At 40.0% G+C, this 144,179-nt stretch overlaps 2 long non-coding RNA genes, 2 other non-coding genes and 2 pseudogenes across 6 annotated transcripts; 4 read left to right on the top strand and 2 right to left on the bottom strand.

Annotated features, from left to right (window-relative positions):
- Positions 1-38,668: 38,668 nt before the first annotated feature.
- LOC141582572 (telomeric repeat-binding factor 1 pseudogene) lies at positions 38,669-47,494 on the top strand (annotated as a pseudogene).
- LOC120363113 (U6 spliceosomal RNA) lies at positions 40,244-40,351 on the top strand. The gene has a single exon (XR_005578803.2). It is a non-coding gene; the product is annotated as a U6 spliceosomal RNA (small nuclear RNA).
- A 265-nt stretch (positions 47,495-47,759) lies between the features above and the next one.
- LOC141582565 (Krueppel-like factor 4 pseudogene) lies at positions 47,760-52,449 on the bottom strand (annotated as a pseudogene).
- A 2,448-nt stretch (positions 52,450-54,897) lies between these two features.
- Positions 54,898-82,304, top strand: LOC141582645 (uncharacterized). 2 transcript variants are annotated; one of them, XR_012515532.1, is made up of 8 exons: positions 54,898-55,058; positions 59,500-59,770; positions 63,177-63,290; positions 69,089-71,492; positions 71,644-71,700; positions 71,958-74,184; positions 75,210-77,949; positions 82,262-82,304. It is a non-coding gene; the product is annotated as an uncharacterized LOC141582645 (long non-coding RNA). The 2 variants fall into 2 exon arrangements; XR_012515533.1 differs by having other exon boundaries at positions 69,089-71,700; positions 74,150-74,184.
- LOC141582646 (uncharacterized) lies at positions 79,209-102,727 on the bottom strand. 2 transcript variants are annotated; one of them, XR_012515534.1, is made up of 4 exons: positions 102,259-102,727; positions 84,113-84,135; positions 79,824-79,902; positions 79,209-79,698 (listed from the first exon to the last, which is right to left on the bottom strand). It is a non-coding gene; the product is annotated as an uncharacterized LOC141582646 (long non-coding RNA). The 2 variants fall into 2 exon arrangements; XR_012515535.1 differs by lacking the exon at positions 84,113-84,135 and having other exon boundaries at positions 79,212-79,698.
- Positions 102,728-105,742: 3,015 nt separating this feature from the next.
- LOC141582666 (U4 spliceosomal RNA) lies at positions 105,743-105,883 on the top strand. The gene has a single exon (XR_012515547.1). It is a non-coding gene; the product is annotated as a U4 spliceosomal RNA (small nuclear RNA).
- The last annotated feature ends 38,296 nt before the right edge of the window (positions 105,884-144,179 follow it).

Here is a 144,179-nt window from a genome sequence, read left to right as displayed (position 1 = left end):
AGCGGGAGGTGTTTGTGTTATGGGAGCAGATCTCTCATGAATGACTTGATGCCCTCCCCAGGGAAATAAGTGATTTATTGCTCTATTAGTTTAGCTGGTTAAGAGTCTGGGACCTCCCTCTTCTCTTGCAATGTGAAAGGCTTCCCCTTTGCCTTCCACCACGAGTAAAAGCTCCCAGAGGTCTGACCACTAGTTGAGCAGGTGGTGGTGCCATGCTTGTATTGTCCGCAGAACTGTGAGCCAAAGAAACCTCTTTTCTGAATAAGTTACCCAGTCTCAGATATTCCTTTACAGCAATACAAAATGGACTAACACAACTGGGAAGTCCCATCCTTGGGAAGAGCTGTCCCTAATCTTTTTGACAACAGAGACTGGTTTCCGTCTTGGGCAGCTTTACCCCAAAACCAGTTGGGATGGTTTTTGGATGAAACTGTTCCACTTCAGATCATCAGGCAATAGTTAGATTCTCATATGGAGTGCACAAGCTAGATCCCTCACATGTGCAGTTGACGACAGAGTTTACGCTCCTGTCAGAATCTAATGCTGGGTGATGTAACAGGAGGCAGGTCTCAGGTGGTAATGCTCACTTGCCTGCCACTGACCTCCTGCTGTACAGCCCAGTTCCTAGCAGGCCGCAGACCAGTCTCAGTCCACGGCCTGGGGAGTTAGGAACCCCTGCTCAGGAAGGTCAGAGCCAAAGACAATTGTAGTGCCAGCAAAGAATTCTACCAGGTGCATCAGGAGATGGCTTAACACCTTTGGAATCCAGGGTCCTCTGGTAGAAGGACATTCTACCGAACCTGCAGGCCAACGTTTCTGTGCATGTAAGGGGCTTATTTTAGGTAGCCCAGGGGTTGTGGTCCTCCACTTATGAACCCCAAATATGTCTGGGGTAACATATGGAAGGAGAGGGAAGATTGTTGGGCATGGAGAATTGCCTCTGAGATGCTACAGAAGAGGCAAGAGAGTCACCCCTGTGTAACACATAAGAATTACGATAAAGAATTGAATTTTGATCTTTTTCATGGACTGGTAATCTACACGACACATACTAAGAATGTAAAATATTTGAGTAAATTAATTAGTAAATACTGTATTAACATAATGTAAGAGATGAGGAGACTACTAACATTAATGATAATTTCAGGCGTTAAAAAGCAAGTATGTACGTATTTTATTCTGAGGGTCTAAAAATACATTATGTCCAGCTAATAATGTAAAAAATTTTCCAGTTCTACCTAATTTTGATGGAGGACAATAATGACTTTTTTTTTTTTCCCAAAATTGAGGCATTAAATGTGTTCCAGAAATACGGACTTTGTCTTAATATTTTACCAATGAAATAATCGTTTGGGCTACCTAATGAAAGACTATGATGCCTTTTTTTTTTTTTTTAGATGTTTACATAATAGAAGGGAGTCTAGCTTTTAGACAGGTCAAAATTGTCCATGAATATTTTGTAAGACTCCTAGAATGAGTGGAAGATTTTAACCTCTAAGGTCCTTTTGTAATTCTAAAATTCTATGATATTGAAGTGGGATTTAAAAGTTGAGTGAAAAGCTGTTCATATACAGGGAGAGTTCGATGCTCTCCAGAGGCACATCCAGGCGCAGCACATATGATTTGGGTGGATTAAAGTTCTGTTGAATCAACCTGAAGGAAGCAACACTAGTAAGGGTTGAAGTTTTCTCAAAAGAATTCAATCGATATTGATTTAGTTCAAGCACCGTAAAATTTAAGTTGTAAAAACTGAGTCAATTTCTATTAATTTGATGTCATAACTTTTACTGAGCATTCTAAATTTTCTATCTTTTTAAAAGAAAACCTGGGCTCTTTCCATGTCAGAAAATAGTTTAAGCAAAAAGATTGAGCTCTGAGTGTTTATATGAAAATATTCATGCACTTGTTGTCTAGCCGGCACTCAGGAAATGTTAGCTGTATTGTACTGAGGCACAAACATGTATTTGACAAGAGTTTGCTTTCCTTCAATCACTGCAGGAGTATTTGTTTTGTTTATTTCTCTACCCTGGAAACCTGGTACTCAACAAGTATTAAACGGAAAATTGGCAATTGTGCTGTGGTAAAATAATAATAATAGAGTAAAATACTATTCTAATCATATTCTACTTTCCCCACCAAATTTCCCATAATAATCATACATTTCAGTAATAGCTCACTTTACTTTAGCAAATATGTTCATATTCATGACAGCATCTGGTCGCACCTATATAGGTAGATAAGTATTCTCATTCTCATCTTATCAATGGCGGAAAAACAGAGGTTCAGGGAGATGAAATAATCCCATTAGTGACTAGGATACACATCCCTACTTCAAGATTCCCTGTTGAGGACATTTCTAATAAACATGAGGGTTTATGCCAGCTTCAGAGTACAGATCAAGAAAAGAGAAAGGCTGAACAATTTCTTCTCCATTTGATGACGTTTTGCTTGCTTTTGCTTTGACTTTGTGTCTTCTATAAACCTGCAGTGTAATCTCTATTTCTTCAGTACCTACTTGCAATCATTGTTACATTTTTATGTTATTTGTGGATAAAAATGGTAAGAACTATTTCTTTCACTCCAGTAAGACTATCCAACTTTCTAAATGTAAGATTTTTCCAAAGACACTTGTTCATGATGGATCTAGGGCAGGGGGAGGAGAGTCAAGAAAGCGATTGTTCCTATAGTAGTAAAATGTTCCAACGAATGGAAACACATCGTTGTCTACGTGGTTTTTGAAATTTCCTTTAAGAAGCTTGCTTCAGTGGTTAGCTGTGCAGTGAAAAATTCTTCCCCACGTATAAACAAATTTTCTCTGGGTCTGTGTGAAGCCTATTACATCACATATTTCTGGTCTGTATGGAAATGAAGGACATCTGCTTCTTTGCTTCTTGAGTAGTACTTAGAACATTAAAACATTGCATTCTCCTCACTCGTCTTTCCTCCGACCTCTTCCGAAGAATTGCACTTAAACTTGAAGAGAATAGTCATTACCTAGGCCACTGAAATTAAAGACATTAGGAAGATTAACCTCTTCTCTTGCTTTTGTAGTAATTGTTTTAAGTACTTTGTTTTTTTTAGGAAGAATTTTTTTAGGTCTAAAATAGCAAGTATATGACCATTTATTAACCTCTTATTCAACCAGGTGATTTGGAACAAAGAGAACAATGGACACCATTCTTCCTCCAGAATAGTTTATGATCTAATTTGGCAGGGCACAATAAACAAGTGTGGTACAGTGAGAGAGTCATTTCATGGTAACACATATTTGTGTGAGAACGTGGCAGGTCCGGGACTGTTTCTTGATCTTATCTAAGTGAGACTTCTCTCAATTCTGCAAGAATAGTATTGTTATCTAGGGAACACTGTGAGGAAAAGGTGTATCTAGGGAGGGATTTTAATGGAGGCATATGATTTCGGAATTAGAGGATTTTTCCATGAACATCAAAAGGTGTTACCAAAGGCAAAGATGTATGAATGAGCAAGCTGTATTCAGAGTGTAGGGAAGTGGGCCACATAAGCTGGAGTCGAAGGTCCAATTTGAGAACAAGATGAACTCAGCTAGCTTATGTTAGATTATAGGGGGCCTTTGAGATTCCTTTGCCCCTGTGGTACTGTCCTATTGCTAAATGCACAATAATTTTCAGATTTTAATGTTCCCTGTAACTCACTTTTTTGTACCTTATTTTTCAGATATTTATCGATCAATAACATGTCTGAATTATGTGCCAAATCAATGTTTGGTTTCTATCTTTTCTATAAAAAATGTGTTTTACCTTTGAAAACAAGTCTTTTTTGCTCTGCATTGATCCCTATTTTATTTATTTATTAATTTTATTGTACTTTAAGTTCTGGGATACACGTACAGATCTTGCAGGATTGTTGTAAAGGTGCACACGTGCCATGGTGGTTTGCTGCCCCCATCCCCCCATCACCCACATCTGGCATTTCTCCCAATGTTATGCCTACCCAGCCTCCCCACTCCCTGCTGTCCCTCCCCTAACTCTGCACCCCCCAACAGAACCCAGTGTGTGATGTTCCCCTCCTGTGCCCATGTGTGCTTATTGTTCATCACCCACCTGTGAGCGAGAACATGGGGTGTTTGGTTTTCTGTTCTTGTGTCAGTTTGCTGAGAATGATGGTTTCCAGATTCATCCATGAACATATGTGTGCATGGGTATTTATAATAGAATGATTTATAATCCTTTGGGCATATACTCAATAATGGGATTGCTGGGTCAAAATGAATTTCGATTTCTAGATCCTTAAGGAATCGCCATACTGTTTTCTACAATGGTTGAACGAATTTACACTCCCACCAACAGTGTAAAAGTGTTCCTATTTCTCCACATCCTCTCCAGGATCTGTTGTCTCCAGATTTTTTAATGATCACCATTCTAACTGGCCTGAAATGGTATCTCAGTGTAGTTTTGATTTGCATTTCTCTAATGACCAGAGATGATGAGCATTTTTTCAGGTATTTATTAGTCTCATCTATGTCTTCTTTTGAAAGGTGTCTGTTTATATCCTTTGTCCACTTTTGAATAGGTTCGTTTTTTCTTGTAAACCTGTTTTAGTTCTTTGTAGATTCTGGATAGCAGTCCTTTGTCAGATGGGTAGGTTGCAAAATTCCTTTCCCATTCTGTTGGTTGCCAGTTCACCCTAGTGATTGTTTCTTTTGCTATGCAGAAACGCTTCAGTTTAATTAGATCCCATTTGTCTATTTTGGCTTTTGTTGCCAGTACTTCTGATGTCTTAGTCATGAAGTCCTTGCCTGTGCCTATGTCCTGAGTGGCTTTGCTTAGGCTTTCTTCTAGGGTTTTTATGGTGTTAGGTCTTATGTTTAAATCTTTAATCTAACTGGAGTTAATTTTTGTATTAGGTGTAAGGAAGGGGTCCAGTTTCAGTTTTCTGCACATGGCTAGCCAGTTTTCCCAACACCATTCATTAAACATGGAATCCTTTCCCCATTGCTTGTTTTTGTCAAGTTTGTCAAAGATTAGATGGTTGTAGATGTGTGGCATTACTTCTGAGGTCTTGGTTCTGTTCCATTGCTCTATATCTCATTTTTGGTACCAGTACCATGCTGTTTTGATTACTGTAGCTTTGAGAATGGTTTGAAGTCAGGTAGCGTGATGCTTCCAGCTTTGTTTATTTTGCTTATGATTGTCGTTTTATGGGCTCTTTTTTTTGGTTATATATGAAGTTTAAAGTGTTTTTTTTTTTTTTTTTCCTAGTTCTGTGAAGAAGGTCAGTGGTAGATTGATGGGGATAGCACTGAATCTATAAATTACTTTGGAAAGTAGGGCCATTTTAACCATACCGATTTTTCCTGACCATAAGCATGGAATGTTTTTCCATCTGTTTGTGTCCTCCCTTATTTCCTTGAGTAGTGGTTTGTAATCCTCCTTGAAGAGGTCCTTCACAGCCTTTGCTAGTTGTATTCCTAGGCATTTTATTTTCTTTGTGGCAATCGTAAATGGGAATTTACTCATTATTTGGCTCTCTGTCTTTTACTGGTGTATAGGAATGCTTGTGATTTTTGCACATCGATTTTGTATTGTGAGACTTTGCTGAAGTTGCTTAGCAGCTTAAGATTTTGGGCCGAGACAATGGGATCTTCTAAATATACAATCATGTCATCTGCAAATAGAGACAATTTAACTTCTTTTTTTCCTAATCGAATACCCTTTATGTCGTTTTCTTGCCTGATTGCTCTAGCTAGAACTTCCAATACTATGTTGAATAGAAAGGGTGAGATAGAGCACCTTTGTCTAGTGCCAGTTTTCAAAGGGAATGCTTCCAGTTTTTGCTCATTAAGTTAGATGTTGGCTGTGGGTTTGTCATAAATAGCTTTTTTTATTTTGAAATGTGTTCCATTGATACCTAGTTTATTGAGAGTTGTGTTTTTTTTTTTTTTTTTTTTTTTCATCAAGGGCTGTAGAAGTTTGTTGAAGGCCTTCTCTGCATCCTTTGAGATGATGTGTTTTTTTTTTTCTTTGTTTATGTGATGGATTACATTGATAGATTTACGTATGCTGAACCAGGCTTGCATCTCCGCGGTGAAGCCTACTTGATTGTGATGGATAAGCGTCTTGATGTGCTGTTGGATTCAGTTTGCCAGTATTTTATTGAAGATTTTTGCATCAATGTTCATCATGGATATTGGCCTGAATTTTTTTCTTTTAGTTGTATGTCTGCCAGGTTTTGTCTGAGGATGATGATGGCCTCGTACAATATGTTAGGGAGTATTCCTTCTTTTTGTATTGTTTCGAAGCGTTTTAGAAGGAGTGATATGAACTCCTCTTTGTACATCTGGTAGAATTCTGCTGTAAATCCATCTGGGCCTGGACTATCTTGGTTGGTAGGCTATTAATTACTGCCTCAACGTCAGTCCTTATTGTTGGTCTATTAAGGGATTAACTCCTTCTTGATTTAGTCTTGGGAGGGTGTAAGTGTCCAGGAGTTTATCCATTTCTTCCAGATTTACTGGTTTATATGCATAGAGTTGTTTGTAGTAATCTCTGATGGTAGTTTGTATTTCTTTGGAATTGGTGGTGATACCCTTTTTATCATTTTGTATTGCATCCATTTGAGTCTTCTCTCTTTTCTATGTCATTAGTATGGCTATCTTGTCTATTTTGTTGACCTTTTCAAAAAACCAGCTGCTTGATTTACCGATTTCTTGAAGAGTTTTTCTTTGCCTCTATCACCACTTCTGCTCTCATCTTAGTTACTTCTTGTCTTCTGCTAGGTTTTGAATTTTTTTTGATCCTGCTTCTCTAGCTCTTTCCATTTTGATGATAGGGTGACGATTTTACATCTTTCCTCACTTCCAATGTGGGCATTTATTGCTATAATTTTTCTCGTAGTCACTGCTTTAAATGTGTCTCAGAAATTTTGGTATGTCGTGTCTTCGTTCTCATTGGTTTCAAAGAACATCTTTATTTCTGCCTTCATTTCATTGTTTATCCTGTTGCTGTTCTGGAGCAAATTGTCCCGGTTCCATGTACTTGTGTGGTTTTGAGTGACTTTCTTAATCCTGAGTTCTAATTTGATTTCACAGTGTTCTGAGAGATTGTTAGGATTTTCGTTCTTTTGCATTTGCTGAGGAGCGACTTACTTCCAATTATGTGGTCAGTTTTAGACTAGGTATCATGCAGTGCTGAGAGGAATATATATTCTGTGGATTTGGGGTGGAGATTTCTGTAGATGTCTGTTAGGTCCACTTGGTCCAGATCTGCGTTCAAGTCCCGGATATCCTTGTTGATTTTCTGTCTTGTTGATCTGTCAAATAGTGACAGTGGAATGTTAGTCTCCCACTATTATTGTTTGGGAGTCTAAGTCTCTCTGTGGGTCTTTAAAAACACCGCATGTTCTCACGCATAGGCGGGTGTTGAACAGTGAGAACACATGGACACAGGGAGGGGAGCACTACGCACTGGTGTCTGTCGGGGAGAAACAGGGGAGGGACAGCAGGGGGTGGGTAGCTGGGGAGAGATAGCATGGGGAGAAATGCCAGATACAGGTGAAGGGGAGGAAGGCAGCAAATCACACTGCCATGTTGTAGCTATGCAACAATCTTGCATGTTCTTCACATGTACCCCAAAACCTAAAATGCAATTTAAAAAAAGGGAGTATTCCTTCTTTTTGTATTGTTTCAAAGAGTTTTAGAAGGAGTGATATGCTTTATGTATCTGGGTGCTTCTGTATTGGGTGCATACATATTTAGGATACTTAGCTCTTCTTGCATTGATCCTTTTACCGTTATGTAAAAGACCTTGTCTCTTTTGATCTTTGTTGGTTGAAAGTCCATTTTATCAGACCAGGATTGCAACCCCTGCTTCTTTTTGCTCTCCATTTGCTTGGTAAATTTTCTTCCATCCCTTTATTTTGAGTCTATGTGTGTATTTGCACATGAGATGGGTCTCCTGAATACAGCACAACAAAGGATCTTGACTTTTTATCCAGTTTGTCTGTGTCTTTCAATGGGTGCATCTAGACCATTTATATGTAACATTAATATTGATACGTGCCAATTTGATCCTGCCATTTTGTCACTGGTTGGTGGTTTTGCCCGTTAGTCGATGCAGTTTATTCGTTATGTCCTTGGTCTTTACCTTTTGATACGTTTTTGTAGTGGCTGGTAGTGGTTGTTCCTTTCCGTGTTTAGTGCGTCTTTCAGGAACTCTTGTAAGGCAGGTCTGGTGGTGATAAAATCTCTCAGCAGTCGCTTGTCTGTAAAGGATTTTATTTCTCCTTCACTTATGAAGCTTAGTTTGACTGGATATGAAATTCTGTGTTGAAAGTTCTTTTCTTTAAGGGTGTTGAATATTGACCCCCACTCTCTTCCGGCCTGTAGGGTTTCTGCTGAGAGATCCACTGTAAGTCTAATGGGCTTCCGTTTGTTGATGACCCAACCTTTCTCTTTCTAGCTGCCCTTAACATTTTTTCCTTCATTTCAACCCTGGTCAGTCTGATGATTATGTGCCTTGGGGTTGCTCTTTTTGAGAAATATCTTTGTGGTGTTCTCTGTATTTCCAGAATTTGAATGTCAGCTTGCCTTGCGAGGTTGGGGAAGTTCTCTTGGGTAATATTCTGAAGTGTGTTTTCCAGCTCAGATTCATTCTCCCTGTCACATTCAGGTACGTCGATCGTGCATAGATTTGGTTTCTTCACATAATCCCATAGGTCTTGTAGTCTTTATTCATTTTTGTTCACTCTTTTTTTCGTCTAATGTGGCCTTCTCATTTTATTTCATAGAGTTGATCTTCAATTTCTGATATTCCTCCTTCCACTTAATTGATTAAACTACTAAAACTGGCGTGTGCTTTGTGAAGTTCTCCTGCTGTGTTTTTCAGCTCCATTAAGTCGTTTATGTTCTTCTCTAAGCTGGTTATTCTAGTTAGAATTTTGTCTAACCACATTTCTAGCTCAGCGCCTGGATTGTTGAGTAAATTTATCAATCTGAACTTTCATAAACCTATGGTTTTGAACTAATTTTATTACCTGAACTGGAAATTGACACACAAAATTGACAGTGCATTGAAAAGATGATAAGCAGTTTTCTAGAATTAAAATAGAACGTGATCCTTTCTTACTCAAAGAATGCTCAACTCAAGGGGACACAGATCACTCGTTTTGACTTCATGAGCTATGGCAGGTAGAGACAACTTTTTGAAAATACAGAGCTAAAATTGTCCGTGCTTTGAATGCTAGACAAGATTTTCAGAATACACAGCTAAACCGGTCCCGGCTTTAGCTCTGTATTTTGAAAAAGTTGTGTGCTCTTCAAAGAGAAAGCTACTTTTGCTGTGACTTTGGCTTTGAGGGGAAATGGGATGATGAGTGAGAGGGTGGTGACTGAAACCAGCTCATTTCCCATTGACCACTGAGGCCACATCTCTCAGGTGAGAAGCAAAGTGAGAATTTGAACCAGGCACATTCTCCTTAGAGACAATGGGCCAAAGACAGGTCCGATGGAATCTAATGTCTTTTCATGTTGACATCCATCCCGTCAAGCTCTCGTTAAGCCATTGAAGTGTCACATTGGGCCTGGGGGAGGCGGTGCAGCCTGTGGAATTACACGTCCGAAGATTTGGATTTGATTTCCAGCCCTCTGCCAGTCAGTCTGCCAGGCACTTTCAAGTGACAAGCCTTAAGCGATTCCCTTTCTGTCTCCTTTCCCCGATTCCTTCACAGGGATTTATGTGGGCCTTAAGGCCCACTGGGAAAAGATACCTCTTCCGGCACAGTGCCTGCTTTCTTGATTTGACTTGTCAATCTGGAGTTGAATACACCTTTGATTTTGGATTGACTCTGTTACCACTCCTGTAAATTAACACACAAAACTGACAGTTGACTGACAAGATGAGAAGCAGTTTTCCAGAATTCAAATAGAACTTAATCCTTTCTTACGAAAAGAATGCTCAACTCAAGGGGACACAGATCACTCGTTTTGACTTCAAGAACTATGGCAGGTACAGACAACTTTTTGAAAATACACAGCTAAAACTGTCCGTGCTTTGAATGCTAGACAAGTTTTTCAGAATAAACAGCTAAAACGGTCCCCGATTTAAGTGCTTTAGTATTTGTATTTTTGAAAATATCACAGATTGGGGGTGTATTTGTATTATATTCAAAAATAAAACTAAGAGTTGTATTTGTATTTTTGAAAATAACACAACTTGGGGGTGTATTTGTGTTATATTCAAAAATAAAACTAAGAGTTGTATTTGTATTTTTGAAAATAACACAGCTTGGGGGTGTATTTGTATTATTTTCTAAGATACAGCTAAGGGTTGGATTTGTATTTTTAAAAATAACACAGCTTGGGGGTGTATTTGTATTATTTTCAAAGATACAACTAAGGGTTGTATTTGTATTTTTGAAAATAACACAGCTTGGGGGTGTATTTGTATTATTTTCCAAGATACAGCTAAGGGTTGTATTTGTATTTTTGAAAATAACACAGCTTGGGGGTGTATTTGCATTATTTTCCAAGATACAGCTAAGGGTTGTATTTGTATTTTTGACAATAACACAGCTTGGGGGTGTATTTGTATTATTTTCAAAGATACAGCTAAGGGTTGTTTCTGTATTTTTGACCATAAACCAGCTTGGGGGTGTATTTGTATTATATTCAAAGATACACCTAAGGGTTGTATTTGTATTTTTGACAATAACAGAACTTGGGGGTGTATTTGTATTATTTTCAAAGATACAGCTAAGGGTTGTATTTGTATTTTGACAATAACAGAGCTTGGGGGTGTATTTGTATTATTTTCAAAGATACAACTAAGGTTTGTATTTGTATTTTTGACAATATCACAGCTTGGGGGTGTATTTGTATTATTTTCAAAGATACAGCTAAGGGTTGTATTTGTATTTTTGACAATAACACAGCCTGGGTGTGTATTTGCATTATTTTCAAAGATACAGCTAAGGGTTGTATTTGTATTTTTGACAGTATCACAGCTTGGGGTGTATTTGTATTATTTTCAAAGATACAGCTAAGGGTTTTATTTGTATTTTTGACAATAACACAGCTTGGGGGTGCATTTGTATTATTTTCAAAGATACAGCTAAGGGTAGTATTTGTATTTTTGACATTAACACAGCTTGGGGGTGTATTTGTATTATTTTCAAAGATACAGCAACGGGTTGCATTTGTATTTTTGACAATAACACAGCTTGAGGGTGTATTTGTATTATTTTCCAAGATACAGCTAAGGGTTGTATTTGTCTTTTTGAAAATAACACAGCTTGGGGGTGTATTTGTATTATTTTCCAAGATAAAACTAAGGGTTGTATATGTCTTTTTGAAAAGAACACAGCTTCGGGGTGTGTTTGTATTATTTTCCAAATACAGCTAAGGGTTGTATTTGTCTTTTTGAAAATAACACAGCTTGGGGGTGTATTTTTATTATTTTCCAAGATACAGCAGAGGGTTGTATTTGTCTTTTTGAAAATAACACAGTTTGGGTTGTAATTGTATTATTTTCCAAGATACAGCTAAGGGTTGTATTTGTATTTTTGACAATAACACAGCTTGGGGGTGTATATGCATTATTTTCCAAGATACAGCTAAGGGTTGTATTTGCATTTTTGAAAATAACACAGCTTGGGGGTGTATTTGTGTTATTTTCCAAGATACAGCTAAGGGTTGTATTTGTATTTTTGAAAATAACACAGCTTGGGGTACATTTGTATTATTTTCCAATATACAGATAAGGGTTGTATTTTTATTTTTGACAATAATACAGCTTGGAGGGTGTATTTGTATCATTTTCAAAGATACAGCTAAGGGTTGTATTTGTATTCTTGATAATAACACAGCTTGGAGGTGTATTTCTATTATTTTCCAAGATACAGCTAAGGATTGTATTTGTATTTTTGAAAATAACACAGCTTGGGGGTGTATTTGTATTATTTTCCGAGATAAAGCTAAGGGTTGTATTTGCAGTTTTGAACATTACACAGCTTGGGGGTGTATTGTTATTATTTTCCAAGATACAGTTAAGGTTTGTATTTGTATTTTTGAAAATAACACAGCTTGGCGGTGTATTTGTATTATTTTCCAAGATAAAGCGAAGGGAAGTATTTGTATTTTTGAAAATAACACAGCTTGGGGGTGTATTTGTATCGTTTTCCAAGATACAGCTAAGGGTTGTATTTGTATTTTTGAAAATAACACAGCTTGGGGGTGTATTTGCATTATTTTCCAAGATACAGCTAAGGGTTGTATTTGTATTCTTGAAAATAACACAGCTTGGGGGTGTATTTGTATTATTTTCCAAGATACAGCTAAGGGTTGTAGTTGTATTTTTGACAATAACACAGCTGGGTGTGTATTTGTATTACTTTCAAAGATACAGCTAAGGGTTGTATTTGTATTTTTGAAAATAACAAAGCTTGTGGGTGTATTTGTATTATTTTCAAAGATACAGCTAAGGGTTGTATTTGTATTTTTGACAATATCACAGCTTGGGGTGTATTTGTATTATTTTCAAAGATACAGCTAAGAGTTTTATTTGTATTTTTGACAATAACACAGCTTGGGGGTGTATTTGTATTATTTTCAAAGATACAGCTAAGGGTTGTATTTGTATTTTTGACATTAACACAGCTTGGGGGTGTATTTGTATTATTTTCAAAGATACAGCAAAGGGTTGCAATTGTATTTTTGACAATAACACAGCTTGAGGGTGTATTTGTATTATTTTCCAAGATACAGCGAAGGGTTGTATTTGTCTTTTTGAAAATAACACAGCTTGGGGGTGTATTTGTATTATTTTACAAGATACAGCTAAGGGTTGTATTTGTATTTTTGACAATAACACAGCTTGGGGGTGTATTTGTATTATTTTCCAAGACACAGCTAAGGGTTGTATTTGTATTTTTGAAAATAACACAGCTTGGGGGTGTATTTGTATTATTTTCCAAGATACAGCTAAGGGTTGTATTTGTATTTTTGAATATAACACAGCTTGGGGTACATTTGTATTATTTTCCAATATACAGATAAGGGTTGTATTTTTATTTTTGACAATAATACAGCTTGGGGGGTGTATTTGTATTATTTTCAAAGATACAGCTAAGGGTTGTATTTGTATTTTTGACAATAACACAGCTTGGGGGTGTATTTGTATTATTTTCCAAGATACAGCTTAGGGTTGTATTTGTATTTTTGACAATAAAACAGCTTGGGGGTGTATTTGTATTATTTTCCAAGATACAGCTAAGGGTTGTATTTGCAGTTTTGAACATTACACAGCTTGGGGGTGTATTGTTATTATTTTCCAAGATACAGTTAAGGTTTGTATTTGCATTTTTGAAAATAACACAGCTTAGCGGTGTATTTGTATTATTTTCCAAGATAAAGCTAAGGGAAGTATTTGTATTTTTGAAAATAACACAGCTTGGGGGTGTATTTGTAACGTTTTCCAAGATACATCTAAGGGTTGTATTTGTATTTTTGAAAATAACACAGCTTGGGGGTGTATTTGTATTATTTTCCAAGATACAGCTAAGGGTTGTATTTGTATTCTTGAAAATAACACAGCTTGGGGGTGTATTTGCATTATTTTCCAAGATACAGCTAAGGGTTGTATTTGTATTTTTGACAATAACAGAGCTGGGAGTGTATTTGTATTACTTTCAAAGATACAGCTAAGGGCGCATTTGTATTTTTAAAAATAACACAGCTTGTGGGTGTATTTGTATTATTTTACAAGATAAAGCGAAGGGTTGTATTTGTATTTTTGACAATAACACAGCTTGGGGGTGTATTTGTATTATTTTCCAAGATACAGCTGAGGGTTGTATTTGTATTTGTGAACATAACACAGCTTGTGTTTGTATTTGTATTATTTTCCAAGATACAGCTGAGGGTTGTATTTGTATTTGTGAAAATAACACAGCTTGTGTTTGTATTTGTATTATTTTCCAAGGTACAGCTAAGGGTTGTATTTGTATTTGTGAAAATAACACAGCTAGGGGCTGTATTTGTATTATTTTCCAAGATACAGCTGAGGGTTGTATTTGTATTTGTGAAAATAACACAGCTTGGGGGTGTATTTGTATTATTTGCCAAGATACAGCTAAGGGTTGTATTTGTATTTTTGACAATAACACAGCTTGGGGGTGTATTTGTATTATTTTCCAAGACACATCTAAGGGTTGTATTTGTATTTTTGAAAATAACACAGCTTGGGGATGTATTTGTATTATTTTCCAGGATACAGCTAAGGGTTGTATTTGTATTTCTGAAAATAACACAGCTTGGGGGTTTATTTGTATTATTTTCAAAGATAGAGTTATGGGTTGTATTTGTATTTTTGACAGTAACAGAGCTTGTGGGGGTATGTGTATTATTTTCCAATATAGAGCTAAGGGTTGCATTTGTATTTTTGACAATAACACAGCTTGTGGGTGTATTTGTGTTATTTTCAAAATACAGCTAAGAGTTGTATTTGTATTTTTGACAATAACAGAGCCTGGGTGTGTACTTGTGTTATTTTCAAAGATACAGCTAAGGGTGGTATTTGTATTTTTGACAATAACACAGCTTGGGGTTGTATTTGTATTATTTTCAAAGATACAGCTAAGGGTTGTATTTGTGTTTTTGAAAATAACACAGCATGGGGGTGTATTTGTATTATTTTCAAAGATACAACTAAGGGTTGTATTTGTATTTTTCACAATAACGCAGCTTGGGGGTGTATTTCTATTATCTTCAAAGATACAGCTAAGGGTTGTATTTGTATTTTTGACAATAACTCAGCTTGGGGGTGTATTTGAATTATTTTAAAAGATAAAGCTAAGGGTTGTATTTGTCTTTTTGAAAATAACACAGCTTGGGGGATTATTTGTATTATTTTCCAAGATATAGCTAAGGGTTGTATTTGTAATTTTGAAAAAAACACAGCTTGGGGCTGTATTTGCATTATTTTTCTAGATACAGCTAAGGGTTGTACTGGTATTTTTGAAAATAACACAGCTTGGGGGTGTATTTGTGTTTTTTCCAAAATACAGCTAAGGGTTTTACTTGTATTTTGGAAAATAACACACCTTGGGGGTGTATTTGTATTATTTTCCAAGATACAGCTAAGGGTTGTATTTGTATTTTTGAAAATAACACAACTTGGGGGTGTAGTTGTATTATTTTCCGAAATACAGCGAAGGGTTGCATTTGTATTTTTGAAATTAACACAGCTGGTGGTTGTATTTCTATTATTTTCTGAAATACAGCTAAGTTTTGTACTTGTATTTTTGACAATAACACAGCTTGGGGGTGTATTTGTATTATTTTCCAAGATACAGCTAAGGGTTGTATTTGTATTTTTGACAATAACACAGCTTTGGAGTGTATTTGTATTATTTTCAAAGATACAGCTAAGGGTTGTATTTGTATTTTTGACAATAACACAGCTAGGGGTATGTTTGTATTATTTTCAAAGGTACAGCTAAGGGGTTGTTTTGTATTTTTCACAATAACACAGCTTTGGGGTGTATTTGTATTATTTTCAAAGATACAGCTAAGGGTTTTATTTGTATTTTTGAAAATAACACAGCTTGGTAGTGTACTTGTATAATTTACAAAGATACAGCTAAGGGTTGTATTGGTGTTTTTGAAAATAACACAGCTTTGGGGTGTATTTGTATTATTTTGCAAGATAAAGCTAAGAGTTGTATTTGTATTTTTGAAAATAACACAGCTTGGGTCTGTATTTGTAGTATTTTCCAAGATACAGCTAAGGGTTGTATTTGTATTTTTGAAAATAACACAGCTTGGGGGTGTATTTGTATTATTTTCCAAGGTACAGCAAAGGGTTGTATTTGTATTTTTGAAAAGAACACAGCTTGGTGGTGTATTTGTATTATTTTCCAAGATACAGCTAAGGGTTGTATTTGTATGTTTGAAAATAACACAGCTTGGGGGTTTATTTCTATTATTTTCCAAGAACAGCTATGGGTTGTATTTGTATTTTTGAAAATAACACAGCTTTGGGGTGTGTTTGTATTATTTTCCAAGATACAGCTAAGGGTTTTATTTGTATTTTTGAAAATATCCCAGCTTGGGGGTGTATTTGTATTATTTTCCAAGATACAGCTAAGGGTTTTATTTGTATTTTTGACAATATAACCGCTTAGGGGTGTATATTTATTATTTTCCAAGATACAGCTTAGGGTTGTATTGTATTTTTGAAAATAACACAGCTTGGGGGTTTATTTGTATTATTTTCCGAGATACAGCTAAGGGTAGTATTTGTATTTTTGACAATAACAGAGCTTAGGGGTGTATTAGTATTATTTTCCAAGACACAGCTAAGGGTTGTAATTGTATTTTTGAAAATAACACAACTTGGGGCTGTATTTGTATTATTTTCCAAGATACAGCTAAGTGTTGTATTTGTATTTTTGAAATTAACACAGCTTGGGGTTGTATTTGTATTATTTTCTGAAATACAGCTAAGGGTTGTATTTGTATTTTTGACAATAACGCCGCTTGGGGGTGTATTTGTATTATTTTCCAAGATATAGCTAAGGGATGTATTTGTGTTTTTGACAATAACACAGCTTGGGAGTGTATTTGTGTTATTTTCAAAGATACAGCTAAGGGTTGTATTTGTATTTTTGACAGTAACACAGCTAGTGTTGTGTTTGTATTATTTTCAAAGGTACAGCTAAGGGTTGTATTTGCATTTTTGAAAATAACACAGCTTGGGGGTGTATTCGTATTATTTTCGAAGATACAGCTAAGGGTTGTGTTTGTATTTTTGACAAAAACACAGCTTGGGGGTGTATTGGTATTATTTTCCAAGACACAGCTAAGGGTTGTAATTGTATTTTTGAAAATAACACAGCTTTGGGGTGTATTTGTATTATTTTGCAAGATACAGCTAAGGTTTGTATTTGTATTTTTGAAAATAACACAGCTTCGGGGTTTATTTGTATTATTTTCTGAGATACAGGGAAGGTTTGTATTTGTATTTTTTAAAATAACACAGCTTGGGGGTGTATTTGTATTATTTGAAAAGATACAGCCAAGGCTTGTATTTGTATTTTTGAAAAAAACACAGCTTCGGGGTGTATTTCTATTATTTTCTGAGATACAGCGAAGGGTTGTATTTGTATTTTTGAAAATAACACAGCTTGGGGGTGTGTTTGTATTATTTTCCAAGATACAGCTATGGGTTGTATTTGTATTTTTGAAAATAACACAGCTTGGGGGTGTATTTGTATAATTTTCAAAGATACAGCTAACGGTTTTACTTGCATTTTTGAAAGGAACACAGCTTGGTGGTGTATTTGTATTATTTTCCAAGATACAGTTAAGGGTTGTATTTGTATTTTTGAAAATAACACAGCTTGGGGATGTACTTGTATTATTTTCCAGGATAGAGCTAAGGGTTGTACTTGCATTTTTGAAAATAACAGAGCTTGGTGGTGTATTTGTATTATTTTCCGAGATACAGCTAAGAGTTGTATTTGTATTTTTGAAAATAACACAGCTTGAGGGTGTACTTGTATTATTTTCCAAGATACAGCTAAGGGTTGTATATGTATTTTTGAAAATAACACAGCTTGAGGGTGTATATGTATTATTTTGGAAGATACAGCTAAGGGTTGTATATGTATTTTTGAAAATAACACAGCTTGTGGGTGTATTTGTATTATTTTCCAAGATACAGCCAAGGGATGTATTTGTATTTTTGAAAATAACACAGCTTGTTGGTGTATTTGTATTATTTTCGGAGATACAGCTAAGGATTGTATTTGTATTTTTGGAAATAACACAGCTTGGGGGTGTATTTGTATTATTTTCCAAAATACAGCTAAGAGTTGTATCTGTATTTTTGAAAATAAAACAGATTATGGGTGTATTTGTATTATTTTCCGAGATACAGCTAAGTGTTGTATTTGTATTTTTGAAAATAACACAGCTTGGGGGTGTTTTTGTATTATTATCCGAGATACAGCTAAGGGTTGTATTTGTATTTTTGACAATAACACAGCTTGGGGGTGTATTTGTATTATTTTCTGAGATACAGCTAAGGGTTGTATCTGTATTTTTCACAATAACACAGCTTGGGTGTGTATTTGTATTATTTTCCGAGATACAGCTAAGGGTTGTATCTGTATATTTGACAATATCACAGATTGGGTGTGTATTTGTATTATTTTCCGTGATACAGCTAAGGGTTGTATCTGTATTTTTCAGAATAACACAGCTTGGGTGTGTGTTTGTATTATTTTCTGAGATACAGCTAAGGGTTGTATTTGTATTTTTGACAATAACACAGCTTGTGGGTGAATTTGTATTACTTTCTGAAATACAGCTAAGGGTTGAATCTGTATTTTTGACAATAACACAGCTTGGGGGTGTATTTGTATTATTTTCAAAGATACAGCCAAGGGTTGTATCTGTATTTTTGACAATAACACAGCTTGGGCGTGTATTTTTATTATTTTCCAAGATACAGCTAAGGGTTGTATTCGTCTTTTTGAAAATATCACAGCTTGGGTGTGTATTTGTATTAATTTCCAAGATACAACTAAGGGTTGTATTTGTATTTTTGAAAAACACATAGCTTGTGAGTGCATTTGTATTATTTTCAAAGATACAGCTAAGGGTTGTATTTGTATTTTTGAAAATAACACAGCTTGTGGGTGTATTTGTATTATTTTCCAAGATACAGCTAAGGGCTGTATTTTTGTATTTTTGAAAATAACACAGCTCGGGGGTGTATTTGTATTATTTTCCAAACTGCAGCTAAGGGTTGTATTCGTATTTTTGAAAATAACACAGCTTGGGGGTGTATTTGGATCATTTTCCAAGATAAATCTAAGGGTCGTATTTGTATTTTTGAAAACAACACAGCTTGGGTGTGTATTTGTATTATTTTCGGAGATACAGCTAAGGGTTGTATTTGTATTTTTGAAAATAACACAGCTCTGGAGTGTATTTGTATTATTTTACAAAATACATCTAAGAGTTGTATCTGTATTTTTGAAAATAAAAGAGATTGTGGGTGTATTTGTATTATTTTCCGAGATACAGCTAAGGGTTGTATTTGTATTTTTGAAAATATCAGAGCTTGGGGGTGTTTTTGTATTATTTTCCGAGATATAGCTAAGGGTTGTATTTGTATTGTTGCTAATAACACAGCTTGGGGGTGTATTTGTATTATTTTCCGAGATACAGCTAAGGGTTTTATTTATATTTTTGAAAATAACACAGCTTGGGGGTTTATTTTTATTATTTTCCGAGATACAGCTAAGGATTTTATTTGTATTTTTGAAAATTACACAGTTTCGTTGTGTATTTGTATTATTTTCCGAGATAGAGCTAAGGGTTGTATTTGTATTTTTGAACATAACACAGCTTGGGGGTGTATTTGTATTATTTTCCAAGATACAGCTAGGGGTTGTATATGTATTTTTGAAAATAACACAGCTTGGGGTTGTATTTGTATTATTTTCCGAGATACAGCTTAATGGTTGTATCTGTACTTTTGACAATAACACAGCTTGGGTGTGTTTTTGTATTATTTTCAGAGGTACAGCTAAGGGTTGTATCTGTATTTTTGACAATAACACAGATTGTGGGTGTATTTGTATTATTTTCCGAGATACATCTAAGGGTTGTATCTGTATTTTTGACAATAACACAGCTTGGGTGTGTATTTGTATTATTTTCCGAGATACAGCTAAGGGTTGTATTTGTAATTTTGACAATAACACAGCTTGGGGGTGTATTTGTATTATTTTTAGAGATATAGCAAGGCTTGTATTTGTATTTTTGACAATAACACAGCTTGGGGGTGTATTTGTATTATTTTCCATGATACAGCTAAGGGTTGTATTTGTATATTTGGCAATAACACAGCTTGGGGGTGTATTTGTATTATTTTCCAAGATACAGCTAAGGGTTGTATTTGTATTTTTGACAATAACATAGCTTTGGGGTGTATTTGTATTATTTTACAGGTTACAGCTAAGTGTTGTATGTGTATTTTTGACTATAACACAGGTTGGGGGTGTATTTGTATTATATTCCGAGATACAGCTAAGGGTTTTATATGTACTTTCACCAATAACACAGGTTGGGAGTGTATTTGTACTATTTTCCGAGATACAGTTAAGGGTTGTATCTGTATTTTTGACAATAGCACAGCTTGGGGGTGTATTTGTATTATTTTCCGAGATACAGCTTAGGGTTGTATCTGTATTTTTCAGAATAACACAGCTTGGGTGTGTATTTGTATTATTTTCCGACATACAGCTAAGGGTTGTATTTGTATTTATGACAGAAACACAGATTGGGGGTGTATTAATATTATTTTCTGAGATACAGCTAAGGGTTGTATCTGTATTTTTAACAACAACACAGCTTGGGCGTGTATTTGTATTGTTTTCTGAGATTCAGCTAAGGGTTCTATTTGCATTTTTGACAATAATACAGCATGGGGGTGTATTTGTATTATTTTTAGAGATAGAGCTAAGGGTTGTATTTGTATTTTTGAAAATAACAAAGCTTGTGGGTGTATTTGTATTATTTTCCAAGATACAGCTAAGGATTTTATTTGTATTTTTTACAATAACACAGCTTAGGGGTGTATTTGTATTATTTTCCAAGATACAGCTAAGGGTTGTATTTGTATTTTTGAGAATAACACAGCTTGGGTGTGTATTTGTATTATGTTCCAAGATACATCTAAGGATTGTATTTGTATTTTTGACAATAACACAGCTTGTGGGTGTACTTGTATTATTTTCCAAGATACAACTAAGGGTTGTATTTGTATTTTTGACAATAACCCAGCTTTGGGGTCTATTTGTATTATTTTCCAAGATACAGCTAAGGGTTGTATTTGTATTTTTGAAAATAACACAGCTTGGGGGTGTATTTGTATTATTTTCCAAGATACAGCTAAGGGTTGTATTTCTATTTTTGAAAATAACACAGCTTGGGGGTGTATTTGTATTATTTTCCAGGATACAGCTAAGGGTTGTATTTGTATTTTTGAAAATAACCCAGCTTGTGGGTGTATTTGTATTATTTTCCAAGATACAGCTAAGGGCTGTATATTTGTATTTTTGAAAATAACACAGCTAAGGGGTGTATTTGTATTATTTTCCAAGATACAGCTAAGGGTTTTATTCGTATTTTTGAAAATAACACAGCTTGGGGGTGTATTTGTATTATTTTCGGAGATACAGCTAAGGATTGTATTTGTATTTTTAGAAATAACACTGCTTGGGGGTGTATTTGTATTATTTTCCAAAATACAGCTAAGAGTTGTATCTGTATTTTTGAAAATAAAACAGATTATGGGTGTATTTGTATTATTTTCCGAGATACAGCTAAGGGTTGTATTTGTATTTTTGAAAATAACACAGCTTGGGGGTGTTTTTGTATTATTTTCCGAGATACAGCTAAGGGTTGTATTTGTATTTTTGACAATAACACAGCTTGGGGGTGTATTTGTATTATTTTCCGAGATACAGCTAAGGGTTTTATCTGTACTTTTGACAATAACAGAGCTTTGGAGTGTATTTTTACTATTTTCTGAGATACAGCTAAGGGTTGTATTTGTATTTTTGACAATAACACAGATTGGGGGTGTATTTGTATTATTTTGCGACATACAGCTTAGGGTTGTATCTGTATTTTTCAGAATAACACAGCTTGGGTGTGTATTTGTATTATTTTCCGAGATACAGCTAAGGGTTGTATTTGTATTTTTGACAATAACACAGATTGGGGGTGTATTAATATTATTTTCCGAGATACAGCTAAGGGTTGTATCTGTATTTTTAAGAACAAAACAGCTTGGGGGTGTATTTGTATTATTTTCTGAGATACAGCTAAGTGTTGTATTTGTATTTTTGACGAAAACATAGCTTGGGGGTGTATTTGTATTATTTTTAGAGATACAACTAATGCTTGTGTTGTATTTTTGACAATAAAACAGCTTGGGGAAGTATTTTTATTATATTCCAAGATACAGCTAAGGGTTTTATTTGTATTTTTGACAATAACACAGCTTGGGGGTGTATTTGTATTATTTTCCAAGGTACGGCTAAGGGTTGTATTTGTATTTTTGACAATAACACAGCTTCGGTGTGTATTTGTATTATTTTCGGATATACAGCTAAGGGTTGTAGTTGTATTTTTGAAAATAACACAGCTTGGGGGTGTATTTGTATTATTTTCCAAAATACAGCTAAGAGTTGTAAATGTATTTTTGAAAATAAAACAGATTATGGGTGTATTTGTATTATTTTCCGAGATACAGCTAAGGGTTGTATTTGTATTTTTTAAAATAACACAGGTTGGGCGTGTATTTGTATCATTTTCCGTGATACAGCTAAGGGTTGTATTTGTATTTTTGAAAATAACACAGCTTCTGGGTTTACTTTTATTATTTTCCGTGATACAACTAAGGGTTGTATTTGTATTTTTGAAAATTACACAGCTTGGGGTTGTATTTGTATTATTTTCCGAGATACAGCTAAAGGTTGTTTTTGTATTTTGAAAATAACACAGCTTGGTGGTGTATTTGTATTATTATCCGAGATTCAGCCAAGGGTTGTATTTGTATTTTTGACAATAGCACAGCTTGGGGGTTTATTTGTATTATTTTCCAAAAAGAGCTAAGGGTTGTATATTTTTTTTTGGAAATAACACAGCTTGGGATTGTATTTGTATTATTTTCCGAGATACATCTTAATGGTTGTATCTGTACTTTTGACAATAACACAGCTTGGGTGTGTTTTTGTATTATTTTCCGAAATACAGCTAAGGGTTTTATCTGTATTTTTGACAATAACACAGATTGTGGGTGTAGTTGTATTATTTTCCGAGATAGAGCTAAGTGTTGCATCTGTATTTTTGACAATAAAACAGCTTGGGGTGTATTTGTATTATTTTTAGAGATACAGCTAAGGCTTGTATTTGTATTTTTGACAATAACACAGCTTGGGGGTGTATTTGTCTTATTTTCCAAGATACAGCTAAGGGTTGTTTATGTATTTTTGACAATAACACAGCTTGGGGGTGTATTTGTATTATTTTCCAAGATACAGCTACGGGTTTTTTTGTATTTTTGACAATAACACAGCTTGGGGGTGTATTTGTATTATATTACGCGTCACAGCTAAGGGTTGTATGTGTATTTTTGACTATAACACAGCATGGGGGTGTATTTGTATTATTTTCTGAGATACAGCTAAGGGTTTTATCTGTATTTTTGACAATAACACCGCTTGGGAGTGTATTTGTACTATTTTCCGAGATACAGCTAAGGGTTGTATCTGTATTTTTGACAATAACACAGCTTGGGGATGTATTTGTATTATTTTTAGAGATAGAGCTAAGGGTTGTATTTGTATTTTTGGCAATAACACAGCTTGGGGGTGTATTTGTATTATTTTCCAAGATACAGCTACGGGTTTTTTTGTATTTTTGACAATAACACAGCTTGGGTGTGTATTTGTATTATATTACGCGTCACAGCTAAGGATTGTATGTGTATTTTTGACTATAACACAGCATGGGGGTGTATTTGTATTATTTTCTGAGATACAGCTAAGGGTTTTATCTGTATTTTTGACAATAACACCGCTTGGGAGTGTATTTGTACTATTTTCCGAGATACAGCTAAGGGTTGTATCTGTATTTTTGACAATAACACAGATTGGGGGTGTATTTGTATTATTTTCCGAGATACAGCTAAGGGTTGTATTTGTATTTTTGACAATAACACAGCTTGGGGGTGTATTTGTATTATTTTTAGAGATAGAGCTAAGGGTTGTATTTGTATTTTTGACAATAACACAGCTTGGGGGTGTATTTGTATTATTTTCCAATATACAGCTAAGGGTTGTATTTGTATTTTTGACAATAACACAGCTTAGGGGTGTATTTGTATTATTTTTAGAGATAGAGCTAAGGGTTGTATTTGTATTTTTGACAATAACACAGCTTGGGGGTGTACTTGTATTGTTTTCCAAGATACAGCTAAGGGTTGTATTCGTATTTTGGAAAATAACACAGCTTGGGGGTGTAGTTGTATTATTTTCCGAGATACAGCTAAGAGTTGTATATGTATTTTTCACAATAACACAGCTTGGGGGTGTATTTGTATTATTTTCCAAGATACAGCTAAGGGTTGTATTTGTATTTTTGAAAATAACAGAGCTTGGGGGTGTATTTTTATTATTTTCCGAGATACAGCTAAGGGTTGTATTTTTATTTTTGAAAATAACACAGCTCGGGGTTGTATTTGTATTAATATCCGAGATACAGCTAAGGGTTGTATTTGTATTTTTGAAAATAACCCAGCTTTTGGGTGTATTTGTATTATTTTCCAAGATACAGCTAAGGGCTGTATATTTGTATTTTTGAAAATAACACAGCTTGGGGGTGTATTTGTATTATTTTCGGAGATACAGCTAAGGATTGTATTTGTATTTTTGGAAATAACACAGCTTGGGGGTGTATTTGTATTATTTTCCAAAATACAGCTAAGAGTTGTATCTGTATTTTTGAAAATAAAACAGATTATGGGTGTATTTGTATTATTTTCCGAGATACAGCTAAGGGTTGTATTTGTATTTTTGACAATAACACAGCTTGGGGGTGTTTTTGTATTATTTTCTGAGATACAGCTAAGGGTTGTATTTGTATTTTTGACAATAACACAGCTTGGGGGTGTATTTGTATTATTTTCCGAGATACAGCTAACGGTTTTATCTGTACTTTTGACAATAACACAGCTTTGGAGTGTATTTTTACTATTTTCCGAGATACAGCTAAGGGATGTATCCGTATTTTTGACAATAACACAGCTTGGGGGTGTATTTGTATTATTTTGCGAGATACAGCTTAGGGTTGTATCTGTATTTTTCAGAATAACACAGCTTGGGTGTGTATTTGTAATATTTTCCGAGATACAGCTAAGGGTTGTATTTGTATTTTTGACAATAACACAGATTGGGGGTGTATTAATATTATTTTCTGAGATACAGCTAAGGGTTGTATCTGTATTTTTAAGAACAAAACAGCTTGGGGGTGTATTTGTATTATTTTCTGAGATACAGCTAAGTGTTGTATTTGTATTTTTGACAAAAACATAGCTTGGAGGTGTATTTGTATTATTTTTAGAGATACAACTAATGCTTGTGTTGTATTTTTGACAATAAAACAGCTTGGGGAAGTATTTTTATTATATTCCAAGATACAGCTAAGGGTTGTATTTGTATTTTTGACAATAACACAGCTTGGGGTTGTATTTGAATTATTTTCCAAGATACAGCTAAAGGATGTATTTGTGTTTTTGAAAATAACACAGCTTGGGGGTGTATTTTTATTATTTTCCAAGATACAGCTAAGGCTTGTATTTGTATTTTTGACAATAACACAGCTTCGGGGTGTATTTGTATTATTTTCCAAGATACAACCAAGGGTTGTATTTGTATTTTTGACAATAACACAGCTTGGGTGTGTATTTGTATTATTTTCCAAGATACAGCTAAAGGTTGTATTTCTATTTTTGACAAATAACACAGCTTGGGGGTGTATTTGTATTATTTGCCAAGATACAGCCAATGGTTGTATCTGTATTTTTGAAAATAACACGGCTTGTGGGTGTATTTTTATTATTTTCCATGATACAGCTAAGGGTTGTATTTGTCTTTTTGAAAATAACACAGCTTGGGGGTGTATTTGTATTATTTTCCAAGATACAGCTAAGGGTTGTATTTGTATTTTTGAAAATAACATAGCTTGTGAGTGCATTTGTATTATTTTCAAAGATACAGCTACGGGTTGTATTTGTATTTTTGAAAATAACCCAGCTTGTGAGTGTATTTGTATTATTTTCCAGGATACAGCTAAGGGCTGTATTTTTGTATTTTTGAAAATAACAGAGCTCGGGGGTGTATTTGTATTATTTTCCAAGATACAGCTAAGGGTTTTATTCATATTTTTGAAACTAACACAGCTTGGGGGTGTATTTGTATTATTTTCGGAGATACAGCTAAGGGTTGTATTTGTATTTTTGAAAATAACACAGCTTGGGTGTGTATTTGTATTATTTTCCAAAATACAGCTAAGTGTTGTAAATGTATTTTTGAAAATAAAACAGATTATGGGTGTATTTGTATTATTTTCCGAGATACAGCTAAGGGTTGTATTTGTATTTTTTAAAATAACACAGCTTGGGCCTCTATTTGTATCATTTTCCGTGATACAGCTAAGGGTTGTATTTGTATTTTTGAAAATAACACAGCTTGGGGGTTTACTTTTATTATTTTCCGTGATACAACTAAGGGTTGTACTTGTATTTTTGAAAATTACACAGCTTGGGGTTGTATTTGTATTATTTTCCGAGATACAGCTAAAGGTTGTATTTGTATTTTGAAAATAACACAGCTTGGTGGTGTATTTGTATTATTATCCGAGATTCATCCAAGGGTTGTATTTGTATTTTTGACAATAACACAGCTTGGGGGTTTATTTGTATTATTTTCCAAAAAGAGCTAAGGGTTGTATATATTTTTTTGGAAATAACACAGCTTGGGATTGTATTTGTATTATTTTCCGAGATACATCTTAATGGTTGTATCTGTACTTTTGACAATAACACAGCTTGGGTGTGTTTTTGTATTATTTTCCGAAATACAGCTAAGGGTTTTATCTGTATTTTTGACAATAACACAGATTGTGGGTGTATTTGTATTATTTTCCGAGATACAGCTAAGGGTTGCATCTGTATTTTTGACAATAAAACAGCTTGGGGTTTATTTGTATTATTTTCAGAGATACAGCTAAGGCTTGTATTTGTATTTTTGACAATAACACAGCTTGGGGGTGTATTTGCATTGTTTTCCAAGATACAGCTAAGGGTTGTATATGTATATTTGACAATAACACTGCTTGGGGGTGTATTTGTATTATTTTGCAAGATACAGCTAAGGGTAGTTTATGTATTTTTGACAATAACACATCTTGGGGGTGTATTTGTATTATGTTCCAAGATACAGCTATGGGTTTTTTTGTATTTTTGACAATAACACAGCTTGGGGGTGTATTTGTATTATATTACGCGTCACAGCTAAGGGTTGTATGTGTATTTTTGACTATAACACAGCTTGGGGGTGTATTTGTATTATTTTCTGAGATACAGCTAAGGGTTTTATCTGTATTTTTGACAGTAACACAGCTTGGGAGTGTATTTGTACTATTTTCCGAGATACAGCTAAGGGTTGTATCTGTATTTTTGACAATAACACATATTGGGGTGTATTTGTATTATTTTCCGAGATACAGCTAAGTGTCGTATCTGTATTTTTGACAATAACACATCTTGGGGGTTTATTTGTATTGTTTTTCGAGATATAGCTAAGGGTTGTATTTGTATTTTTGACAATAACACAGCTTGGGGGTGTATTTGTATTATTTTTAGAGATAGAGCTAAGGGTTGTATTTATATTTTTGACAATTACACAGCTTGCGGGTGTATTTGTATTATTTTCCAATGTACAGCTAAGGGTTGTATTTGTATTTTTGACAATAACACAGCTTAGGGGTGTATTTGTATTATTTTCCAAGATACAGCTAAGGGTTGTATTTGTATTTTTGACTATAACACAGCTTGGGGGTGTAGTTGTATTATTTTCCGAGATACAGCTAAGGGTTGTATATGTATTTTTCACAATAACACAGCTTCGGGGTGTATTTGTATTATTTTCCAAGATACAGCTAAGGGTTGTATTTGTATTTTTGAAAATAACACAGCTTGGGGGTGTATTTTTATTATTTTCCGAGATACAGCTAAGGGTTGTATTTTTATTTTTGAAAATAACACAGCTTGGTGGTGTATTTGTATTAATATCCGAGATACAGCTAAGGGTTGTATTTGTATTTTTGACAATAACACAGCTTGGGGGTGTATTTGTATTATTTTCCAAGGTACAGCCAATGGTTGTATTTTTATTTTTGAAAATAACACAGCTTGGTGGTGTATTTGTATTATTTTCCAGGATACAACTCAGGGTTGTATTTTTATTTTGGACAATAACACAGCTTGGATGTGTATTTGTACTATTTTCTGAGATACAGCTAAGGGTTGTATCTGTAGTTTTGACAATAACAGAGATTGTGGGTGAATTTGTATTATTTTCCGAGATACAGCTAAGGGTTGTATCTGTATTTTTGACAATAACACAGCTTGGGGGGGTATTTATATTATTTTCCGAGATACAGCTAAGGGTTGTATTTGTATTTTTGACATTAACGCAGCTTTGGGGTGCATTTCTATTATTTTTCGAGATACTGCTAAGGGTTTTATTTGTATTTTTGACAATAACATAGCTTGGGGGTATATTTGTATTATTTTCCAAGATACAGCTAAGGGTTGTATTTGTATTTTTAACAATAACACAGCTTTTGGGTGTATTTGTATTATTTTCGGAGATACAGCTAAGGGTTGTATTTGTATTTTTGAAAATAACACAGCTTGGGGGTGTATTTGTATTATTTTCCAAAATACAGCTAAGAGTTGTATCTGTATTTTTGAAAATAAAACAGATTATGGGTGTATTTGTGTTATTTTCCGAGATACAGCTAAGGGTTGTATTTGTATTTTTTAAAATAACACAGCTTGGGCGTGTATTTGTATCATTTTCCGTGATACAGCTAAGGATTGTATTTGTATTTTTGAAAATAACACAGCTTGGTGGTTTATTTTTATTATTTTCCGTGATACAACTAAGGGTTGTATTTGTATTTTTGAAAATTACACAGCTTGTGGTTGTATTTGTATTATTTTCCGAGATACAGCTAAAGGTTGTATTTGTATTTTGAAAATAACACAGCTTGGTGGTGTATTTGTATTATTATCCGAGATTCAGCCAAGGGTTGTACTTGTATTTTTGACAATAACACAGCTTGGGGGTTTATTTGTATTATTTTCCAAAAAGAGCTAAGGGTTGTATATGTATTTTTGAAAATAACACAGCTTGGCATTGTATTTGTATTATTTTCCGAGATACATCTTAATGGTTGTATCTGTACTTTTGACAATAACACAGCTTGGGTGTGTTTTTGTATTATTTTCCGAAATACAGCTAAGGGTTTTATCTGTATTTTTGACAATAACACAGATTGTGGGTGTAGTTGTATTATTTTCCGAGATAGAGCTAAGTGTTGCATCTGTATTTTTGACAATAAAACAGCTTGGGGGTGTATTTGTATTATTTTTAGAGATACTGCTAAGGCTTGTACTTGTATTTTTGACAATAACACAGCTTGGGTGTGTATTTGTATTATTTTCCAAGATACAGCTAAGGGTTGTATTTGTATATTTGACAATAACACCGCTTGGGGGTGATTTGTATTATTTTGCAAGATACAGCTAAGGGTTGTTTATGTATTTTTGACAATAACACAGCTTGGGGGTGTATTTGTATTATTTTCCAAGATACAGCTACGGGTTTTTTTGTATTTTTGACAATAACACAGCTTGGGGATGTATTTGTATTATTTTCCAAGATACAGCTAAGGGTTGTATTTGTATTTTTTACAATAACCCAGCTTGGGGGTGTATTTGTATTATTTTCCAAGATACAGCTAAGGGTTGTATTTGTATTTTTGACAATAACACAGCTTTGGGGTGTATTTGTATTATATTACGCGTCACAGCTAAGGGTTTTATGTGTATTTTTGACTATAACACAGCTTGCGGGTGTATTTGTATTATTTTCTGAGATACAGCTAAGGGTTTTATCTGTATTTTTGACAATAACACAGCTTGGGAGTGTATTTGTACTATTTTCCGAGATACAGCTAAGGGTTGTATCTGTATTTTTGACAATAACACAGATTGGGGGTGTATTTGTATTATTTTCCGAGATACAGCTAAGGATTGTATCTGTATTTTTGACAATAACACAGCTTGGGGGTTTATTTGTATTGTTTTCCGAGATATAGCTAAGGGTTGTATTTGTATTTTTGACAATAACACAGCTTGGGGGTGTATTTGTATTATTTTTAGAGATAGAGCTAAGGGTTGTATTTGTATTTTTGACAATAACACAGCTTGGGGGTGTATTTGTATTATTTTCCAATATACAGCTAAGGGTTGTATTAGTATTTTTGACAATAACACAGCTTTGGGGTGTATTTGTATTATTTTCCAAGATACAGCTAAGGGTTGTATTTGTATTTTTGACAATAACATAGCTTGGGGGTGTATTTGTATTGTTTTCCAAGATACATCTAAGGGTTGTATTTGTATTTTTGACAATAACACAGCTTGGGGGTGTACTTGTATTGTTTTCCAAGATACAGCTAAGGGTTGTATTCGTATTTTTGAAAATAACACAGCTTGGGGGTGTAGTTGTATTATTTTCCGAGATACAGCTAAGATTTGTATATGTATTTTTCACAATAACACAGCTTGGGGGTGTATTTGTATTATTTTCCAAGATACAGCTAAGGGTTGTATTGTATTTTTGAAAATAACACAGCTTGGGGGTGTATTTTTATTATTTTCCGAGATACAGCCAAGGGTTGTATTTTTAATTTTGAAAATAACACAGCTCGGGGGTGTATTTGTATTAATATCCGAGATACAGCTAAGGGTTGTATTTGTATTTTTGACAATAACACAGCTTGGGGGTGTATTTGTATTATTTTCCAAGATATAGCCAATGGTTGTATTTTTATTTTTGAAAATAACACAGCTTGGGGGTGTATTTGTATTATTTTCCAGGATACAACTCAGGGTTGTATTTTTATTTTGGACAGTAACACAGCTTGGATGTGTATTTGTACTATTTTCTGAGATACAGCTAAGGGTTGTATCTGTATTTTTGACAATAACACAGCTTGGGGTGTATTTGTATTATTTTTCGAGATACAGTTTAATGGATGTATCTGTATTTTTGATAATAACACTGCTTGGGTGTGTATTTGTATTATTTTCCGAGATACAGCTAAGGGTTGTATCTGTATTTTTGACAATAACACAGATTGTGGGTGAATATTTATTATTTTCCGATATGCAGCTAAGGGTTGTATCTGTATTTTTGACAATAACACAGCTTGGGGGGGTATTTATATTATTTTCCGAGATACAGCTAAGGGTTGTATTTGTATTTTTGACATTAACGCAGCTTTGGGGTGCATTTCTGTTATTTTCCGAGATACTGCTAAGGATTTTTTTTGTATTTTTGACAATAACACAGCTTGGGGGTGTATTTGTATTATTTTCCAAGATACAGCTAAGGGTTGTATTTTTATTTTTAACAATAACACAGCTTTGGGGTGTATTTGTATTATTTTCCAAGATAGCGCTAAGGGTTGTATACAAAGAGAAAGCTACTTTTGCTGTGCCTTTGGGTTCGAGGGGAAATGGGAGTCCTCTTCAGTCAGCAGGGACGACACCTGAGTCCTTTGCAGTCCTCTTGTCTGCCTCTGAGGGTGAAATGAGAGTGGTCTCTGTCATCATGAGCCATGTCTGAAAGAATTATTCACATTCCCTACGAGAATAGACGGGTGAAATAGCGAAAGGTGTGTCTTCCTTTGGAGCATGGACGGGTTCAAAGCCCACCTCTTACCACTAAGTATTTTGCTGAACACGAGCAGTTGTGTGTGCGGCCTGTGTTTGGGTGTTTTTTGTGTCACTTGTGTGTGTGTGTGTGTGTGTGTCTGTATTTCTGTCTCCATTCCTGAGCAGCAAATCTTTTTTCCTCTTTTAGCATGTTACTCAGAACTGTGGATGAAGCCCAGCACTCCTGAAAACACATTCCATGTATGGTTGAAGGAATTTTTCTTGGTGATGAGTGAGAGGTTTGTGACTGAAACCAGCTCATTTCCCATTGACCACTGAGGCCACATCTCTCAGGTGAGAAGCAAAGTGAGAATTTGAACCAGGCACATTCTCCTTAGAGACAATGGGCCAAAGACAGGTCTGACGGAATCTAATGTCTTTTCATGTTGACATCCATCCCGTCAAGCTCTCGTTAAGCCATTGAAGTGTCACATTGGGCCTGGGGGAGGCGGTGCACCCTGTGAAATTACACGTCCGAAGATTTGGATTTGATTTCCAGCCCTCTGCCAGTCAGTCTGCCAGGCACTTTCATGTGACAAGCCTTAGGCGAGTCCCTTTCTGTCTCTGTTTCCCGATTCCTTCACAGGGATTTATGTGGGCCTTAAGGCCCACTGGGAAAAGATCCCTCTTCCAGCTCAGTGCCTGCTTTCTTGGTTTGACTTGTCAATCTGGACTTGAATACACCTTTGGTTTTGGATGGACTCTATTACCTCTCCTAGAAATTAACACACAAAACTGACAGCTGATTGACAAGATGAGAAGCAGTTTTCCAGAATTCAAATTGAACTTAATCCTTTCTTACTAAAAGAATGCTCAACTCAAGGGGACACAGATCACTCGTTTTGACTTCATGAGCTATGGCAGGTAGAGACAACTTTTTGAAAATACACAGCTAAAACTGTCCGTGCTTTGAATGCTAGACAAGTTTTTCAGAATACACAGCTAAAACGGACCCCGCTTTAAAGCACTTAAAGCGGGGTCCGTTTTAGCTGTGTATTTTGAAAAAGTTGTGTGCTCTTCAAAGAGAAAGCTACTTTTGCTGTGCCTTTGGGTTCGAGGGGAAATGGGAGTCCTCTTCAGTCAGCAGGGACGACACCTGAGTCCTTTGCAGTCCTCTTGTCTGCCTCTGAGGGTGAAATGAGAGTGGTCCCTGTCATCATGAGCCATGTCTGAAAGAATTATTCACATTCCCTACGAGAATAGACGGGTGAAATAGCGAAAGGTGTGTCTTTCTATTTAGTCCTTGCCTCCCACCCTCACCCCTTCCCCTCACTCAGCCACCACTCTGCTTTCTGTCACTGCAATAGTGAAATGTCTAGAATTTCATGGACATGCAATCATTCATTATGTAGTCCTTTTTTGATCTCTCTCTTAGCTTCAAAATGTTTGGGATGATGCCATTCATTCCTTTCTGTTGCTGAGCAGCTGCCGAGTATTGCTGGAATCCCAATTTATTCACTGGTTTCTCTGTTCTCCAGTTGATAGATGGGATTACTCCATTATGGTTTGTTATTCATGAAGCCACTATAAATAGCTGCTTACAAGTGTGGCCTTACATTTTTATTTCTTTCTTTTTAAAAAAGTGTTTATTTATTTATGTATTTTTATTGCATTTTAGGTTTTGGGGTACATGTGAAGAACATGCAAGATTGTTGCATAGGTACACACATGGCAGTGTGATTTGCTGCCTGCCTCCCCATCACCTATATCTGTCATTTCTCCCCATGCTATCTCTCCCCAACTCCCCACCCCCTGCTGTCCCTCCCCTATTTCAGCAAAATGACACAAGAACAGAAAATCAAACACCACATGTTCTCACTCATAGGTGGGTGTTGAACAATTTCTTTTGGATAAATACATATTTGTGGAACTTCTGGGTCACGTGGTAATGAAATGGGCAGCTGTATAAGAAATTGCAAAACGGCTTTACAAGTTGGCTGCAACATTTTTGCATTCTTAGCATGAATATCATGCATTTCTATTTTTTCCATATTCTTGCCAGTATTTAGACTTATCGTATGTCTTTTTAACTGTACCTATTCTAGGTGACACATGACGGTTTCTCATTGTGGTTTTAACCTGCACTACTTTGATGGCCAGTATTGTTTGTTATCTTTTCATGTTCATCTAGGTGACTTATTACACATATTTTAAGAACTGTTTTGCAAATTCAGTAATTAATTCCAGAGTCTTTTTCAGAATTCCCTAGTGTTTTCTACATATACAATGAAACTGGTGTCAAAGAAAGACTTTTATTTCTTTCTTTCTTATCTGTTGATCTTTTTTCTTTTAAAATTATTTTTATTTGGTAGAGATGAGGTCTCATGATCTGGGTAGTCTCAAGGTCCTGAACTCAAGTGATCCTCTCACTTCAGCCTCCCAAAATGCAGGGATTACAGGTGTGAGCCATCATGCCTGGTCCTTCTATAGGTCTTTTCTTTCATTTTCTTGTCATGTTGCACTGGTTAGGATGCCTGTTTCATGTTTTAACAAGAATGACCAGAGCGTACAGGTTTGTTTACAAGGACCTTAAACAAATTTATAAGCAAAAATAAAAACAGCCCCATCAAAAATGGGCAAAGGATATGAACAGACACTTCTCAGAAGAAGACATGTACATGGCCAGGAAACATGGGGAAAAAAAGCTAAATATCACTGATCATTAGATAAATGCAAATCAAAACCACAATGAGATATTATCTCTTGCCAGTCAGAATAGCAATTATTAAAAAGTGAAGAAACAATAGATGCTGGCAAGGCTGTGGTGAAATAGGAACACTTTTACACTGTTAGTGGAAATGTAAACCAGTTCAACCATTGTGGAGGATGGTGTGACCATTCCTCAAAGATACAGAACCAGAAATACTATTTGTCCCAGCAATCCCATTACTGGGTATATACTTAAGGGAATATAAATCATTCTACTATAAAGACACATGCACATGTATGTTTATTGCAACACTATTTACAATAGCAAAGACATGGAACCAGTCCAAATGCCCATCAATGATAGATTGGATAAAGAAAATGTGGTAAATGTGAACCATGGAATACTACATAGCCATAAAAAGGAATGAGTTCCTGTCCTTTGCAGGGACATGGATGTAGCTATGAGCCATTATGCCCAGCAAACTTACATAGGAAGAGAAGAATCAAACACCACATATTCTCACTCCTAAGTGGGAATTGAACAATGAGAACACATGGACACAGAGAGAGAAACAACACACACCAGGACCTGTTGGGGAGTAGGGGGAAAGGGGAGGTAACTTAGAGGATGGGTCAAAGGGTGTGGAAAACGGCCATAGCAGACTAACTATACATATGTAACAAACCTGCATGTTCTGCACATGTATCCTGGAACTTGAAGTAAAATAAAATACATTTAAAAAAGAAGATGCACATCTTACATGTACACATATGTTCATTGCAGAAGTATTTACTGTAGCAAAGACTTGGTATCAACCAAAATGTCTATCAATAATAGACTGAATAAAGAAAATGTGGCACATATACACTACAGAATATGATGCAGCCATAAAAAAGAATGAGATCATGTCATTTGCAGGAACACGGATGGAGGTGGAGGTCGTTATTCTTAGCAAACAAACGCAGGAACAGAAAGCCAAATACCACATGTTCTCATAAGTGGGAGCTAAATGATAAGAAAACATAAACATGTAGAGGGGAACACCACACACTGAGGTCCACTAGAGGGTGGAGGTTGGGAGGAAGGAGAGGATCAGGATAATAATAGCTAATGAGTACTAAGGCTTAATACCTGAGTGAGTACTGATGGGTACAGAAATACTCTGAACAAGAAAACCCCATGACACAAGTTTACCTATATGACAAACCGGCACATGTACCCCTTAACTAAAAATAAAAGGTCAATTTTAAAAAAGTGCATATCTGGAAAGAGCATATGGTTGGGTTCTGTGTTTTTCATAAACAGAGTCACACAATCTCTGCCCTTCACTGGAGTGTTGATTTGTGTAGCTTTTTGTCATTATTGATATGATAAGTTTTAGGTCTACCATGTTGGCTTTCCAGTTCCTGTTTCTCTGCTACTCTTGTCCTGACCAATGACTTATTAGAAACCATAGAAACAAAAGAAAGTAGAATAACATCTTTAAAGTGCCGGAAGAAAAAGAAGGTCAACTAAGAATTCTATATCCAGCACAGATGTCCTTCAAGAAAAGGCAAAATCTGGAGATATTTCAGGTAAAAGAAAATTAAGAGAATTTGCCACCAGCAGGTCTACATAATAACAATTGGTGAAGAAAATTCTTCAGGCTAGAGGCAAATGATACCAGGTGGAAAATGAGATTATCAAGAAAGATGAAGGTGATCAAAAATAAATATTGAGCTAAGTGCTAAAGGCTATCTTGCTGCCCTCATTTACTCTTACTTTATGTACATCGAACTGTTTAAAGAAAAACATTTTTCTTATGAGACTTATAACCTACGTAGACATATTACATATAATATATATACCATAAAAATGGATGTTTTATAGAGGATAAATGGTTGTAAGATTTCTATATTTGTGGGTACTAATGTATTATTAACTCAAAGTGGATTGTGAAATGTTAAGAATGAGTTAAGTTCTGAAGAAAATTGAGACACACACAAAAAAAAACTTTCAGAAGATCAACAAATCTTGAAGATGTTTTTTTGAAAAAAAAATCCTACCAAGTATTGAGTCTTATCTTATGATGTCATAACTATCATAAATACAAAAGTAATCAAAGAATAGTCCTGCCCAGAAAGAGGAATTATCCCTAACTATGGTGGCCCTGGCACAGCTGGCCCTCCCTACTGGACCTCTTCCACGTGGGCACTTTCTGCAGTGACTCTGTTGCCTTGCTGTTCCACTCTACCCAGTGTCCTGACCGAAGAGACAAGGAGTGTCTGCTGTTGTGTCCACACTTGGAGGAATCGTGATGGTGTCAGTATGTTACAAACCAGGCATGACAGCTCACTCCTATAATCCCAGCATTTCAGGGCACTAAGGCAAGAGGATTGCTTGATATCAGGAGTTGGAAACCAGCTTAGACAACATAGTGAGACCCTCCTCTTAAAAAAAGCAAATAAGTAAACCTAGTTGGACGTGGTAGTGGGCACTTGTATTTCCAGGTATTGGGGAGGCTGAGGTGGGAAGATCCCTTGAGTTCATGAATTCAAGGCTGCAGTGAGCCATGATTGCACCACGAGACTCCAGCCTAGGCCACAGAGTGACATCTTGACTCAAAAAATACATCGTAAGCCTCTGCTCACTATGTGTAATTTATTATTTATTCAACATGTATTTTGATTTTATTTTCCTGGCAGCACAATAAGCCAGGACATGCTGAAACTAGAAATCACATCCACTTTCCAGTGATAGAAAGCCCAGTCCAGGGAGGTGAGAAGGAGACAGTCCTCATTAGCGCTGAGGATTCAGGGAGAACAAGATGGGTTGGGCAGGGAGGTTTCTACTTGGAACCTGGAGGTTGAGCAATGACAACCCCCTCCCCACCTGAAAGCCCATCCTGGGCGTCCACCTCCTGGGAGCAGGAGCAGCGCAGCAGCCCCAGCTGGTGGTCCACGCACTTCCTTTTGCAGATCATGCACAGCCCTCTCCTTCCTAGGCACCTGGGACTTCTTCAGTGGACACCAGCCTGTGTCAACTTTCCTGTAAAGCAAAAGAAGCGTGAGGTTGCTGGGGAAGGAATGGTGTCATCTCCACCTTTGGGGTGATCCATGTCACCATGTTCAGGAGAAGAGCCCGGGCTTCCACCCCATGCAGAGAGGAGGCTCTGGCCATAAAGGCACCTGTGGAGAGGTGAGGACCCATTTTATCTACACTGATAGCCAAGAGCCTGCAGACCGCGGGGAAGGCTTCCCCTCAGCCCTGTCCTCGCAGGTTTTTCCAGGAGTCAAGGAGTAGACCTGTGCATGGCCTCTGGTGATGTGCATTGCATGCACACTTAGAAGTGAGGTCACCCTGGCTGGGGGTCCCTGGGCTGCTGGTTGTTCTGGGTGCTCAGTGTCCAGAGAGCAGGATGAGGAAGAGGCTTTGTTCCAAACAGTAACTATACTCTCTGAATTATTTTTTTCAGTAGGCTTTGTGTCATAAAATATAGGAATCCAGAGGGGAAAAAAAACTGTCTAAAATTTGTGTACTTTAATAAAAAGTAAATGCCCATTAGCCACCAGGGATAGATGTTTGCAGGACAAACCAAAAGCTCCATCATTTGCCCCAGCTCAGCAATAAACTCTTTCCTCCCCCAAATGAAAACACATCCTGACTTTTAGGGTCATCCTTTCTTGTTGTATTTTATATTTTTATAATCCCAAATTATAATTTAGTTTTACCTTTTGAACTATGCTTTTGCTCTCCTTTATTCTGTAGATTCTTTCTCAAAATACGTATTCTGTGGTAGAGTTTCCCACAGTGTGCGTTTTGCTGACTGCTCCCCAAGGTGTAGTTGGATATGTATTTCTATGGTTTGTATTGCCTCGAAGTCGGTGACTGGCTATGGAGGTTAGCTTAGTTCAGGCTTGATTTCCTTTTCACTTGCTCTTGTCTGCTGGTACTCTACTGCGTTCTTCCATCAAGAGGAAGAACCTAGCATTAGCTTTTTTTTTCTTTATTGTGTTGTTAATTGCCATTGCTGTTCAATGGCTAAATCTGTTAATTCCTTATGGGTTGCAAAACAGTTTTTATAGTCTCAGTATCTCATTCCTTCCTCATTTATTATCTGAATAATTTCTAAAGTAAGAGATTTACCCTCCTCTACTGTTTGTTTATGACTAGAAACTTGTTCATTGAGAGACTAAGCCAAGCATCGACTCCCTTATGACCCAGCAATTGCACTCTTGGTTATAAACCAATAGAAATGCATGTATATGTGTGCTAAAATATATGAAAGTATTCACAGCAGCACGATTTGTAAAATCTGGATATAACACAATCGTCTATCAACAGTGAAGGGACAGGAAGTGTAAGCTATTTATAAAGTGCAGCATTTGACAGCCTTGAGAATGACTAGCCTATGACCACAGACAGAGATGATGAGCCCCAGGGGCGTGATGGTGACTGTGTAATGCCATTCAGCCAGAACCTGAAGAACAAATTTGTGTTAGAAATCAAGAGTGGCTCCTCTGGGGTGGAGGAGGGTGGTTTATGGCTGAGTAGGACCCAAAAGTGTTTCCCTGGGGCTGTGATTGCTGTGGTTGGATGTGGGTGTTGTTTGCCGGAGGGCTCACTTTGTGAAAATCCGCTGCCCACTTGAGGATTGTTCTCTTTTCTCCATGCATGTTGTCCTTCACTCAAATATACATTTCTGGTGTTTTGAAGCAATTCTATCTACAATAAGAAGAATTGCTCCTACTGCACATCCTTGCAAATGCTGCATTGAAAAAATCAGTGCAATTTTTCCAGGAAATAAGTAAATATAAAGGGGAGAATTGACGACAAGAACAGTCGGCTTGGGAGCTGACACCACAAAAGCTTTGGGAATGGATGTCGAGCTAGGAACCAGGAATCAAAATACAGAGAAGCCTACGGGAGGTGAAGGATGTGAAGTGATGCCCCAGGAGTGCATGAATGAATGAGTCATGGGCAGTGGCTCTGGGCTTGGCTGGCAAGTCATGAACTTGGGGAAAATAGAGTTAAAAAATTGGTATTTAGAGGAGAGAGGTACTCATAGACCTCTTACTACACACAGAATGTGTGAAGATAGTGGTTGTGTGTAGATGCTTACTAGAGGGTCTTTTGGGGATGAGGCTCCCTGTGATCAGGTTGGTGAGATGGCTTGACGGGTGATGCCACTCAGCCACACAGGGCTTGCTCATGGAGTCCCTGCACAAAGTGGCCGTGGTGGCTGGGATGGACACTGCATGGGCACAGCAATCGCATCACCACCTTGGTGACAAGGCTGACCTGGCAGCTGCCACCGTTGAGGGCCCAGTCTGCCAAAAGCAGCTGTTACTTTGGATGGAGACAAAACAGGAAATGGTAATTCTGAATAAAATAGCATTATGACAGATAAATATGCCACTAATGATATAGTAGAGGTTTAAATAATTTTGAAATGATGAACAAGATTATACCAACGGGAAGAACTTACTATCAGTAAAGAAGTTAAAATGGTTTTAAAACTTTTTTCCCTTCAGGCATATCCAGGCTGTTTTGAAAATAAGTTTTACCAAATCTTCAATGAAGTTTACTGAACTTACACATAATATCCAAGAGAATAAGGAAACATAGAGAGAGCTAGAAAACTCATTATTGTTTATGCACCAATAACACTGATTCTAAAGCCAGCTAGAGAACAGATAAGAGAAAAGTATGATAGGATAGGCACTTCTAAGCAATTAGACATAAAGATACTGAGAAAAACAGCAGTAGACGGTGTCCACCAATGAGCTATAAACAATTTAAAAATCCTGCCCAGGTTATGTATTCCAGGAATACAAGAATACTTTAACTTATCTGGAATGCATTTTACCACTTCATTAAAGAATAAAAGACAGAGACGGTCCCATTTCACCAGATGCAGATGAAATCCAACACTCCCTCTCACCTACATTTCTTCAGTTATCTCCACTTTTAAGAGCTTGTGATCATTTTTCACGTTGGCAGCATGCAGAATAAAACTGGGATGATACGCAGAAGATCAGCATGGTCCCTACACAAGGGTGACATGAAAGTTCGTGAAGCAGTCCATATTTTTAAACTCTCAACAAACTATGTATTGAAGGAACATACCTCAAAATAACAGTAGCCACCTATGACAAACCCACAACCGATATCATACTGAATGGGCGAAAGCTGGAAGCATTTCCCTTTAACATCAGCATAAGACAAGGATGGCCTCTCTCACTGCTCCTCTTCAACATAGTGTTGGAAGTTCTGGCAGGAGCAATCAGGTCAGAGAAAGGAAGGATATTCAGATAAAAAGAGAGGAAGTCAAATTGTCTTTGCAAATGACATGATTTTGTATCTAGAAATCCTGATTGTCTCAGCAGAAAGGCTTCTTAAGCTGATAAGCAACTTCAGTAAAGTCTCAGGATACAAAAATCAATGTGCAAAAGTCACAAGCATTTATATACAACAACAATACAAAAGCGTTGAGTCAAATAATAAATAAACTCCTATTCACAGTTGCTACAAACAGAATAAGAGGGCCGGGTGTGGTGGCTCATGCCGGTAATTCCAGCACTTTGGGATGCTGAAGCCGGCAGATCACCTGAGATCTCATTTGAGACCAGCTTGGCTAACTTGGCGAAATCCAGTTTCTCCTAAAAATACAAAAATTAGCTGGGCATGGTGGCATGCACCTGTAATCCTGGGTACTCAGGAGGCTGAGGCAGGTTAATCGATTGAACCTGGGAGGTTGCAGTGAGCTGAGATGGTGCCATTGCACTCCAGCTTGCGGAACAAGAGCAAAACGCCATGTCAAAACAAACAAACAGACATACAGAATAAGATGCCTGGGAATACAGCTAACAAGGGAATTGAAGGACCTCTTCAAGGAGAATGACAAATCGCTGCTCGAGGAAATGGGAGAGGACACGAACAGATGGAAAAACACTCCATGCTCATGGATAGGAAGAATCAATATCGTGAAAATGGCCACACTGCCCAAAGTAATTTATAGATTCAATGCTGTTTTCATGAAACTGACATCTCTCACAGGATTAGAAGAAACTACTTTAAAATTCATATGGAACTAAAAAGAGAGCTTGTATAGCCAAGATGATCCTAAGCAAAGAGAACAAAGCTGGAGGCATCATGCTACTTGACTTCACATTGTACTACAAGGCCAGTAACCAAAACAGCAGGGTGCTGGCACAAAAACAGACACATGGACAAATGGAGCAGAACAGAGAACTCAGAAATAAGACCACACATCTACAACTATGTGACCTTTGACAAACTTACCAAAACAAGCAACCGGGAAAAGATTTCTTATTTAATAAATGGTGCTGGGAGAACTGGCTAGCCATATGCAAAAAATTGAACCTGGACCCCTTCCTTACACCTTAGACAAAAATTAACTACGATGGATTAAAGACATAATTGTAAAACACAAAACTATAAAAACTCTAGAAGAAAATCTAGGCAATAGCATTCAGGACATAGGAAAAGTCAACAATTTCATGAAGGAAATGTCAAAAGCAATTGCAACAAAAGCCAAAATTAGCAAATGAGATCTAATTAAATAAAAGTGCTCCTGCACAGCAAAAGAAACTATTATCGGAGTGAACAGACAAGCTACAAAGTGAGAGAAAGGTTTTGCAATCTATCCATCTGACAATGTCTAATGTCCAGAATTTTCAAGGAACACACAAGGACATGGTCCCTGCACAAGGGTGACATGCAAGTTCGTGGAGCAGTCCATAGTTTTAAACTTCAAATTTTCAGGGAGGACACAAGGTTCTGTGCCCTCCAGGAAACCCAGGTTTCTGCTGGAGCTGCGAGGTGCAGGGACATCCTGAGAGAGAATGTGGAGGTTTTGCTGATCATGGACTGAGAATTCCAGGGGGTGCAGTGGGAAGATTTGTGGAGTTGGGGAGGGAGGATGATGTGGACAGAAGAGGAGTGTGCAGAGCCTCGTGGATTCAAGTGCAGAGTATGTGGGGGACCCAGCGTGACTGACACAAACAGGGAGAGGGCATGATAAGCTCAGTCGTGGTGGGCTTGAGGAAGACGATGGTGCTGAGGCTGTGGGAGACAGGGGAGGAGGAGAAGGGGTGGCTCTCACCTGGGCTCTGTCCATGGAAGTGAGGATGGTGGAGTGGTTGGGTCTCCGTGCTGTGTGGACCTTTCTTGACCACCTGATGACAGCTTGCAGTTCCTGACACAGCGGGCTTCTTAGAGGATTGATTCTTGACCCCAAGGAAAGGAAGTGAGCTCATTCTAGGTCTCAGGTCTACCCTGATGCCTTCTTCAGGGGGTGCCACTTCTGGGTCCCCCGTGGATCCCAGCACAGGAGCCCTCTTCTGCCCTGCTGAGGGGACCAAGGCCCAGGGGAGCTGTGCTCAGATTTCATAATGCCAATATATATCTCCGCACCTTGGAATATTATGTGGACGTGGAGGTGTTTTTCCCAAATAAAAGAAAACTAAGTAAATGGGACCCTAAAAAAAAAATACAACTGAGCAATGGAGAGTAGAAGAAAATTTTCCTACTTTTCAGTTTCCCTGAATGTTGGTCTCAAGGGGCTGGAGAGAGAAGTTGCAGGGAGAACAGAAACTCGGAGAGGGCTGGAGCTCCCAAGCGCTGCTCACCTCCACAAGAAAGACATGCGGGAAACGGTTAAGGCAATTTCACATCACTTTGAAATTCTGTGATATTAGGGAATTGTAGTAACTCTCTTCAGTGTAATAATAATATTGTTGTCGGAAACATGTTATTTTTTAAGAGATGACCACCAAAGTATTTAGAAATGAAGGTCATGCTGTTGGCAAGTGATTGCCTAATGTTTCAGCAAAAATCCTGGAAATATAATTTATTACATACACAAAGGAAATAATTAGATCTATGGTGACAATTGTATTCTTTCCAACTTTTGGACTCTGAAATTTTTTAAATAACTTGGAGAAAAAAATTAAAGCTAATACTACATAATCACATGAGAAATGTTCACAACGTCATGTTGAATGAAAATTAAACTTCAAGACTAGCTGAGGTGACTCATATCCAATCCCAGAGCTTTTAGAGGCTGAGCTGGGAGGACCACTTTAGGCCAGGTATTTGAAAGCAGCCTGGGCAACATGGCGAGACCCCATCTCTACAATACACTAAAAAATTAATGAGCCTGGTGGCAGGTGCCTGTGGTTCTGGCTACTTGGGAAGCTGAGTGGGGGGATTGCTTCAGCCTGGGAGTTCAAAGTTACAGAGAACTGTGATCATACCACTGCAATTTAGCCTCAGTGACACAGCAAGACCATGTTTCAAAAAAAAAAAAAAAAAAAAAAAGTGAGAGAGAGAAGAAAATAAAATAGATCAGGCCTTTCAAAGCATTCAAGAGCATGTGCATGAGAATGTCAGTTGTGTGTGGATGTGTCATTGTGTCGAGAGTGTCTGAGTAAGCATGTGTGTCAATATGTGTGACAACATCTTTTTGTCTGTGTGCAATGGTGTATGAGTCTATGTGTGCATTCATTTATTCACTCAACAAGTATATTTAAAGTAACAGTCACTGTTCGAGGCAGCTGTGAACAATCAAAATCACTGTCCTTGTCCTCATAAAGCATGTATGCTAGAGGACAGAAAGAGTATAAGCAATTAAAATAAATACAATCATAGCTGGGCACAAATGTATGTAATCCCAGCACTTTGGGAGGCTGAAGCAGGAGGACCACTTGAGGCCAGAAGTTTGAGAACAGTTTGGGAAACATATCGAGACTCCGTTTGTACCAAAAGTAAATACAAAACTAGCCGAGTGTGATGGCACACACCTGTAGTCCCAGCTACTTGGGAGGCTGAGGTGGGAGGATCACTTGAGCCCAGGAGTTTGAGGCTATGGTGAGCCAAGATTGCACCACCGCATTCCGGCCTGGGTAACAGCACAACCCTGTCTCTCAAAACAAATAAGTAAAGAATTCTTAAATGTTAGTAAAAGGGTTGCGAACAAAAACAAAGCAGGGTGGGGTGAGGGGGATGGGAGATGCCAAGTGCGCAGTGCAGAGACAGGCTCCGGTGGGCATGAGGAGAACGTGGGGCGGGGGGCGGGGAAGGGAGCCCTGGAGATGAGTTTCAGGCAGGGGAGTGGCTGTGCGGAGGCTCTGAGGTATGGACACCTGGGGTGCTGGATAAACCGTGATGCCTGGGCGGGCCTCGGTCTGGCCCCACCGCACAGCCACATCTGGGTAAACTGGGCGGTCACTGGAGAGGGCCTTGCCCACGAGAGGGACTTTTCACCATGTTCTCCGCCCTCCCCATACCCCAGTTCCTCTGCCAGAAATGAGCGCGTGATCACGCCTCGGGCGCCCTTCCCGGGAAGAAGTTGCGCACGTGTCACTGCTGTCACAGGAAGCAGGAGCGCTGAAAAGGAAGAAGGAGCAGAAGAAAACGTTTCTTCTTTCCGGGTTTCTGGAGGGTGGGCCCGGAGGGCTGGAGAGGGGATGAGGAGACAGAAACCACAGGGGCGGCTCCAGAGCTTCCCGCTCCTCCCGCGGGTGGGGTCCCTGGCTGCCAGAGGCCGCTTCACCCCGCCGATGCCCAGCCCGGCTCCGTGTCTCTGCCTGACTCACCCCCGCTCCTCCCTCCGCTGCTCCGCAGAATCCGAGCGCGGCCCGCAGCCGTGCGGATGGGGGAGCTGCCGCGCAGAAACGGGGCGACACGGAGAGGAGCCGCTCGGTGCCAGGCGCGGCTGGGGGCGCCCAGGGGAAGGACCCGGCTTTGTGGCCGAGGCCAAGGCCGTGGCTGCCGGCTGGATGCTCTGTTTTCTCAGCCGCTCCGAGGACTCTCGCCCACTGCAGCACCGAGGCTGTTCTTCACGGACCACCCAGTCCAACCGCTTATCCATTGAGAACTGCACACATATGTCAGTTTTTGATACGAATTGCAGCAGGAAAAAACCTGGATGCACAGTTTGAAAATGATGAACGAATGACACCCTTGGAACAGCCCTGATGATCTGGGGTTCAGTGGAAAACTTCACGATGAAATAGAGAATTTAATCGAAATTCAGGCTGTCGCTGTTTGTATGGAAAATGGCAACTTTAAAGAAGCAGAAGTCTTTGAAAGAATATTTGGTGGGCTGGGCGCGGTGGCTCACGCCTGTAATCCTAGCACTTTGGGAGGCCGAGGCGGGTGGATCACGAGGTCAAGAGATCGAGACCATCCTGGTCAACATGGTGAAACCCCGTCTCTACTAAAAATACAAAAAAAAAAAAAAAAAAAAAAAAAAAAAATTAGCTGGGCATGGTGGCACGTGCCTGTAATCCCAGCTACTCAGGAGGCTGAGGCAGGAGAATTGCCTGAACCCAGGAGGCGGAGGTTGCGGTGAGCCGAGATCGCACCATTGCACTCCAGCCTGGGTAACAAGAGCGAAACTCCGTCTCAAAAAAAAAAAAAAAAAAAAAAAAAAAAAAAAAATTCGGTGATCCAAATTCTTATATGTCTTTAAAAAGGAAATTGCTTATGATAATCTCTCAGAAAGATACATTTCATTCCATGGAGTAAATGAAGAGTTATGTGAATTATGTGCTAAGTGAAAAATCATCCACCTTTCTAATGAAGGCAGCCGCAAAAGCATAGAAAGTAAAAGAGCAAGAACAATAACTTCTCAAGAGAAACCCAATGGTAATGATGCTGAAATGGAAACCGAAGCTAATTTGGATACAAGAAAAAGGTCTCACAAGAATCTTTGCTTATCTAAGTTGAAACATGGAACCCAACAACAAGACCTTAATAAGAAAGAAAGAAGAGTAGGAACTCTTCAAAGTGCAAGAAAGAAAAAAGAAAGCAGAAGAGCCAGTGAAAGTACGATACCTGTTTCAAAGGGTCAGCTGGTGACTCCTGAAAAGCACTGAGCTAGAAAAAGACAGATGTGGCTTTGGGAAGAAGACAAGAATTTGAGCTCTGGAGTGAGGAAATTTCGAGAGGGTAACATCTAAAGTACTGTTGCAGTATAAATTCAACAACCTGACAAATGTCATGTTAAAAGGCACAATGAAGAAACTAAAATGGATTTGCTCAGACAGTGAAGACTGATTGTGTTTGTAAAAGCTTGGTGAAAGGACAATTAAGTATTTTGGTTGCTACGTTTTGTTTGAAACTTGCATCATTGATGTATTTTAAAACTTTACATTGTTACAGTATTTTTCTGTGACCATCAATTAATATGAGGGTTTGTACTATAAGAGTTAAAGTATATGCTATCGTATTCTTTAAGAACTTTATTTTGATAAACTGTAAATTTGTTGAAGCCTGTTACATTAGCATTCCCACGCACAAATCATGTTCCAATGAAAAAATTAAAAGCTGATATAAAAAAATTTAATTAACCTATTTTGTATCTGTAGGCTGACCTCAACCCTGTAACGTAACCCATTAAAATGAATTTGCTAGATGATTGAATAACAATAGTCCTTTGGTATGAGATAATGACTTGGTTTATGGCCTTAATATGCTACTTAATTACTTAAGACATGTATTAATAGAATGATAAATGTACAAAGTAACCTATAAGCATGACATTCTTTTGCTTTCAATGGTTTCATGTAAAGAAAAAAAAACTTGAACACAGTAATACCCAAGGACACAAGTGAACAATAGACACTGGGAAGGGAGGGTGGGAGTGAGAGCTGAAAACTGCCTACCGGGCGCTCTGCTCACTACCTGGGCAATGGATCATCTGTGCCCCACACCTCAGCAGTGCAGTGTACCCAGCTAACAAGCCTGCCATGTGCTCCCTGAATCTAAAATAAAAATAAATTTTATTATTACCCATGGAACAAAATCTGTACTATTAGCAAGAGTCATTTTGCGTCTCACTTGGAAACAATTTGACTTTTGTTCCAGTGTTTAAACTTTGACAAAAATGGTTTTGAATAGATCTGTATAGCCTGATGCCATAAACATAATATAACCTGATGCCATAAATATAAGATTCTCTGATACATTCATTTAACATATCAATATCGGGCCAAAAATAATATTCTGTAAAGTTTAAATAGCTATTGACTATGAGCACCTTGACGTCTATGATAGGTAATAAACAGGGCCATACATACCTTACTAAGCAGTTTTGGTTTTTCACTAACATTGCATTTTTTAAAGATTTAAACTCACAGAATTATTGAGCATATTGACTTGTGTGCTTTATTTAGCAAGTGAGTAAAAATATTGGAATAATAAAGCATTTGCATAAAAATCAAATGGTAGTGTGTTGTAATCTGTATTTTACTTCCTATTAAGGTTTTATACGTTACTTTCCCATGGTTCCTGAATTTGTTATCTTATTATATACTATATATAATCAGAAACATGGATAATTTTTTAAAAGAAGAATCTGACAGCTGCGCGGCGACGCCCCCCTGTGGCCACAGGGCTAAGAACGGTGGCCCTTAGCTCCATCCTCACCTGCTCAGCCGAGACCTCCCCTGGGTCTCCCTGGGCTCCCGGCAGCAGGAAAGGCGTCTGAACACAAGAGGGCGCCCCTACCCCACGTCACGGTTGGGATCGGCCGCGTCTGTGTGGGTCTATTCATGGGCTTTTTATTCTATTCCATTGATTTAAGCCTATTTTATAACAATGTCGCACTGCTTTTTATTACTAGAGGTTTATAGTAAATCTTGAAATTACTCAATATGCATCCTCCAAATTCCTTCTTTTTAAAATTATTTCAGCTATTCGAACTTATTTATATTTTCATAGAAATGGTAGCTTCAGCTTGCCAATTTCTTTTAACATTTCCTTTAAAGCTCACTGGTGTCTTAATTGAAAATGCACTTAATTTAATAGCTCAGTCTTGGAAAAGTAATAACACTGGATATTCCACTTCTTGAATACGCAATTTCTCTGTTAATTTTGATCTTCTTTACTTTCTGTCGGTAGTGCTTGTAGACTTTAGTGTAGAAATTATACACACTATTAAAAAATTGATGCCTGAACATGGTATTACTTTGCTAATTTTTATTTTGAGACAGAGCTTTGCTCTGGTTGCCCAGGTAGAATGCAATGACGTGATGTTGGCTCACTGCAACCTCTGCCTCCTGGGTTCAAAAGATCTCCTGCCTCAACCTCCTGAGTACATGGGATTGCAGGCTTCCACCACCATGCCCGACTAATTTTGTATTTTTAGTAGAGAGAGGATTTCGCCATGTTGGCCAGGCTGGTCTGGAACTCCTGACCTCAAGTGACCCACCCACCTTGGCCTCCCAAAATGCTGGGATTACAGGAGTGAGCCTCTGCACCCGGCCTGTTTTTTATTGTATTAATTGAGTTGTGTTATTTAATTTGCAGTTTATTTGAATCAAACACTTCCCCATAAACCAATCTGGAGTGACATATTTTTTTAAAATTTGTATTTGAATTTATTAACTTCTTGCACTGAATTTTTGGTCTTTGTTCAAGAGAAAGAATTGTTCTTGGTTCTTTTTTCTTCTAATTTTGTTGTCTGCATTTTCTTTTTTTAATCTGAGTAATGTTGGCCTCATAAATCCAGTTGAAAAGAGTTGCCTCCTTTAATTTCTAAAAAGGTGTGTGTAAAATTGATGCTATTTTCAATTGTGTGTTTCATATAATTCATCAGCAAAGCCTTCTGGACCTTCTGTATTCTCTATGGGAAGGATTTCAATTACAAATTCAATTTCTACAATTTATATATGGCTGGTCACATTTTCTATTTCTTCTTAGATCAGTTTTCATGAATTTTCTCTCTCAAGGAAATTGTTCATTTGGATGTCAAGCTTATTGGCATAAAATTATTAATATTCCTTTTCTTGACCTGAAGGTCACAGTGGTCTGATGTTCTTTTATTCCTGTTATTGTTAATTTGTATCTTTTTGTCTTGATCAATCTAGTTAGGGTTTTATAAAATTTACTGATTATTTTCCCGTACAAGCAAGTTTAGGATTTGTTAATTTTATTTATCTTTCTAAGTAATTGACTTCAGTTTCATTATTATTTCCTTCCTCTGCATGTTCCTTTTCATTTCTTATGGCAGAAGCTAAGTTACTAATTTGACATCTTCTTCTTTTCTAATAGAGGTACTTAAAAATGTCATTTTTTTCTCTATTATTTCAGCTGCACCCCATAGATTCTGATTTATTTTACTTTAATATCCTTCAGTTTAGAGGATTTCCTAATTTCTCTTGTGATTTCTACTTTGACAAAATTGTCATTTAGAGTTTTGATGTTTAATTTCTAAATACTTGGTATTTTTACAATCATGTATCTTAGTCCATTTCGGTTGTTGTAACAGAATACCATAGTCTGTGTGGATTATAAACAAAAGAAATCTATTTCTCACAATTCCAGAGCCTGGGAAGTCCAAGGTCAAGACAATAGCGGAATGAGTGTGTGATTCAGGTGTTTCCAGATTCACAAATGGTGTCTTTTCTCAGTGTTCTTACATGGTGGAAGGGGCAAAGGACCTGAATGAAGTCCCTTTTATAAGAACAGTAACCTAATTAATAAGGGATCTGCCCTCATGACTTAATCACCTCTTAAAGGCTCCACCTCCAAACACCATCACATCAGGGATTAGGTTTCAATATACGAACTTAGGGAATGACCAAAACATTCAGTCCACAGGATCACCTTATTGCTACCAATTTCTAATGCGTTTTCATATGGTCTGAAAATACGTCTTGTATGATTTCAATATTTTCAAATGTATTGTTTGATGGCCTGAGATATAGTTTCTCTTGGTAAATGTATAATTCACACTTGAGACAATATATATTTTTTCACTGATGTTCATATGTATTTATATACATAAAGTCTGTGTGGTTAATGTTTTTGTTTTTCTAGTTCTTTGTTGGAATTTTCTATAGTTTTTAAATTTATTGCTAAAGTTTTAACATATCTAATCATGCTCATAGAATTCTCCATTTCTCTCTGTAATTTTATCCATTTTTTTGTGAACTCTGAAGTTAAGCTATTGGGCGAATTTCTGATTGCATGTCTTTTTGTTGGATTGATGCTTTTGTTATTGTGAAATGTCTCTCTCTCTCTTTTTTTAATCTCTGGTAATACATTTCATTTGAAAATCTCTTCTTTACTGGTAGTAATATAACCGGTAGCAATATAATGCTTTCAACTCCCTTAGGCTTACTGTTCACGTGACATTGCTTCTTCCGTCAATTTTCATTTAACTTAGACCTACGTGTGCAGGCGTTAGTCTGTTTTCACACTGCTAATGTTGTAACCAAGAGAGTTGTAAGGAAAGTGCCACACTCTGAGATAGAATCAGGAGTTCTTTGTTGCCAGTGACCAAGAGACAGCTAACGCTCAAAATTCTCTTGGCCCGGAAGAAGGGGCTTGATTCCTTTTTACACTTTGCTTAGAGAAAGGGGGTAATCACCCCCTTGCATTTTGTAAGTCCAGGAATATTCAAGTTGGATTTAGAATTGGAATGATAGAAGATCCAGTCACAGACGCCATCGATTCTTTGATTTTTGTCTTTTGGATTCCTCGTTTTTCCTGATTATCCACTCACAAGTTGACTCAGCTGGGAACCTGACCATGAATGTAGTGCTTTCTGACTGGGCTCCGCCCCTCATCGGGAAGACCAGGTGAAAAGGTAAAGAAACAAACAAAAACCTGAATTCTCCCTTGGCAGTGTGGGTCATATCCACTGTCTGGGATTTAAAATGCCTCTTCATGTGCAAGGCGAGGTGGTCTGACCTGGAAAATGCTCGGTGGCGTTTCTGGCACCGGAACGGGCGTTGCCCAGTGTGTTTACCGTAGTGCCTGGTCAGTTCATCTAAGCAGACGAATTTCCATCCACAGCCATGGCAGTCACCGTGGTAAGGTTTCTCACCTGTGTGGGTTCGCAGGTGTGCCTTGGGATGGGAACTCTTTGTGTGGGTGGCCGTGCTTTTCTGGGACACGATCGTCTTCCCCTGTTTGGCCTGGGCTCCTCGGCAGGCAGGAACCCGGCGGCTTGAGCTCTTGGTAATGGAGCGGCGGACTTGCGGCTGAGTCTGGTCAGGCAGGAAGGATGGGTAATCGGGCCCTAGGTGGGGATGGAAGCCGGGGAAGTGGCAGGGCAGGGTGACAGTCCCTGCTGCTCAGCAGTTCCTCAGGTCCCAGGGGTCGGGGGCTGCCGCCCCAGGGGGACGTCGTGTGCAGCTCGCCGTGGCCATGTCTGGGAGGGGTCCAGCGCCTGAGTGGGTGCACGGGGAGACTCCTCCTGCTTGATCTTGGGGTACGGGCGCTGCAGGCCGCCGTTGTGGGGGCCGCCACCACCACCACCAGGTGGCTGCTGTCAGGGCCATCTTCGCTGCCGCTGATGACAACTGGCTGTGTACTCGCTGCCCGGGGGCGCTCAGTGACGCCTTCAGCACGAACTTGCCAGTCACCCCAACAGCTGGCAGCTGCAGCTGCAGCGGTGGAGTGGACACCGGCTCCAACTGCGGCTGCAGCAGGTCCGCAGCAGAGCCGCCAGAGGGGCTCATGTTGTGGATGTCCTCCAGGTTGAAGGAAGCCGTCAGAGGGGCAGCGGACTTTCTGCCACAGAGGAGGCCTCCGCCCGTGGGGTCCCCACGCCTGGGTCGCCCCGCCGGCATCGGACAGCTGAAGCTGCAGGTGGAGGGTGCGCTGGCAGGGCCGCTGCTCGACGGGAACGACGAGGAAGACGCGGATGCTGACAAGGGTACAGTGGCGGCCACTGACTGCTGATGGACAGCGAATTGGAGAGGATAAGGTCCAGGTCCAGGAGATCGTTGAACTCCTCGGTCTCTCTCCGGGGCAGGGGGGCCAGGTTGCTACCGCCACAAGCTGCAGTGGCTCCGGCAGGTCTGTGGTCACCGTCACCACCACTAGGTCCTGGCGTGGCCAGGAAGTATTGGGGGAAGTCCTTCATGTGGGAGAGCTCCTCCTGCCAGCGGCTAATCGGGTTATTTGGAGCACCTGCTTAACACAGTGTCCTCTCCCTTCCCGCCCGGCCAGACGCCAACGTGGAGAAAGGTGGGAGCAGCGCCTCGCTGACAGCCCTGTCAGACTCGCCAGGTGGCTGCCTCATGAATGTGAGGGCCCAGAAGGTCCTCAGGAGCCCGAAGCATCTGGGGCACCTGAGCCCCAAAGTCAACGAAGAGAAGACTTAGAAACGAAGCCAAAACCCAAACCCCCAAGTTGCCTGACGTCCTTCTTCTTTAGATTAAATAAAAATTAGAGTCATCCTTTTTAAAAAGTTTCTTTGTTTACAAAGCTCTTAGAAAAGTAGACAATCTTATAAAAACAGACAATCAGCAAGGCAAGAAAGTAGGCCCGGTGGCCGGGCTGCCCTCTCTTCCACTCACCAGCGTCCTCCACCACTATCATGGTCACCTGGGTTGCTGTCGTGGGCGCAGGGGCTGTGGCCAGGGCAGTGGGCAGGAGGTGCCACTCGGTGAGACTGCCACGGAGGAGAACTGGTGGGTGCTGCAGGGCACGGAGTCTGGGGAGCTGGAGTCTGGATGCACGGAGTCTGGGTGCGCAGAGGCCACAGGCGCGGGTCATGGGCCTGTGGGTGGGGAGGGGACCGGAGGGGCTGCGAGGTCACTCGGAGGCTCCTGGTGCCTCCGCTGCCTGTCACGGCCTCTGCTCCCCACGCGCCCGCTCCTTCTCTCTGGGAAACTTGGAAAAACTCTTAATATGTGCAGATTCCTTAGGCTTTCTTGATTCTTTCCGGGCCTTAACGTAGATTTAGAGAATTATAAATTCTTGCAACAGAAAATCTGCATTAAAAAAGTCTTCCCCGGTGATCTTTAGGCAGGTCATCTACAGACAGGTTCTTAGACACCCTGGCAAGTTTCAATGTTGAAAATTGTTTCCTCTTCCCTCAAAGCAATGACAGGGCAGGTGGCCAATGGACGGGGACCGGAAACCGAAGCTGCCCCCGAGGGCGCGTCTAATGCAGAAGACAAGGACCGCATCCGAAAGCACGTCCCGTCCCGTGGAGCTGCAGCATTTCAGATCAATACTGCAAATACCCCCGAACTGCCAAGGAACACGGCCCAGGCACCCTCTGAGGAGGGATTCTCACTTTTAATTCCTCTGTTCTTCATCTTCTGCTCTATTGGAACCCAAAACCTTCGAGTGGATCTCTCCCGTTCTGGGAGCGTAGCTGTTCCTGGGACTCGGCTCCAGCTGCTGCCCACTCTGGCCTAACCTGGCTGTGCGGTGGAGGTGGCCGGCCCCTTTAAGGCCCCGCTGCGCCTGCGCCTGGGGCTCTCGGAGGCGGGGCCGGAGCGGAGGACCAAGCGGCCGCAGGGGGGCGGTGGGCGGTGGCTGAGACAGCGGCGGTGCCGGAGGGGAGGGGAGGGGAAGGGCGGGGCGGGGCGGAGTGGGGGCGGGGGAGGGGATGGGAGGGGCGGGGTGGGGGCGGTGGCGGGGCAGGGGCTGGGGAGGGGAAGGGCAGGGGAGGGCTCGGGAGGGCTGGGGAGGGCTGGGGAGGGGAGGGGAGGGCTGGGGAGGGCTGGGGAGGGGAGGGCTGGGGAGGGCTGGGGAGGGCTGGGGAGGGGAGGGGGGACGGCTCGGGGGGGACGGCTGGGGAGGGGGGAGGGCTGGGGAGGGGAGGGCAGGGGAGGGGCGGGGAGGGGAGGAGCGTGGTGGGGGCGGTGGCGGGGGAGGGGCTGGGGCGGGGAAGGGCAGGGGAGGGGAGGGCTTGAGAGGGCTGGGGAGGGCTGGGGCGGGCTGGGGAGGGGAGGGCTGGGGAGGGGAGGGGAGGGCTGGGGAGGGGAGGGCAGGGGAGGGGCGGGGAGGGGAGGAGCGCGGTGGGGGCGGTGGCGGGGGAGGGGCTGGGGCGGGGAAGGGCAGGGGAGGGGAGGGCTGGGGAGGGCTGGGGCGGGGAGGGGAGGGGAGGGGAGGGCTGGGGAGGGGAGGGGAGGGCTGGGGAGGGCTGGGGAGGGCAGGGGGGAGGGCTGGGGAGGGGAGGGGAGGGCTGGGGAGGGGAGGGCTGGGGAGGGCTAGGGAGGGGAGGGGAGGACGGCTGGGGGGGAGTGCTGGGGAGGGGGGGAGGGCTGGGGAGGGGGGGAGGGCTGGGGAGGGGAGGGCAGGGGAGGGGCGGGGAGGGGAGGAGCGTGGTGGGGGCGGTGGCGGGGGAGGGGCTGGGGCGGGGAAGGGCAGGGGAGGGGAGGGCTCGAGAGGGCTGGGGAGGGCTGGGGCGGGCTGGGGAGGGGAGGGGAGGGGCGGGGAGGGGAGGAGCGCGGTGGGGGCGGTGGTGGGGGAGGGGCTGGGGCGGGGAAGGGCAGGGGAGGGGAGGGCTGGGGAGGGCTGGGGCGGGGAGGGGAGGGGAGGGCTGGGGAGGGCAGGGGGGAGGGCTGGGGAGGGGAGGGCAGGGGAGGGGCGGGGCAGGGAGGGGAGGAGCGCGGTGGGGGTGGGGGAGGGGGAGGGGCTGAGGCGGGGAAGGGCAGGGGAGGGGAGGGCTCGGGAGGGCTGGGGCAGGCTGGGGAGGGGAGGGGAGGGGAGGGCAGGGGAGGGGCGCGGCGGTGGCGGGGGAGGGGCTGGGGCGGGGAAGGGCAGGGGAGGGGAGGGCTTGGGAGGGCTGGGGAGGGGAGGGGAGGGGAGGGCTGGGGAGGGGAGGGGAGGGCTGGGGAGGAGAGGGGAGGGCTGGGGAGGGGAGGGTGGCGCCGCCGCTGGGAGCCGCTCAGTGAGTGCGGCGCTTCTGGAAACGCAGGACAGGCGGGCGGGCTGCGGAGGGCGGAGGCGCGGGGCGTGGCGGCCGCCATGCCTGTGGGAAGTTAAGGTTTGCCGGGAAGTCCACCAGCGTTTGTGAGGTGAGGGCACCGCGCCAGGCCGCGGGCGGGGAGTTCGGGACCCCGGCGCGCAGCTAGGTTGACGCGCGCAGGGACCTCTGCAGCGTTTGCTGGGCGAGCCGGCCGGGGCGGCCGCCGGGCTGGAGTCCCTGCGCCGGGTTCCTCTCCCCGCGGACGCCGCAGCCCTCCTCTCGGGGCGCCGGGAAGAATCCCGCTGGCGGGAGCGGGTCTTTGGGGCTTCTCAGATGATCTCACCGGGCGTCCTTTCACCGAAGCGCAGCAAGACTTTTGGAGTGGTGTCCTCGCTTTCCTTTTTTTTTTTTTTTGCTGGTAAAGCTGCTTCCCACAGGAAGTCTTTTCTTGAAGTGCTATCATTTCTTTGGGGTACAGTGTTGTTCACCCGAAGGAATGACTCCCAGTGCTCGAGGACGTTAAAGTGATCTGCTGGTCGTTTTAAAGCTTTGTTCTGAGCTGATATGCGTTAGTAGCTTTCTTTTGTTGTTAAATTTTATTGGTAAAATTTCACCTGTGAACCAGCAGCTCGGTTTTCTATTCTAAAATGCTAGCTTTAAGATTTCTGAGACCTTTGTGTCAAAGAAATCTTTGAAAAGTTACAGAAGTCTGTGGAAGAAGTTGACAATTTGAAATGTGCAGGTGGTCGGGGGGCAGTGGATCACACGTGTAATCCCAGCGCTTTGGAAGGCCAAGGTGGGCAGACCACTGGAGCCCAGGAGTTCCAGACCAGCCTGGGCAACATGGCAAAACCCCATCTCTGCTGAAAATACAAAAATTAGCTGTCTGTGGTGGTGTGTCCCTAGCTACCTGGGAGGCTGAGATGGGAGGATCTATCAGAGCCTGGGAGGCTGAGATTACAGTGAGCAGTGATCTTGCCAGTGCACGCAGGCCTGGATGGCAGAGGGAGAACCTAAAAAAAAAAAAAAAAAAAAAAAAAAAAAAAAAAAAAAAAAGTACAAGTAATAAATTTATACTAAGTAAAATTCACCACAGATGAAGAAATAGAACATTGCTAGATTGGGGTATATATGTAAGAGTCACATTGTTGGTTTTAGAGGTATCAGATATTGTTGAACATTTTCCCAAAGTGGTTGTAAAACTTATCAGGGAATATTCTGCTTATCCCACATCCTTGCTGATGCTTGTCAGTTGAAAGTTATTTTGCCATTGGAGTAGAGGTGCAGTAATGTATCAGTGTGGTTTCATTTTGCCTTTTCCTGGTATGGAGGTTGAGTATTTTTTACTGCCATTTATATGTCCTCTTTTGTGAAGTGCCTGTTAAATTTCTGTATCCTGTTTTCAGGATATGCTTGTTTTTCTGTTGATTTGTAACACTTTATTCTGGTTATGTGTCCTTTCTAGGATATACACGTATTGCATTTCTCTTTTTTCAAACTGTAGCTTGCCTTTTCACTCTTTTAATGGCGTTTTTAAATGAATGGAGATTCTCTATTTTTTTTTTTTTCTTTTTTAGACAGGATCTCACTCTGTTGTCCAGGCTGGAGTGCAATGGCACAATTACAGCTCATTGCAATCTCGACCTCCCAGGGCTCTGGTGATCCTCCTGCCTGAGCCCCCAAGTAGCTGGGATCTGCAGGGGAGCACCATTATGCTCAGCTCTTTTTGTATTTTTAGTAGAGATGGGGTTTTAACATGTTACATAGGCTGGTCTGGAATTCCTGGGATCAAGTGATACACCTGCCTTGGCCTCCCAAAGTGTAGGGATTACAGGCATGAGCCAGTGTACCCAGCCTGAGTTTCTTAATTTTAATGAAATTATACTTGATCAATCTTTTCCTTTATGGTGACTGCTTTTTGTGTCCTGTTAATCAATGCCTAACCTAAGAATATGAACACATTTTTTTCTGTGTTAACCTCATAGCAATTTTATTTTAGTTTATGCTTTTTTTTTTTTTTTTTCAGACAGACTTTCACTCTATTTCCCAGGCTAGAGTGTGGTGGCATAATCTCAGCTCACTGCAACTTTCACCTCCTGGATCAAGCAATCCTCCCACCTTAGCCTCTTGAGTACCTGAGACCATAGGCATGTGCTACCATGCCTGGCTAATTTTTTTTTTTTTTTTTTTTTTTTGTAGAGATGGGCATTCAACATTTTCCCAGGTTAGTCTCAAACTCTTGGGCTCAAGTAGTCTGCCCACTTCAGCCTCCCACAGTGCTGGGATTACAGGTGTGAGCCACCCCACCCAGCCATGATTCACTTTTTACTCTACTAAAAAATAGCCATCTCTACTAAAAATACATGGATGTGACTGTTTAATGTAGCACCATATATTGAACGGAACATCCTTGTCCTTCTGGACTGTGTGGCACTTTTTTTCATAAATCAGATGGCTGTATGATCATCTGATTTATGAAATCAGTGTGGGTCTGTTTCTGGACCAACCTGAGCAACATAGTGAGATCCCATCTGTACAAAAAATCATAAATAAAGATGTAAAATGTTTTTAAGTGGGTAGAGAAGATGGAGTCATAGGTGATAATTTATAAATGATTGTCAATTTTTGGCTACATACGGGTGTTGGTAAGTCAGATCTGTTGGGAGTTTAGGCAACATGTATTAAGAGAATTATGTGTTCAGAATGATTGCTAGATGTTCACTGACTTCAATTAGATGTTATTTGAGACTCACAGAGCTACAGGTTTTATTATTTTATTTATTTATTTGTCTTTTAAAAAATTTTACCATCTTCCTGTCAAGGCAGTAACTCTATACTTAATTGTTCTTAAGTATACCTAATTACCAGGAAAATTTTATGGATCATATCTAATTGTTAAGCCATTAAAGGACTGACGTGATGTAATGTAGACAATAGTATTCAACATAATAGTTTCAGGACTACATCAATGAAATTGTTTCTTTTTCTTCTTCTTCTTCTTCTTCTTTCTTCCCTCTTTCTTCTTCTTCTTAATCTTCCTCTTCTTCTTCTTCTTCTTCTTCTTCTTCTTCTTCTTCTTCTTCTTCTTCTTCTTCTTCTTCTCCTTCTTCTCCTCCTTCTCCTCCTTCTCCTCCTTCTCCTCCTTCTCCTCCTTCTCCTCCTTCTCCTCCTCCTCCTCCTCCTCCTCCTCCTCCTTCTCCTCCCCCTCCCCTCCCCCTCCCCTCCCCCTCCCCCTCCCCCTCTCCTCCTCCTCTCCTCCTCCTCCTCCTCCTCCTCCTCCTCCTCCTCCTTCTTCTTCTTTCTTCTTCTTTCTTCTTCTTTCTTCTTCTTCTTCCTTCTTCTTTTTTCTCCTGCATATAGTTTGAACATATCTTCTTCTTTTTGCTTTCTTGAGACAAGGTTTCGCTCTGTCGCCCATGCTGGAGTGCAGTGGTGCAGTGGTATGATCATGGCTCATTGCCGTTTTGACCTCTCAGGCTCTAGCAGTCCTCCTACCTCAGCCTTCTTAGTAGCTGCTGGCATGCACCACCATGCCAGGCTCAGTTTTTATTTTTTGTATACAGGGTCTTCCTATGGTGCCCAGACTGTTTTCAAACTCCTGGGCTCAAATGATCCTCCCACCTTGGCATCCCAAAGTGTTGATATTACAGGTGTGAGCCATCACTCCTGGCCATTTTAGTTTTAATAATTTTATATTTTTCTAATTTAAAATATTTATTATTTGTGAATGTAATATTGTTATGATTATTTTGTAAGTGTTTAATCTCATTTTCAAAATAAGCTTGTGGAAATTAGAGATCTTGTTTCTTATTTACTACTGTATTCTCAGTGCCTGACCTTGCCTGGTATGAAACAGATATTCAATAAATAGTTGTTAAATGAATGAATGAACCACATTCAACAATTCTCTAAGTATCACAGCTTTCACTGTCTAACAAATAAAATAGCTTGTATAGAATAGAGTCACAGTTAACCTGCCATAAAAAGGAAATGTCAATGAAAATAGACCTTTGTATGTGTAGCTGCTAAGATTTTGGGGCTTTTGTTCCTGCAACATAAACTAGCAAAGCTCAGTGAGACTGCAGATAGAATATACATATATAAATAGACCAGATAGACCAGTGGATGAGATTCCAAAGATAGTTCAATCATCATTAACTAACCACACCCACACTCTCTTAATTTCCTAACAGAAAGAATGGAATTCCTGTTCACTAAGATCTGCCCCAAATATTACTTATTTTGTGAAAACTTCTCTGGCTACTCAGGAATCTCCCTGCTTCAGCCTCCCGAGTAGCTGAGATTGCACGTGTGCACCACCATGCTTGGCTAACTTTTTATTTTCAGAAACAGGGTCTTACTATATTGCCCAGGCTGGTCAGGACTGTTGATTGCATATGACAGAAAACCAGCCAATTCTAGTTCCTCACCGCCTTTCAATCTGCTCCTTTCTCAGTCTTCCCAGTCTCAACAAATGGCAGTTCCATCCTTCAAGTTCCCCAAGCCCCAAATCTTAATGTTAACCTTGATTTCTCTCTTTTACGTCATAGCTCGTATGAAGGCCAATCATGTTCAGACCCAGGCGGAGGTTCCTGCTGACCCAGGCTCTCACCAGCACATCGTCCTTTACTGTCCTCCTGAGGGTGTCTGGAGCTTCAGTGCTGTGTGCTCTTGGCCTCCATGCTGGGGCACCACTGACTCCTGCTGTCCAGGGCTTCCAGTGGACTCTCCGAGGCACTGATGTAGAATCTTCCCCATTCGGTTTACCAAGAGCAGCCTCATGCGGTGTGGGCTGACATGAAGAGCTGCCAGATCTAACAGGTAAAAATCACGAGGCACTGCCAGCTGGATGGGGTCAGAGAGTCCTCTCTCCATTACGATTCAGATGAGAAGGGAAGATTCCATAGGCCCTAAACATTGCAGCATGACCTGCATGTGCCACCCACGAGCTGCAGTGTGTGGTCAGGTGGAAGTTATTTGACTTCAGGAGAAGACAGTGTTCTCTTCAGGCCTTTTCCTCAGTGGCTGGATCTGCGTCCCTCTCCTCTCTCTTCCCCTCTCATCCCCCAGTCTCCATCCCCATCTCTCTCTCTCTGTTTCCACCTTGCTGTTCCCTTTCACCTGCTTTCACCTCTTCAACTTTCGTGATTCCCCCCTCCCTGTCCACCACATTTCCCAGGCTAAGGCTCCTGAACTGTCCTGTGTGGGGAGATGTGTCTGGATTTAGGCGGTGCCCTCTAGATGTGTCCAGGATGGGGAAACATGGCTCAGCTGCCAGTATAATGGTTTCAGAGAGTGGCCACTTTTGAAGGCCTTTCACATTTCCCATTCTAGAATTGTGTAGGACTTAAAATTGATGGGCCACAGTAGAATTCTTGGTTCCTCATGACCTTGTGGTGGTCACCTTCTTTCACTGAGCATTCACATGGTGGCTATTAGGTGCCAGGCCCTGCTCTGGGCTAGGGGCACCATAATGAGTAAATGTCAGATCACTACCCCATGGAACCCACCACTGCAGGCATTGAGAGGAGAAAGAAAGGGGCGTGGCCTGTTTGTGTTCTTTTCACATGGTCACCTGCCAGTTCCTGGGGGAGTGGGAGCCAGTGCAAGGAGAGATGCCTAGTGAGAAAGGCAAAGGGATGATGTCAGACCCAGGAGCTGAGGCTCACATTCCCCTGCAGCTGGGCAGCTTCTGGAGTGGACAAGGAGCAGCAGGGAACATTGTGGCCTGGTGTTCTGGGGTTCACTGTCTCATCTCATTCCTGTGGGTGCCAGAACTTGTCCAAAGGGAAGACTCAGTGTCTCTAACAACAGCAAGGCGGAGACAGAAAGTGTTTCAGAGAAGCAGGAATGATTGTCTGCCATGGAAACAGTATATGGATTTATAGTAGTGTGTCTCTCTAATAACTAGTTAGCATGTTCCTGTTAATTGAACATATCGGTGGTGTAAGTTTCCTTGGATCTCCTCATCTTCATGTAAGTTTATCTGTTCCCCTATCCCTCCCTTCTTTCCTTCTTTTCCTTCCTTCCTGGGTTTTCTGATCAGGGTCATGTGAGGCTAAAATCCAGAAATGGGCTAGCTATGCTTTTTCTCTAGAGCTCAAGCTTTTATTCCAAGTTCACTGCAGATATTGGAAAATGTTTCTATTCTTGTTTGTGGGGGACTGAGGGCCCTTTTTCTGTGCTGGCTGTCAGCCAGGAGATACTCTGACTTCAGATGCCACCTGCTTTCCTCTTTACCTGTCTTTTCTGTCTTTCAACCAATCACAACTCATGGAGTCCTTCTCAAGCTCCTTCCTTCTCTGACTTCATCTTCTCCAACCAGCCACAGAAAGCTCTGTCATGTATGGAGTGATGTGATTCAATCCACTTCATGCAGGTAACCTCATCATCTTCAGGTCATGTCACTGTCACATAAAAACATAATCACAGGAGTGGTGTCTCATCACCTTAACAGGCTTCAGAGACAAGGGTATGGCATGTTTGGGGACCATTTCAGAAATTCCATCTACCACAGTTGACACTCACATTCCCCCATCTGCAAAATACATTCATCCTGTCCTCTAAAGTTTCCAAATTTCATGTCATTAAAGCATTAGTTCAACATGAAAAATGTCACATAGGCCACATCAGATCCAAAGTTTAAAATCTTATCTAAAACATCCACACCAGGTGTCAATGAGGCTTCTGAGGGTATCCATTAAGTACAGATTATTGACATAATTGCCTTACCTCTGTCGACCTGTGAAACTGAACAAACTGCTTATCTGCTCCTAATGTGGAATGGCGGGACAGGCACAGAATAACAATTACAGTGATTCTAGTTCAAAAAGAAGGAACATGGAAGGGAGAAAAAAGTCACCAATCCAAAATAGTTTGGAAATGGAGCTGGGCAAAATCCAGCAGGAGGTACTTAAGTAGGATCCACAGCCTGAGACTGACCCTCCATCCTGTGGGACTTTGCTTCTGGGATCTTTGCTCTGCATTTCTTTTTTTTTTTTTTTTTTTTTGAGACGGACTTTCGCTCCTGTTACCCAGGCTGGAGTGCAATGGCGCGATCTCGGCTCACCGCAACCTCCGCCTCCTGGGTTCAGGCAATTCTCCTGCCTCAGCCTCCTGAGTAGCTGGGATTATAGGCACGCGCCACCATGCCCAGCTAATTTTTTGTATTTTTAGTAGAGACGGGGTTTCACCATGTTGACCAGGTTGGTCTCGATCTCTCGACCTCGTGATCCACCCGCCTCGGCCTCCCAAAGTGCTGGGATTACAGGCTTGAGCCACCGCGCCCGGCTGCTCTGCATTTCTTGAAACCATTATTGTCTATCTTATTTCCCCCTACTCCTTTGGTTCTTCCCCTTTCTCCTCATGGCAGCATCCTCTGCTTAATCCTTGGTCCATCGCCCCCAGCAGAATTGGTCAGATAGTGCCCGTGTCACAGTCCTGACTGTCTCCACGAGGGGCTGTCCTTGTGAGCCCGTGCTCCTCTGAGATCGTCTTCACTGTCCTAACCTCTCTCAGTCATGATTCCTTTCAGCTGCCCTGGCTGGCTCAGGAGAAAACCTAAGACTGTGGAGACCCAGAGCCATTCTCTGCCCTCTCTATCTCCAGGAGAGGAAGAAAATAACAGGGATCTTCATGGAGAAATGACCCACATGAGGGCCTGGACTCTCCAGCAGTTACAGCAGAGGAAACTCCCTGAGGAAGCATGGAGGAGCTGAACGCCCAGACTGGGAAGGCAGGGTTGTGTTAACCACTGTTTAATCCTCACATGCTCCCTGCCCCAAACTACTAGCCAGTGAATGACAACGGACTGGGAGTAAGTAATAGGCCTACAGAACCATGATAAAGAATTGTCCAAGGAAAGACCCTTTTACTCTGTTTGCAAGGTGAAATTGCTGTATTTGATCTAAAGTTTTCTGAAAGGCAGCAGCGAGTTTCTGGAGGATGAGTTACCTGCTTTGCACAGGGAGGGTGAGGCCAAGGCTTTCGTGGTATATCTGCTGCCACTGGGTGATGAGGGAGCCTGGGAGAGTCTTAGTCTTTCTGGACTTGAGTTTTCTCATCAGTAAAGTAGGTGCTAATTGTACCTCTCTGAGGTCCCTTCCTGCTTTGTTTTCTCTGAGACCTTGAGGGGCTGAGATGGTCTTTAACACTGCCTGGACCTCTAACCTGCCTCTGACCTCTCTGGGTCTGACTCCTGACTCTGGCCCCTGTGTTTCTCCTTCAGAGCCTGAGCTGAGTTCACACCTGGGAAGCTGAGAACTGAGGGAACAGATGGAAGAAAGTCAGCAGGTTTTGGAAAAGAGAAGAACCTGTAAAGGACAAGTCAGCGCTAGAACAGGTGAGAAACAAAGCAGGGGAGAATAAGAACAAACTGGGCCAGAAGCCTCAGGGGAATGGGCAATGGGCCTGTGATCATTCAGCCACTCGAGGGGCAGCGCAAGCTGAGCAGCGGGGACTGGGCAAGACACTTAATCCACAGGAGTCTCCTGACCCTGGTGAGGAAGAGCCAAAGGGAGGATCAGAGCTGGTTTATAGTGAGAGGCAGCACCAACTCCAAGAGGGGGAGGATTTGACCCTGAGCCCCACCCCAGACCTAGGAGCCTTGACCTCGGGGCTGCCATAGCAGTGGATGCTGTTCAGGTCAGTGTGGGTTAGAGGAGATCCATGCTTGGAGAAGGGTTGGAGATGTCTATTCTTACATTAAACAGCTCTGCCCTAGGTCAGGTGCCAGAGTAAGTGTTTCTTGCCAGTATATGAAGCAGTGATACTTACACTATTCCTCTGCACTTTCAGCTGAGGAAGGTCTCTATATGATATGAGTATTTACTGGGTGTACTTGGGGTTCAAATAGTAGTGTTTCCCCAAGCAACTCAAGCTCATGAGAGAAAGAACACAATGACATGATTTCAAGAAAATATAGTAGTTCTCTGAAAGTGGTGTGTCATGGCAGCCCAGAGGATGGGAGCGTAGGTGAAGACATTGCTCCTAATGACAAGGGGAACCATAAGAGGAATTCTTCAGAGTAGTCCCGTTTTTCCTCCAGTGTCCCACAGAAGATCCTGGGATGTGACTGGTGTAGAGCAGGGGTCTACAGGTGTAGGAAGGGGGCTTGCTGCATCTTGGGAGAAATTATAGCATCCCTGGTAGGACATTTTGGAGAGGATTGTTGGTGATTGGATTGGATATCTATAGTCAGTTTTATCCTATCTTCAGTGAACACTGCTGAGACCTTCCTTAGTGCCAGACCCTAAGCTGGGAATCATGAACACAGAGATGAGTAGATATGATCTCAGCTTTCACAGAACTCTCAGTCTAGTGAATAGCGAGTTATGAGAAATGTAGTGATGGTGGCTTCATTAGAGCAAGTGGCTCATGCTGCATGGAGATGACCTCAGTGGATGACCGGGTCCCCCTTCTGGTTGTTAATCAACAGCTGGCTGACTTGCTCTGGGACAGTGACCCTGGATTTCTGCCAGGCGTCAGCATCTTAGGTACAAGCAACACCTCAGTTTTCTGTTGGGTCAAAACAGTTATCACTGCCAAGGTGATCAGAGGACACTAGTGACATCAGTAGCTACTGATGAGGTCCTGGCCAGCTAGGGAAATAAAGATGTAAGTTTAACAACAATTCTAAATTTGTTCTTAACATCATGAGCAGAGAGTATCTGTCTTCTAAGTTAAATACTTTTTAGACTGCAAGATTCACCCACGTCCAAAATAAAATCTATATCAGCCATATTACTGCCCTGAGATGATTTTTCCCTGTCCTTACCAGAAGCCTGCACTATCTGGAGCACTGAGGCTGTCTCAAGCCAACTGATCTGCTCTCTGGATTCCAGGGACACCCGCAGAGCCAGAGGTTGAAGGCACAGGCATTGCTATCTCCGACCGTTCTGACTCCAGGTTCATCCACCCCAATGCCCATTATTAACCACACAGTAACAGGATGCCACCAACATTTTGATTTGAGGCTGTCATGTCAGAATTTTAATAAAATTTAATAGATACTATTTTTTAGAGTACTTTTAGGTTTACAGATAAATTGAGCTGATAGCACAGGGAATTCCCCTATTCTCTCTTGTCCCCTAGAACACAATTTCCTCTATCATTAGTATCTTGCATTAGTGTGATAGATGTTTACAATTGATCAATCAATATTGGTATGTTATTATTAACTAAACTCCATAGTTTACGTTAGGGTTCATTCTTTGAGTTTTATAGTTCTGTGGGTTTTCACAATTACCTAGTGTCATGAATCCTCAGTACAGTATCACACAGAAGAGTTTCACTACTGAAAACCTCCTTGTGTTCAACCAATTCATCCCTCCTCCACGTTTGGCAATCACTGATCATTTCACTATCTCTACCATTTTGACTCTCCTGGAATGTCCTAGTGTTGGAATCATACAGTGTGTAGAGTTTTTAGACTGGTTTCTTCCTAGCATTATGTATTTAAAGTTCCTCCATGTCTTTTCATGGCCTGATAGCTCATTTCTTTTTATAACGGAATCATATTCTGTTGCACAGATATACCACAGTTTGTTTAGCCATTAACTTAGTAAAGGACATTTTGGTTATTTCCAGTTTTTGACAAGTATGAGAAAACTGTTGTAAATACCTGGATGCAAGTTTGTGAGTGAACATGTTTTCACATTACTGTGGTAAATACCTAAAACTGCTATTTGCAGGATTATGTGGCAAGGCTATTTTTAGCTTTGCAAAAAACAAAAACAAAAACAAAACAAAACAAAACAAAAACACCTGCCAAACTGTTTTCCAAAGTGACTAGCATTTTGCATTTCCACTAGCAGTGAATGAGAGTTCCCGCTGCTCTACAACTTTGGCAGCCTTTGGTATTGTCACTTGTTTGGATTTGAGCCTTTCTATTAGGTATATATTATAGTGTAGTGGCATCTCTTTGGTTTAATATGCAATTTCCTAGTGACACATGATTCTGAGCATCTTTTTCATATGCTTATTTGCCATCCATATGCCTTATCTGGTGGAGTATCCAGATCTTCTGCCCATTTTTAAATTGGGTTGTTTGCTTTATTATTATTGAGTTTTAAGAGTCCTTTATGTATTTTGGACACCAGTCTTTCATCAGAGCTGTATTTTGCCAATATTTTTTCCCAGTTTATCACTTGTTTATTCATTTTCTTAACAATGCCTTTCCCAGAGCAGAAGTTTTTAATTTTAATGAAGTCCAACTGATCAATTTTTTCTTTCCTGGGTTGTGCTTTTGACATTGTATCTGAGAAGTCATCACTATGCCCAAGGTCACCTAGATGTTCCCCTATGTTATCCTCTAGGAGTCTTACAGTTTTGTACCTTGCATTGAAGTGTAAGATCCATTTTGTGAAAGGTGTAAAGTCTGTGTCTAGATTTATTTATTTTTTACATGTGGATATCTAGTCATTCTAGCACCATTTGTTGAAAAGACTATCCTTTGCCTGTTAAATTGCCTTTGTGCCTTTCTCAAAGGTTAGTCTGTTTCCGAGCTCTGTATTCTTTTCTAGTGACCTATTTGTCTGCTTTTTTTCTTTCTTCACCAATTTCCACACTGTTTGGTTACTGTAGCTTTATAATTAGTGCTGAAGTCGGCAGTGTCAGTTCTGTGGGCATTTTTCTTCTGATCTTTACTATGAGAACCTGGTTGGGCTCCAGGTGATAAAACTTAGAAAAATGTGAGATCCCCACTAAATCTGGGCCCCAAGGAGTTTTGAATGCTCAAGGCAGGCCACCCTCAGCTTCTAGTAATCTGTCAGTACCATTTAAGTGCTGGCTTCAGCAGCTTCTGTTCCTTGTATTTGCCTGTCTGTCTTGTTTTCAGCATGGCAATTTGCCCTGTGACCTCTCTTCTAGGCCCGCTAATAAGATTTGATAATTTTCAGTTTGTTCAGCTTTTTTCTTGTTGTAAGGACAAGTGGTGACCTCCTGGCTCCTTGCAGGTTGGAGTAGAAACCAGAAATTTTATTGAACAAGTTACTTGTAATGAAAGTCAGTAATCACAAATGTAGAATTGAATGATTTCCGTAGATATGTAGAATTTTGTAGCCATCACCTCAGTCCCCTCTTAGAATACAGACTACCTTTCTTCCCTCCCCAGATTCCCCAGAGGCTCTTTGCAGTCATTTTCCAATCCCTGGTCACCATGACAGAGCCTGAACAAAATTAAAATTTGGGAAACAGACAACATTATATTTCAGCTTTTATTAGATTGGGATTTTATGTAATGGACCATTGTCTTAATCTTGTGTCAACTAGAGGAAAGATTTTATTCTTAAGGACTTTCTTTATGGGAACTTAGTAGTTAGTCCCATTTATTGCTCTCCTTGAATTGGTTCGTCTATGCTGGTAGCAGATAGTTGCAATCAAACCTTGTCCAGTGGGCACAAGTGAAAGCGCTAAAAAAAAAATCCTTCTATTAGAAATGTAAAAGCAATGGCAACAAAAGCCAAAATAGACAAATGGGACCTAATCAAACTCCACAGCTTCTGCACGGCAAAAGAAACAGTCAGTAGAGTGAATCGGCAACCAACAGAATGAGAAAAAATTTTTGCAGCCTACCCATCTGACAAGGGGCTGATATCCAGAATTTACAAAGAACTAAAGCAGATCTACAAGAAAAAAACAAACAAGCCTATTCAAAAATGGGCGAAGGATATGAACAGATACTTTACAAAAGAAGACATACAGGAGGCCAACAAACATATGAAAAAATGCTCATCATCACTGGTCATCAGAGAAATGCAAATCAAAACCACATTGAGATACCATCTCACACCAATTAGAATGGCGATCATTAAAAAATGGGGAAACAACAGATACTGGAGAGGATGTGGAGAAATAGGAACACTTTTACACTGTTGGTGGGAATGTAAATTAATTCAACCATTGTGGAAGACAGTGTGGCGATTCCTCAAGGACCTAAAAATAGAAATCCCATTTGACCCAGCAATCCCATTACTGGGTATATATCCAAAGGATTATAAATCATTCTACTACAAGGACACGTGCACACGAATGTTCATTGCAGCACTGTTTACAATAGCAAAGACCTGGAACCAACCCAAATGCCCAACGATGATAGACTGGATAGGGAAAATGTGGTACATATACACCATGGAATATTACGCAGCCATCAAAAACGATGAGTTCACGTCCTTTGTAGGGACATGGATGAACCTGGAAACCATCATTCTCAGCAAACTGACACAAGAGCAGAAAATGAAACACCGTATATTCTCGCTCATAGGTGGGTGTTGAACAATGAGAACACCTGGACACAGGGAGGGGAGCACTACACACTGGGGTCCGTTGGGGGGAAATGGGGGAGGGGCGGGGGGTGGGGAGGTGGGAAGAGATAGCATGGGGAGAAATGACAGATACAGGTGAGGGGACGGAAGGCAGCAAACCACACTGCCAAGTGTGTACCTGTGCAACAATCTTGCATGTTCATCACATGTACCCCCAAACCTAAAATGCAATTAAAAAAAAAAAAAAAGAAATGTAGATGATGAATTTGCAGATAATGTTATGCAGAGTTACGTTTGTTTGTTGTTTGTTTTTGAGCCGGAGTTTCACTCTTGTTGTGCTGGCTGGAGTGCAATGGCATGATCTCAGCTCACTGCAACCTCTGCCTCCTGGGTTCAAGCAATGCTCCTGCCTCAGCCTCCTGAGTACCTGGGATTACAGGCATGCAGCACCATGCCAAGCTAATTTCCTATTTTTAGTGGAGACAGGGTTTCTACATGTCGGTAAGGCTGGTCTTGAACTCCCAACTTAGGTGATCTGCCCTCCTCAGCCTCCCAAAGTGTTGGGATTAGAGGCATGAGCCTTCATGCTGGAGTGCTATGTGCAATCTCAGCTAACTGCAACTTCTACCTCTAGGGTGCAAGTGATTCTTGTGCCTCAGCCTTTCGAGTTGGCTGGGATTACAGGCATGCAGCACCACGCCTGGCTAATTTTGTATTTTTAGTAGACAAAGAGTTTCTCCATGTTGGTCAGGCTGCTCTCCAACTACAAACCTCAGGTGATCCACGCACCTTAGCCTCCCAAAATACTGGAATTACATGCATGAGCCACTACACCTGGCTGGGAGTTAAATATTTTACCATCTTTTTTTTCTTTCAGAATTTGGATTGGTAACATGGAAAAGACACTTCTCACCTGCCTGAAATGCCCTTCATTATCTTCTTCTAGTTGCAAGGGCTCTGGAACAGCCCTTACCGTGCTCCCACAAAGTTAAGTATAACATTTTAATGTAGTCCCTTGCTTTTTTTTTTTCTTTTTTGTACCTATAGGGATTAGCATACATGTATGTGAAAATATAAAAAGAGTACAGATAGGCACCTGTAACTAGTTTTCTGTTGCTACCTATTAACGCATTATAACAAGTTAGTGGTTTGAAACCACAGAAATCAGGAAAGATTGGGTCCTCTGATCAGGGTCTTAGGAGGCTGAAATCCAGTTATGGGCTGCCTGTGTTTTTCATCCAGAGATCAGGCTACTCTTCCAAGTTTACTATAGATGTATCGGCAGAATTCCTCTTCTTGTGGGTGGAGGACTGAGATCCCTTTTTCAGTGCTCCTGGCTCTCAGCCAGGAGACACCCTGACTCCAGAGGCCACCTGCATTCTTTCTCACTTTTCCCATCTTCCAACCAACAACAGCCCATGGAATTCTTCTGCAGCTCCTATCCTCTCTCTGACTTTTTCTTTTCCTACCCACTAGAGAAATCTCTGACACTGAGGGAGTGATGTGATTAGATCCGGTGCACTCAGGAAAGCACAGCCTTTGTATTAGTCTGTTCTTGCAGTGTATAATTGATGACCTGGGTGATTTATAAAGAAAGAAGTTTAATCAGATCATGGTTCTGTGGGCTGTGCAGGCTTCTGCTTCTGGGGAGGCCTCAGGAAACTTACAATCATGGTGGAAGTGGAAGCAGGCACGATCTTCACATGGCCAATGGGAGAGAGAGAGAGAGAGGAGCGGGGGGAAGTGCTACATACTTTTAAGCAACTAGATCTCATGGAAACTCTCATGCGATGGCACTTGGCGGATGGTGCTGAGCCATTAGAAACCTTCCCCATGATCCAATAACCTCCTGCCAGGCCCCACCTCTAACACTCAGGATTATAATTCAACATGAGATTTCGGTGGGGACACAGAGCCAAACCATATCACTCTTTAAAGTCATATGACTGCCATGTAACAATGTAATCACAGGAATGTCTTATCAGCTTAACAGGTTCCAGAGATAAGGGTACAGCATGTTTGGAGACCATTTTAGAAATTCTACCTATCACAGTTTAACTTCTATTCCCCAGACATTCACATCCCTCACAGATGCAAAATACATTCACCCTTTCACCTAAGGTTTCCAAGTTTCGTGTCATGAACGCATTAGTTCAAAGTGAAAAATGTCATGTAGCTCTAATCTGATCAAAAGTTTAAAATCTCATTTAAATCATCTACACCAAGTGTGAATGAGGCTTCTGAGGGTGTCCATTAAGTACGGATTCTTTTTTGTTTTTGTTTTTGAAAGTGAGTCTTGGTCTGTGACCCATGCTGGAGTGCAGGGGTGTGATCTTGGCTTACTGCAACTTCTGCCTCCTGGGTTCAAGCGATTCTCCTGCCTCAGCCTCTCGAGTAGCTGAGATTACAGGCATGCACCACTGGATTCAGCTAATTGTTTTGTATTTTTAGTAGAGAAGGGGTTTTGCCCTGTTAACCAGGCTAGTCTGAAACTCCTGACCTCAGGGGATCCATCCCCCTAGGCGTCTCAAAGTGCTAGGATTACAGGCATGAGCCACCGTGCCTGGCCCAAATACAGATCCTTGATATAATTCCCTTACCTCTGTTGACCTGTGAAACTGAACAAACAGCTTATCTGTCCTCAATGTGCACTGGTGGGACAGTCACAGAGTAACGACGCTAGTGATTCTTGTTCAAAAAGAGGGAAAGTGGAGGGAACCAAGTCACTGATCCAAAACCATTTTGAAATGGGGCTGAGCAAAGTCCAGCAGAAATTTCTTGATTGGGCTCCTCAGCCTGGAACTAACCCTCTGTGACAGGGGGCTTTGTCTCTGGGCTCTGCATATTTTTCTATCGTTATTGAAAACATTTTATTTTTCTTCTTCCCCCACTCTTTTGGTTCTTCCCCTTTCTCCTCATGGCGGCATCCTCCACTTAATCCTTGTTGCATCATCCCAGCAGAATTGGTCAGATATTGCTGGTGTCATGGTCCTGACCATCTCCACGAGGGGCTGTCCTTGTGAGTCCGTGCTCCTCTTCACTGTCCTGACCTCTCGCAGTCATGATTCCTTTCAGCTGCCCTGGCTGGCTTAGGAGAAAACCTAAGACTGTGGAGTCCCAGAACCAATCTCTGCCCTCTCTATCTCCAGGAGAGGAAGAAAACAACAGGGATCTTCATGGAGAAATGACCCACATGAGGGCCTGGACTCTCCAGCAGTTACAGCAGAGGAAAGTTTCTGAAGAAGAATGGAGGAGCTGAGAGCCCAGGCCGGGAAAGCAGGGTTGTGTGAAACGCTATTCAATCCTACGTGCTCCCTGCCCCAATCTAGCAGCTAGTGAATGACAGCTGAGGGAGTATAAACACCAGGACTATAGAACTGTGATAAAGGGTTTGTCCAAAGAAAGGGGCTTTTACTCTTTTTGTTTTCACAGTGGACATTGCTGTTTTTCATATAAAGTTTCTGAACGGCAGCAGTGAGCTTCTGGAGGGTGAGTTACCTGCTCTGCACAGGGAGGCTGAGGCCAAGGCTTGTGTGGGATCTGCTGCCACCAAGTGGTGAGGGAGGGAGCCTGGGAGAGTCTCAGTCTTTCTGGGCTTCAGGTTCCTCATCGGCAAGGTAGGGGCTTTTTGTACCTCTCCGAGGTCACTTCCTGCTCTGTTTTCTCTGCATCTCTGAGGAATTGAGATGGTTTTCAATACTGCCTGGGACCTTCAGCTGAGACCTGACTCTGTGTGTCTCCTGCAGAAGGCTGAGCTGAGTCTACACACTGGAATCCCAGAGATCAGGGAACAGGTGGAATAAAGAAACTCAGCAGGTTTAGGGGATGAGAATAATCCCCAAAGGACAAGCCATTGGTAGGTGAAAACCAAAGAATGGGAGAATAAGGGAAAACTGGGACAGAAGCCTGAAGGGAAATGGGCACTGCCTGTGATCATTTAAATTCTCAAGGAGCAGCATGAGCTGAGCAGTGGGGACTGGGAAACTTACTCCACGGGAATCTCCTGCCTCTGGCCAGAGAGGCATAGGGTAGATCAGAGCTGGTTTATAGTGAGGGGCAGCTTCAACTCCAGGAGCGGGAGGATGTGACCGTGAGCCCCCACCCCAGACCCAGGAGCCTCGACCTCGGGGCTGCCGTAGCAGTGGATGCTCTTCAGGTCAGTGTGGGTTAGAGGGAATAACCGTGCTTGGAGAAAGGTTGGAGATGTTCATTCTTAATCAAACAGCTCTGTCCTGGGTCAGGTGCCAGAGTAAGTGTCCCTTGCTTGTATATGAAACAGTGATACTTATACTATTCTTCTGCATCTTCAGTTGAGGGAAGTTTCCCATAAATATTTATTATTTACTTTTCTTTATATTGGCTAAGCACTTGTGATTCAGGTATTTAATGTCTCTAAAAAAACACAAGCCAGTGAGTGGAAGAACACACACAGATCATTTCAACAAGATACGGTAGTTCTACCCAACTGAGGTGTTGTGGCAGCCTGGAAGATGGGAGGGTATGTCAGAGGACATTGCTCCTAATGACAGGGGGAGGTGTAAGAGAACATTTTCAGATTGGCTGGGTGCAGTGGCTCACGCCTATAATCTGAGCACTTTGTGAGGCCGAGGTGGGTGGATCACAAGATCAAGAGATTGAGACTATCCTGGTCAACATGAAACGGTAGACCATTTCTACTGAAAATACAAAAAAATTAGCTGGGTATTGTGGTGTGCGCCTGTAGTCCCAGCTACTCGGGAGGCTGAGGCAGGAGAATTGCTTGAACCCAGGAGGCAGAGGTTGCAGTGAGCTGAGATCATGCCATTGCACTCCAACCTGGGTAACTAGAATGACACTCCACCTACAAAAACAAAAAAAAATTCAGAACAGGCTTGTCTTCCTTCAAGCTCCCACAGGAGAGGATCCTGGGGCCGCGATGGTGTAGGGCAGGCGCCTCTTTAGGGAAGGGGATTTGCAGCATTCTGAGAGAAAGAGCATCCTTACAAGACATAGGGAACCGAAATGTAGGTGAAAGAGTCGGAGGTTTCTGATCAATTTTATTCAGTCATGGATGAACACTGCTGAGAGGCCTCTCTGTGCTGGGCCCTTAGCTAAGAACCATGATCACAGAGGTGAGTAAAATAGGATCCCAGCTTTCACACAATTCTCAGTCTAGTGACTGGTGATTGATGAGAAGTGTAGTGATGGTGGGTTCATCGGAACCAGTGGCTGATGCCGCATGGGATGACCTCAGTGGATGGCCTGGGCCAGTGACCCTGGACTTCAGCCATATTTCAGCATCTCGAGGTGCGGTACACCAATACCTCTGCTGCATGTTGAGTCAAAGCAGTTAACACAGCCAAGGTATTCAGCCAAGGTATCACACTGGTGAAATCAGTAGCTATTGACTGTTTCCAGCTGGGGAAACAAAGAAGTAAATTTAGTAAGTCTTCTAAATTTGTCCTTGCCATAATGATAAATAACTTTATCTTGATAATGAATTATATACTGGCAAATTAATTATTATTTGCCATAATGAGAAATAACTTTATACTGAGTACTGCCGACACACAAGCCCTTGAGGACACATGCCTGAGGATTCTGATGAAGGTAATGATGTCCAAATATGTACACATTTGGACCTACAGTTCAGCTTTGAAACAGTGGAAGACCCAGTTTCAAATTCAAGGTTACTTTGAGTAGAATCTCACTTTACCTCTCTTTGCATGGCAATGGGGCCAATCTTCCCTAAGCTGTACCTTACAAGAAAAGTAATACTGGTAAGATTTCAGAGTTCAGCAGACAGAGGTAAGTATTTTAGTGCCAATGATTGAGATCTACTCTAACAGTGTCCAATATTATTAAATTCTTATCTTCAGATAATTTAAAATAAAATATTTAGCACTAAACTTTAGCCTCGATGACAAAATAATTTAATCAAATTTTTATTGTTCCACAGCATCCTGCATATATCCCATATTTATTTAAAACTCTGTAAGTATGCCACTGGTCAGAAAAATGTTTTTTCACATATGTATTAATATTATTGAATACTATTTTGTAGTTCATGAGAGGTATTTAGGGAATAATAAAGAGCCACACACTGTTAATCTACTTAGCTCAATTAAATACATTGCTCCACAGAGGAACATATGTCTAAATCAATCACATTCATAGTCAAACCATTTTATATATTTGTTACCTACTATTTTAAGTAGTATTAAAAGTGTCACTAACTAGATATATCTTATGTCTTTTGTAATTATGAGCTGCTTAAGAACATGAACACATATTTACTTATTTGCACATTTTATATTGCCTCTCACACTGCTTGTTGTTTATAAAAAATCTGCTGCAATTAAAAAGTTAATAAAAACAATAAAATAAAAATGGTTTAAATTCAAAAGACAATCATAAGTTCTATCTGACATAATAAAAAGGAGGCCAGGTGCAGTGGCTCATGCCTATAATCCCAGCACTTTGGGAGGCTGAGGCGGGTGGATCACGAGGTCAAGAGATCAAGATCATCCTGGTCAACATGGTAAAAACCCATCTCTACTAAAAATACAAAAATTAGCTGGGCTTGGTGGCACAGCCTGTAGTCCCAGCTACTCGGGAGGCTGAGTCAGGAGAATTACTTAAACCCAGGAGGCAGAGGTTTCAGTGAGCCGAGATCATGCCATTGCACTCCAGCCTGGGTAACAAGAGTGAAACTCTGTCTCAAAAAAACAAAATAATAACAATAATAATAATAATAATAAGGAGAAGTTATCTAAACAGTATATGTAACAAAAGCACTTTTGTTGTTGTTGTTGTTGTTGTTGTTGTTTTGCTACATAAGTAAGAAAACTTCCCAAGACACACAAAGTGGATTTGAACAAATTGAAAATAAATGCTATACCCTTGGATAGGAAGACTCCAAAAAATAACGTTACTCTTGTTCAAGTCAACTGACAAATTTGTAATTTATTCACTATGCTCCCTGGAAAATAATTAATACATCCCAACCATTGCCACAGGACTTGCAGTGCTTCACTGAGGGAGAAGACTTCCACGCCTACTGAGCTGAACCTGGCCACCTTTGGCAACCGGCTTTGGCCAAAAAAAGTAAGAAAAATTGATTTGTACCATTTTGCAGAGAAACTTGAAGAGCTTCATTGTGGTTTGGCCATGCTTTTCTCCAACATCTGCTTCAAAACTGAGATGGAAACTTTATCCCACATTGTGGTTTCAGAATGAATGTCAAAGCTAATATAGATGTTAAGATGAGATTAGTAGATCATCTGTTACTACAGAAGAAAGCACTGATAGTTGGGAAATTGTTGCATGGAGGTTCATTGTAATCTCTACTTCATATGTGCATTTGGAAAAATTTAAAAGAACATGTTTGCAAAACGCTAAAAATGAACCAGTATGACATGTTGTCATTAGAAAGATATCAATGATTTAATCTAAAATATTATTCTAGCCCTAAAAAGTCCTTCATTTAAATTGAGAAAAACATTTGATTATCAAATCAAACTTGAACCTATTTTTGTATAATGTATATGTCTATGTGCAAATTAATAATTTAAGAGAAAATATTACATATGCATATTTTAAACACTAAATATAGCTCAGGCCACGCAAAGAGAATGTCTCATTTATTCTTTAAAATTCTGTCTGTTATATATGGTTTTCTCTAGTCTCTAAAACCTCAGATTTGTATATAGAGTAGGGTTTGATTTAAAAAGAAGTTATGTCCATCAATTTTTATTTGGCTACAAAAGCTTACTATATTTAGGAACAATCCAGAATTGCAAGTTGGTTTATTGAATATATTTTTCACTTTCTTCCCTCTACTTTTAATGTGGTGCATTATCCTGTAAATTACATTCAGATTATCATCTCCTTAAGTTTATAAAATGTTTTTCAAAATAAAAGTAAAAAAAATAACAATTGTAAAGTTTCTTTTTAAGATACAAACTTCATGAAACATTATGTTTTTTGATAAGCATGATATCAGCAACATATTTGGTTGAGAATGAAAGGCAAAGCTTTACAGAAACAGGAATATCTGAGTCAAAATTTTCCATAATTTGTTTTTATGTATTATATTTCACAAAATGCATGTAACTGGATTAGTTCTGCAATAGATTAAATTTATTTTCTCACAAAATAGAACTTAAACAAAAGCAGGTGCAGTTTTCTGATGGAACACTATGAACCTATTTCCATAATGAGTTTTACAGACACATAAATCTTCAATTCCCATTCTGCATTTTATAAAAGTTGCCTGCTACTAAAACCTTCAAGAAAACTACAAATTTTAAATTGGTTGTTAATTTGAGGGTCTTTGAACATTTAGACATTAAAAGATAACTTTAAATTCCATAGCATTTACAGACAAGAAGAGCATGCTATTTTTAAAAATTATTTAAACACTTTTCAAAGAAAATTGTTTCATTAATTTTTTAAATATTTATTTTAATATTTATCATCAGATAATACCTCAACACTTTACCATGACATTTAATTATATGAGTTAAATAAAATACAATTTGACATTTAATGCTCACATTGAACTTATATCTGTTCCCATAGAGAACTATACACCTTATGTATTATATTGCAAAAACATTAACAATGGAAACATATTCATGTTGCTTAAAATAGTCTTGTATACACTAACCTGAATTTTTATTAATACATCAAATGAAATAAAATAGTCTCAAGTACAATTTAATATATATCTTTAGTTTTACATTTTATGTATCACAGAATGGTGCAGTAAAGTATGAAAAATATATTGAGCTGCTATCTAGGAGACTAGAATAATTAAATAGTCCTGTGTCCTAAATAATCAAACTACTCTGAAAGCATATTTGTTTTTTATTAGTGTCCCATTTCTGTGTAATATTTAAATTTCCTTGAAAGCCAAAGTAAATAATTTAAAGCATATCCTAATTATAAACATAAAATTGAACAATGTCAAGGTATAATTTAAAAATTTAGAACAGATTTTAAATAACAGTTGTAGATATTAACAGAAATATGGAATCAGTTACCTTTAATACTGGACTTTTAATTTTACATATTTTTTCTCGAGTTCAAAGTAGAAAATATGATGGAAGGGTCACAGGATCCTTAGGGTGTCACTTTTCCAGCTCAGAACCAGCCACTTTTCCATCTGTGGCCGGTAGCATCTTTGCTTGAGCTCTTTTCAGGTCACGGGGCTGGTTCCATCCACTAGGCCCAGCAGGCTGTGCTTGGCTCATGCTAGCAGCTCAGATTCTGTGCCTGCCAAGAGTGAGCAAGGCATAGAGCAGTGAGGTGTGTGTAAGCCAGTGTGGGTTCTGGCCACTGCTCACAGCCAGGTGTGCCAGCTGTGGCAGAGTGGGCAGCTCTAGGCCCTGACACAGGTGCTGGCACCCAGTGAGGCTGTAGCTGGACCAGGTGTATTAAAATTATCTTCCACTGTGGGTGCCAGGCAGTTTGGAGACACCAGAAACTGCAGAGCCTCAAAGAGTGTCAGCCCTGGCTTGGGGAGCACCTAGATCTAGGCTTCCAAAAGGGCCACTGCTCTTCTCTCTTCTCTCCTTTTAGTGATGTGTAGGGGCCATGTTTCATCCCCGTTTGTGTTATAGCTCTTTCAGTCCCATCATTTGGCAGGTCCTGAGTTTTTGTTCAACATCCAAGTAGAATGAGTGGAAAACTGGAAGATGAGCATGACAGAGAGAAGCTTCACTGAGCAACAAAACAGCTCACCAGAGATCCAAAGTGAGTAGCTCTTTCTTGCAGCTGGTAGTACCGATGTCTGTGTGAGTCTGGCTGAGTCTGGGGTTTTTATATGCTCAGAAGGGAGGAATTGAGTGCTGATTGATCAATAGGTGGCCGTGGATGAGCCAAAAAAAGCACCATAAGTTCTCACTCCAAACCACAGACTCCACCTGGAACTGGTAACCCATCCCTGGCTTGAAGGTTGAGTTTCAACAGGGACCCACCCTTTGTGCCCAAGAACCTGTCTGCCTGCCACCATCTGCATTCAGTACAACTCAACCACTCTGTTTTCACAGAGGAGAACTTGCAACCCTGTGCCAAGCTGCCATTAGCCCCTTCCAGTCTCCCTCCTGTGCTCCTTGGCACCCAAAATCTGGAAGACACCAAGGCAGTGGTGGGGGATATTGTCAGTGCTGTCTTTAGTATGTGCACAACTGGCTGGGTTGCAACAGCACTCGGGCTTGACCACAGCTTTCCTCCAAAATTATTGCAGGTGCCAAGGGAAAGGCAGAGTCCAGGGAGTAAGAACAGAGACATCTGAGCCACTTGGGGGAGAGGCGCTTTCTGGTCCCCAAGAGTGCAGGGATCCTGAGTCTGGAGCTGCAGCTGGATAGCTGCAGCTGTGTCCCTGAGCCTAGCTCTTCTGCCTCACCAAATCAGCAGGGGGCAGGCTTCCCACCTGTTCCTGGCTCCCGCTGGCTCCATGGAGTGTGCAGCCCTGGCTGTGCCTCCCCCACTGCAGCTGGCACCCCCACAGAGGCTGCTCCAGATAGACCACCACTGCCATCAGAGGCAATTCTTTTAAAAACTACATTTTATTTAATGAATGATATTAAACACAAATAGCTAATTTTAGAAATATTGTGTTTTCCATGTTATAGTTACCCAGTGACTATGGAAATTAAATATGTATTACAAACTGAAAGTGAGAAAATCAAGACATAAAATTTTGTTTGTTTAGCCCATTGAAAATAAAAGTCAGAATATGCTTCAGTAAGGCTACCTGTGAATTAAAAAAACATAATTATTACAACAATCTATTACGGTTATTCCTTAAGTGATTCCTAGAAGTGGCAATAATTCATGCTCTTAAGCTAATGATTTCATTTTTTTCTCACAGATTAAATATAAGCATATATATTTATAGCTAATTTAAAATATTTTTGACATGTGAAGTAGAGCATGGCATCAATGATGATACCAATAAGAAATTAAAATATAGCATATTATATTAAAAGTTGCTGTTTATAAACATGTTGTATTATTGGTATGTCATTTGCACATTTTTTCTCAACAAGTCTTGCTATGACCATGAAGACAGAAAGCACTGTAGCTATAGCAAACAGAAAGATATTTAATAAAGGAATTTAGAAACAGCTCTTATAAAATAGCTGTTTTGTAGAAAATCCGAGGAAGAAAAAGCCAAGGAAATCTGCCAGTGACTTCTAGAAGATCAAAATTTTTTAGTTAACATGGGAAGTAGTCATTGATTTTCTCAGACTTCTGCAGCACTAGTGGGAGTATTTTGATAGACAGTGTCCACAGTCACTAGCAAAACCTTATGTCTGTCATATGCATGTCCTGTCCCATGTGATTCTTTGCTGCACCCACGTGAACAGGAGTGATACTTGCTTCTGTTATCCCCTCCAATGCTTTTGTTAATGCCTTGTATTTGTGGAATACAATCTAAAATTCTGCTGACAGGAATTATGAAGAAATAGATGTTCTGGGCTTCTAGTCTCTACGACACTGGGAAAAGAATACACAGAAAATTTATTATTGAGTGGCTAAAAGACAAAATGAAACAAACTCAAAATAGTTTTTAAGGTTTATACCTTTTAAAACAATTACATAGCACCTTAAAGATACTCTACCTAAGCAATACAATCTCCATTGCAGGGTATTAATCAACACACTTAACTATGTAGTCTCTTCAAGGAAGCTCAACCATATCTGTAAAAGAAAGAATTGCAGTCCATATATATAATTGTTATTAGAGAACCTTTGTTTTTGTTCTCGAGAAAAATCTGAGAATTCTCTCTTCTGTGTTATTCTTGTCTCTTGTTTATAATTGTCTCTATTTTTATATGCATAGTGAGAGTTAGAGCTACAAATAAGTATATATACCTAAGATCTTTATGGATTTGTGCATTGTAGACATTTTGTGCAAATCAAATGATACAATATGTGGTTCTTTGTGTCTTGTTTCTGGCATTTCACGTAATTTATCTAAGGCATTCATATTGTAAACAATGTGTTTTACTCACCTATTTAAACTAAGTTGGGGTAGAAGAATAAAGTGCTGAATATCTCAGTTACTGAACTCATTAGAGCTCTTAGTTTTCTCTTGAAGTCTGATCTAGATGGGTAGATTCAAGTATCTGGCTGATTATGTCTCTAAATCCTAATCATTCATTACTTTTCAGAAAACCTCAAACAAAAGCATTTTAGGAAATTCCTCCCACCATCTGTAGACCAGACAGTTATTATTACACACTCTAAGAATATTATGCTAGCTCCTCATAATATCTAACAAATTCTCATTCAATTTGTAGATATTACTATGAAACTGTACATTCTAAAGTGGTAAGGCCAGAATTGGTCTTATTTGCCACTATATTCTCACTTTCTAATGCAATTCTTAGAACATAATACATACTACATGTGCAGCTACCAAATATATGAACAAATAAAAGACCTAATATAAAGAAATATTGCATTGAAGTTTCCAAGAACATAATGAATGAAAATTCTAAGTGACGAATGCCAACAAAATCAAGAAATAGATTGAATGCCAGATTCACAGTCTAAGAAAATATCATTATGTTTAGGTTTTAAATAATTACAACAAAATTTTATTTCATAGTGCTGATTTTGAAACTTTTCCTGGATCTTCAATTTATTAAAAAAAGATAAAGTGATAGGGAAGGAGAAAATAAAACTTAAAATGAGGAGGCTGCCATCATTTAAACTATCATATGTTCTATGGTTTGGCTCCTTTCTGTGAAATCCCATGTTGAAACTGATCTCCAGTTTATCAGTGTTGAGAGGTAGGGCCTACTCCGAGATGTTTGGGTCATGGGAATGCCTTCATGTTTTTGGGCTGAGATGGGGTTGTGAAGTTTAGCTTCAGCAGGAATGATTATGTTTCTGAGAGAGCAAGTTGTTTTTAAAAAAATCTGTCTTCCTGGTTTCTCTCTCTTGCTTTCTCTCTCACCACATAATGTCTCTGAACCTGCCTGCTTCTTCTCCACTTCCTGGAATAAATGAACTCTACCAGAGTCCCTCACCAGGTCCATCTGCCCAATCTTAGACTTTCAGTAGCCAGGATTGTGGGCATTGACTTCTTTCTATTACAAAATACCTAACCTCAGGAATTCTGTTATAGAAACACAAAGTGTAATAAACCAATGTATATAGTAAATTACAAAGTAAAAGGCAGTATAAATTACTTATGGAATGGATAGTACAAAATCTATTTACATTTGAAAGAATAATGTAGTAGATAGAGAATGCAGATTTTTATAGTAAAATGAGATACCCATGTCTCAGAAAGAGAGAGAGAGAGAGAGAGAGAGAGAGAGTTAGAAAGTAGTAAAATAATTTTCAGCATAGTTTGCAGAATAAAGGTGGACTGAAATATGAACACGTCTTCAAAAAAAAGAAAGCAAATAAAATTTTGGAGCATATTCATAAAATAAATGTGGACTGAAATGTGAAGACATTATAAAATCTATAATATTCTCAACCCCAGGAAATCAGGGTTCATTTCTCATAGATAATCAGTCATGTGAAGTCCTTCATTGAACCTGTTAAGCTAAGAGCCAGATCTCCCTAATCTATGGAAGTTTATTTAAAGCTTATTTGACAGGCATCACTGAACAAAAGGAAAGTTGAGTCCTGAGTGGGTGCACACCTGGGTGATTGGGAAAAATGTTGAAGCCAGAACATATGGGTTCAGTCCTTTATACTTCATATTCCCAGTGTCCTCACACAGCCTCATTAAGTCTCCCATTTTTCTGTGGCTCCACTATAAACTGGCTGGGGTGTCTGCCTCACATACTCTGAGGGTGACTGAGAACCACCATGGCTCTCCAAACTAAGACTAGGAGACACAGCAAGGCTTAGGAGCCTAGGGGAGCAGCCTGTGGTGTCATTTGAGATGTTCTGGGAGCTGAAAAGTAGCATTGTGTCACAACTCTACAAGTTGAGGACAACATACAGGAAGGTGATTCACAGGCTAAAGCCCAAGTCCTAGATTGTGAATCCCTTAGCCGAGACCTTCAGCATTTTCTGCTTTCTTTTGAGCCAGGTTGGAGAGCTCCAGTGATCCTTGAGATCTGTGACTGCTGCATATCACGATCACGGCATCTTAGAACCCTGAGTGTGAGAACCAATGAAACCTCCGTCCCAGTGATATGCAAATGTGTCCTTTCTCTAATCAATCTTCTAATGCAAATGTTAGAAGTTTTAAAGAACTTTGTTAAATTTTTTAATTTTTTTAAATTTTACTTTAGGTTCTAGGGTACATGTGCAGATCATGCAGGGTTGTTGCGTAGGTGCATACTATATGTGGCATTTCTCCCCATGTTATCCCTCCCCACACTCCCTACCCCCTGCTGTCCCTCCCCTAGCCTCCCCCACCTGCCCCCAGTGTGTGATGCTCTTCTCCCTGAGTTACATGTTTGCATGTTCAACACCCGCCTGTGAGTGAGAACATGTGGTGTCAGCAAAAAAAGAGGGAAAAAGCTATATATGAGGGAAGCTTTACAAACATCATAAAAGCTCTCAACTATGTTGTCATAATCTGAAAACACTCCAACCCATCTCAAAGGTCTTTGTACATAGTGAGTTAAATTTAGGAAGATGGAGAGGCTATAAAGATTGTTTTTCTTTAAAGAAAATAAAAAACACTGCTCACCATGTTGGTCAGGCTGGTATGGAACTCTTGACCTCAGGTGATACTCCCTCCTCAGCCTCCCAAATTGCTGTTTTTACACATGTGAGCCACTGTGCCAGACCAGCTGATAACTGTTTTGAATTGTGCATCAATATTTACTTTATAGTCTGTACTGCAATTTTCAGTTTTTGTAATAAACATATCAGGATTGAATATCAAAGTTATAAGTAGGAACTTGGCACAGCACCTAGAATATGTCATCTCAGCATTTTCGGGGGTCAAGGCAGGAGGATCACTTGAACCCAGAAGTTTCACTTGTGGGCTTGGAGAAGGAGTACATGCTTCTATTGAATGGTGAAAGTAGCTTTCAGCAGATAAATGGAGTGTCAGAGGAGAAGGCAGTAGGGAGGTGGTCTTCCCCTGAAGTACAGCCTCTCAGCAGCAGGGCTGGTCTCCAGCTGCTGTCAGCTGAATTCCATATCACTCCACCATTGATGTCCTGCTGTCATCTGCTGGTGCCTCTTGGTGTGCTCTTCTTCTTTAGGGCCAAGCTTCCGTAGAGGCTTACAGGGTTCTAACACTTTACAGTTTCTTTAATCTATTTTTCAGAATAGCGACTAATTTTATACATATATATATATATATATATATATATACGTATATATACGTATATATAGGCATATATACGTGTATATATGTATATATATGTATATATGTGTGTGTATATATACATATGTATATATATATGTATATGTATATATATATATACATATGTATATATACACACACATATATACATATATGTGTGTGTGTGCATATATATGTATGTATAAATGTGTGTATATATGTAAACAACAAATCATCAACACTTTTTCACTGCTAAAATATTTTCCCCTTCTCCATCCTGCTGCTTCCTCTGGTGACTTTCTCATTATGCAGGAAACAACACTTCAGGATTTAGAGTCATAAAAAATAAAAATAAAAATAAACAGAAATTGAGATGCGTGTTTCCTTTCATTACTTTTTTGTTTATTTCTTTACTTATTTTGGTGTTTGCTTCTTCTCTTTCTTTTTCAACACTATCAAGTAAAATCACTTAGCAAGGCAACATTATAGATGGCTACATAAGGTGGGGAGTGAAAGTAGATCCAGGAATAAGTAATATTGATATCTTAATCACGTATGCCCTCAATAAACAGTAGATCCTATTTGGTATTTGTGGAAACTGAAAGAACACTTTCTAAAATTCAGGTACACACTCACCTGTGTAATATGTCTCCAAACACCTGTAAAACATAATGAAAAGGCTTTATGCTTTCTCCAAAATGAATCTTCCACTAAGTTCAGTGTGAGATCTGGAGGCAGTTTCTGAAAATATTGTTTTCCTGCCATTTTCCCTTCAAGAAAGCATTTTACATTTCTTCTCTAATGAAAAACCTAGTCTATCATATTATCATGAATTAATGTCCTGATACAATCTGAGTTTTGAAGAACTTCTTTATACAAGTGAAGAGAAAAAAGATGCAGAGAGTCTATTTTCCATGGTAACCATGAAGAATCTGCTCAGTCATCTTCCATGGGCCCTATTACAAAAATGAGTGGATGAAATATTATCTTTGGATTCCCAAAACTCCCAACCTTTCCATGTCTTCAAATTAACCTAATGTAAATGAATCACTCACTATTTTATAAATGTTCAAAAAGCCAAAATATGTTATTGAGTTTAGATAGGGAATATTTGTTGGGGCTGTCACCTTGACTATTCCATGTTTTGTTGCTGGTGGATAAAGTAAGAGAGATCTTTGTTCTGGTAAAATCCAGGAAGTTGGATTAGTTATGAAAATTTGTTTCTGGAAAAAAATAATGGAAATAAAAGGAAGAATGCATTTCAGGAGTAGCCCCACTGGCTACTATGCCCCCAGTGGGGCATACCAGGAGTAGCCCCACTGTTACTGTTTGTTCACCAGCAAAATTTCCATTCATCCTTCAAGACTCATCCAGAGTTGATCTTTGACTCTGTGTGCCTAATAGATAGATATTTGTGGCAGTTATCATGTTTTACTGAGATTATTGCTTTGTGTGTCTGTAACTTCTACTAGATTGTGAAGTCTGGTTGAAGTGACAATGTCAACAAAATCAAGAGACAGACTGAATCCCAGATTCACAGTCTAATAACATTACTTTTAGGTTTCAAATAATGAAAGCAAAATTTTATTTTATACTGCTGATTTTGAAACTTCACCTGGGTCTTCAGCATAAGCAAAAGAAAGATAAAGTGATAAGGAATGAGAAAATCAGATATAAAATGATGGAGACTGTCATCATTTAAACCATCATAAATTCCATGATTTGGCTTGTTCCTGCAAAATCACATGTTGAAATTGATCTCCAACTGGGCAGTGTTGAGAGATAGGGCTTACTGGGAGGTGTTTGGGTCATGGAAATCAATCCCTCACATATAGATTAATGCTTTCATGTTGTTGGGGTGATTTGGGGTGGTGAATTTTAGCTTCAGCAGGAATGAGATTGTTCCAGAGAACACCTTGTGGAAAAGAGTCTGTCTTTCTGGTTTCTCTCTCTTGCTTTCTCTCTCACCACGTGATCTCTTTGGACCCATCTGCTCTTTGTCCATTCCCTGCCATAAATGGATTCAGCCTGAGTCCCTCACCAGGTGTAGCTGCCCAATGGTAGACTTTCAGCCACCAGAATTGTGAGCATAATAAAATTCTTTCTTTTAAAGGACCTCAGGCATTCTGTTATAGAAACACAAACTATAATAAACCAATGTACATATAAATTACTAAATCAAAGGCAGTATAAATTACTTATGGAGTGGATAGTACAAATCCTATTTACATTTGAAAGAATAAGGAGATAAAGAATGCAGAACTATATAGTAAAATGAGATACCCATGTCTCAAAAAAAAAAAGAGAGTGAGAAAATGATAAAAATAATTTGCAGCATAGCTGCAGAATGAAGGTGGACTGAAAAATGAAGGCATGTCTTCAAAAAAAAAAAAAAGAGAAAATGATAAAAACAAAAACAAAAACAAAAAACTTGAGCATACCCATAAAATAAAGGTGGATTAAAATGTGAAGACATTATATAATCTGTAATATTCTCAACCCCATGAAATCAGAATTAAATCAGTAACATAAAGCCTTTCATTGAACCTGTTAAGCTAAGAGCTAGACCTCCCTAAGTTATGGGAGCTTATTTAAAGGCACTTGACAGCCATGATTGAACCAAAGGAAAGTTGAGTCTTGAGTGTGTGCTCACCTGGGTGATTGGGAAAAATGTGAAAGCCAGAACACATTCATTCTCTCTCTCTCTCTCTTTCTTGTGTGTGTGTTTTTTTTTTTTTTTTTTTTTTTTTTGGCTCCACTATGAACTGGCTGGGGTGTCTGTCTCACATACTCTAAGAGTAGCTGAGAACGACCATGGCTCTCCAGACTAAGACTAGGAGCCACAGCAAGGTTTGCAATCGTTAGGTGAAGTGGTATAGTTGTTGGGGGAGGTGAAGCTGGAAGAATACCACTGGTGATAAGGAGTCCAGTGAAGACACTGTGGATTGTTAGGTACTTGATTGAGTCAATTAGAAAGAGGTTATTTTCATTAATAATAATCAGCACTGAGACGTGAGGTTGTCTTATCAGAGCTAAGAAAAGACTCTGGGTACTGTAGACAGCTGTCAAGGAGGTGGCAATAAGAGTATGAGAAGGGGCTCAGGTGCTGGTATATGATGTATTTCTCATTTTTTTTTAAAATTTATTTATTTTTTAACTTTTTTATTGCATTTTAGGTTTTGGGGTACATGTGAAGAACATGCAAGATTGTTGCATTAGGTACACACATGGCAGTGTGATTTGCTGCCTTCCTTCTCCTCAGCTATATCTGCCATTTTCATAAGAAGGACTTTGGAGTAAAAGTCTGTGAGGAAAGGTACACTTCTAAGTGCTAGGCTACCAGTCATAAGGTAAGATAAGGCAAATGGTAAAGTCGTGAGTAATCCTCCTAGTTTTCAAATGTCTTGTTCATCATTGAGATTATGGATGACAGATCCTGAACATAAAATTAATATAGCTTTAAAAAAGGCATGGGTGCAGCTGTGAAGGGATGCTAGGTGTGGCTGATTAATGCCAATTGTGACTGCTATAAGGCCCAGCTGCCTTGTTGGAAAATGCAACAATTTTTTTGATATCATTTTGTGTTAGAGTGTTGATTGCTATAAATAAGGTGGTAATAGCCCCTAGGCATGATGTAAAGGCTTGGATTAATGGGTTATTTTCTATGAAAGGGTAGAGGCAGGTAAGCAGGAAAACCCCAGCTGTAACTATAGTGCTGGAGCCGTGCTGAGACTGGGGTTGGGCCTTCTGTGGCACATGGAAGTCAGACATGGAGACCAAATTGAGCTGACTTTACCGCTGCTGCTAAGAGAAGGCTAATTAATGAAAGAGAGTTGGGCATGAGATTTAGAATATATGCATGTTGAAATTTTCATGTGTTGGAGAATAAGAAGAATCATGCTGTAGCTAACATAAAGCCTATATCGAGGATGCAGTTGTGTAGAATTGCTTGCAGGGCTGCTGTTTTAGCATCTGCTCAACCTTATCATCGATGAATTAGTAAGAAGGATATAATTCCTACAACTTCTCATCCAATAAAGGGTTGAAAGAGATTGTTGGTAGTAACCAGAACTAATATCATAATGAGGAAAGTAAGTAGATATTTGAAAAATTGATAGATGTTAGGGTCTGAACTAGATCATATTGAATCAGATCATCACAATGATAATGTGAAGCTAATTTAATCAGTGATGATATGGTGTGTACTAAATATTGCACCAACCTAATCATCTCTGTCTCCACCTTTCTTAATACCCTATGAGTTAGGTGTGGTCTTCAAACATTCATATTAAAAGATGTAGAAGATTAATATTTTGAAAAGCTCATTGTTCTCCAGAGGAAAAGGGCAGCACTTAGAGTTAACTGCATCCAGGTGACCTCTGAAGTTCAGCACTGCAGTGAAGGAGATCCTGACCTTGAGGAGTGCTTAACAAAATTTTTCTGGAAGAGTCACTGGGGGAAATATTCATAGAACCCTGGGGTGAGTGCAACTTACATGGAGAATATTATGTCTCTCTTCCTTTACAACTAATAAATGACAGTGACAAAAAATATCTAATTATCGTACACCTACTTAATGATATTATTTGTAACTCATATTATTACTTTTTATGACAGGAGATTATTAATCATTGTTATTTTGTGTATTTCATAATTGTTCAGTATATTTTTTAAAGAATTTTAAATATCTAGTATTTGCTGCAATACATTTGTATGCATTGTGAATGTATGGAATTCACAATAAAACATATCTATACATATAGGCATGTATATATATATGTGTGTGTGTTTAATGCATGTATTAATATTGGTACATTGAATTAAGTAAAAAGAGGTATTTATTGAATACTGTAAATGTTGTGCTTTCATGACCTTAAGCTTTTAGACACGATTTTAAATGGCTAAGGCAATGATAAGATGAAAATGTTGATACTAAAGGAAATAAGAAGGCTCTCCAAAATACCCTAGCTTAGAAATCAAAACACAATTGTTGAGCAGATAAATGTCTAGGGCACAATTTAATAATTTTGCCTTATATTTCACATAATTTAATATGATAATATATAAATTAATTTTTATTAATTTTATTAATTTTTATTAATATAAAATAAATTAATTTTATTTATATATTATCATATTAAATTATGTGATAATATATAAATAATTTCACCTAATTTAATGTAATACTTGTGATTTTAATTGAGGCTTAAAGCAAGCTCTATCCTCTGGGAATTTGATTAACCACTACTCCTGAGGGTATGAGTTGGGCATTATTGTTAGGGAAGCAAGGCATAGGAGAGCTAGAGTGACACCATAGGAGAGAGAAAAATGGCTTCCATGAAGGGAGTGTTTGTGGAAGGGGACCCAAACATGGAGTCCAAAGGGGTGTGGAAGAAGAGGAGGAAGAGGAAGAAGAGGACTTTTTAAGAGGAACCCCAACTTTCTCTAAGACCTCAGGCCAATGAAATTAGTTCCTTAGAATTTCCGCTGGAGTGGTTGATGTTTTGTTTCTTCCTGCACCTGCTAAATTTAAACATAAACTGTTAAATCTCCCAGATGGAGAGAGATGGGAAGGGGGCCGGGTGCTGGGAAGTTCTTGCCCTTGAAACTGTGCCCCCTTGTGGACCTGGAAAGAGAACACATTCCCTCAGTCCTAAGATGTTTATTGCTAAGGAAGCAGCTTAGTAATGCCTGAAAGGACAGACTCCAACAACCACGGAGAGTCCAGACGTCCTAAAACTCACAACAGTACACGCTTTCTAGGTAATTGTAGTTATGCTTTATGCTTTCATGTGCTCACACAACAAAATGCCAAAGACGGTTTTTAATAAATGGATCAATAGATTAATACATTTTGTCATGCTGTTTGCTCACCTGCACGGAGGCACAGGTTAATGTAGTCTTTACGTAGAAAAGACCCTGAGATAAGAAAAACCTAAAACAAAGATGGCACATTCCTCCTCTTGCTTTCCGAGGGCATCCTACTCTGTAGAAGAGTGGCTTTTAATAAACTTGCTTTTTTTCACTGCATTTTGCCACTCACCTTGAATTCCTTCCTGCAAAAGATCCAAGAACCTCTCTGAGGGTCTGGATCAAGACCCCTTTATCTGATAACATCATGGACATGCTAACAAAAATTAGAAGCATCATGCTGGCCCAGGCCACTGACCAAGCAAGCTCCTAACAACCATTTGTCATGTTGTTGATTGCATCCATGGCATATACCACATCCAGCAGAACACAGTTATAGGGCTGTAACAGATGGGCAACTGAATCACATGGAGCCTCTCTCTGTCAACCAAGGCAACATATACGTATTGACAGTGTAGTTACTGCTACATGGCAGACACAAGGTTTTCCTTGTAAGCAAGCTAATCAAGCTAGTACTATGAAAGGTTTAGAGGCTCGCAGTACTGTGTATAGACAACCCTGGTGCATTGACAGTAACTGACATACCCATTCTGCTGGACATTATGTTCAGGACTGGGCCAGAGAACATGGCATAACATGACACTTTTATGTCCCATAAAACCCCAAGCAGTGGGGTTAATCAAAAGGAAAAATGATCTTTAGAAAGTACAAATTCAAGCTCTGCTGCGTAAACCTAGCTTGCATGGATAAATGAATACACAATCTGCAGTCTTTATTTCTTTAAATTCAGTCAAAGGCAGGACCCCTGAACCATAAGACTGATTAGGGCAACTGTTCCTCCTGGTCTACCACCATTCAAAGAAGGGTAACTGAGACCATAGCTTTGCTCCCAGACCTGCTGACAAAAAAAAAAAAAAAAAAAAAGTGTTTTGTGCATGAAGATGCCAATGGACATAGTTCCAGGAGAAGGGTCATTTCACTGAGGCTTAAATGGTGACAAATACTCCCAAGCTGTATAGGCTATTTCCTGCCAGTGAGTGGCAAATATCTTGGACAGTTGGGATGGTCCCCATTGATCCCATTGAACACTTTAAATGTCCAAGAGAAATGTGTATACTCCGTGGCATGGTGGTGGACTTTCTATTATGCTGTACTCTCAACCAGATTGCTTTGATAACTGCTTCCAAACCTAGGTAACATATGGAATATGGCCCCTTTATGAAAGTTGGCTACATAACTGGGTTGGGTACTTGGATAGCTGGCAGCAGGAGACACTGCTTCGTTTAGGTGTCATACTCTCAGGCTGTTCACTGTCCTGCTTTTGTCTTTGCTATTCCTGTGCTGTCTGCCTTTGGTGGAGTCAACACAGTGCTGCTAAAGTCATACAATATCACACACCCTTCTTCTCGGCCCAGGAACCATGGTGGGAGAGGTGGGCATGTGAGACTATAAAGGCAGTTTCAAGAGTGGAATAAAAGAAAACAACTTATTGCATGGCAAAAGTAAGGCCACCTTGAAGCAAAGCCATGATAATGACAGTGTTTGATTTCTAAATACCAAGGTGTTCTGCAAAAAGGCCCTCAAGCAATGCCTGTAGCATAGACAACCCTGCTAAAAGAAACATTCCCTGTAACACATACACCCCTAGAGAAACACTGCCTGTAGCATTGATAATCCTCCTGAGACACACTGCCTGAAGCATACATAATCCCCAAGAGAAACATTGCCTGTAGCTTGGATAACCCCCAGAGAAACATTGCCTGTAGCATAGAAAATCCCACAGAGAAACACTGTCCATAGCATAGATAATCCTCCTAGAAAAACACTGCCTGTAGTGTAGGTAAGATTCCTAGTGAAACATTGCCTGTAGCATAATCCCCCCAGAGAAACACCGCCTGTAGCATAGATAATCCCCCCAGAGAAACACTGCATGTAGCATACATAATCCTATTAGAGAAACACTGCCAAAACACTGCTTGTAGCACAGAGAATCCCCCTGGAGAAACACTGTCTGTAGCACAGATAATTCCCTTAGAGAAACACTGCCGGTAGCATAGATAATTCCCTAGAGAAGCACTGCCTGCAGCATAGATAATCCTCCAGAGAAACACTGCCTGTAGCATAATCTCCCAGAGAAACACTGCCTGTAACATAGATAATCCTCTTAGAGAAACACTGCCAGTATGATAGATTATTCCCCCCAGAGAAAGACTGCCTGTAGCATAGATAATCCCCCTAGAGAAACACTGTAGCATAGATAATTCCCCTAGAGAAACACTGCCTCTAGCATAGATAATCCTCCCAGAGAAACACTGCCTTTAACATAGATAATCCCCCTAAACACTGCCTGTAGCATAGATAATCCCACAGAGAAACACTGCCTGTAGCATAGATAATGCCCCTAGAGAAACACTGTCTGTAGGATCGATAATCTCCCTAGAGGAACACTGCCTGTAGCATAGACAAGCCCCCTACAGAAACACTGCCTGTAGCGTAGATAATCCCCCTAGAGAAACACTGCCTGTAGCATAGATAATCCTCTTAGAGAAACACTGCCTGTAGCATAGATAATCCCCCTAGAGAAACTCTGCCTGTAGCATAGATAATTCCCCTAGAGAAACACTGCTTGTAGCATAGATTATCCTCTCAGGGAAACACTGTCTGTAGCATAGATAATCCCCCTAGAGAAACACTGCTTGTAGCATAGATAATCCCCCCAGAGAAACACTGCCTGTAGCATAGAAAATCCCCCTAGAGAAACATTGCCTGAAGTATAGATAATCCCCCTAGGGAAACATTGCCTGTAACTTAGATAATCCCCTTAGAGAAACACTGAGTGTTTCGTAGATGACTCACCATAGAGAAACACTGCCTCTAGCATAGATAATTCTCCCAGGGAAACACTGCCTGTAACATAGATAATTCCCCTAGAGAAACACTGCCTGTAGCATAGATAATCCCACAGAGAAACACTGCCTGTAGCATAGATAATGCCCCTAGAGAAACACTGCCCATGGCATAGATAATGCCCCTAGAGAAACACTGCCTGTGGCATAGATAATCCCCCCAGAGAAACACTGACTGTAGCATAGATAACCCCCCTAGAGAAACACTGCCTGTAGCATAGATAATCCCCCCAGAGAAACACTGCCTGTAGCATAGAAAATCCCCCTAGAGAAACATTACCTGAATTATAGATAATCCCCCTAGAGAAACACTGACTGTAGCATAGATAATCCCACAGAGAAACACTGCCTGTAGCATAGATAATGCCCCTAGAGAAACACTGCCCATGGCATAGATAATGCCCCTAGAGAAACACTGCCTGTGGCATAGATAATCCCCCGCAGAGAAACACTGCCTGTAGCATAGATAACCCCCCTAGAGAAACACTGCCTGTAGCATAGAAAATCCCCCTAGAGAAACATTGCCTGAATTATAGATAATCCCCCTAGGGAAACATTGCCTGTAACTTAGATAATCCCCTTAGAGAAATACTGAGTGTTTCGTAGATGACTCACCATAGAGAAACAGTGCCTCTAGCATAGATAATCCCCCAGAGAAATGCTGCCTGTAGCATAGATAATTATCCCTTAAAGATGCTTATGTACCCTTCCCAGTGGTCATGGGTTTTGGTAAGGAAGTCTGAGGCATGATCAACCACACATGTTATTCCAAAAGCATGCTATACAAAGTGTATTATCTGGAGGTCAGGTGCAGGGATCCAGCATCCTGTGGCTGCCTGAGACATGATATCTTTGGTAAATTTCTAGTCCGTGTTTCTTTCTGAGAAACTGCATTTGTCAGCCTCCTTCTGCCTCTGAGCCTAGGAAGGCCTTTGGCAGTAGGTTTGCATAGATCTGCTCACTGTGGCGCCTTCAGGGTTTGACTGTTCTGTCTTGGTGTACTCTTATTTGGGGTTAATCTGTCTGATGACGTTAACCTTCCTGTAACCAGCTATTTATATGGAAATATGGAAATTTCCATAATTTGGAAAATTTTGTTACCATTTCTTTAAAACACCTCTCTATGATTTGCTGTTTCTTTTCTTTCTTTCTTTTTTTTTTTTTTTCAATTGGTCCCATTTTATTTTCTTTTTCTTTTTTTTTTAATTGCATTTTAGGTTTTGGGGTACATGTGATGAACATGCAAGATTGTTGCATAGGTACACACTTGGCAGTGTGGTTTGCTGCCTTCCGTCCCCTCACCTGTATCTGTCATTTCTCCCCATGCTATCTCTTCTCACCTCCCCACCCCACGCCCCTCCCCCATTTCCCCCCAACGGACCCCAGTGTGTAGTGCTCCCCTCCCTGTGTCCATGTGTTCTCATTGTTCAACACCCACCTATGAGTGAGAATATACGGTGTTTGATTTTCTGCTTTTGTGTCAACATGGATTTGCTGTTTCTTAACCCCCTCTTAAAGTCCAACGACTCTTAGGTTTTCCCTTTTAAGGTTACTCTGTAGATCTCATAAATATTCTTCACTCCTTTTCATTCTTTTTTAGATAAAAATATCCCCTGACTGCATTTTCAAAAAGGGTGTTTTTGGGGTCACCGATTCTTTCTTCTGCCTGAGCAGTTCTGCTGTGAAGACCCTATTGTACCTATTGTACACTCTTCAGACTGGCCAGTGTCTTTCTCAGCTTCACAATTTCTAGTGTTTTAAATTATTATTATTTTAATCTATCTTTTAAATTACTCAAATAAATTTCTGGATTGATTTTATATTTCATGTTAAAGTTTGCTTTTTTTCTCCCAAAACTAAAACTTCCATATTGCTTTTCTGTGCTATCTTAAAGTCTGCTGTTTTTTTTTTCATCGTTTTCCCCAACACTGCAATTTCCAAGTTTTTATCAGAGAGTTCACACATGACCATCTTGTTAGGGTCTGTGACTGATGCCTGCTTTGTCCATTTGGGGACATGACGGTTTCAGGTCTATTCTTGTTCCTTATGAATGCAGGTCTATGTCTTTGCACTGAAGTTTAATTTGCCTTTGCTATTTCAGTCTTCCCTGTCTGACTTGTTTTAGAGTATGTCTCTCCAGGCATCCTCATTTCTGAGTTGCCTCACCCCGGGACTGCTGCCTTCCTCTCAGCACTAGATGAGGCCCGAAGCCCAGGCTTGCTGAGGCTCTCAGGCTGGTTCCCAGTGGGGCCTTTCCTTACGGTGGAGGGTGGTCCCTAGGGGATTCCTGGGTGGCGCGTGGGCTGGCCAGGGCTTCCTGCTGGGAGCACCCGAAGGTGCATTTCCTACAGTGCTGAGGAGCAGCCAGAAAACTCCGCGTTGGTGCTGCTCCCCAATGCCTGCTGTTCCACTCCGGCGGCCCTCAGGAGTTCTCACCCTACAGGCATTGCGGATGCTTCCTGCAGGTGGAGGCTGGAGTGGCTTTACTGAGAAAGAACCCAAGAAGCTGAGGAAGCTGGCTACCACCTGGATTCCACTTTTTCCAGCGTAGAAATGTGACTGCAGGGGACCTTTCTGTGCAGTGCCTGTCAGCCTGTGGGTGCGACAGCCTAGGTAGAGGTCCCTTTTGCCACCTTCTGCTTGAGGTGTTTTACTTCTCTCTTGCCCCATAAATGGGCGCAGTCTCAGTTTTGTGTTTTGAGATATTTCTAGTATATTCTTGTTGCTGGTTTTGGTTTTTTGAGAGGGAGAGTAAAACCAGATTTCTACTTCATAGCCATTTTGGTTGAGAATTTTTTGTTTACATTCCCAAGTTACTTGAATGAGAGCTGGACCTTGCACAAAGTATGGACCAACTTCAATGGATTCCAACTGATCTAAAACTTATAACTGCACAAATGTTATAGATGACCTCTGAAGGTGATCTTGGGCAGCCCGCCGCGTCACTGCATGAATATATAACCTGTGACGTTTTCTTTGATTCCTCTTCCACTCATCTTCTGAATTGCTGAAACCTAACCCCATTAGTACCTTCTGCTCTCTTGTAAGTCACACAGAGTCTCTACAGTAAAAGTTGCAGCTCACATGTATGGTCTTGCTATCCAGTGTGCCACTGGTGGTGTGTTCCTCCAGCCTCCATTCTGGGCTTCTTGTTGGTGTCATTGCTGTGAATGCATTGTCCTCTGGAGCAGGCTAGAAACTGACTTTTTTTTTTTTTTTAATTTGGGTTAAGGGTTCACTACAAACCCTGTCTCAAAATTCTGACAGAGCCAGGCATGTGCAGAGCAAGGCTGCCAAGATGAGGCTTGCACTTTACAGTGAGGAATGGCACCTAGGAAATTCTCCATGGGCTCCTCCTTCCAGGGACAGGGATATAAGGTTTGCAGAAAACAGTGTTAAGAGGCTATTGTAACCTAATCATGGAAGGGACGTTCCATTGCTTTTGTCACATCCATTTAGTCAAAAGCAAGTCACTACATCCATCTCACAGGCAAGGGGAAGGGGCTGCACAGCATGTGGGGCTGGAGGTCATGTCTGCTTCGCAAAGCCTAGAACACCCTTGCCCCAGATAGCCTCAGGACTTGCTCCTTTATCTCCTTCAAGTCTTGGCTCAGGTCTTACCTGTGCAGTGATGCCTTCCCTGACTACCCTATTAAAATTACAGTCTCAATTCTCAAAAGAAAACAAAATGACACACAAGTGTATGAAAAATTGCTAAACACCACTAATCATTAGGAAAATACAAATTCAAGTAACAATGGGCTATAACCTCACACCTGTTAGAATGGCTATTAGCAAAAAGACAAAAGGTAACAAGTGTAAGTGAGGATGTGAAGAAAAGGGAAACTTTGCATACTGTTGCTGGGAACATAAATTAATACAACCATTATAGGAAGAGGTGTGAGATTTATTTAAAGAATTAAAAATAGAATTGTCACATGATCCAGTAATATCACGACTGCATATATATCCAAAAGAAATGCTATCTGTCTGTCAAAGAGATATCTGCACCCCGATGTCCATTGCAGAACTAATTACAGCAGCAGGGTGTGGGAACAGCGTAAGTGTTCCTCCAAGGCTGAATGAATGACGATTATGTGGTATTGATACATAGTGAAATACTATTTGTCCCAAAAAAAGAATAAAAACCTGACATTTGCTACAACATGGATGAACCTAGGGGACATTTTGCTAAATGAAATAAGCCAGGTACAGAAAGACAAATAATGCATGATCACACTTATATGGGGGAATCTAAAATCATTGAAATCATAGAATCAGAGAGTACTATGGGCTGGAAAGAGGGAAAAAATGTGAAAGTGTTGGTAAAAGTACACAAAATTTCAATCATGTGGGATTAAGTTCAAGAGATCTATTGGACCAAGTGATGGCTTTAGTTAATAATAATATATTCCTGAAATTTGGTCTGAAAATAGGTTTTTGGTGCTCTCACTACAAAAAAAAAATGTTAAGTATGTGAGGTAATAAGTGGGCTATCTTGATTCAGCCATTTTACAGTGCATACATATTTCAAAACAACATGGTGCATCCAATCATCTATACTTTTATCAATTAAAATAGATAAAATAATTAAATAAATTAAAATAAATGAAATAAAATTGCAGTTCTCACCCATCCGCCCCCTATCCTCCTCCCCAGTCAATGTCTACCCATACAGTGGTGGTGTGGAGTCAGCTCTCACCAGCTCATGAGAGAGTTGATTGTTACATTTTCTGAAAATGTGGGACTCTGTTTTCTTTTCTTTTCTTTTTTTTTCTTTTTTTTCTTTTTTTCTTTTTTTTTTTTGCATTGACAGCATGTAACTGACCACAGTAGGGACATATACACCACATAAATTGACAAATTAGGGACTTTTTTTTTTTTTTTTACTTTCAGTAGTCTTTAACTTTATAAAATTTTAACTTTTCTACACACAAAAAACATTCTAGGAATTAATCTTTCAAACACTTATGAAACTGCAAATTATAAAATAAGAAACTTAACACTTGTAATCACAAGGGGCATCACAGTTAGTCCTTCCACTACATGTAACACTGGGGTATAGTTTCAAGATTGAATAGAATATTATAATACACAGATGGTGGGGAATTGACCCCTTCAGTGTACTAAGATTTTTCTTTTTTTTTTTTCTTCAACTTTTATTTTGAGTTGAGGGGTACATGTGCAGGATGTGCAGGTTTGTCATGTAGGTAAACATTTGCCATGGTGGTTTGCTGCACAGATCAACCCATCACCTAGGTATTAAACCCAGCCTGCAGTAGCTATTCTTCCTGATACTCTCCTTTCCCTGCAACACCATCCGATAGGGTCCAGTTTGTGTTGTTCCCTCCATTTGTCCATGGGTTCTCATTGTTTAGCTCCCACTTATAAGAGAAATTTGGCATTTGGTTTCCTGTTCCTCTGTAAGTTTGCTAAGAATAATGGTCTCCAGCTCCGTTGATGCCCCGGCAAAGAACATAAACCCATTCATTTTCTATGACTGCATTATATTCCATGGTACCACATTTTCTGTATTCAGTTTATCATTAATGGGCATTAGGGTTGATTCCATTCTTTGCTATTGTGATTAGTGCTGTAATGAACATATGTGTGCATGTATATGTCCCAACCTGCAGGACAACAACAAGAGCTCGAAGGGAGGGAGTGGGGATGGATGGGCAGGAGACGCAAAGAATGGAGACAAGACAGGAGTCTGATCAAGTCTCGTTTATTGTTGCTGAGCTCACAGCTTAAATAGGTCAGGCAGGGAGGCGGGGCAAAGGAAGCTTGCAGTTGGGAAGGCCTTCCTAAGTTTCAAAAACTGAAACTTATCAGCAGGAAACAGAAACGGAAACATTCAGCAGAGAAACAGGAACTGAAACTGAAACATTCAGCGGAGAAACAGAAACTGAAACATTCAACAGAGAAACAGAAACTGAAACATTCAGCGGAGAAACAGAAACTGAAACATTACTGAAACTTATCAGCGAGGAAACAAAGACTGAAACTTGTCAACAGGAAACATTAAACTGAAACTTATCTTGTGCAAACCTCAACAGATCACAAAATGGTGGCTATTGCTGCCCACAGGTCCCCCTTTTTTATTTTATTTAGAAATTAGGCTGAGTGGTAGTTATGTCCGCGGGAACCGTGCCTGTCTTAGGTCAGAGGACCCCACATGAGAGAACATTGACTCCTTATCCATCATGGGGAGGGGAAAAACGTTTTCCTCCCTATCTTAGGCGGAGTGTCCTTACTCATGCTCTTCAGTTGCCCGTCATTGGCTAACCGGTTCAGCTCACCGGGTGACCTGAGAGGAAAGGTATCAAGCTCCATCTCTAGGTCTGCCATCTCCAGCCTGTGGTAATGGACCTGAATGGGCTGCATCGTTATGGCCTCAATTTGTGATCTTGAGAAGCTCCTGAGTTTGCTGAGTATAACAGGACCGATAGACAGTAAGACAAGGAGGGAAAGCAATCAGGATAAATAATACCATGTTGTTGACTCCTAAAAAGGGAAAAGATAGAAGACCCTCAGGGCTCGGTGTCGTCCCTGGGTGGAGTTGGTTTTTCAGATTTTGTGGTATCTACTTGCTTTACAAGTCTCTCGAGAAGCCACCTGGCCGAATCGGCTTCCTTGGCATAAATGCACACCGATCCTCGACCCCAAATCAGGACCGGGTCCGGGCCATGCCATGCGCCTGTCATGGGATCTTTCCACATTACCGATGCATAATGGCTTTTGGATTCAAAATGCCAGTGTCGATCGGCAGCGGAGTGTCCTTCTTGATCCAGTGTTAAAAAATTTAAAATAAATAAGGAGTGTGATAAAAGGTTTTTTGGTGATCCCTTATGGGGGTACCATTCCCCCTTTTTTATTTTATTTAGAGTGGTTTTTATGGTGAGATGAGCTCTTTCTACTATGCCTTGTCCCTGGGGGTTGTACGGGATGCCTGTAACATGTTGAATGTTTAGGTGAGTACAGAATTGAGTGAAGGCTGTACTGACATAACCAGGCCCGTTGTCAGTTTTGATTTTACATGGACACCCCAGGGATGCAAAGGCAGTTAAAAGATGAGCAATAACATGTTTTGTGGCTTCTCCAGTTTGTAAAGAGGCAAAGATATATCCACTGCAAGTATCAATGCAGACATGAACGTATTTAAGATTTCCAAATTCTGGGATGTGGGTGACATCCATTTGCCAAAGGGCATTAGGTAGGAGGCCTCGAGGGTTAACTCCAAGATGTGGGACCAGTAAGTGAGGTGCACATTTTGTGCAGGACTTTACTTTTTGTCGGGCTTGTTCTCTAGTTATGTGATGGAGTAGTCTTAAGGATTGAGCATTAAGATGATGCAAGTTGTGCGAATGTTGTGCTTGAGCTAGAGGGGTGTTACGGAGTTGAACTAACAGAACACGAGTGGCTAGGTCTGCCTTGGCATTTCCAGAGGCCAATGGACCAGGTAAACCTGAATGAGCACGTAAATGTCCAATGTAGAAAGGTTGTGTTCTGGAAATTAATAGCTTTTGTAGTTGAGAAAATAGTTTTGCAGCAGTTGAGGTGTGTTTTATGAATGGGGCTGTTTCTAACTTTGGGACAGAGGTAACAATGTATGCACTGTCTGTATAAACATTGAGAGGATCATTGGGAAACATGGAAAATGCAGCTATAACTGCATGTAGCTCTGCTAATTGGGCAGACGAAGATTGGGATTGAAAGCTGATAGTTTGGTTTGGGGTAACAAAGGCTGCAAGCCCTGTGGATGACCCGTCAGTGAAAATGGTAATTCCATTTGGAAGGGGATGAAGTCTGGTATTTTTAGGAAAAACGAAATCATGTCTGTTGGCAAAATCTAGAAGCTTATTGGGAGGATAATGATTATCGAGGTTGCCAGTATATGAGGCGAGTGCAATGGGCCATGCTTCAGTATTTTGCATGAGCCAATGGATCTGCTGTTTGGTATAAGGTTGGACAATGTTGTTAGGTTCCTGTCCGAAATATTCCTTTCCTAGGGTTCTTCCTTTGGTAATTAGACTGGCTACCATAAGGTAGTAAGGTTCAATGACTTTAGTGGGCATATTAGGAAGATGGATCCACATAAGTGGAGCAGTTTGCCAGAACACAGCTGTGGGAGATAATGAGGACATATAATAAATTGGAGTGGTTTGTCAATATCGAAAAAGGTGATGGTTTGGTTATTGATAGCTTGGTTAACTAAATCGATAGCTGATTTTGCTTCAGGGGTGAGTTGTCTTAAAGAAGTAGGACTGGGATCCCCTACCAATATATCGTATAGGGGCTTGAGATCAGCTTTGCATAATTTTAGATAAGGTAACAACCAGTTTATGTCTCCTAATAATTTTTGAAAATCATTGAGGGTTTTTAAACAGTCTAGCCTGAGTTGCACCTTTTAAGTCGATAGGCGAGTTCCACTTAACTGAAATCCTAGGTAAGTGTAGGGATCAGTAAGTTGCACCTTCTCTGGGGTGATGACTAAGCCACTAGCAGTAAGGGCAGTTTGTAGACTTTTGAAACAAGACAAGACCACTTCCTCTTTTGCTGCTGCTAAAAGTATGTCATCCATATAATGGATGATGTATACATCCTTCCAATCTTTTCTAACTTCAGCAATGGCAATGGCCACATATGACTGACATAAGGTGGGACTGTTGGCCATGCCCTGAGGCAAAACCTTCCATTGACATCTCTTCATAGGCTCTTTAAAGTTAATTGCGGGAAGGCTGAAAGCGAAAAGCTTACAATCCTCTGGATGGAGAGGGATAGTAAAGAAACAGTCTTTTAGGTCTACAATAACTTTGTAGAATCCCAGAGGTATAGCTACAGGGGAAGGGAGGCCGGGTTGTACAAAAATATACACCACCCTGTTCCAGGGTGCCCAGGGATATTAATTCCAGCCAAACTTGGTTATACTCATTTTTTTTATACCACAAACATATTTATAAACGAAAATGTAGCATCTCCATGAACAGCTGAAGCTAGACTATCTACAGACAAAATTAGCAACAAATCTGATGCACTGTAAATTCAAGTTCTCAGGACAACAAAAGTGATTAAGCAAGACCTCAAGTAACAATGTTAATGCCATTTACAAAGGAAAAAACTGATACAAAAACATTCAAAACCTGAACATCACTTGGCATGTAAGGGGAAAAAAAAGCAAATTAGCTGAAAGATTCATAAACACAAGGTCTTATATACATTACACAAAGTTCAGGTGTTAGCCTTGAACGTTAACTTTCAAAATACCTTCAAATATATCCAACTCAGATCACAGAATTTTGGTATCGAGCCGCTTCATCCTCAAGATCATCCCAATCAATGCCCTCATCAATGCCTTCGTCCTCTGAATTATTGGCTCGACTGGCTAGCCATACAATCCTCTTTCGATATTTTGGATTAGCTAATTTTTGTTTAAGGCCTGTGGCTACACGTTCAGCAAATTTCTCTAAGGAACACACAGGCCCACCACTCTCCACGGGTTTCTGTTCCTCTTTACCAGAGTTGCTATTAAATGACATTAAGTCAGCTTCCCCTGACTTTTTCTCCTTGCCCTCTTTGGGTTCTGGTTTTTCCAAAACTAACGAATTTTCTTTAAAGGGGGGGCTTTTATCGGACAAATTTTTACATGAGTCTCTCAGGCAAGTTTCCCCCTGGGTTATGAGATTAGCAATGACTGGATCGTCATGTTTTTGGGTAATGACCTCATTTATTAGATTCCAGTATGAGAAAGCAATTACAGGGGCCTTTTGAAGCCCGAAAGCATCATAATAATCTTTTAGGGCATCCCCTACTCTTTTCCAACATCTTTGATCTATGGTTCCTTCTTGAGGGAACCAGGGACAAACGTCCTTAATATAATCAAAATATTTAATTAACTGGTTTACTTTCACCTTTACTCCTCGCGCCTTTAATGCTATGCTGAGTTCTTCTACAAACAACTCATGTTTACTAGTTTCCTGACCCATAATATCATTGTCCACTTACCAGAGAGCAAGGTCGCAGCAGGTTCCCATGGTGACTCCTTCTCTGGATTTCTTCCTTCAATCCGGCCGGCTTCGACGATGTCCCTCACTGTGTCCCTCTTACTTCGAGCCCCACGTTGGTTGCCAGACTGTCCCGACCTGCAGGACAACAACAGGAGCTCGAAGGAAGGGAGTGGGGATGGATGGGCAGGAGAGGCGAAGAATGGAGACAAGACAGGAGTCTGATCAAGTCTCGTTTATTGTTGCTGAGTTCACAGCTTAAATAGGCCAGGCAGGGAGGCGGGGCAAAGGAAGTTTGCAGTTGGGAAATTCCGGCCTTCCTAAGTTTCAAAAACTGAAACTTACCAGCAGGAAACAGAAACTGAAACATTCAGCGGAGAAACAGGAACTGAAACTGAAACATTCAGCGGAGAAACAGAAACTGAAACATTACTGAAACTTATCAGCGAGGAAACAAAGACTGAAACTTGTCAACAGCAAACATTAAACTGAAACTTGTCGGCAGGAAGCAGGAACTGAAACTTAACTTGTGCAAACCTCAACAGATCACAAAATGGCGGCTATTGCCGCTTACACCCAGCCGCTCAACAGGCACCTCTCGGTGAGCCTGGGTTGAACCTCGTCGTTGGTGAGTGGTCAAAGAGAGCATCCTGTATGTTGATCTGCCACCAATATCAGCCCTGAGCCTGGCGGGCGAGTGACTAGGATAAAGGTATCCACAATAGCCCAACCCCTGGGGAACCTGGGTCTCTGAATCCGTGACCTATAGAGGGTTTTTCGGGTCCCAAACCTCACGGAAGAACCTGGTTTACCTGATTTTTCTTGTGTTTGTGGTGGAAAAATGGCAAAACCGAGAGGGGGAGGAAGTGGAAAGGAAAAGATAAAAGAATGGGAAAGCAAATAATGAGACTGCTTACCAAAACAGCTGGTGGGGTGTGTGTGGGCTGGTCTGATGACCTGGGTCGGTAGGTCGATCTCTTCATGGAGGGAGCACAAGAGCAGAGACGGGAGTTTGGTCTCCTGTAGGAGTTCCCCCATCCCGGGTTTTGGTACCAATATGTTAAATATTCACGCTTTGAATGAAGATGCCCCCCAGACAGGCTTTTGTGGGCAACGTGGCTGTTCGTTTACCTGGATGCAGGTCAGCTAAGACCAAAAATGGCGTTAGCAAAGGGTAGTGGGATGGGAGTTGGTTTTATAGGTTTGGGGTGGGCAGTGGAAATTTACAGAGTAAGATCAGTTACAGTGGTGGGTAGGGGCAAGGAGTATACATGACCACAAGTTCAGTTACAGTGGTGGCTGGGGTGAGGCAGAAGAGCAGTTAAAATGACAGGATGAGTGAGGGGTATTCACATTCATAAGAAGAGTTGAGATGGCAGGGTTGGGTGAGGGGTTTGTCTGGGGAAGCTCTGCTGGGCGCTAAGTGACAATGGTGAACGCAGGTAGGGGGGTGGTGGGAGACGATCAGGAGGCAAGCAGGACTTCAGACTTTCAGGTTCCAGGTTTGCATATGGAGACCTGACACCAGGTTCAAGCAATTTCCTGCCTCCGTCTCCTGAATAGCTGGGATTATAGCTGCCCGCCACCACGCCCATCTAATTTTTGTGTTTTTAGTAGAGACAGGGTTTCTCCATCTTGGCCAGGCTGGTCCTGAACTCCTGACCTCATGATCCACCTGTCTCGGTCTCCCAGAGTGACGGGATTACAGATGTGAACCACCGTGCCTGACCACCTCATAGTCTTTGTCTGAAATACAGGGGCAGAGTTATTCTTCCCAGGGCAGTCCAGGGTCCAGTGAGACGAGTTATCAGGTCTCTCAGCAGAGTGACTTGGACAAGGGAGAGGCTCCACAGCTGTCCTCTTTCCTCAGTTGCTCAGAGCAATTGTGAGTGAGACTGGAAAGTAGCCCAGGTGGGAGAGTGGCCGTGTGCAGGGAGGAGGTGACCTGGTGAGGAAGGAGACCCAAGCATCTAAGATCACCTCCCCCTTGACTTTTACACTGTACTTCAATAGAAGTAAAGGCTGGCTGACCGGGTGCCACCTTATAGATCTCAGGCATGGCATGGGGGAATCTTTCCAGAAGGTGTTGTTTTAACTTACACGAGTTCAGGCCCCCACCCCACACCTACTCCATGGACCAAGACCCTTTCCCATGTAATTTCTAGAACTGTAAACTCAAGACCCTTTCACATGTCGTATCTGGAGTTGTCAGCCTCTGTAAAGCCGGGCTTCTGATTGTTAGAGGAGCTTGGCCACCAGGCAGTTACACCGCCTTGCTCCAGCGCGCCCTCTGCTGGTGACCGGGGGCACTGCAGGGCTGAGGCCGCGCGCCCTCTGGTGGCCGTCCCTCTGCACCACTTGAAGTCGAAGAGCAGAGTGTTCAGCGCTGACGTTCTGGAAATGCAAACTGACATGGAGCCCACTAGCTGATGTGTTTCCAAAAACGAAGAAGGGACAATTAATTGGAAACCATAGGAATGAGATAAACATGGATGCACGTTTTACAACTGATGGAAAAATTCACTTAACATAGTCTTTGCGCATAAAATGCAAACTGTCAGAGGCATCTTAACCATAGTGACTTTATTTTAAATAAAAGCTTTAGAAAAAGCTATATCTGGGCAGGGTGCAGGGCTCACGAGTGTGATCCCAGCACTCTGAAAGGCCAAGGCGGGAGGATCAATTGAGATCAGGAGTTCAAGACCAGCCTGGGAAAATATCGAGATCCTCATGTCTACAAAAAATATAAAAATTAGTTGGCATGGTGGCTCGTGCCTGTGGTCCCAACTACACAGAAGGCTGAGGTTGGAGGATCACTTGAGCTCAGGGGTTTGAGGCCACAGTGAACCAGCCATCATGCTCACACCACTGCACTCAAGCCTGGGAGACAGAGTGAGACACATTCTCTCTCTCTCTCTCTCTCTTTCTCTCTTTCTCTTTCTATCTCTCTCTCTCTCTCTCTCTCACACACACACATACACACACACACACAGGTTAAATCTGTTGAATTATGTATTTAGGGACTGAGTACCTTTGGTCATAAAATATTTATGGTTGCAGGAACAAGTTAATAACTAAGTACAGACCCAAAACTTATAAAATTATACCAGTACTTTAAGCAAAAAGCATTCTTAATTTAAAAATAAGTTTTAAACATAATAGTACACTCCTAAATTATTGTTCAAATCAATAGTAACAGAGAAAAGGAGCAATACAAATAGCCTGACAGAAACTGATCACAATCATTCATAAGAGACAACACTATTCTTAAAAACCTACATAAACAAACATTAAGTAATTCTGTTTGTACGTTAATGTGCTGGGGTTACAGGTGTGATTACTTAATGTTTACCTTAAGTAAGCACACCTGTAATCCCAGTACTTTGGGAGGCCAAGGAAGGCAGATAACCTGAGGCCAGGAGTTGGACACCAGCATGGCCAACATGGTAAAACCCAGTCTCTACTAAAAATACATTAAAAAAAATAGCTTTGCACAGTGGCAGTATCATAGGCAGTGAGGTTTATCTGAGGTGTGATTATTGCTAATTGAAAACTTTCCCCAATACCCCGCTGTGATGACTGGAAATATAGTAAGCATTGGCAATTTTTGGAAGACTCTACAGGGATGGAATAAAAAAATTAAACAAACAAAAAAAATAAAATAGAAAATAAATAAAAAAATTAGCTGGACGTGGTGGTGCACATCTGTAATCCTTACTTGGGAGGTAGAGGCAGGAGAATCCTTAAACCCAGGAAGCAGAGGTTTTAGTGAGCCAAGATCATGTCATTGTGACAAGGGTAAAATTCCGTCTGAAAAAAAATTTTGTTCTTTAAAACAGCTGCGTTCCTCCTCTTGCTTTCTGAGGACTCCCTGCTCTGTCACTTAGTAGTGGCGAATAAACTCTTTTAATGTCACTAGACTGTGCGACTTGCCATAAATTCCATTTCGTGTGAGACCCAAAATCCTGTTGCTGGGGTCTGGGACAAGACCCCTCTTCTGCAGACAAAATTATACTAATTCTTTTTTTCTTTTTTCTTTTTTTTTTTTTTTTGAGACTGAGTGTTGCTCTGTTGCCCAGGCTGGAGTGAAACGGCGTGATATTGGCTCACTGCAGCCTGTGCCTCCCAGGTTCAAGTGATTCTCCTGTTTCAGCCTTCTGAATAGCTGGGATTACAGGCGTCTGCCACCACACTGGCTAATTTTTGAATTTCTAGTAGAGACAGGCTTTTTCAATGTTGGCCAGAGTAGTCTTGACCTCTTGACCTCAGGTGATCCACGTGCCTCAGCCGCCTAAAGTACTGGGCTGACAGGCATGAGCTACCTTGCCTGGCTAGCTTGCAACCTTGGTGATCACTTAGATATGGAGGGTGAAGGAGGAGGCGTGTCACGCAGATATCGCTCTTGGATTACCACCTGAGATATTAGGCACAAGGCTCTATTATTGGTTTGAACCCTGAGAGCACCAGTAAACAGCTTGAGGTGGTGTGGAGCAACATGCTGTTTTCATGAGCACCTGGGTGCAGACGGGCTGAGGCCTAAAATGGTATCAGCCCCAAGTGAGGGTGAGGCTGAGGTTTTCTAGTCTCCTGTAAATGGGACGTGTTCCGGTCTGACGTAACTCCTCCGTGGTACCTAAATGGCCTCTCTCTTGATCTTCAAGGGGTCCTTGTCTTCCGGACTGCCCTTTTCTGGCTTCTGCTCATTTGCTGACCCACACTGCTGGTGCACGTGGTCTTGTACCTTGGGACCAAGCCTGAGGAGGGAGGAGTAATCCCCCCCAAGCTTTCAGGCCCCAGGGAGAATCTTTCATTAAAGAGAGTAGGCTGGCTGATTATTCTTTGTTAAGCACAACTCGGTTTTGCAGGTGCAGTGGGGTGCCTCAAGCTGAAAACCTGACTCCTCATATGGGCCAGACCCTACGTGGCCGTTCTTGTGACTGCCAGACCACTTTGAAGGCTGAGAGACAGTTTTATCTCACCTCTGTCCTGCACATGTTTATGGGTGCCTTCTCTGTGTTGGCAGATCTGGGGGTCCAGATAGGATCCCGTGAAGAGATCTCAAAGGTCATTAGTCCACAGTGTTTATCACATCACTTCCACAATCAAAGATGAATAAAATATAGAGCATATTTAATAATAAGGTTGATGGTGCACCTGTGCTAGGCAGTGTTTTAGTTTCTGAGACACCAAGGAATTGAGACAATCGTTGCCTTCGAGTTTTGCATCTGTTAAGTCCTGCCATCGAGAACTGTGTGTGTTAAAATTTATCAGGCGGGATCTGGGCTGTCTGTAAGCTTAGGTAAGGGGAGGCTGGTATCAAGCAAGTATCCAGTACCCCCTCAACATCCCAGTTCTTCTCCACCAATCTTCCAATTCTAGGACTGATGCAGAGGCCCTCGGAGCGACTTAAGAGGGGAAGTAGTCAGTGTGCTCTGTGGCTAGCTTGTTTGGGAGCATACATTGTAAATCCTCTGCTGACAAAACATTGGAAACAAGTAGTGTTTCAGCTTGAGTTTCTCGTAAATGGCTTGCAGTCGTATAAACCAGAGCATGTATACCACAGAGCAACATGAGGGCCCCTCTACCACCCTTTCTCCCAGCGGCCTAAGTGGGCATCTACACAGAATAATGTGTGCAGCCTCACTGTGTGGAAGTCCAGTGCTTTGTGCTTGGAGTGTCATCAGGGAAGGGCCCCTGACTTGGAAGGTTGATGAGCTGCCACGGTGGGAAGGAGGGGATGTGTGGTGCTGCTGGGTCTGCGTCTCACTCTGTGACAGGAGGCATGAGAGAGCCTTGGTCTTATGAAGACCTTGGGTGTCCCAGCTCACTTCAGCCCTGAGCAGCCTGATGCAGGCGCTGGGCCTTGGTTCTGGAAGTGAGAATATAGCACGGGCTTCCACTGCATGGCTGGCACAGTGGACATTCACGTGCCTATTTGGGGACTGCTACGGAGTCCTGTGCCAGATGCAGTGGTGCACAGCTGGGAGCCAAGGGTCTCTGCTTCTGCTGGAGAATCTAGGCAGATGTAAAGGGTTAAGGTTAGTGGTAGGGTTAGGGGTTAAGTTTAGGTTTGGTGTTGGGGTTTGGAGATTGGGGTCAAGGGTCAAGGGTCAGGGCTAAAGAGTAGGATGAGGGATTGGGTAGGGGTAGGGTTAGGGTCACGGGGTTAGGGTTTAGGGTTAGAGGTTAAGGGGGTGAGGGTGAGGGTAATAAGAAGATTACTAAAAGCAATTCTGCTTCACTTCAATAACAATCTTCTCCAACTCATTTTGTCTCCACAAACTTATTTTTCCAAGAAGAATCCCAGGCTTCTTGAAGAACCCAGTGACTTTTCGCACCTTAAATCTGTGAAATTCTGTCTTCTGCCGTACACATAGTTCAAATATACAACACGAGGCAAAGCCAGACGCCTTCCTGAAGGGACCCAAGAAATTCTTCTCTTTCTCTCTCTGGAACAAAATGAATTCTTTTCTCTCTCTCTCTGGAACAAAATGAATTCTCTGGACCATCAGTGCTAACCTTCAAAAGCCAAACCCATTTGTGAGATCTCCTTTAAAACTACTGTAGAACCAAGTGTTTATATTTATATGACATTAATTTAGTATTTATATTAATATAAGGGAGAATGCTGAAATCTGTCTATGACACATGTACCTCTGGCTTATTGCCCAGTAAATTGTTGCCTCAGACTAAACTTCGGTTTCTGTCTCTAATTTTTGAAGTAAAGAATGTAACTGATTTCAAAACATCTGCTTTTATTTTAGCAACTCGTGCTGCCATCTCCATTCTTCCTTGTATTCTTGCAATCTGTGTGGAAGTTCTTTAATGTGAACATTTTAACCACCTTCATGCTCCCATGTATAAGGTCAGCACATTCTTGCTTTGGCTGCTCATCATCGTAGTGTGCCCTAACATATTGTAAGATTTGGGTTTGTTTTGGGGATGAGGTCTATATATAGAGAAAGGAGAAATGCTTAGAGTCACCATCAGGACAGCTGGGATGAAAGCTGGGGATGGGCAGGTGCCTTTCAAGTCACCCCAAGCCTGAGGCTGGAGGAAACATGTCCACCCCCTGTAAACACTTTTATTCATGTTTTAATTACTCATTTGTCTTACAGCATTAAAGTAGTCAAAACAGGCCTATTAAAAAATGAAAAGTAGGCATATTAAAACTTGCAACATTATTTAAATTTAAATATATTATTCATACCTCATCAACATTTTCTTTTGTTGAAAAGTCTAAGGTTAATTGACAGTATAGTTTTAATAGTAGATAGAATGATGTGTGTTTTATAAACATTAACAGCCTACATTACATGTATGAACCAAGAAAATCTGAGACAGGCTTTAGATTTTTTAGGGAGTTTATTTTGCCAAGTTTGAGGATGCACGCACCCGTGATGTATCCTCATGAGGTCCGGACAGCATGTGCCCCAGGTGGTAGGAGCACAGCTTGGTTTTCTACATTTCAGGAAGTAATGAGACATCAATTATGTGTAATATGTACATTGGTTCAGTCCTGAAAGGTAAGACAACTTGAAGAGAGGCCAAACGGGGGTATTCCAGATCATAAGTAGATAAAGATGAATGGTTTCATTCTTTTGAGTTGCTGATTACCCTTTCCAAATGAGGCAATCAGATATGCATTTATCTCGGTGAGCAGATGGGTGACTTTGGATAGAATGGGAGGCAGGTTTGCCTTAAGCAGTTCCCAGCTTGACTTCTCCCTTTAGCTTAGTGATTTTGGGTCTCCAAGATTTTTTTCACAAGGTCTAACATGTTTTCCTATGAACATTAATTATTCATTATGTATTTTATTACACAAATAAGGCCGAGATTTTTAAAAAAGTATCAACTTCATGAATAAGCTAAATAATTACATAGAAGTTCAACTAAATTTGTAAACATTCCAGAGTTTGGGTTTCCAATAATTTTTTGTGATTATTTTAAACGTAAAGTATTTTTTCCCCATAAAACATAGAAACATCTAAAATCACCCATAGGATGTCCTGCCAATTTTGTTTCTCTAGTTTCCTTATTTTCTGCAAAGCCTTATTGAGGAAATTGACTTTGAATATCCTTTTAAACTTTTCTGTTTTAGAAAGTGTTGTGGTGAAACATTGAATTATCATGGTCACAAGTTCGGTTCACGTTTTTTCTTTGAATATTTTTTCTTAGTGGCCAATATTTCATTCTGGTGTATTATGGCTAAAAGGTAGACACTGGAAAAAAATAAAGACAAGAAGAATTTGGAATAAGTGATCCAGTCACAATGAGTCAATCAGCCATTGGAACATATTTTTACAAAGTCACTCTTGTTAAAATATTTATCCATGAATTGAAATCAAATCTGTAAGGTTATTATTTTTTTTTCCTGACCTAGGGTGAACAGCATTTTAGAGAATGAACCCAGGACACATCCACAGCACAAGAAAAATATGTGAAAAATAAGTTTACATATATGTAAGGCCCATACTCAAGGAGTGAGGCGTTAGCTCCACCTTCTGGATGGTTGAGTGTCTACATTAAGTATTTGGAATTCTTTTGCAAAGAAGATTTCTATTCAACTCCATTTGCTTATTCACCTACACATAAAAATGGAGACACCTAGATAATTACTTGAAGCTGTAGTTAGTATTAAACACTGCAGCAGTATGTTGAACAGTTCATTCCTGTGTTGGGCAGCAGTAGCTCTTTTTATTGGCTCCAATTTTCCTTTGACATATTTCAATTTTTTTTTTAGTACTTACTTACTTTTTGATACTTCTATCACACATTTCTTCAAAGAGCCTGATTCCTTTCAGAATGGTAGGAAAACTTATATCTGACTGCTGAGTGAGCACATTGTGTCTTGTCTCTCATTAGCAATGCTAGGAAGTATATGTGTGTATGTCACCTACCTATACACATCTAGTTAGGAAGGTTTTGATGTGGAACTGTATCTGTATTAAACTAAACATAAGTTTATGTTGATGTCTTCACCCCTGATCTACTATCACATGAATTTTTCTACCCTTCTCCCCTTGCTAATTTATAACCTCCCACGTCAACAGTGAGGGACCTAGTTTCTACCATCTGCGACTTATATAACTCATTGTTTGATTCCAGATACAGATACTGTGGTTTTACAATTGTTCACAATTATCCCTGTTGGAAGAAACTTTATAAAATGGAATCCAATGCTGAAGTATAGTTTATTTTCCTTCAGCCTACAGATTCTATTCATTGGTAAGGAGACTTAGGTCAGCACCATTTTCCCTACACCTTCAGAGAGTTGTTTCCCACATTTGTGTCTTAGTCCATTTTGTGCTTCTGTAACACAATACCTGAGGCAGGGTAATTTCTTAGTAAAGAAGATTCATTTGGCTCACAATGCTGGTGGCTGGAATGTTCAAGATTGGGCAGTTGCATCTGGTGGGGCCTCAGTCTTTTTTGCCTCATGGTGGAAAGTGGAAGGGGAGCAAGGCGTGCACCAGAGATCACAGCAAGAGTGAAAGCAGGAGGAAAGCCAAGGAAGCAAGACTTTTTGACTATCTACTCTTGCAGGAATTAATCCATTCCTTAGAGAGCAGAAAGAACTCACCCCCATGGGAGGGCATTAATCTATTTATGAGGAATCAATCTCCATAATCCAAACACCTTCCACTAGGCCCCACCTCCCCACACTGCCACCTTGGGGGTCAAATTTCAACATGAGTTTTTGCAGAAACAAACCACATCCAAACCATTGTAATTTGTAACATAGTTAAATTATTTTTCACATTATGGATTCTGTGCTGGGATACTCCACATTCTGAATAATATTATTTAACTTGAATAGAGTTTGATTTACCCATTTAGCTGTATAATTCTGCATTCTTTTACAAATGGTTAGTGGCCGGTATATACTATTAAAAAAAACATATGGAACACTTCAAACCCCCACCCCATGCAGCCAATGGCTTTGCATCTGTGTAGTTTCCCTTCTCCAGAATCTCATTAAATAAGGTCACATTGTGAGGATTCTCCTCACACTGTCTTCTTCCACTTAGCAATGTGCATGAAAGATCACTCATGTCTTCGTGTGAGTTTATAGCTTGTTCCTTTCTATGGCGAAATAGTATTTCATTGCATAAATGTATTACAATTTGGTTATGCATTTTGGGGACCAAACCTTCCTCTTCTTTGGTCCAGGGTTGGAGGCCTTCAAATTATCTGACAATAGATACATTAATAGGGGAGACAATACTTGGCTGCTTGTTCCACATGTATCATCATGTGACAAAATTCATCAGATGGCAGGATCCAGTTTACAAAGAGGTAAAAATAGCCCAAAGAAAAGAAACAAGACTAGAATCTGATAACCCACAAGGGCTATAGTTTTCCTATTAAAAAAATTTTTTTTGGAAACAGGGTCTGGTTCTATGTCTGAGGCTGGAGTGCTCAGCTTACTTCACCCTCTATCTCCTGGGTACAAGAAAGCCTCTCTCCACAGCCTCCTGATTAGCTGGGACCACAGGCATATGCCATCATGCCCAGCTAATTTTTGGATTTTTAGTAGAGGCAGGGTTTTGCCATGTTGCCCAGGCTGGTCTTGAACTCTTGGCATCCCAAAGTGCTGGAATTATAGGCATGTGCCACCATGCCTGGCTGAGTTTTTCATTGAAACATAAAATTTCTCTCTGTAGTAACCATCATTTTTGATCATAGATAATCAAAGATTATTCTTGTTTTAAAAATAAGTTCTAGTTTTGTTAGATTTTGCCTATTTACGTAAGTGCAGCAAGAACAGGAGCTGACCACATAGGTGCTTTCAAGCTTCTTTGCTGCAAGTTTTCCTACAGAATCTCAGATTGGAGTTTTAAAGGCCTTATTGAGGCTAAAAGCCAAGCCCAGAACATACTATCAAATTTCAGCTGCAGTCCTAAACTTTGAGTGAATTCCTCTCTTCTTGAGGCCCTCAAACTATCCCCAAATTCTTGGGCCTGCAAGGAAAGGACCTTTCTTACTAATCTGTATGGATGTGACTCTTGTAATCTAGGTATCAGGCTGGCTTTTCTCAGACTGCTTTGTAAGGATTGGGTCCATAAAAATCAACCTTAGTTCCTTAAAATTGCTGGTCATAACTGATCTTAGGAACACTATTGCTAAATATAGTATTCCAGTAAAAGCCTTGATAATATAAACAAAGTTTCCAATTATGTCCTGTTCTAAGGTGAACAGATTCTTTTTGGACTTCTGCTAACAACTATATTGTCATGAAAATAAGAGTGTTCAGTAAGAATTTCAAAATTCTGGAGAAATCAGTCGAGGAAAAAGATAAATGCTTCATTTTTATTTAATTAAATGTAATCTTAATTGTTGTGAGTTATTGTTAGCTTAAGGGAAAGAGATTTCTTAAACCCAGAAACTATAACATTAAAGAACCAGCAATGCTCAAAAGAAGCTATAAAATTATAATCAATTTTCATCAGTTTATTCAGTGCCATGTACTCAATTCCAGTCTTGCTGAATCTTGGATTAGTCGTGTCATGAACCCATCTGTTTCTCAACTAGACTTCTGGACAGCTTCACTGAGTCAAGTGTATGGTCCAAGTGTATGATCTTAAAATTATTTGAGCAATATCATCAGAAGCCTGTAACCAGAGTACCTGCCATAGTCTTTTCTGTGAGTCTCAGAGGGAGTCCTGTGTTGGAGATGAAAATTCTGATCCATAGCTGATTGCAGGAGCTTGTAGGAAAGCATCAGGCCTAAATAATATCTAAATGACAAAGAGCATGAAATGACTATGACAAAAGATCTGATGAGAGTTCAGGAATGATTTTGTTTTTTACATTTTGATTTATTTTTTATTTTTTTGAGAAGATGTTTCACTCTCGTTGCCCAGGCTTGAGTACAATGGTGGGATCTTGGCTCACTGCAACCTCCCACCTCCCGGGTTCAAGCAGTTCTCCTTCCACAGCCTCTCAATTAGTTGGGATTGCAGATGTCCGTCACCAAGCCTGGCTAATTTTTTTGTATTTTTAGTAGAGGCAAGGTTTCACCATGTTGGCCAGGCTAGTGTTAAACTCTTGAACTCAGGTGATCCACCCACTTTGGCTTTCCAAAATGCTGCGATTACAGGCATGAGTACCTGCACCCAGTGAGAGATTTACTTCCTGTAAAGGGTTGCAGCCTGCAGGGAAATCCTTTTAATAGGCTGGGAAGCATAGACTCCAGCCAGAAGCCAGGAGCAGACACTTTAAGAGAGAGATAAAGAAAATAGAAATTTATGCTGAGTGGCATGGCCAAATGCAAATATTGAATAAGCTCTAGGAGGAGACATGAATATTTATGAAATGAGAAATGAGTGCAATCGCAGTTGAGTTTCTTACTTCCTTGTGGGTCCCATGTACAAAAAATGGCAGTGTTACCATGATGACAGGGTAAAGGGTGAAGTTTTCAGCCTTCTGACATCAAAAGGTGAAGCAAAGGATGTGAAAACTTGCTCTGTGCATCCACTGTATACTATCCAGACCCTCTCTGTCATGGGTGGTCTCTTATCAAGCAAGAAAGGAAAGGCAGCTTCAGGCAAATGGTTGATATCAGTGGTGGAGTCTTTTGAAGGGGCTGGTTTCTCTTAAATCCTTTGGTTAGGTGTCTGTTCTGACTTGTGTGCATCTTTAATTGGGCTGCTTTACTTGTTTTTATTTTGTTTTGTTTTGTTTTGTTTTGAGATGCAGTTTCACTCTTGTTACCAAGGCTGGAGTGCACTGGCACGATCTCGGCTCACCGCAACCTCTGCCTCCTGGGTTCAGGCAATTCGCCTGCCTCAGCCTTCTGAGTAGCTGGGATTACAGGCACGTGCCACCATGCCCAGCTAATTTTTTGTATTTTTAGTAGAGACGGGGTTCCACCATGTTGACCAGGATGGTCTCTATCTCTTGACCTCGTGATCCACCCGCCTCAGCCTCCCAAAGTGCTGGGATTACAGGCTTGAGCCACCGCACACAGCCTGCTTTACTTGGTTTTAAGATATTTTTGTATATTGAATACAAATTATTTCTCAGATCTGTATTTTGCAAATAGTTTCTTTCAATATGTGGTTTGTGTTTTTATTCCCTTAACAAGATATTTTCCAAAGTATACACTTTTCATATTAAAAAAAATTCACCCAATTGTTCCTTTGGTGTGTAGTGACAGTTTGTGTTGTTTGTTAAAATTCATTACTGAACTCAAAAGCAGATAGCTTTTATTCTATGTTTTCTTCTCGAAATCGTATAGTTTTGCATTTTTAGTGTAAGGATGATTTTGATTGATTATTTGAATAAGTTGCAAAGTTTTCATCTACACTTATTTTATTTCCTATGGTTTCCAATGAACTGTTCCTTCGCTTATTTTGGGAAAGAGACAGGATAGTGGGCTTTGTTAGAGTTGGTAGATAGCTAGACATGAACATGATAGGAAGGCTCACCTGGAGGGACCATCAAAAATTTATATATTAGTAGCATTTCTAATGCTGGAGTGGATGGGCGCTTCTCAGTTGTGGGTCGGAGGAAAAAGAGGTACCTATGCAGAAAGAAACACCCTAGAACTCCTCTTAGGATGCCCCGATCATCATTCACTCTACAGTTAAAATGTCAGAAAATTGCTAGCTACATGCTGATAAGAAGGACAAAGGGGACATTTTTAAGAGAAACGTGGGGAAGAATTGTCTTCTCAGATGAGGGCAGGGAAGGGCATCTGAAAGAGATAGGGAGGCACAGGAGGTACAGACGTGACTGCTGCAGGGTCTTCCTGGGAGGCAGGAAGGAGCCAGCCGCAACAGTGGAATTGGATTGATCACCACACATGTGCCTTAGCCAACAGTGAGGAAGCCCCACAAGCCAAAGAGAGGCACGTCGGGGACCAAAGGTGGGAGCAGAAAAACCAGACAGAGCAGGTTGAGAGTTGAGACAGAGGCAGGAATGTGAAGAAGTACATACTAAAATTCCCTGCACAGGACTCTTCGGCTGTTTTCCTGCACAGTCAGCACGTTCCTCCCTTGGGGTCTACTTATATTTTCTATAAGAAGCTCTTTACACTGCATTTATTTTATTTTCTTTTTTGAGACAGAGTTTCACTGTTTTTACCCAGACTGGAGTGCACTGGCACGATCTCAGCTCACCGCAACCTCCGCCTCCTGGGTTCAAGCAATTCTCCTGCCTCAGCCTCCTGAGTAGCTGGGACTACAGGTGCAAACCACCATGCCCAGCTAATTTCTGTATTTTTAGTAGAGACAGGGTTTCACCATGTTGACCAGGATGATCTTGATCTCTTGAGCTCATAATCCACCCATCTGGGCCTCCCAAAGTGCTGGGATTATAGGTGTGAGCCACTGTGCCCGGCCTGTATTTATTTTCAATAAAGTTATCTGGATCTTTGTACTGCCTTTTGGTTAAAATCTTTCTTCCAAGTTAGACAAGAACTGCGACATCAGCTCTTTCTAGTAATAGCTCCGTTTCAGTTTGAATTTTCAGAACTGTGGGTGTTGAATAAACTGGCTTTCTGACTTTAAGTGCTGCAGAAGGAGGCCTGTAGGGGGCTCCAGCCATCACACAGGGAGCAAGAGGGCCCTGCGGTGTCTCAGCTGCCTGCAGGGAACGTGCTACCACAACACTGAGCAAGAGGGTCTTGCAGTGTCCCCTGCTGGCAGCAGTGTAGCTGGTGGGCATGCCACCACTACACTGTGTGCAAGAGGGCCCTACAGTGTCCCAAGCAGCCAGCAGGGGGCTTCATGCCAGTACACTATGAGCAAGATGGCCCTGTAGTGTCCCAGCTGCCATCAGGGCCACTACACTGTGAGCCAGAGGGCCCTACAGTGCCCCAAGCAGCCAACAGGGGGCACACGAATACAACACCATGAGCAAGAGGACCCTGCAGTGCTCTAGTTCCCATCACGGAAATGCTGCCAGGACACGATCGGAAAGAGGGTCTTGCAGTGCCCCCAGCGGCCAGCAGAAGGTATGCCCCCACCACACCGCGAGTAAGAGTGCCCAGCTTCACAGGCACTACACCATGAGCAAGAGGATGTAGCACTGCCTTGGTTGCCAGCAGCGGGCATATTGCCACTACACTGTGAGCAAGAAGGCCCTTCAGTGCTCCAGCTGCCAGCAGGTGATGCCTGTCACCACACTGTAAGAGTGCCGTGCAGTGGCCCTAGCCACTAGCAGGGGGGCCCGAGCCTGTGTTTTCAATTGGCGTCACGGCGCCAGCATGCGTTGCTTCATGGTGCACATTGCCTCTCGGCGATCTGTGGAGTTGCATTCTCAGTACAGACCTGTGGGGCACCGTGAGGGTGGAGCTGCGTTCTCCACGGCAGAGACGTAGTGGGCACAGCTTCGGTTTGGGACAACTCTGGATCATGTCCACAGTGAGTAAAATCCTTCCTGTTTGCATTCTTGACTGCTTAGGGTCAGAGACTAGTAAGAAGAGCTCTGTGTGGGAAACTGAACACGAAAAGCCCCTCTGAATCTTGCGCACCTGGGTTCTCCCCACTCAAGGCCAGGTGGCTGCAGTGTGAGGTGCACTCAGCAGCCTCAGAAGACAAAAGGAGCGTTCCTAAGGCAGATGTGACCTCTGAAATACGAATACAATAACCCCAGTGCTCAGGTAGAAAACACCTAATGCTAATGCAAGGCCTCCATCCAAAAATGTTACTATAAAATCTGCAATACTCACGCAGCCTTGCCAGTACAGCAGTTTCAATAATCAACACTGACATATCAATGCAAACATAGAAAATAACGTATGGTTAGGGTTTAGGGTGAGGATTAGGGGTAGTTGATAGAGTTAGAGTTAGGGGTTACCAGTTAAAGGTTAGGATATAGGCGTTAGAAAAATTTTAGGCCACAGTTTGAGCAAAGAAATGATTCATGAATCATGCCTGAAGCACAAGAATGAAAAACAGGGCTTGGGGCTTTGAGCTCTTAGCGGTGGCAGCTGAGTGAGGTTTCTCATTGGCTCCAGCTGGGTGACTGCTGGTTGTGAGGATGGTTCCCTCAGCGTCAATAGTCATACAGCCAACTGGCAACTGGGCTTTTTGTCATTGACTGGTTGGTTGGTTAATGTTTTTAAGTCAGTTTACATGCCTCAAAGTTCGGTTTCCATTTGATTAGGCAAGATCTCAGGCTAACGGCTTCCTCCTTTTTTGCTTTAACATGTCAAAACCATAATTCATTTTCATTTTACTTTCCTGACATTAATAAAGTAAGTTTACATTTTTGTAAACATTCATTCAGAAAGTCGGTTTAATTGGCAACCTATTTGTGATGGTGGTTAAAATAATGTTTGTTAATTATTAGCATCTTAGAGTAGATTAAATATGTTAACTCTATTAAGCTTTGTTATTAAACCATAACAGGAATTCAGTTGCTTTTTTCTTCTCCTAGGCTTTAACCATTTAAAATACACTCAAGCATGTCCTAACAATGTGCATACTTTCTGAGAAATGTTTCCTTAATGATTTCATCTTTGTGCAAACACCATAGAGTGTCCTTATAAAACCTGGATGGTGGCCGGGTGCGGCGGTGAACCCCGTCTCTACTAAAAATGCAAAAAAATTAGCTGGGTGATGGTGGTGGCTGGCCGCTGGGGGCACTGCAAGACCCTCTTTCCGATCGTGTCCTGGCAGCATTTCCGTGATGGGAACTAGAGCACTGCAGGGTCCTCTTGTTCATGGTGGTGTATTCGTGTGCCCCCTGTTGGCTGCTCGGGGCACTGTAGGGCCCTCTGGCTCACAGTGTAGTGGCCCTGATGGCAGCTGGGACACTACAGGGCCATCTTGCTCATAGTGTACTGGCATGAAGCCCCCTCCTGGCTGCTTGGGACACTGTAGGGCCCTCTCGTACACAGTGTAGTGGTGGCATGCCCACCAGCTACACTGCTGCCAGCAGGGAACACTGCAAGACCCTCTTGCTCAGTGTTGTGGCAGCACGTTCCCTGCAGGCAGCTGAGACACCGCAGGGCCCTCTTGCTCCCTGTGTGATGGCTGGAGCCACCTACAGGCCTTCTTCTGCAGCACTTAAAGTCAGAAAGCCAGTTTATTCAACACCCACATGCCTGTAATCTCAGCACTTTAGGAGGCTGAGGCAGGTGGATCACGAGGTCAAGAGATCGAGACCATCTTGGTGAACATGGAGAAACCCTGTCTCTACTAAAAATGCAAAAAAATTAGCTGGGCATTGTGGAGTGTGCCTGTAATCCCAGCTACTCAGGAGGCTGAGGCAGGAGAATTGCCTGAACTCAGGAGGCGGAGGTTGCGGTAGGCCGAGATCGCGTCCTTGAACTCCAGCCTGGGTAACAAGAGCTAAACTCTGTCTCAAAAAAAAAAAAAAAAAAACAAAAAACAAACAAACCTGGATGGTGTAGCCCACTTCACACATAAGTGAAAGTGATATGGTATAGCTTCTTGCTTTCAGGCTACATACCTGTATAGCTCATCTCTGTACTGAATGCTGTAGTCAAATGTCACACCATGGTGATTGTGGATTGTGATCCCAAAATATCAGAGTCAGGTCTCAGTCAAGTAGAAAGCTTATTTCGCCAAGTTTAAGGACATACCCATAACACAGCCTCAGGAGGTCCTGACACCATGGGCTCGAGGTGATCAGGGTAGAGCTTGCTTTTATATATTTTAGAGAGTAGGAAGGCGGGGTGGGGGGTGGTTCTAGCTCAGAAGTAGATAAAACAAAAGTTGAATTCTTTTGAATTTTTTTTCTTGAGATGGAGTTTCGCTCTTGTTACCAAGGCTGGAGTGCACTGGCATGATCTCGGCTCACTGCAATCTCCACATCCTGGGTTCAGGCAATTCTCCTGCTTCAGTGTCCTGAGTAGCTGGGATTACATGCACATGCCATCGTGCCCAGCTAATTTTTTGTATTTTTAGTAGAGACGGGGTTTCACCATGTTGAGCAGGATGGTCTCAATCTCTTGACCTCATTATCCACCCGCCTCAACCTCCCAAAGTGTTGGGATGACAGGCTTGAGCCACCGTGCCCAGCCTCTTTTATATTTTTTGATCAGCCTTCCACTGAATACTATGTAGTTTGGTTCAGTAAATTTGCATTTTTACATAGACAGTACAGCAATGGAATGGTGTGATCTTGGCCAACCACTCCCGCCTCCTCCCCAGTTTAAGCCATTGTCTTGCCACATTCTCCACAGTAGCTGGGATTACAGGCATGCACCACCAAGCCTGCGTAATTGTTTATTTTTAGTAGAGATGGAGTTTCTCCGTGTTTGTCAGGTGGCTCTCGAGCTCCTAACCTCAGGCGATCCACCTGCTTTGGCCTCTCAAAGTATTGGGATTACAGGCATGAGCCACCGTGCCTGGTCAGGAGGGTTATTTTGATTCTGATATTGTCAACTGTATTTCAGGTATAACTTGTTTTCCCTGGAGTGTTAAATATTACATTGGTATTGTATTACACAAATAAAACAGAGATTCCTTTTTATCACATTCATTGCTAGTGTTATTGATAACTAAATTTAGATACATTCCAGAGTCAGGGCTTCCAGTAATTCTTAGCGATTCTCTAAAGGTAAATTACTTTTTCTTACAAGACACAGTAACATCTAAAGTCAGATTGATTGTCCTGCCACTTTTGTCTAAAAGGAATGCTGGGAAACAAAACAAAGACAAACATTCATTATAATAAGTGATTCAGTCACGATCAATTGCTATTTTATCTTTTTTAAAAAAGTTATACTTTTGAAATCACCCTGCTTTAAATGGCAGTAGTCTCCAAACTCTGAATTCTTTACTTGGTTCTAAGGTGACCAGATTTCCTAGAGAGTGAACCATACCACAAGAAAAAAGATATGATAAATATGTTTACATGGATGTGTTATTTTAACATAAATCTTGTAAAATAGGCATTTCATTGAAAGTATATGTTTGCATCAGTTACTTTGTAGTATCAGGAATGCCCTTATTTTGAAAAGTAGGAGTAGTTAGTGTCAATTACTACTAATTATTAGTACAAATAAATAAGCAGATATTTGAAAATATTTACAATTTTTAAATAAAGGTTTTGTTTTAAATTAGTTTTAGATTCACACTGAAATTGGGAGGAAAATGCAGATTTCCTGTGTAAACCCAAACTAGTTTCCCCTCGTATAAAGATATCAACTTGTATCAGATATGTTATTAACTTTTTTTTTTTTTTTTTGAGATGGAGTCTTGCTCTGTAACACAGGTTGGAGTACAATGGCACGATACTGGCTCATTTCACCCTCTACCTCCCATGTTTAAGCAATTCTCCTGCTTCAGCCTCCCAAGTAGCTGGGATTGCAGGCGCCAACCAGCACGCTTGGCTAATTTTTTTGTGTTTTTAGTAGAGATAGGGTTTTGCCATGTTGGCCAGGTGGGTCTGGAACTCCTGACTGTAGGGGACCAGTCCGGGATGGCACGTCTGCCGGGGGTCTCTCGACCTGCAAGAGGGTCCCAATACCTGGTAGAGAGCGTGTGCTTGAAGAAATAAGAGAGACAGAGAGTGGGGGTCTGGAGGGCTGGATAGGCTGTGCCTAAAGAGCAAATTTTATTTTTCAAAGGCCAGGAATAAATACACTTTCTTTGCTCTGGTTTATGTCATTGCAAGAGGAAATGCAAATCTATACCTTACATGGCCTATACAATAAAGAAGTCAGATACACAATCAGTGGTTGTAAAAAGTAACAGAATTTCCTGTGATCACAAAAGCTTGTTTACATCCAGACATTATTCATCCTGGCTGCAGGTATCTCTGGTTTGATCTTGTTTTAGAAATGAGATCTGAAAAGGTTTTCTGGTTTTCCTCATCAGAATATCTTTTAACCAGATTCTCCTTTGTCTGCTCCTGACTCAACTTATCTCAACTCCCCCATTCAGGAGTCTCTGAGTCAGGGATCAAAGCCATCCATCCCGTATGGTGGCATTTGTTTTGCAAATATCCCCACAGTTAAACCATTATCTAGGGTACAAGGCAGTCAGGCAAGTAAAGAAAAGGTTAAAGCTTATTCTTAAAGAGTCATAAAAAGTTAAGAGCAGAAACTTGTTGCTGGTACGGAGTCACTCGGTCTAGCAGCACCACATAGTTTTAGGCCCAAATGATATCATGGTTGATATTAGAAACTGATCATTCATCTTTCAGTTCCTTTTTCCTGATAGCTCGACTGCCTCCAACAGGAAACTGTGTTTGGGATCAAACTCACCGTATAGTGAGACCCACGCCTTTTGGGGGTCTCACACGGGATGTTCCCCACCCCTGACCTCAGATTATTTACCCGTATAAGCCTTCAAAAGTTCTGGGATGACAGGCATGAGCCACCATGCCCAGTCTACTATCAGTATATTTGCTTTGGTTAGGTATCTGTTCAGATATTTACCCAGTTTTAAAGTCATGTATGTATTTTGTAAATATCTTCTCACATCTCTGTTCTCTTTTTTTTTCTGAATACAGTTTTGCACAGTAGAATACTTAGTTTTATAAAGTTGGTGTTATCTATAATTTCATGAATTGGCATTTGATGTTTTGTGTTACAACTCAACACCAAACTCAATGTCATATAGATTTTCTTTTAGATTTTTTTGTAGTTTTACATTTTAAATTACGGTCTCTGGACTATTTTGAGTAGATTTTTGTTTTTCTTAATTTGTGTATATATTCATTTTATTCTACATGGCTTCCAAAGTCTTCCATCACCATCTTTGGGAAGGAATGCCTACAGTGGCCTTCACTTTGGTTTGAATTTCTAAAATTATTACATTGAGTAAACTCAATATTGAATTTTATAGGTATTTCAGGACAGCCAGGCGGGGTTGCACGTCCACCTAGAAACTGAGCAAGAGTGTCTGTGCTGACCTCTGGCATCATCAGAGGGTGCATGAACCCACCCCTGACCAACTTCCCTCTGAGGTGCCAGAATCATCAAGAAGCTTTATCTACCTCAGGGCAACATGAAGGTTGTGTCAACTTGGTGTTGTTCATTGGTGAGTAACAAGCTTCGTGTCCAAAGCCCTGAGTGCAGAGGAGAGAGTCTTTAGAGAGTACTCGGCAGAGGAAGGAATTCAGTTAGAAAAACAAAACCCTCATATCCACTGTTTTGACTACACTCTGATCTTATCAGTGTCCAAGACACAGCTGCTAATAAGTATTCTCACAGTGGTCTCTAATATAGTAATCACACCATACCCTAACACCAATATAATATTCACAACATGCCCTAACACTGATATCCACATCATGCCGTAACACTAATATAGCCACACAGTAGCTTTTAATACTAGTAAATACAATGTCTACTAAGTGGACTCTGTTGACATTGAGACTTGTATAAGGATTTCACAGATCTGGTTGAACTATAGCCTCTATAATGGATTTTGATGAGGTCTTTGCTTTCCTGGCATAATATTGATATGGTTGTTTTAAAAAGTAGTTTACTTTCCAATAATGTCATACTTCTAGGAATCTTCCAATAGCAGTACAAAGTATAACCTGTTTCTTCTCTTAGATTTTGCAGCAGTTGTTGCTGTACCAGATTTACAATGTCCCAGAAAATACTTCAGTATATTTAACCCAAAGTACACTCTCCCAGGTAACCACCACGTAACCTCTAGATCAGGAAATCAGCATGGTTCCTACATGATAATTCAGTCTACAAACTCATTTCACTTTTACCTTCTGCACCACCTGGGAGTATGATGTATTTTTTCATTGTTCTGATCCAGTTTTCTTTTCCTGGCCCTGTTCCCCAGACTTTCCTGCATATTTGTCACCTTGACAGACTTAAAGAACATACAGGTTTTTGTTTGAACACCTGTCTTCAGTTCTTTGGGGTATATGCCGAGAATGGAATCACTGAGTTATATGGAAAATCTATTTGTAACTGTCTGAAGAAACACCAAATGATTTTACACGTAGGCTGGACCGTTTAATACAGTCAGAAGCGGTGTTTAAGGATCCAAGTTACTGCACATCTTTGTCAATCCATTTTTTATGTTTTTTAGTATAACTATTCTAGTGTGAAATTATTTGAATTTTCTTTTAGATGGAGTCTTTCTCTGTCACCCAGGCTGGAGTGCAGTAGTACCATCTCGGCTCACTGTAAACTTCACCTCCCGGATTGAAGTGATCTTCTACCTCAGCCAGCTGAGGAGCTGAAATTACAGGCACGTGCCACTCTGGCCAATTTTTGTATTTTCAGTAGAGACACGTGTTCTTCATGTTGGTCAGGCTTGTCTCGAACTGCTAACGTCAGGCGCTCTGCTCGCCTCAGCCTCCCAAATTGCTGGGATTACAGGTGTGAGCCACGGCACCCTGCCACTCCTAGGCATTTTGGTTTTCTTTCTTGTTTTCTTTTTCAGATGTGATCTTTATGTGTCAGCCAGGCTGGAGTGCAGTGGCTCGATATCGGCTTACTGCAGCCTCCACCTCCTGGGTTTAAGCAGTTATCCTGCCTCAGCCTCCCACGTAGCTGGGATTCCAAGGGTATGCTAGCAAGCCCTGCTAATCTTCATATTTTTAGTAGAGACGGGGTTCTGCCATATTGCCGAAGCTGGTCTTAAACTCCTAACGTTAAATGATTTGTCCGTCTCAGCCTTTCAAAGTGCTGGGATTACAGGTGTGAACCACCATATCCACCCTTTCCTTTTTCGAGACAGGGTCCTGTGCTGGCACCCAAGCTGGAGTGCAGGGTTGTGTTCTTGGCTTGCTGTGACCTCCACATTGTGGGCTCAAGCAGTCCTCCCCTTTCGGCCTCCCAAGTAGCTGTGACTACAGGTGTGTGCTACCATGAACTGGCTAATTTTTGTATTTCTAGTAGAGAGGGGTTTTTGCCATGTAGTCCTTGCTAGTCTTGAACTCCTGGAGTCACATGATGTATCTGCCTCGACTTCCCCATGTCCTGGAATTACAGGCATCAACTGACGTGCCCAGGCAGTTTTTAACTTTTTGAGGAATTACCAAACTATGTTAAAAACAGGCTGCACCATTTCCGTTCCCTGTACAGTATTTAAGGGTTGTGATTTCTCCTTGACCTTGCCAACACTTGTTAACTTACATTTCTTGGATTATAGCCTTTCTAGTGTGTGTGAGGGAGTATGTTGTGGTTTCAGTTTAGATGGCCATAATGATAATCATACTGATCATGTTTTTATGTTCTTGTTTTCCATTTGCATGTATTATTGGCAAAGTGTGTGTTTGTCATTGTGTATGACATTGAGTATGTCATTCAGTTTAGATGGCCATAAAGATAAGGATAGTATTCATGTTTTATGTGCCTGTTTTTCACTTGAATGCCTTATTGGCAGAGTGTATGTTCAGCTGTGTCTCCATTTTGTAATTTTTCTTGTTGAGTTATACAAATTATATTATACATTTTGGTTAACACACTGTTAGATATGTAATGCACAAATATTTTCTTCCTTTCTGTGGGTTGTGTTTTCACTTTTTTTTTTTTTTTTTGAGATGGAAGGACTCTTGTGCTGTTTCCCAGGCTGTGGTGCAGTGGTGTGATCTCAGCTCACGGCAACCTCTACCTCCTGGTTTCAAATGATTCTCCTGCCTCAGTCTCCCAAGTAGCTGAGATTACAGTCTTCCACTACCATGCCCAGCTTATTTTCTGTATTTATTTATTTATTTTTGAGACTTTGTGTTGCTCTATCACCCAGGTGTGAGTGCAGTAGTGCAATATCGGCTCACTGCAACTTCCACCTCCCAGGTTCAAGCGATTCTTCTCCCTGAGCCTCCTGACTAGCTGGAATTACGGGCCTGTGCCACCACGCCCAGCAAATTTTTGTATTTTTCTTAGAGATGGTGTTTCTCCACAATGGTCAGGCTGGTCTCAAACTCTCAACCTCAGTTGATCTGCTTGCCTCAACTTCCCATAGTGCTGGGATTACAGGCATGAGCCACTGCACCTGCCACTCCTAGGTATTTTGGTTCTCTTTCTTTTTTATTTTGAGATGGGTCTTGCTCTGTCAGCCAGGCTGGAGTGCAGTGGCCTGATAACTGCTCACTGGAATCTCTGCATCCTGGGTTCAAGCAATTCTCCTGCCTCAGCCTCCCAAGTAGCTGGATTACAGGTTCCTGTTGCCATACCTGACTAATTTTCATGTTTTTAGTAGAAATGGGGTTTCACCATGTTGGGCAAGCTGGTCTCGAACTCCTGACCTTAAGAGATCTGTCTGCTTCGGCCTCCCAAAATGCTGGGATTACAGGCATGAGCTACCATGTTTGGCCTTTCTTTTTTGAGACAGGGTCTTGTGCCGTCTCCCAGGCTGGAGGGCAGGGGTGTGATCTTGGCTTACTGCAACCTCCACATTCTGGGATCAAGCAATCCTTCTATCTCAGCCTCCCAAGTAGCTGTGACTACAGGTGTGTGCCACCATGCCTGGCTAATTTTTGTATTTTTAGTTGAGACGGGGTTTTGCTATGTTGTCCTGGCTGGTCTTGAACTCCTGGACTCACGTGATACACCTGTCTCAGCCTCCCAATGTGCTGTGATTGCAGGCATTAGCTACTGTGCCCAAACTATTTTTCACTTGTGAGTAAATAGGAAACTATGTTAAAAATAGGCTGCACCATTACTTATGGTATTTAAGGATGGTGATTTCTCTCTGATTTTGCTATCACTTGTTATTTTATATTTCTTTGGATTATAGCCTTTTGAGTGTGTGTTAAAGTAGTTTATCATTGTGGTTTCCATGTAGATTGCCATAATGAGAATTACATTGATCATCCTGTTATGTGCTTGTTTCCCATTTGCATGTCATATTGTCGAAATGTGTGTTCAACTGTTTTTAGATTTTGTAATTAGGTTGTTTTTATTGTTGAGTCAGACAAATTGTACACTGTAGTTAACAGACTGTTGTTAGATATATAATGCACTGTGTTGTCTTTTCACTTTCTTTTTATTTGAGATGGATTCTTGCTCTTTTGCTCAGGCTAGAGTGCAGTGGTGCAATCTCGGCTGATTGCAACCTCCCACTCTTGGATTCACATGACTCTTGTGTCTCACCTTTTGAGTATCTGAGATTACAGGCTCCTGTTAACATGCCCAGCTAAGTTTTGTATTTTTTTTCTTTTGGAGACAGAGTGTCGCTCTGACACACAACCTGGGGTGTAGTAGTGCAATCTTGGCTTCTGTACCTTCCACTTCTCGAGTTCAAAGGATTCCTGTGCCTCAGGTGGGCGCTTCCATGCCCAGCTAATTTTTGTATTTTCAGTAGAGACGAGGTTTCTCCATGTTGGTAAGGCTGGTCTCAAACACCCAACCTGAGGTACGTGCTCGTCTCAGTCTCCCAAAGTGCCAGATTATAGGTGTGAGCCACTACACTCCTTCAGTCCCAGGCCTGCCTGCCTTCCTTCTTTCCTTCCTTCCTTCCTTTCCTTCCCTTCCTTCCCTTCCTTCCCTTTCTCCCCTTCCTTCCCTTCCTTCCCTTCCTTCCCTTCTTTCTTTCTTTCTTTCTTTCTTTCTTTCTTTCTTTCTTTCTTTCTTTCTTTCTTTCTTTCTTTCTTTCTTCTTTGAGGTGGGACCTTGCCTCTGTTGGCAAGGCTGGAGTACAGTGGCCTGATATCAGCTCACTGAAACCTCAGTCTCTTGGGTTCAAGCAATCCTCCCCTCAGCCTTCCAAGTAGCTGGGATTACAGGTACATGCCACCTCACCCGGTTAATTTTCATATTTTTAGTAGAGACCATGTTTTGCCACATTGGCCAAGGTGGTCTTTAACTGATGACCTCAAGCAATCCTTCCACCTCCACTTCTCAAAGTGGTGGTGTGAGTCACCATGTCTGGCTTTTCCTTTTTGAGATGAGGTATTGTGCTGTCTCCTAGGTTGAAGTGGACTGGTGCTATCAGCTTACTGCAGCCTCCACATACTACGTTCAAGCAATTTTCCTGTCTCAGCCTCCCATGTAGCTGGGACTACAGGTGTGTGCCATCATGCCGGGTTAATTTTTGTATTTCTAGTAGAGATTGGGTTTTGCTGTGTCATCCTGGCTAGTTTTTAACTACCTGTCTCGGTCTCCCAGTGTGCTGTGATTATAGGCATTAGCTATCGTGCCTGGTGTATTTTTAACTTTTTTTAGGAAACAACAAACTATGTTAACAATAGGCTGCACTAGAGAAATACAAATCAAAACTACATTGAGATATCATCTCACACCAGTTAGAATGGCAATCGTTAAAAAATCTAGAGACAGCCAGGCGCAGTGGCTCAAGCCTGTAATCCCAGCACTTTGGGAGGCCGAGGCGGGTGGATCACGAGGTCAAGAGATCAAGACCATCCCAGTCAACATAGTGAAACCCCGTCTCTACTAAAAATACAAAAAAATTAGCTGGGCATGGTGGCACGTGCCTGTAATCCCAGCTACTCAGGAGGCTGAGGCAGGAGAATTGCCTGAACCCAGGAGGCGGAGGTTGCGGTGAGCCGAGATCGTGCCATTGCACTCCAGCCTGGGTAACAAGAGCGAAACTCAGTCTCAAAAAAAAAAAAAAAAAAAAATCTAGAGACAACAGATGCTGGAGAGGATGTGGAGAAATAGAATACTTTTACACTGTTGGTGGGAGTGCAAATTAGTTCAACCATTGTGGAAAACAGTGTGCCAATTCCTCAAGGACCTAAAAATAGAAATTCCATTTGACCCAGCAATCCCATTACTGGTTATATATCCAAAGGATTAGAAATCATTCTATTATAAGGACACCTGCACACGAATGTTCATTGCAGGACTATTTACAATAGCAAACACTTGGAACCCAAATGCCCATCGACGATAGACTGGACAGGGAAAGTGTGGCACATTTACACAATGGAATACTATGCAGCCATAGAAAACAATGAATTCATATCCTTTGTAGGGACACTGATGAATCTGGAAACCATCAATCTCAGCAAACTGACAGAAGAACAGAAAATCAAACACCACATGTTCTCACTTATAGGTGGGTGTTGAACAGTGAGAACACATGGACAAAGGGTGGGGAGCATCACACACTAGGGTCTGTGGAGGGCATATAGTGAGAATTGGGGAGGGATATCATGGAGAGAAATGCCAGATATAGGTGATGGGCAGAAAGGCAGCAAACCACATTGCCAAGTATATACTTATGTGACAATCTTGTATATTCTTCAAATGTACACCAAAACCTAAAACACAGTAACATACATATATTTTTTTAAATGGCTGCACTATTTCATATTCCCCATACTGGATGTTGATTTCTCTGAGACCTTGCTAACATTTCTTTGGATTATAGTCTTTGTAGTGTCTGTCAAAGGTATTTGCCATTGTGGTTTCGGTGTAGATGGTCATAATGGTAATGATACTGATCATCTTGTTATGTACTTGATGTCTGTTTGCATGTCTTATTAGTGAAGCATGTGTTTAACTGTGTCTCAATTTTCTTTTGGAGACAAAGTCTTGCACTGTTGCCCAGGTTGGAGTGTAGTGGGACGATATCAGTTCACTGTAACCTTTTTTTCCTGTGTTCAAACAAGTCCCCTGCCTCAGCCCCCTAAAGTAGTAGAGATTACAGGCTTCCACTACCATGCCTAGCTAATTTTTTGTATTTTTTCTTTTTATGACAGAGTGTAGCTCTGTTGCCAAAGTTGGAGAGCATTAGCACAATCTGTGCTCATTGTAAACTGTACTTAACATGATTAGGCTCAGGGTTAGGGTTAGGGATTAGGGATTAGGGGTTAGGGGTTAGGGGTGCGTGGCACAGCATCCCAGCACCAGCGTGCATCATGCCTGAAGCACCAGAATGAAAAATAGGGCTTGGGGCTTCAAGCTGTAAGTGGTGGCAGCTAAGTGAGGTTTCTCATTGGCTCCAGCTGGGCAACTGCCGGTTGTGGGGATGGTTCCCTCAGCGTCAATAGTCATACAGCCAACTGGCAGCTGGGCTTTTTGTCATTGACTGGTTTGTTTGTTAATGTTTTTAAATCAGTTTACATGCCTCAAAGTTCGATTTCCATTTACTTAGGCAAGACTTCAGGCTAACGGCTTTCTCCTTTTTTTGCTTTAACATGTCAAAACCATAATTCATTTTCATTTTACTTTCCTGGTATTAATAGAAGTAAGTTTACATTTTTGTTGTCATTCAGAAAGTCAGTTTAATTGGCAACCTATTTGTGATGTTGCATAAAATAATGTTTGTTAATTATTAGCATCTTAGAATAGATGACATATGTTAACTCTATTAAGCTTTGTTATTAAACCATATCAGGAGTTCAGTTGCTTTTATTTTCTCCTAGGCTTTAACCAATTAAAATACACTCAAGCATCTCCTAACTATGTGAATACTTTCTGAGAAATGTTTCCTAAGTGATTTCATCTTTGTAAAAACACCATTGAGTGTCTTTATAAAACCTGGATCATGTAGCCCACTTCACATGTAAGTGATATGGTATAGCTTCTTGGTTCCAGGCTACATACCTGTATAGCTCATCTCTGTACTGAATGCTGTAGTCAAATGTCACACCATGGTGATTGTGGATTGTGATCCCAAAATATCTGAGTCAGGTCTCAGTCAAGTAGAAAGCTTGTTTCGCCAAGGTTAAGGACATGTTCATGACACGGCCTCAGGAGGTCCTGACACCATGGTCCCAAGGTAGTCAGGGTAGAGCTTGCTTTTATATATTTTAGAAATACATGAGACACCAATCAATATGTGTAAGATGTATAGTCATTTGGTTCAGTGAGGTGGAACAACTAGAAGTAGGAAGGCGGGGTGGGGGTTGGTTCTAGGTCAGAAGTAGATAAAACAAAAGTTGCATTCTTTTGAATTTTTTCATCAGCATTCCACTGAATATAATTTAGTCTGGTTCAGTGAATTTGCATTTTTACATAGATGGTAGGGCAGTGGAATGGTGTGATTTTGGCCCACCACACCCACCTCCTCCATGGTTTAAGCTATTGTCTTGCTGCATCCTCCCCAGTAGCTGGGATTAAAGGCATGCACCACCAATCCTGGGTAATTTTTGTATTTTTAGTAGAGATGGGGTTTCTCCATGTTTGTCAGGCAGCTCTTGAGCTCCCGACCTCAGGTGATCTGCCTGCGTGGCCTCTCAAAATGTTGGGATTACAGGCATGAGCCACCGTGCATTGTCAGAAAGCTTATTTGATTCTGATATGGTCAACTGTATTTCAGGTATAACTCGTTTTCTTTGGAGCATTAAATACTGCATTGGTATTGTATTACACAAATAAAACACAGATCTCTTTTTATCATGTTCATTGCTAGTGATATTAACAACTAAATGTAGATACATTCCAGAAACCGGGCTAGTAGTAATTCTTAGTTATCCTCTAAAGCTAAATAACTTTTTCTCACAAGACACAGTGACAACTGGAGTCACACTGATTGTCCTGCCACTTTTGTTTCTCTAGTTTCATCAGTTTAACTCTGTAAGTTGCATGCACACATTGACAACCATTCTGCCAGATAGCTCCGTTTTTGTTTTAGAGGCAGATATTTCTCATTACAGCATATACTCCATTTCACTTTGGAATGCCCAAACGAAGCTCCTAGAAGAAACGTGTTTCTTACTCGCTGAATCTAAAGATGCATGCAACTCCCTAAGCTGAAGGAACACACAGCAGAGCAGTTTGAAAGATAACTTTCTTCTGTGTTTTAGGCACAGACTGACCGCTAATTTTCATAGGTTGCAATTTGGATGGAAATAAGTTTTTAGATACTTCAAGGAAAGGTTTGATGAACTACTGAATGAATATATCAGTGTAACTTTGTAAGGTAAATGCCCACATTGACAACCATTCTTCTAGATAGCTCCGTTTTAGTGTTAGAGCCAGATATTTCTAATTACAACATATATACCCATTCACTGCAGAATACCCAAAAGCAGCTGTAGAATTCATACATTCTAAAAATCTAGAATTGAGACATTTTATGATTCTAGAATTAAGACATTTTAAAATCGTAGACTTCAGACTTGTTGAAGATTCCAGAATTCATACATTCCATTATCCTAGAATTCTGACATTCTAATATTCTAGAATTCAAACATTGTGGGATTCTAGAATTTTAAATCCCTACGATTCTAGAACTCACACATTTTAACATTATAGAATGCAAACATTTTATGATTTTAGAATTCATACATAATAAATTCTAGAATGCAGATAATTTATGATTCCAGATTTCATACATTCAAAGATTCTAGAATTCAGACCTATTTAAAATTCTAGAATTCATGCATTTTAGAATTGTAGAATACATTCATTCTAAGATTCTAGAATTCACACCTTTTTAGGATTTTAAAATTCATACAATCTAGAATCTAGAATTAAGACTGTTTTAGGATTCAAGAATTCATTCTTTCTAAAATTCTATAATTCAGATCTTTTTGGGATACTAGAATTCATACATTCTAAGATTCTGGAATTTAGACTTTCTAAGATTCTAGAATTCATACACTCTAGAATTCTAGAATTTATACATTCTAGGATTCTAGAATTCAGGTATTTTGTGGTTCGAGGATTCAGACACACTACAATTCTAGAATACAGACATGCTTGGATTCTAGAATTCAGACTTCTAAAATTCTAGAATACACACATTTTAGGATTCTGAAATTCAGACATTTTATGATTCTACAATTCTAAAATTTGGACATGCTCATAGTTTAGAATCCATTCATTTTATGATTATAGAATTCATATGTTCTAGGATTCTAGATTTCATGTATTTTAGGATTCTAGAATTCATACATTTAAAAATTCTAGAATTCAGACCTTTTAAGGATTCTAGAATTCATACATAATAAGAGTCAATAATGCTGACCTTCCATTATTCTAGAGTTCATACACTCTAAAATCGTAGAATTAAGACCTGTTTAAGATTTGAGAACTCATACATTCTATGATTCTAGAATTCAGACATTCTAAAATTCTAGAATTCAGACATCATTGGATTCTGGAAATTTAACTTTCTATAATTCTGAAACTCACACATCCTAGGATTCTAGAATTCAGAGATGCTATGATTCTACAATTCTAGATTTTGACGTCTTTAAATTCTCAAAGTAAAATAGTTTATGAATCTATAATTAAAACATTTTATGATTCTAGAATTCAGACATTTTATGATTCTAGAATTCAGACATTTTATTATTCTAGAATTCATACAGTCGAAGATTTTGAATTCAGATCTATTTAGGATTCTAGAATCCATATATTCTAAGATTCTAGAATTCAGACCTATTTAGGATTCTAGAATTCATACATTTTGCATTCTGTAATTCATACATTCAAAAATTCTAAAATTCATACATTCTAGAATTCTAGAATACAAACCTTTTTAACATTATAGAATCCATTCTTTCCAGGATTCTAAAATTCAGACATTTTTAAAATTCCAAAATTTATACATTCTAGGATTCTGGGGTTTAGACATATTTAATATTCTAGAATTCATACATTCTAAAATTCTAGAACTCAGATCTTGTTAGGATTCTAGAATTTATACACTATAGGTTACCAGAATTCACACATTCTATGATTCCAGAATTCGGATATTTTATGTTTCTAGAATTCAGACATCATTGGATTCTACAATTGAGACATTCTACAACACACATTTTAGGAGTCTTGCATTCAGACATTTTATGATTCCTGCATTCAGACATCTTATGATTCTAGAATTCATACATTCTTAGGATTCTAGAATTCACACTATTTTAAGATTCTAGAATCCTTACTTTCTAGGAATCTGTAACTCAAACATTTTATGGTTCTAGGATTTCTACATTTTAACATTGTAGAATCCAGACCTCTTTAAGATTCTAGAATGCATACATTCCAAGATTCTAGAATTCATATGTACAAAAATTCTGGAATTCAGACATCGTTGGATTCTAGAGTTTTAACTTTCTACAATTCTAGAACTCACATATTTTAAGATTCTAGAATTCAGACTTTTTATGATTCTACAACTCTAGAATTTAGACATCTGGAGATTATGGAATTCTAACATTTTATGCTTCTAGAATTCACACATTCGAAGATTCTAGAATTCAGACCTTTTTAGGATTGTTGAATTCATACATTCTAGGAATCTAGAATTCATACATTTTAGGATTCTGGAAATCATACATTCTAGGAATCTAAAGTTCATACATTCTGGAATTCTAGTATTCAGACCTTTATAGAATCCTGGAATTCATTCATTCTAGGATTCTAGAATTCAGACTATTTTAGTATTCTAGAATTCATACATTCTAAGATTCTAGAATTGAGAGCTTTTTTGATTCTACAATTCTAGAATTTGGACATGCTTAGATTCTATGATTTAAACATTTTCTGATTCTAAAATTCACACATTTTAGGATTCTAGAATTGAGACATGTTATGATTCCAGAATTCATACATTCTAGGATTCTAGAATTCAGACCTTTGTAGGATTCTAAAATTTATACATTCTAGGATTCTAGAGTTTAGACCTTTTTAAGATTCTAGAATTTTTACATTCTAAGATTCTGGAATTCAGACATTTTTAGGATTCTAGAATTTTTCATTATAGGATTCCAGAATTCACACATTCTAATATTCTACAATTCAGGCATTCTTTGATTCTAGAATTCAGTCATTCTAAAGTTCTAGAATTCAGACATCATTGGATTCTAAAATTAAGACTTTCTACAATTCTAGAAATAACACATTTTAGGGTTTTAGAATTTAGACGTTTTATAATTCAAGAATTCTAGTATTTGGACATCCACACATTCTAGAATTCAGACATTTTATGGTTTTAGATTTCATACAATTGAGGATTATAGATTTCAGACCTTTTTAAGATTCTAGAATCCATACATTTTAGGATTCTAGAATTCAGACATTCTATCATTCTTGCATTCATAGGCCTTATGATTCTAAAGTTCATATATTCTATGATTCTAGAATTCAGACCTTTTTAAGGATTCTAGAATGCATACATTCTAGGATTCCAGAATTCGTCTATTGTAGGATTCTAGAATTCTTACATTATAGGATTCAAGAAGTCAGACCTTTTTATGATTCTAGAATGCATACATTCTAGGATTCAAGAATTCATCTATAAGGATTCTAGAACTCATATATTCTAGGATTCTAAAATTCAGACTTTTTTGGAATTTTTGAATTCATACCTTCTAGGATTCTAGAATTCAGGTCTTTTGAGGGTTCTAGAATCCATACATTCTAGAATTCTAGAATTCAGACATTTTTAGGATTCTAGAACTCATACATTCTAAGATTCTGGAATTTAGACAAGATTCAAGAATTCATAGACTCTAAAATTATGGAATTCATACATTCTAGGATTCTACAATTCAGACATTTTATGGTTCTAGAATTCAGACATACTACAATTCTAGAATTCAGACATGCTTGGATTCTAAAATTCAGACTTTCTCCAATTCTAGAATCCACACATTTTAAAATTCTAAAATTCAGACATTTTATGATTCTGGACTTCTGGAATTTAAACATCCTCAGATACTAGTATTCAGATATTTTATGACTCTAGAATTCATACATTCTAGGTTTCTAGAATTCAGACCTTTTATGATTTACAATTCTAGAACTTGGACATCCTTAGACTCTAGAATTTAAACATTTTACGATTCTAGAATTCATACATTTTAGGATCCTAAAATTGGGACCTTTAATGATTCTAGAATTGATCTAGTCCAGGATTCTAAAATTCACACTTTTTTGGGGATTCTTGAATTCATACATTCTGGGATTCTAGAAATCATACCTATTTAGGGTTCTAGAATTCATACATTCTAGGATTATAGAATTCAGACATTTTTAAAATTCTAGAACTCATACATTTTAAGATTCTGGAATTTATACCGGTTTAATATTCTGGAATTCATACACTCAAAAATTCTAGAATTCATACATTCTAGGATTCTACAATTCAGACATTTCATGATTCTAGAATTGAAACATACTACAATTCTATAATGCAAACATGCTTGTATTCTAGAATTCAGACTTTCTCCAATTCTAGAATTCACACATTTTAAAATTCAAAATTGAGACATTTTATGATTCTGGACTACTGGAACTTAAACATCCTAAGATACTAGAATTCAGACATTTTAGGGTTCTATAATTCACACTTTCTAGGTTTCTAGAATTCAGACCTTTTATGATTGTACAATTCTAGAATTTGGACATCCTTAGATTCTAGAATTTAAACATTTTACGATTCTAGAATTCATACATTTTAGGGTTCTAGATTTGAAACATTTAATGATTCTAGAATTATTCTGTTCTAGGATTCTAAAATTCACAATTTTTTGGGATTCTTGAATTCATACATTCTAGGATTCTAGTATTCTGACGTCTTTAGGGTTCTAGAATTCATACAGTCTAGCATTCTAGAATTGAGACATTTTTAGGATTCTGGAACTCATACATTCTAAGATTCTGGAATTTAGATCAGTTTAATATTCTAGAATTCATACATTGAAAAATTCTAGAATTCATACATTCTAGGATTCTACAATTCAGATATTGTATGGTTCTAGAATTGAGACATACTTCAATTCTAGTATTCAGACATGCTTGGATTCTAGAATTCAGACTTTCTCCAATTCTAGAAGTCACACATTTAAAAATTCTAAAATGCAGACATTTTATGATTCTGGACTTCTGGAATTTAAACATCCTTTATGATTCTAGAATTCATACATTCTAGGTTTCTAGAATTCAGACCTTTTATGATTCTACAATTCTAGAATTTGGACATTTTTAGATTCTAGAATTTAAATATTTTACGATTCTAGAATTCATGCATTTTAGGTTTCCAGAATTGAGACATTTAATGATTCTATAATTGATTCATTCATTCTAGGATTCTAAAATTCAGACTTTTTTGGAATTCTTGAATTCATACATTCTTGGATTCTAGAATTTAGACCTTTTCAAGCGTCTAAAATTCATACACTCTAGAATTCTGAAATTCATACTTCTAGGATTCTAGAATTCAGACATTTTATGGTTCTAGAAATCAGACCTACTACAATTCTAGAATTCTGACATGCTTGCATTCTGGAATTCAGATTTTCTACAATTCTAGAGTTCACACATTTTAAAATTCTAAAATTCAGACATTTTATGATTCTGCAATTCTAGAATGTGGACATTTTTAGATACTATATATCAGACATTTTAGAATCCTAGAAATTCATACATTCTAGCATTCTAGAATTCAGACCTTTTTAAAATTCTAGAATTAATACATTTTAAGATTCCCAAATTCAGACATCCTATGATTCTAGCATTCAGACACTTTATGGTTTTAGAATTCATATATTTTAGGATTCTAGAATGTAAACCTTTTGAAAATTCTAGAACTCATACATTTAGGATTCTAGAATTCAGACATTCTATCATTCTAAATTACAGACATTTTATGGTGCTGGAATTCTGACATTCTACAATTGTAGAATTCAGACATCCTTGGACTCTGGACTTCAAACATTCTAAAATTCTAGAACTCACACATTTTAGTATTCTAGAATTTAAACACATTATGATTCTACAATTCTAGGATTTGGATATTTTCATGTTTTAGAATTCAGATATTTTATGATTCCACAATTGTTACATTCTACTATTCTAGAATTGAGACCGTTTTTAGATTCTAAAATTTATACATTTTAAAATTCTAGAATTCAGACATTTTATGATTCTAAAATTGAGACATTTTTATGACTCTAGAATTCATACATTCTAGGATTCTAGAATTCAGACCTATTTAGGATTCTAGAATTGAGACTTTTTATCATTCTAGAATTCATGCATTCAAAGATTCTAGAATTCAGATCTATTTAGGATTCTAGAATTCATACATTCTAAGATTCTAGAATTCAGACCTTTTAAGGATTGTAGAATTCATACGTTCTAGGAATCTAGAATTCATACATTTTAGGATTCTGGAAATCATACATTCCAGGATTCTAGAATTCAGACATTCTGGAATTCTAGAATTCAGACCTTTATAGGATCCTGGAATTCATTCATTCCAGGATTCTAGAATTCAGACTTTTTTAGTACTCTAGAATTTATACATTCAAAGATTCTAGAATTGAGACCTTTTTAAGATTCTAGAATTCATACACCCTACGATTCCTGAATTCATATATTCTAGGATTCTAGAATTCAAACAGTTTTAGGATTCTGGAATTCATATATTTTGACATTTGAGAATTCAGACATTCTATGATTCTTAGAGTTCATACACTCTAAAATCTTAGAATTCAGGCCTGTTTAAGATTTGAGAACTTACACATTCTATGATTCTAGAATTCAGACATTCTAAAATTCTAGAATTCACACATCATTGGATTCTAGAAATTTAACTTCCTACAATTCTAGAACTCACACATTCTAGGATTCTAGAATTCAGGAATTTTATGATTCTACAATTCTAGATATTGACGTCTTTAGATTCTCGAATTAAAATAGTTTATGAATCTATAATTAAAACATTTTATGATTCTAGAATTCAGACATTTTATGATTCTAGAATTCAAATATTTTATGATTCTAGAATTCATACATTCTAAGATTCTAGAATTCAGACCTATTTAGGATTCTAGAATTCATACATTTTTGCATTCTGGAATTCATACATTCTAGAATTCTAGAATACAAACCTTTTTAACATTATAGAATCCATTCTTTCCAGGATTCAAAAATGCAGACATTTTTAAAATTCTAGAATTCATACATTCTAGGATTCTGGGATTTAGACATATTTAATATTCTGGAATTCATACATTCTAAAATTCTAGAATTCAGATCTTGTTAGGATTCTAGAATTTATACATTATAGGATACTAGAATACACACGTTCTATGATTTTTGGATTCAGATATTTTTTTCTAGAATTCGGACATTCTAAAATTAAAGAATTCAGACGTCGTTGGATTCTACAATTGAGACATTCTACAACACACATTTTAGGAGTCTGGCATTCTGATATTATATGATTCTCACATTCAGACATCTTATGGTTCTAGAATTCACACTATTTTTTTTTTTTTTTTTGAGATGGAGTTTCACTCTTGTTACCCAGGCTGGAGTGCAATGGCGCGATCTCAGCTCACTGCAACCTCTGCCTCCTGGGTTCAGGCAATTCTCCTGCCTCAGCCTCCTGAGTAGCTGGGATTATAGGCACGCACCACCATGCCCAGCTAATTTTTTGTATTTTTAGTAGAGATGGGGTTTCACCATGTTGACCAGGTTGGTCTCGATCTCTTGACCTCGTGATCCACCCACCTCGGCCTCCCAAAGTGCTGGGATTACAGGCTTGAGCCACCGCACCTGGCCGAATTCACACTATTTTAAGATTCTAGAATTCTTATGTTCCAGGAATCTATAACTCAGACTTTTTATAGTTCTAGGATTTTGACATTTTAACATTGTAGAATACAGACCTCCTTAAGATTCTAGAATGTATACATTCCAAGATTCTGGAATTCACATATTCGAAAATTCTAGAATTCAGACATCATTGGATTCTAGAATTTTAACTTTCTACAATTCCAGAACACACACATTTTTAGATTCTAGAATTCAGACGCTTTATGATTCTACAATTCTAGAATTTAGACATCCAGAGATTCTAGAATTCTAACATTTTATGCTTCTAGAATTCATACATTCGAAGATTCTAGATTTCAGACCTTTTTAGGATTTTAGAATTCATACATTCTAGGCATCTAGTATTCATACGTTTTAGGATTTTGAAATCATACATTCTAGAATTCTAGAATTTATACATTCTGGAATTCTAGAATTCAGACCTTCATGAATTCATTCATTCTAGGATTCTAGAATTCAAACTTTTTAGTAATCTAGAATTCATACATTCTAAGATTCTAGAATTGAGACTTTTTTGATTCTACAATTCTAGAATTTGGACGTGCTTAGATTCTAGAATTTAAACATTATATGATTCTAGAATTCATACATTTTTGGATTCTAGAATTGAGACATTTTATGATTCTAGATTTCATTCATTCTAGGATTCTATAATTCAGACCTTTTTAGGATTCTAAAATTTATACATTCTAGGATTCTATTATTTAGACATTTTTAGATTTTAGAATTAATATATTCTAGAATTCTAGAATTCAGACATTTTTAGGTTTCTAGAATGTATGCATTATAGGATTCCAGAATGCATACATTCTAGGAATGTACAATTCAGAAATCCTTGATTCTAGAATTCAGTCATTCTAAAGTTCTAGAATTCAGATAGCATTGGATTCTAAAACTAGGACTTTCTACAATTCTAGAACTAACACATTTTAGGATTTCAGAATTAATATATCTTATAATTCTAGAATTCTAGAATATGGACATCCTCGTATACTTGAATTCAGACATTTTATGGTTTTCGAATTCAAAGAATTGAGGGATTATAAAATTTAGTCCTTTCCTTTTATTTATTTATTTTTTATTGCATTTTATGTTTTTGGGGTACATGTGACGAACATGCAATATTGTTACGTAGGTACACACATGGCAGTGTGGTTTGCTGCCTTGCTTCCCCTCACCTGTATCTGTCATTTCTCCCAATGCCATCTCCTCCCACCTCCCTACCTCCCTTCCCTCCCACATTTTCCCCCAATGGACTCAGTGTGTAGTGCTCCCCACCCTGTCCATCTGTTCTCCTTATTAAACACTTGCCTATGAGTGAGAACATGCGGTGTTCGATTTTCTGCTCTTGTGTCAGTTTGCTGAGAATGATGGTTTCCAGGTTCATCCATGTCCTTACAAAGGACACGAACTCACCATTTCTGATGGCTGTGTAATATTCCATGGTGTATGTGTACCACATTTTCCCTATCCATTCAATCATCGATGGGCATTTGGATTGGTTCCAGGTCTTTGCTATTGTGAACAGTGCTACAATGAACACTCGTGTGCATGTGTACTTATAGTACAATGATTTATAATCCTTTGGATATATACCCAGAAATAGGATTGCTGGGTCAAATGGGATTTCTTTTTTTAGGTCATTGAGGAATCGCCACACTTTCTGTGTTTTAAACACAGTCTTACTGCTAATTCTCATATGGGTGTATAAAACTGGAAACTTTTTCCAGACTCTGCAAAGAAAGGGTTTCTAAAATGCTTCATACACACATCAGTTTAACTCTGTAACTTGAATGCACACTTTCACAACCATTCGGCTAGATAGCTCCGTTTTTGTTTAAGAGCCAGATATTTCTAATGGCAGCCTATACTCCCATTCACTCTGGAATATCCAAACGCAGCTTTTATATGAAACATGTTACTAACTCGCTGAATCTAAACAAAGATGTAGCTTCCTAAGTTGAACGAACTCACTGCAGAGCAATTTGAGAGTAACGTTTATTCTGTGTTTTAAACACACTCTTACTGCTAATTCCAATATTGCTGTATATGGCTGGAAATATCTATTTCTATAATCTCCAAAGAAAGGTTTTCTGAAATGCTTCATACACACATCAGTTTAACTCTGGAAGTTGAATGTGCACTTTGACAAGCATTCTGCTAGATAGCTCCATTTTTGTTTTAGAGCGAAATATTTCTCATTACAGCCTATACCACCCTTCACTCTGGAATATCCAAATGCAGCTTTTAGAAGAAAGGTGTTATTAACTTGCTGAATCTAAAAGTAGATGCAGCTTCCTAAGATGAGCAAACTAACAGGAGAGCAATTTGAGAGGAACGTTTCTTCTGTGTTTTAAACGCAGGCTTACTGCTAATTCTCATATTGCTGTAGACGGCTGGAAACATCTATTTCTAGAATCTCCAAAGGAAGAGTTTCTGGAATGCTTCATACACATATCAGTTTAACTCTGGAAGGTGAATGAATGGACACTTTGAAAACCATTCTGCTAGATAGCTCCGTTTTTGTTTTACAGCCAGATATTTCTCATTACAACAAATACATTCTATCTGGAATATCCAAATGCAGCTTTTAGAAAAAACGTATTACTAACTCGCAGAATCTAAACAAAGGTGCAGCTTCCTAAGGTGACCAAACTCACAGCAGAGCAATTTAAGAGAAAAGTTTTTTCTGTGATTTAACTGCAGTCTTGCTGCTAATTCTAATATGGCTGTATACGGCTGCAAACATCTATTTCTACCATCTCCAAAGTAAGGGTTTCTGAAACGCTTCATACAAATATCTCTTTAAAACTCTACGTTGAATGTACACTTTGACAACCATTCTGCTAGAGAACTCCATTTTTGTTTTAGAACAAAATATTTCTCATTACAGCCTATAGTCCCGTTGACTTTGGAATATCCAAACTCAGCTTTTAGAAGAGACATGTTAGTAACTCGCTGAATCAAAACATAAATGCAGCTTCCTAATGTGAATGAAGTGACAGCAGAGCAATTTGAGAGAAAAGTTATTTCTGTGTTTTAAACGCAGTGTTACTGGTAAATCTCATAGGGCTTTTCTCGGCTGTAAACATCTATTTCTAGACTCTCTAAAGAAAGGGTTTCTGAAAAGCTTCATGCACAAATCAGTTTAACTCTGTAAGTTCAATGTATACTTTGACAACCATTCTGATAGATAGCTGCATTGTTGTATTAGAGCCAGATATTTCTCACTACACTCTATACTCCAATTCACTCTGGAATATTCAAACGCAGCTTTTAGATGAATCGTATTACTAACTTGCTTTATCAAAACAGAGATGCAGCTTCCTAAAGTGAACGAATTCACAGCAGAGCAGTTTGAGAGAAACGTTTCTTCTGTGTTTTAAATGCAGTCTTACCACTAATTCTCATAAGGCTGTATACGACTGGAAACATCTATTTCTAGACTCTCCACAGAAAGGGATTTTGAAAAGCTTCATACACAAGTTTGTTTAACGTTGTAAGTTCAATGTACACTTTGACAACTATTCTGTTAGATAGCTCCGTTTTTGCTTTTTTTTTTTTTTTTAGAGCCAGATATTTCTCATTACCGCCTGTAGTCCCATTCACTATGGAATATCTGAACGCAGCTTTTAGATAAATCATATTAGTAACTCGCTTTATCTAAACATAGATGCAGCTTCCTAACGTGAACGAAATCACAGCAGAGCAATTTGAGAGAAACATTTCTTCTCTGTTTTAAATGCAGTCTTGCTGCTAATTCTCATATGGCTCAATGCGTCCGGAAACAACTATTCCTAGACTATCAAAAGAAAGAGTTTCTGAAACGCTTCATACACAAATCAGTTTAACTCTGTAAGTTCAATGTACACTTTGGTAACCATTCTGCTAGATAGTTCTGTTTTTGTCTTAGAGCCAGATATTTCTCATCACAGCCTATAGCCCTCTTCACTCTAGAATATCCAAACGCAGCTTTAAGAAGAAACGTGTTACTAACTCGCTGAATCTAAACTTCGAGGCAGCTTCCAAAGTGAAGGAACTCACCGAAGACCAATTTGAGAGTCACATTTCTTCTGGGGTTTAAATGCATTCTTACTGCTAATTCTCATATGGCTGTATACAGCTGCAAACACCTATTTCTAGACTCTCCAAGGAAAGGGTTTCTGAAACACAACATACACACATCAGTTTAACACTGTACATTGAATGAACACTTTGACAACCATTCTGTTAGATAGTTCCCTTTTTGTGTTAGAGCCATATATTTTTCATTACAGCCCATAATCCCATTCACTCTGGAATATCCAAACTTGGCTTTTAGAAGAAACATGTTACTAACTCGCTGAATCTAAACATAGATGCAGCTTCCTAAAATGAACAAACTCACAGAAGAGCAATTTGAGAGAAACGTTTCTTTTGTGTTTTAAATGCATTCTTCCTGCTAATTCTCATACGGCAATGTACAGCTTGAAACATCTATTTCTAGACTCTCCAAAGAAAGGGTGTCTGAAACGCTTCATACGCACATCAGTTTAACT

This window comes from Saimiri boliviensis, chromosome 21 (genome assembly GCF_048565385.1).
Source record: "Saimiri boliviensis isolate mSaiBol1 chromosome 21, mSaiBol1.pri, whole genome shotgun sequence".
Taxonomy (NCBI): Eukaryota; Metazoa; Chordata; class Mammalia; order Primates; family Cebidae; genus Saimiri; species Saimiri boliviensis.
Note: the sequence above shows the minus strand (reverse complement) of the source record. Positions and strands in the feature narration are given on the sequence as shown.